The sequence below is a fragment of the Mesoplodon bidens genome, assembly GCF_964165515.1.
Source record: "Mesoplodon bidens genome assembly, chromosome: 14".
NCBI classification, from domain to species: Eukaryota; Metazoa; Chordata; class Mammalia; order Artiodactyla; family Ziphiidae; genus Mesoplodon; species Mesoplodon bidens.
This window is the reverse complement of record NC_138170.1, coordinates 69,748,571-69,891,473: the sequence shown is the minus strand read 5'-3', so window position 1 is coordinate 69,891,473 and position 142,903 is coordinate 69,748,571. Positions and strand designations below refer to the sequence as shown.

Below are 142,903 nucleotides of genomic sequence, written 5' to 3'. Positions count from 1 at the left end.
TACACCTAAGCATCTGAATGTGCCTTGAGAAAAAAAAAAAAAAAAACACAGTCATGCTGACAGATCTGCTCCCCTTCACAGTTAAATCCCTTCCTCTCCTTCCATTTCTTACTGAATCTGTCAGGCTTTCATCCCTACCGTTCCACCAAAAGTATTCTTATCAAGGTCCTTAATGCCCTTTACAATGCAATGAGCATTGTTAGCACTTGACATATTTGGGCATGTACTCTTTCTTGGAGCTCTGTCTTCGTTTGGTTTCTGGAACAACTTTCTCTCCTGAGAAAGGTGACTCTCTTCCAACCCCTCAGTCTCCTCTGCTGGATCTTCCTCATCTCCCTGACCTCCATTTTAGGGCCTCAGAGCTCATTCTAGGACCTCCTCCCCATATCTGCTTGCTCCCTTAGTTATATCATTCAGTCTGACTGATATAAATGCCTGTCCCTATGCTTATGACTCCTAAATTTAAGTCTCTAGCCCAGACTTCTCCCCTGAACACCATACTGTATATACCACAGCCGAATCGACATCTCTACTTAGAAGTCTAATAGGCATCTCAAACATAACATGACAAAAACTAAACTGATATTCTTCCCCAAACCCGCTCGTCTCATACTTTTTTCACATCTCAATAAACAACTCTGTTCTTCCAGTTATTCAGAAGAAAACCTTTTCTCTTTCTCTCACATCCCACATCCAACATCCATCAGCAAATCACATCAGCTTCTTAGCAGCTCTCACTCCTTACTGTCCCACTTGTACACTTTAGTGCAAGCCAGCATCATCCTTTTCCTAGACCACTGCAGTGGCCTCCTGTCTTCCTGCTTCCACCCTTGCTCCACTACAGTTTAGTCTCCACATGGTAGCCAGAGTGATGCTTTTAAAACATGAGGCAAGATATCAGCCCTTCACTCAAAACACTCCAACTTATTCAAAGTACAATATAGGGCTTCTGATGCCCTACATAATCTTGCTCCAGGATACCTCTCTGACCTCATCTGCTATTCTCATCACTCATTCTGCCGTACTGGCTTCTGTTTATTCCTCTGTTCCTCAGATGTGCCAAGTACATTGCAAACTCAGGGCCTTTGCATTTTTAAATCCCTCTGCTGGAATGTTCTTCTCTCAGTAGCCACATGGATTTCTCTCTCATACTTCAAGTCTCTTCTTAAAAAATGTCACTTTATTAGACATAGATATTGAATGTCACCATATTAAACTTCCCTGACCATCATTTCTAAACAGCATTTCCCACCTCTTGGTCCCTCCTTTCCCTTCTTTATTTCTCTTTATCATGCTTAACATCTGACATGCTGTGTGTTAGTCTATTTATGGTCTGTCTCCTCCAACTAGAATATAAGCCTCAGAGGAGCAAGGACTTTTTGTTTACTTGTATATGTCCATCGTTTAGGACAGGTAAGCACTTAATATACATCTGTTGAACAAATGAGTGTAGAGATTCCCTATTCCTACCTAAGTCATTTTTTGGATGCCGATTCAAATATGGACTTGAGTTTTTGTTGTACTTTAGCAGTTACTATGAACTTTTGACTTTCCCAGATCATATGAGAAAGAAAATAGTTATCACCAACTCTTCAAACATTCACACTTGCTTATTTGGTTCATGTATAAAAGTTTATTAGTCAACACAGGCAGCATATAGTTTGTGATCACTCACTGTCTCTTTTGCACAGTGCAAGATACCACAAGGAACTGGGGGAAACAGCCCCTGTTGTCAGCTTATCTAGAGTATATTTAATGACAGGAGTAGGTCGGAGAGAAGTAAAACATGAAACAAAGACTCATTAAGCAGAATGATGTAATAGAGCTCAGAGACAGTGTAATGTGATTCTTTTTCATTATCTCTTCGGTAGCAAGAGAAATAAAGGGTTAAACAAACTTATTTGTCCAGGAACTGGACAGTGTTACTGTGTAACTCTAGTCACAAAGGAGAATCCCAGGGCTTATTAGCATTTTAAAGGCAGAGGTCTGTGGTTTAACCCTTTGTTTCTGAGACTTATTTGACCAGGAACTCCTCCTTGCTTGTTAATACCTGTAATATCTATGGAACCTACTTTAGGCCAAAGTTGTCATCTTTCCCTTTTCCCCCCATGATTTAAGGGCTACCAAATACCTGGTGCTAGCGTAAGGAAACTGTGATAACTGCCATGAGGCCAATCAGGAAAGCAGGTGAGGGAGGGGTCCAGGAAAGTGTGAGGAAGGGGTCCTTCATGCATTGGGTCTAAGGTGCCAGTGAACCCCACAGTCCATTCCAGGACCTGGAACAGTGATTGATGCTGCAGAAGGGCTTGATCTTCTTCCCATGACGGAAGAAACTAAAATGGAACTATTGGCAGGAGTAGTTTGAAAGAACTTAGGCTAATATACAGTCCCAAATATAATTTGAAAAGAAATTAAATCCTAAACTTTTTTCACTAAGTATGACATCATTGCAGTCCTTGAAGCTGCTGCATGCATTAACTTACATAGCCCTGCGCCTCCACAGTGGTGATTTATGTATCAGTTGCAAATGAGCACTGTCTAAGGCAGAAATGTTCTCATTAGAAAATGGGCAGTAGACTAATGGTTTTTTTCCTCATCTTTAGCTGTGGGGACACTGTCTGACAAGCATACACACTGTACAGACATTAATGGTCCACAGATGCATTATTGACCATTTCCTAGGCATATAATTTTCTTTGAGCATTTGTGTTTTATAATTACTTGGGGAAAATTTGCTACTTTTCTTCAGACATGATGAATAGGCTGTTTCTCAGCCTGTTAATTTCAGTATGATTACCTTAATTTACCAGAAGCTGTCAATGTTAGTACATCCTGCTTACCTCCCAAGAGCAAGCAAGGAATAGATAAGCCATTGATGGGATAAATAATTTTTGAAATCAAATTCTTCAGAATAAACATTAAAATAGGTGGAATTTTACCAGCAGCTTATTGTTTAAAAATTGATAGATAATCACAAAACATTTGGTGGGTTTTTTGGAACTTACCAAAGACATAGTTCATATTATTTTCCTTTAGATGTGTATATCTGTTATCACTTAGAGTCTGGGGGGTTCAGATATAAAGTTTCAAATTGTATTTACTTGGAGTTTATTCCATACTGTTCTATCTGCTAATAGAAACTGGTTTAACATTTGAGATCCTTGGTGTAACCACAGTCCGGACCTTGGTAGTGAAGAAGGAAGTCTAAAACGAGCCTTCTGAAAACCATAATTGACATTGCATTTTGCGTCCTAGAAAAGACATGAAGCTATCTTCAGGCCTGAGAAAACCTTTGAGGTCTTCAAAAATATTACATTTTCCACATAAAAATATCTGGTATATACTTCTTGGTTTCCTCTTCGTTTATAGCACATTGAAAACGGCCTGAGGCTGAACCCTCGAGAAGTGACAGCAAGCAGTAGGACACTGAATAAAGGCGCTCGGGTTTTAACGTGCATAAGTAGTTAGAAATGCAGCTGTCCGGACCTACCCCCAGAAAATACGATTCACGGGGGCTGGGGTAAGGCCTGAGAGTCTCAATTTTCAATGAGTACCAGGGAATTCTCTTGCAGATGGTCTCTGGACTACACTTCAAAAAACATTGGTATACATACAGTGAAATCTATCAACAGAAGCAACTGAACCTCATCAGTTGACAGCACTGAGTCATAACCCGTGTCCACAGTTCGTTCATTTATCAGATATTTACTGAGTGCCTGCTGCTGTCTGTCATTTATTAGTAGAGACAAGGAATAAAAGGAACAAAATATTATCACTCCCCCCAGGTGTTAAGTCTAAGAGCAATCACAATATAAGAATGCTACCTTTGAATCATTCATTCCTTTGTTAATTTATTCAATGAACATTTAGTGAAGATTGATACATATGCCAGGTACTTTGCTTAAATAGGATATTCTCTGTTTAAGAAGATAAAATAGTGTAATAAATTTTAGAATGATTTTGATGTTTAAATGGATAAACCAGTTATCTGGAAGATGTACTTCTGTGGAAAACTTCCTTTCTTAGTTATTTGAATAATTGAAGTTTAACAACTCTGATACTAAGCCAGATAATTATGACTTAAAATGAGGTCTTTTTAGTTGTTAAACCCCTTGAGCAGAGTTCAAAGTGCATCTGAATGATACTTGGTTCTTACATATTATAATAAGATAAAATCGTACACATAACTTAGGAATATAAAATATTTTCTTTGGAATTCCATCTAATAATTTAGGAAAAGAATCCAGTCACGTTATCCCCATGTTCATGATCAGTGGATGTAATTGAGATTGTTTTTGAGTTAACAGTGTGTTCAGTCAAGCTGTCCAGAACCAGCCCACGCCTGCACAGCCAGGAGTGTACAACAATATGAGCATCACCGTGTCCATGGCAGGTGGAAACACAAATGTTCAGAACATGAACCCAATGATGGGCCAGATGCAGATGAGCTCTTTGCAGATGCCAGGCATGAATACTGTGTGCCCTGAGCAGGTAAGTGGCGCAACTGGCACACTTGCTACACACACACATAGTGCTCTATATCACACCACACTGCAATTCATTATTCCAAGGAAATCAGGAATGTTCAGTTACCTGTCAAAAATAACCACACTTCTTTTTCTTTCCCACTATCTTTTGATAATTACTATTTATTAAGATATACAATGGAAATTTTGACAGACCTTGTAAGATTTTAGTCTCATGAGATTTTAGTGTTTTAGATTTATTATAAAATGATACATATAATACATTGACTTGGAACTTACCCCTTTATATTTTGAACACATTTTCTTCATTTCTCCCTTTCAGTTCAACAAAATCAGTACTTACTGTATACAAAGATAGCTCTGTGGGCAATAATATTAACAAGTTGGGGAGGCACAACATGAACAAAGGATTAGTTGAATAATAGGACAGAACAGCTGTGTAAGAGATGGACCCCATAGGACTGTGCATATATTTGTGTCAGATTAGGGGTATATGCAGTTAATCATGGAGGGTTTAAAAGAAAAAGGGTCTGATTAGGAAAGCCTTCATGGGAAATTTGCCTAAAGGAAGAGATAGAAAAGAATATTCAACACTGCTTAGCACAGCATGACCTAGACAGGAATAGATGTTGTAAAGCCTAATGAGTGTTAAGGGGATGTTTATATTATATTTAGAGCAGGATTTATGTGGTAAGCTTTTTAGGGGGTGTTGCAGGCCATCTAAATGTTTAGTTTATCTTGGAGCCTCCTACAGATTTTTAAGGAAAGAATGACTAAGTTCAAAGTGATATTTTAAAAAATCTCTGGGTAACTCCCTGTAGTTACTATTCTATCATCAACCACAAATTAGACTATGGTGACTCAGCTATGACCATATAGCCATAATTTATAGCAAGTCTTAAAAAACATGTAAACACTGATTACCTTTTCTATAGAATTCCTTTTTGATATGAATTTTAAAAGAAGTCCCCATTCACCAGGTATTAGCCTAACGAAGTTAGCAGGGAAAAAACCAACAACTTAGGGACTTCCCTGGTGGTGCAGTGGTTAAGAATCCGCCTGTCAACGCAGGGGACACGGGTTCGAGCCCTGGTCTGGGAAGATCCCACATACCACAGAGCAACTAAGCCCGTGCACCACAACTACTGAGCCTGCTTTATAGAGCCCGTGTGCCTAGAGCCTGTGCTCCACAACAAGAGAAACCACTGCAATGAGAATCCTGTGCACCTCAACAAAGAGTAGCCCCCGCTCGCCGCAACTAGAGAAAGCCCACGCGCAGCAACGAAAACCCAATGCAGCCAAAAATAAAATTACTTAATTAATTAAAAAAAAATAGAACTTCATTTAAAAAAAAAACCAACGACTCAGTGATATCATATAGCAAAATAAAAGAACTAAATAGGATTGTTTCTTGTCCTTGTTGTTATCTTGTCGTATTTCAGTTAGTAGAGTTATTCACTATCTCCAGTATATTAAGACAGAATAATAAAAAATAAAATAATTAGGTAAAAAGAATATTACATTTAAAATGTATTTCTTATATAGTTGGGTCTTGCTTTTTAATTCAGTTTGACAATCTCTACCTTTTAATTGGAGTGGCTAGCCCATTTACATTTAATGTGATTATTGATATTGCTATTGAAGATTGAAATCTCTCATCTTATTTGTTTTCTCTTCGTCCCGTCTTGCCTTTTTTGGTTTAACTGAATATTTTAATTCATTTTATCTCCTTTGTTGGTTTATTAGCTATAAATAACTCTTGTTTTACTGGTGCTTTAGAGTTTATAGTATACATCTTTGTTGCCATCTACCTTCAAATACTATTATATCACCTCATATAAATATAAAAATCTCAAAATGGTTTATTTCCATTTCTCCCCTCCTGTGCTAATATTGTTGTACATACATATCATATGCTGCATATGCTATATACCCCACAATATGTTGTTAGTACTTTTTTACTTTACTTTTTTTACTTTAAACAGTCAATAATATTTTTTAAAGTTTAAGTAAGTAGTTTTTATATTTCACACGTAGTTATTTCCAGTGTTCTTCATTCCTTGGTGTAGACCCAAATTTTCCATCTAGTATCATTCTCCTTCTTCCTGAAGGTCTTCATTTTTTATAGTGCACGTCTGCTAGTGATGAATTATCTCAGCCTTTGTATGTCTGTAAAAGTTTTTGTTTCACCGTCATCTTTGAAAGTTCTTTTCCCTGAATTCTAGGTTGGTAGTTTTAGCTTTCAGTACTTTAAAGACATTGCTCCACTGTATTTTGATGAGATATCTACTGTCTCTGGCTGCTTCTAAGATTACTCTCTTTATCACTGGTTTTAGGCAGTTTGATTATGATATGCCTTAGTGTGATTTTCTTCATGGTTCTTGTGCCTGGAGTTCAGTAAGCCTCTTGATTCACAGGTGTATAATTTGCATCAAATTTGGAAAAGTGTTGGCCATTATTTCTTCAGATATTTTTTCTGTCACCAACCCCCTCCTCTTCTTCAGAGACTCTAATTACACCTATCGTAGGCCATTTGAGTTATCCTACAGTTCACTGATTTTCTGGGTTTGGAGTTTTAAGGGGGTATGAGGTCAGTCATTTTTTTCTGTGTGTTTCATTTTGGATAGTTTTTATTGCTATAGCTTCAGATTCACAGTTCTTTTTTTTGCAATATCTGATAGTTTTATCTAGTACATTTTTTATCTCAGACATTGCTATTTTCATCTCTAGAAATTCACTTTGGACCCTTTTTATATCTTCCATATCTCTAACATGTTCAATCTTTCCTCTGTCTTCTTGAATATGTGGAATATGGTTATTATAATAACTGTCTTAATATTCTTGCTTGTCACTTCTAGTATCTGCATTTTTCACTTAATTATGGATCATATATTTCTGCTACTTTGTTTTTTTATTTTATTTTTTAAAAAATTTATTGAAGCATCATTGATTCCAATGTGTTAATTCCTGCTTTACAGCAAAGTGATTCAGTTATACTTATATATACATTCTTTTTTAATATTCTTTTCCATTATGGTTTATCACAGGATGTTTAATATAGTTCCCTGTGCTGTACGGTAGGACCTTATTGTTTATCCATCCTATGTATAATAGTTTGCATCTGCTAATCCCAAACTCCCAATCCTTCCTTACCCTACCCCCTCGCCCCCTTGGCAACCACAAGTCTGTTGTCTATGTCTGTGAGCCTGTTTTTGTTTCACAGATATGTTCATTTGTGTCGTATTTTAGATTCCACATATAAGTGATATCATATGGTATTTGTCTTTCTCTTTCTGACTGACTTCGCTTAGTATGATAATCTCTAAGTCCATCCATGTTGCTGCAAATGGCATTATTTCATTCCTTTTAATGGCTGAGTAATATTCCATTGTATATATATACCACATCTTCTTTATCCGTTTATCTGTTGATGGACATTTAGGTTGTTTCCATGTCTTGGCTATTGTAAATAGTGGTGCTGTGAACATAGGGGTGCATGTATCTTTACAAATTATAGTTTTGTCTGGGTATATGCCCAGGAGTAGGATTGCTGGATATGGCAACACTAGTTTTCGTTTTTTGAGGAACCTCCATACTATCTCCATAGTGGCTGCACCAATTTACATTCTCACCAGCACTGTAAGAGGGTTCCCTTTTCTCCACACCTTCTCCAGCATTTTTTGTTCGTAGACTTTTTAATGATGGCCATTCTGACTGGTGTGAAGGGGTACCTCATTGTAAGTCATAGTTTTGGTTTGCATTTTTCTAATAATTAGTGATGATGAGCATCTTTTCATGTGACTGTTGGCCATCTGTATGTCTTCTTTGGAGAAATGTCTATTTAGGTCTTCTGCCCATTTTTCGATTGGGTTGTTTGTTTCTTTGTTGTTGAATTGTATGAGCTATTTGTATATTTTGGAAATTAATCCCTTGTCAGTCACATCTTTTGCAAATATTTTCTCCCAGTCCGTAGGTTGTCTTTTCGTTTTGTTTTTGGTTTCCTTTGCTGTGCAAAAGCTTGTAAGTTTGACTAGTTCCCATTGGTTTATTTTTGCTTTTATTTCTATTGCCTTGGGAGACTGACCTGAGGAAACATTAGTACGATTTATGTCAGAGTCTGCTACTTTGCATACCTGGTAATTTTTTATTGGATCCCAGACATGTGAATTTTACCTTGTTTATGTTCCTATAAATATTGAGATTTGTTTTGGGAAATGCTTAAATTACTTGGAAATAAACAGTTTGATTTTTTTCAGGTCTTGCTTTTTCGTTTAGTGGGGCCAGAGCAGTATTTAGTATAGGGCTAATTTTACCCTACTACTAAAGCAAAACCATTCTAGTACACTACCTGAATTATGATGTTTTCCCCTCTGGCTGGTGGGATCAGGACCTGTTGCCAGCTCTGTGTGATCTGTGGGAATGATTCCATGTAAATCTTTTCAGGTGAATCTTTGCTTTGGGTAGTTCCGTAACATCCATTAGCTAGCTGATCAATACCAAGCTGCTACTCTCTGTGGTGTTCTCTCCTGATATTCTGCCCTGTGAATTCTAGCTCTGTACTCTCAATTCGGGGAGACTGCCAGGCTGTCTGGTTCCTTGTCCTCCCGCTGCAGCCTGGAAATTCTCTCTAGGCAGTAGGCTGGGGTAGTGGTAGGACTCACCTCAATTGTTTCCCAACCCTTAGGGGCAACTTTCCCCTTCATTGCCTTTGTCCAAGGTCTTGAGTGTGTTCATTTCATATATTTTGTCCAAATTTTTAGTTGATTCAGGCAGAGGATAAATCTGATCCCTGCTACTGAATCTTGACTGGAAGTGGAAGTCTTTTGCTAATTAACTTTCACGAGTGTTGAATTAACTTTTTATTGAAGTATCATCCATAAGGATATACAGAAAAGTATACAACTAGATGAATTTTCGCAAACTGAACACATCTCTTTAACTATCACCTAGATTGAGAAACAGAACATTACCAGCCGCACCCCAAAGGTTCTCCCCACACTCCCTTGCAGGTCTGTCTACTTCTACAAGGGGAACCAGTGTCCTGACTTCTAACAGCACAGTAGATTTCTAAGCTTGTTATTTCTGCTCCCCTCCTATTACTTTTCTGTCAGTGAGATTGTTTCTCATTGAGGAATTTGGTCTTCAGTGTAAACAACTAGCTTGTAATTTGGTCTTGTACTTACCTTTAATAGATAAATGATCCAGCACTGAGACACACAGGCCTCTACTGCAACCAGCTCTCATCCACTGACCTTCTCAAAACAGAAGCAGATGGAACCCAGGTCAGTAAGAAAACTCTAAGCCCAGAGCTGTCAAGTTTCCTCTAGATACACAGGAAACTCTGTGTAGCATTGCGGTGAAGAGCCCGACCTTGAGAGTCAGACCTGGTTGTGAGTCCTGGCTCTGCTCTTCTTAGCTGTGTCATCCTGGGCATGTTAGGGAACTTTCCTGAGCTGCCGTATAACCAACAGAACTGACGAGATACCTGCTTAGAGGATTATGAGAGGGTTAAATGAGATAAGCTTTCAGAAAGGTTAATCCAATGTTTAGACAGGATAAGGGATCACAAATGGTGACCACTAATTGCTATTTGTAAATAAACACAGTGCTAAAACTCATGTGTAATCAGAATACCTCAAAAGAGCTCAATAAATTCAGACAAAACAGAATGCCTGCTGTGTACTCTGCCTCCTTTTAGAAGTTTGTTTCAAAACAATACAAATAACAAGGGTGGCCACTTTGCTATATTAGCATAAATTAAGATACTTTTTAAAAACACAGGCCTTATGCAAAGGTGGAGATACAAAGAAACATGAGACATGTTTGCTCTTTAGGTGAACTGTGGGGAGAAGTGAGGAAAGGAAGCTTCATTTGTGGATGCTTATGATTTGCCAGGCGTTGTGTTAGGCACTCTCTGCTTTATCTCATGTAAACATCACTGTAACCCTATGAAGGAGTTAGTTTTCCTTTTTTTTCACAGATGAAGAAACAGAACCTGAGGCGATTTAAGTAGGTGTACAATTCACAAACTAGAAAGTGGCAGAGCTGAGGTTCAAACCCAGGTCTTTCTAACACCAAAGTTTATGCTTTTTCTGCCATACCACTTAGGCCTGTCGAAAGATAAAACATACAGACAAATGCACATAAATTATTACATAACCAAAGAAGGCAAACTTAAATTTATTACAAGTAACAAGAGCCATAAGCACTAAAAGAAAGGAGAAATTCCTGAGGTTGTCAGAGAGCATTTATGTAGGAGATAGGACTGAACTGGGCCTTGAAAGAGGCAAGTGAAGGAGAAAGGTACTGTGGTTTTTGGAGGCTGAGGAAGGGGGTGAGCTTGGAAGTCCAGGAGATTGGAAGTTAGAGGGCACAGAGACAGGGAAACAGTAATATCAGCATAGTCCTGGGAAGCCAAATCCACTGAGCATAAAGGGTTTGTAATAAGAATTCACAGGAATTAAAATTGGTAAAGTAGATTGGGTCAAATTTCCAGGGGCCTTGAATACTAAACTCTAAGGAATTGGGATTCAGTCCTACAAATGAAGCATCATCCCTGAAGGGGAACAGTGAGAAAAGTGCTAGTTTAAGCTTCATCTTGAGGGGGGAAGAGGGAAAAGGAAGAGCACTGGACAGGCCGCTCAGAAAGAGGAAAGCCGGTTAGGAAACTACGTGCATAGTTGGAGCATCGGGAAATAGGATCTGAGTCCTGTGATGGTGAAGAGAGGATTTTGTGCTGGGGGAAATGAAGTCTTTATTCACTAGAAGTTTTTAAAAGTCTCACACTTACACACTTATGACAAAACAACTAAGTTTTAAAGTTCCTGAGTCCTGGGATAGTACGTGAATTGAAGTAAAAACCATGCTGGAAAATCTTAAGAGGTTGGGACTCAGCTCTCATATCACTCTTCTCATTGGGCAAAACATAAGTTTTGTTTTCGTGTTGCTTTGCCTGTCCGTGAAGGTATAGCAATATCAGAAGTCCTTTGAGGGCTTCCCTGGTGGCGCAGTGGTTGAGAGTCCGCCTGCCGATGCAGGGGACACGGGTTCGTGCCCCGGTCTGGGAAGATCCCACATGCTGCAGAGCGGCTGGGCCCGTGAGCCATGGCCGCTGAGCCTGCGCGTCCGGAGCCTGTGCTCCGCAAGGGGAGAGGCCACAACAGTGAGAGGCCCGCCTACCGCAAAAAAAAAAAAAAAAAAAAAAAAAAGAAGTCCTTTGAGGTCTGGTCTAAGTCACCATGTTTTTAATAATTCAAAAAGGCTGAAATGTGTACTTTTTGGAGTTTGGTATCTTTTTAATAAAGCATTCTTTTTAAAGCAACAGAATTTTCTCTCCAGTTTGTTTTATCATGCCTTTATCAAAAATTTTTTAAGTGTTTGGGGGCACAAACACCTTATGCTCTGCCCCAGTATTTCATATGTTGAAACATATAAACATGAAATTTTATGTTAACTTAAAAAAAATCAGTCATTGCCTAAATGCACTATAGTTTGTGCTCACGTTAAGTTTCAGTGGCAGAATCTTCTTTCTGTGGTAGCCCATCATGAAATCTCTGTTTGCGCTAATGTTTTTGTATTTGCCAGACAAAAGCTGGGGAGTGAGTTAGATAGAAATATAGAAAACAGATGTACAGAAAAGGAGACGGAAAAGAACAAGGAGGGAAGGAGTAGGGGAGGATAGAGGGCTGGCTGCACTTGGAGAGCTGGGATGGGGAAGAGGAGAGAACAGGAAGAGAACACGGAGAACGGAGAACAGAGAAGGCGGAAGAAGGCTGGTAGGGGGGTTGTTGACATAGAGAGAGGAAGGCCAGGGTTGGAGCTCTAGAAGGAAAAGAGTAGGAATGAGAAGTTACAGAGAACAAAGGTGGGTGGAGGGCACAGAGGCAGCTGGAGAATAGACTCAGAGAGAGCTGGTGTATGGTATGTACATGAGGAAGAGCCCAAAAGAAGAAGAAAACAAATGGGAGCCGATGGGGACAAGAAGCAAAATTTGGGAAACTGGGGGAAAGAGGAGGATGAGAGAGAGGGTGAGGAGAGAAACGATACTAATCTAAATAAAGGTTTGATTCATCAGACACTAAAAAAGCTCAGCTCAAGAACTATCTGCCTTATCTGACAGAGTAGGGTGGAGGTGTAGGTGCATCGTGAGGAAAAAACATCAGGGGTTAGACTGATGGAGAAATTGGATGGTCGGGACATTTGACAATTGGCCAATTAAGGTTGATGGAAAACAACTTTTATTCAATTAGGATAGAAAAGCTTTCAGAAACACTGAGTGTAATTGGCATGAATTTAGTGATGAACAAAAAAATCTATCACTAATCTAAAATACTTCATGAACCTATTAAACATGAGGCACAAGTTTGCCAAATGCTGAGACACTTAGATAGATGCACTTGGATACCTTAGAAAGTATCTCCATTCTTGGTCTGGAACATTCACAAGTGTGATATTGGCCTAATCAGTTCTACAGATGACTTTTTAATAAGGCTGATTGTTGAAGACTAACTTCTGGCTTTGTTTTCCTGATAGAAAATGTTAAAATTGTGTAACCTTAGACTTTTTAAAGGAATACATGTATTATTACTGAAAGTAGTTAAAGGGAAAATTCACACTGTTCTCAGCTAGTAGTTTACTGTTATTTTTAGCTCATGTGTTTAAATGGATTGTCTATCAGGAAAAATAAGTTAAATATAAAATTTTTATTTGTTCTAATATTTTGCTGTAATTCTAAAGGCAATATGTAAAGGAGCTGTGTAATAGTATATTGAGATACTACACAAATCTTCTGGACATTAATTTTAGTAATACTGATGTCCTATTTACTGAGCTGTGGTGGTTTTTATTTTGCTAATACTGGGTTAAAGCCCTTAATTTTCTAACATCATAAAGATTTTTTAATCCTATTAAAGTCATCCATAGAATGCTTTTATAACCAGTTTTCCAAATAATATACCTATTTTTTAAACCCACCACTGGATACCCAGACTGAAACTGGGCTTTTCCCAATCTTGGCAATATTAGCAATGATGCTCATTTTCAGTATTGATGGCAACCCTGTAGGAGGCTTGACCATTCCAATTTTGATTTTATTTTTAAAGTGTGAACTTTCCAGAACCCTGAGCAAAATGAGTGCAGCGATTTTCTTTTTGTAGGACAAGAAGACAGAAGAGTTCTTCTCTGTGGTGACTACAGACTAGAGGAATGCTCTAGTGAGTTTCCACTTCAAGTAGTACCCACTCATAAGCCGGGGGGGCAGACCCTTCTGTCTAAACACATCTTTTATTTGTGTTCCAGCAGGTGCAACAGGTTCAGGTGTTTGCTGACGTCCAGTGTACAGTGAATCTGGTAGGCGGGGACCCTTACCTGAACCAGCCTGGTCCACTGGGAACTCAAAAACCCACGGCAGGACCACAGACCCCCCAGGCCCAGCAGAAGAGCCTCCTTCAGCAGCTACTGACTGAATAACCACTTTTAAAGGAATGTGAAATTTAAATAATAGACATACAGAGATATACAAATATATTATATATTTTTCTGAGATTTTTGATATCTCAATCTGCAGCCATTCTTCAGGTCGTAGCATTTGGAGCAAAAAAAAAAAAAAAAAAAGAAAAAAAAGTTCACTTTCGTTGGGAGATTGAGAGATGTTTTTGTTTCTTTCTTTGTAAAGGCCTTGGATATTGAAAAAATAACAAGGCAGAACAGTTGGACAATCTCTCTCTTGAGCCAAATTTAATTATTCTTATTTTTGTAATCAGTCATTGGCTTCTTATCTGGATGAAGGCTTTTGGAGGAGAACCAAAATGACAAGTTCCAAGGGGAAGATGAAGCTCCGCCTCCGCTGGCTCAGTCCCGACCCTGCCAAGGAAGAAGGGCCCAGTGGGGCTTTGCCTGTGCCCATCCACCAAAGGCTGTCACAATGTCTCTAAATCAGCAGCCCTCCCCTTCCCAACCAGGCAGCTTGTGTGTACAATCAGCTTCTTCTAGCAACTCTATATCTGTTGGCTTCAAGAGAATATTTTGCCTCCACATATGTACCCCTTCTCCTTTTTTTAAAGATGGATTTAAACCAAGATGCCTCCAGGAATGAGGACGAAATGAGTATATTCACAGAGGAATCCAAAAAATACAGTTTGGGGGAAAATGCAATAATTTTTGACGAGATGGGTGAAGGACAAGAAGCGAGTTATGTCGATTATTGTAGATACAATTTTCTGATTAAATCTGGACAAAAGGCAGCCTGTTCTTTCTGCTTTTACTGTATTAACAGCTGAGGTAGCTAAAGTTATTTAAAATAAAATTAAATTTATGATCCAAGTAGCTTATTTTTCCCTTTAAATCTCACTGTAAATATATTTGATTTCTTGTAGAAATTGATTTCCTTCTGTTTAATTTTATGGTTTTATTATCATACTCTTGATTTTTCTAAATTTCTGTGTGTGAAATATAACACTGATTGAATTGCAGTTACATTTGGCTAGTAATATTTCATTATTTTAATAACTGTGACGCCATGTATGGATTTACTTTGGGTTTCACATCAAAATGCCACTGCCAGAAAGAGCTGTTCCAGATGAGCTAGAGCATACTGCCCTAGAGTGTCCCTGGGATCATCTAACGTGAGAGCAGTGCAAGGAATTATCACCAGAAGTGCACAGGCTACTTGTACAGAGAAAAATTACTACTCAAAGAAAATCTTCTTTTTTTTTTTTTTTTTTTAGATTGACTTTGGGAATTTGAATTTTCATCAGTGCAAATATAAATCTCTCTATTCCTGCTCTGAGGCTAATTGATACCATATTTTCCCTTTGTGTCTTGTCACTCTGCCACGTCTTGTCTCATCCTGGCCTCTGAGTCAAGGACCCAGTGAACTGACTTTCTAGTTCTAGAAGTGCCACTGAAAGGCCAGGAAAGCTTGAGAAAGGTATTCTGGAAGAAGCAAAGGTAGACCCCCATCACTCGCCTTTACTGCACCCCTGGGCCTGTGAACGATGACAACATCTGACATTGTGCACCAGCTACCTCTGCTTCCGTGGCAGAGAAAAGGCCATAAGAACTAACAATGGAAGAGGAGCATGGACTCAGACATCAAGGAAGAAGCCATTTTCCCAGGTCCTCCTTTCTGCATCTCACCACCCCTAGTTACAAGTAACTCCATTGAACAGCATCTATTCAGAACCTGTACCGAATAAAAAGATGGATGGAAGGGCTCAAGTGGGTAGCAACTATGAAACAGAAACAGGACACTCAGTTACAAACATTCTCTCTTTTAGTTTTTCAGAAAAATGCATCCCTGATTTAATTCATTCCCAGCTTGAAAGCCCAGCCATATTATGCTAGTCCCTCCCAAACTGTTCTAGGAGGTCATTTCTGTTTTGTTTGTGATATTTAGACGTGCAGACTTCAGGAAGTTCACCTTTAACTTCAGCATTCCAGATGAAGTTTCCTGACTCAGTACTTTTGCATAAGGAACTTAAAAAAAAAAAAAAAGTGGTAAGGAAAATTGGAGATGCTAACATCCTCCCCCATCCCAACTGCACCTTAAAGTATGCATGTCACCTTCAAGGTTTTATAATTGCACTGTTTGTTTTATGTATGTACAGATTAAAATTATTGCTACATTTGAGGAAAATAAAATTGCTTGCTTCTATGTAATTCCTGTCATTCCACAGGAAATTCACTTTTCCAGCTACTGAATAGATGGGTTGCCTCTTTTTACAGGGAAGAAATGAAACCTACATCCTGCAGGAATTGTCAAAACCCAAAATGACTAACTGTAATTAAAGGATAATAAAAGAAAGGATCCCTGAAGCTAAAGCTCCTCGAAGTCACCCTAATAAGAACCAGCCCAGTGAAATTTGAGAAGGTCCCAGTGAAGTTGAGATCGTAGGCTGTGAGGAAATTCTAACTCTGGCCACTTGTCTGATGATTAAACACTCTGGTCCTACTGTTTCTTGACCTAGGAGATCTGGTCCAGGCAGCACTTCTTAGCCACAGGATAACATCTCTCCCACAATCATTGGTTTTTACGTACTAACATTTATTATTATTATGCAGATGTTGAATCTTACTTGAGAAGGCTCCTTCTTGACAATGCATTTTATGAAAATTAGGCCCTGTTTCTTGTTTGTGTGTTTTTAAGGCAACTAGGTTCACCAACACTTGGCCAAGTAGGGCTGGCCAGGGTAAGGAGGGTGAGGAAATGTGATTCTAGAGGGAGGGGAGGGAGTTTATCACACACACATTCCTACACATAATTACACACAGATTTGGTAGCTGTTGTCTGAAATTATACATTTGGGGGAACAGAACCTTTTTTCCAAAAGTCAGGATAAGGTAAAAAAGATACTTCTCTTAGGTGAGGCTGAACATTGATTTAAATTTATCCTAAGGTAGGGGTGTGAAGGCCCTTAGAAAAACAAATAGTAACAAGTGAGGAAAAAGGTTGATATAGAACTTCATCTTCTTTATGGTTTTGCCTAGGGTAGCTTCCATACTTAGAAACTGTCTCCTGGGCCGTAAGAATCAAAGAAAAAGAAAGGACAGTTGTCTGTTTACAAAGGAAGTTGTGCTTATTTCCTTGTTGACATTAACTGCTCTTCCCAGAAGAGCTGCTCCACTTGAATAAAGTGAATAATTCAGAGCAAGCTCGATCCTTGACCATTCCTGTACCTCTGAAAAAGATCTTGATGATTTAATTAGGCCCATAAATTTGTTTTATTGGAGAAAACTGCCAAAGGAAGCATTCCTCCATACAGAACCTTTTCTGCCAGCACTAAATGAGTTTTCTTTTTATACTTTATATTCATTGCCACGAGAGCTCTTAACAAGATTGAAGAAATGCAAAGCTCTGGCCTCACTCAACACATTTTATTGTCTTTATCCAAGGCACTAAGGATATGGAAGGATCCAGACAGATGTGAACCCTGCCCTCCCAGAGCTTATATTTACGTGGGGGGACGTACATAGTTATAATCACAATTGGATTAAATGATATAAAGGAGAATTAGAAGTTGCTTTGTGAGTGAGACCTTGTCTGGAGAGTGAAAGGTTTCCTTGGGGAAGAAATGGCATTTGAAGTGAGGTTTGCAGGATGGGGAGGAAGTAGCTCAGTGAAGAGCAGGCTGAGAATTCTGAGGACTAGCTCGTGTGAAGGAGGGCCCGGAGGCAAGAAGGAGCCCCGGAGAGTTGCTTTTTTAAACTGTGAACCAGTGTTCTGAGTTCTCAAACATGTTATTAGAATTATGTTACCTGGTGGGCTGCAAAGTAATTTAAATCAGCCTTTGGCTCCAGGAGGGACATGAACGGGCTTTGGGATCCTCACTTGGAAATTGTGTCAGCCAGTAGCTAAGGTCTCTTCCATAACTAGCCCTAACCAGCCAGAAGTGCAGGCTTTTACATCTTTTACATAATCTGTTGGAGCTGATGAGAATAATTTTTAAAATTCAGGGAAAATAAATTTGCACTGTAACATTTCTAAGGTGCTTTTAGGTACATTATCTCATTTAATCCTCTGCAGTCCTTCAAGAGAGTTGTTAAGAGAAAGGTCAGGACACAAACACTGTCTTTCAGTAGAATTGGGACTGGCACCAACTCTTCTAATTCCAAATTCTGGAGTAACTATCCTGAACTATATGATTTAAGATTCATTTGGAGTCTGCAGACTTTAATCTCATTGTGTGACCTTAAGCAATGCTTTTTTACATGAAATAACTTAAAAACAGGCTTTGAAAAGAGGCCTGAGAACTCACGGGTCTGCACGGGCTGAGAAGAGAGCACCTGGCCCCTTCTCTGGAGGCAGTCAGAGAGCCTGACCTTTGAAAGCCTAAAAGAAGGTGAGCTTTGGCGTGAAGTCAGCAGGTGTCCCGATACAGTTTTGGGAGAGGCATTCTGTCCCTGTGTATCTTAACAGAAAATGAAGGAGGGGCTCCATGAAGCTGCAGTGTCATCCCCTTAGCTTAAAAGAACTTTGGAAAATGTGGGTTCCTTGTGGGGCAGGTATAAAATGACTGGCAGATGACCCCTTTTGTGAGGTAAAAAAATTTGGTTTCTTGGAGCAGATCATGGAAGCATTCACTTTTCCCTAACTCTTGATCCTTTTGCAGACAACGAATCTTTCTTTTATGCTGGAGTTTAGCTCTGGTCTAATCATTTGTGCTTATCTCAGAACTTTGGTAGTTTGTGCAACCAGCAGAACTAAGCAGTGTCTAGAGGTATTTGTAGCAAACCAGAGACATTGGCTTGAGAAAAGAAGAATTAAAATGTTAAAAGGAATAATTTCTATTTCATCAGGTTTTCCTCCCACTCCAATGCCCAGAGGTCCTCAGGTACAGAATAAAACAAAAAACTTTAGACCAAGTTTTCAGTACTTACGCCATTTTTGATGAGCTGTTGCAGTACAGACACTGTGATAGGAAGTGTGGGAAGTACAGGGACACTTGCCTGAAGCTGCCTCCTTCCTAATAATGGAGATTATTATAATCAGTTAAATACTTTCCATTTCTACTCTGCCAGGCAATATGCTAGGCTAATACTCTTGTGCTAATAATTTCTTAGTTTGTACAGCACATTCACATACAGTATGTCATTTGGTCTTCAAAATCCTATGAAGCAATTAGAATAGGTCATAGTGCCATCTTACAGATGGTGAAACTGAAGCTCAGATGAATGGTCAGGTGGCTGGTAAGTGCCAGACCCAAGAGTCTGTCCTTGGGCTTTGTGATGAAACCTGCCATTGTTTCCACTGCCCAATTCATCTATTAAAGATAAAAGCACCCTTAGACAGTGACACATAAACACTAGGAATCCTGATGAGTTAAAAGTTTTTCTCTAGAATTCAAGTTCCTGAAAAGCTTGTAGGGGTTTCTGTTTTGAAAATAAAACCTGGGCACTAATTTTGAATGTGTTAGAGTACTGATTTTTTTTTTTTTTTGTATTTTAAACTTGTGTGAGGGTAATAGTTCTCAAGCAAATCCCTGCCTCTCCCTGAACAATTTCACCTTTTCCCTTGAACCCAGTACTGCTTACATTTATATGCATCTAAAGTCCACTCTTCTAGCCAAGATCTCTCTTCAAGATCCAGTCTCTAATTTCCAACTGGTGAACATTACAACGTGGATGGCTCCCACCCCACACTCAGCACCTCAAACTTAAGCCCCAAACCAAACAACTTATCTCCCCACAAACAGCTTCTTTGTCCCTTACCTGAATTAATTGTATCATCATTCTGTTAGTGGTCCTTTTCAACAACTGCCTCCTACTCATATTACCGAATTGCAAAAAGTTGTCTTTTGTAATCCTCATAGCTGTTTTCTCTTTTCTAAGCCTATTGATCAGAGATCGAATTCCAGACTTTTTATGGTGGGGGTGATTATAGTAACTACCTTCATACCTCTTACATTCATCCATCACACGGTCATCAGAGAAGTCTCTCTAAACACAGCCTTCAAAATCTGTTGGTGACTAATTCTTGCCTATAGTTGATCTGAAATCTACCTGCCTTTTAAGCTTCAGGACCCTCTACACCCTTTCTAAACAAATGATCCTGCCACATTGATCTGGTCTTTATTCTTGGATTTACTATCTGTGTTCCCACTTCCATTGCCACATTCATTCTCTTCCCCCCAACCTGTAATGCTCCTCCTTTATCCTCACTATTCATCCTTCATGGCTTCAATTTATTTTTATTTTTTTGAATTTTTGAATTTTATTCTTTTATACAGCAGGTTCTTATTAGTTAAACCTTTTATACATATTAGTGTCTCCATGTCAATCCCAGTCTCCCAATTCATACCACCACCACCCCCCACCGCCACTTTCCCGCTTTGGTGTCTATACGTTTGTTCTCTACATCTGTGTCTCTATTTCTGTTCATGGCTTCAGTTTAGATGCCCTTTCCAAGAAGTCCTCCCTGGACCCCACACTTAGATTAGTCCCCTCTTCTGTACTGCCTTGTGCAGTGTTGGGGCCTCCATTTGGCACTTAGCTATATGTACATGTTTCTCTCCACCAAATGGTAAGCTTCTTAAAGAAGAGGTTCACATCTCTCTTCCCCGCCCTCCAGTGCCTTCCACATAGTAGGTTCTCAACTGCTGATTGAAGAAATAGATGCAGGAGCAGTATTTTAAATAAGGGAAACGAGCTGATACCAGGTGCTGAGTTGTCTTCCTAGAGTCTGGATTGTTAAGCTAATGGAAGGTTGCAAAGTATCCAAGAGTTCAAGACAAGATCATGATTCTATCATGATGATTGTTTCTTTTTTTCATGAAATATGAGCCTCTACATATTTGGAGAATTTACAAAACATTAGCAGTTATCTGTATTACTTCCATTTTTTTAAGGACCGTGTCTAAAAAAAATTAATGCACATATAAGTTACTCAAAAGTAGTACTTCATTACTTACATGCTCAAGCTTTATATTTATTGATGATACATGCTGCTGTTAAACCCTTTACTTTCCTCAGAAATTACTTCCCCACTGAAGATCAGCTGATTGGATTGACTACACTTAATGAGAAAATAGAAAAAGGCAGATCAGGAGAGACAGTCCCTTCTGGTTTTCCTTCCCAAAGTGAGTATATAGAATGTCCCACTAGCCTTTCACCTACAGTATAATGCCACTGAGAAGTGATTCATGATGAAATTGAACAAGAATAAGATGGCTTTTTGTGAAATTTCTAATTGGCCTTTAAAACCAGCGCCTCTGGAAACTGAGTGACTTAACTTGGAAAATAAGACAGATGGGAAAGGTCAATGAGCAGGAAGACCTTCCTCTAACAGAACAAATGTCCTACCTGGAATTTTCCTCATACCTGAAGAGCCAGCCCTACTCAGTTCTGCTTTGTTTGTTTTCAAATCTAAAGTAATTTATCATACACCTGCCTGTACTAAATTTTAGGCTGCATATTTCCTATTCATTGTCCTTTTTAACTTGCAAACTTTTATAAAATAGGTATATTTTAAAATTAGCTTTTCTTTTTAACATTCTTCTGATGTTAGCAATTGTGTTTTAAATGATAATTACTTAGTAAGCTAGACTTTAAAGTTCAACCAAACCAACTGGGAAAAAGGCTCTACATAGAAAATGCTCTGTTTAAAGACTCATGCACGTCTAAGCCTCGGCTTTAAAATTTCATCCTACCTTCTCTTGAAAACTTTTTTAAAGCTTTTAAAGAACATTTTCACGTGTATGTGAAAGTAGAAAGATTAGTATAAGGGACTAGTTCTAGGTTTTTAAATCAGCCTTTGGTATGTAATTTTTATAACCCCAGATAAAGAGGTGACTTCAGTCACTCTTTCCACGTCAAAAAGTAAGTTGTAGTTAGTCTTGGGAATCTTTAGACTTAAGGGTTTGTCTTTTAAAACATTGCACAATAGCTACTTTAAAGAATGAATATTTTTAATGTAATAGTAATAACAACACATATATTTTCAGTCAACAGGTATTCATTTAATACCTAGTATTTCCCAGGCACTATTCCAGGCACTGGGGCTACATCCATGAAGAAAATGAAAATCCTTGCCCTCATGGAGCTTGCATTCTAATGAAGGTTGACTGACAAATGAACAAAATATGTGCTGTGCCAGAAGATTAGTGCTATGAAGAAAAATTAAGTAGGGAAGGAGGGATAGAGGACACTACTGGAGGAGAGTGGTTGCAGTTTAAAACAGGACAGGTCTTCAGAGAAGGGGACATTTGAGTGAAAATATGGAGAAAGAGCTTTCTAGGCGGAGGTGCGAAAGTCTTGAGGCTGGAGCAGAGTGAATGCAGAGAATTGTAGGAGATGAAGTCAAAGAGGTAATGAGGGCCAGGATGCTGTAGGGCCCTGTAGACCAATGTAAGAACTTTGGTTTTTACTCTGAGATGGCGAGCCATTGGAGGATTTTAAGCAGGGGAGTGACCTGATCTTACTTGGGTTTTGGAAGGACCACTCGGGATTTTGTGTTGAAAATAGTTGTGGAGAAGGCAAATGCAGCAGCAGGTAGACCTGTAGGAGCCTATTGTCATAGTACAGCCGAGAGAAGATGAGTTGGACCAGAATTGTAGCAGTGGAAATTGTGAGAAGTGCTGAGGTTCTGGATGTATTTTGAAAGTAGAGACAACAGTATTTGCTGACATATCAGATGTGGAGTGAGAGAAGAATCAAAAACAACTCCAAGGTTTTTGGCCTGAGCAACTGGAAGGATGGAATTTCCATTAGCAGAGATGGGGAAAAGAGGCAGGTTTAATTTATTTTCTGTCATGATAAGTTTGAGATTCCTATTAGACATCCAAGAGGAGGAGATGTCAAATCTATTGGATACAGAGGCGGCTGAAATTTTGGGAGTAGTTGAGGCTAAAGATACAAATTTGGAAGTCATCAGTACATAAATTGGCTTTTAAAGCTATGAGACTGAAAGGTAACTGGAACCCAAGTCTCTTAACTAGGCCATCTCCCTCATATTAAATAATCATGCCAAAGTAGGGTTTATTCCAGGAACAAAGATGGTTCAGTATTTGAAGTCTCACACTGCAAATCACCACAGTAACAATGGAGAAAACCCATGTGATCATCTCAGTAAATGAAAAAAAAAAAAATATATATATATATATATATATAAATTTTTTAGATTTAGCAAACCAGTGGCAGAAGGGAGCTTCCTTAATCTGATACAAAGAATTTGCTGAAACGTTCAACAAATTAACATACCTAACAGTGAAGATTTAAAAGCATTCCCATTGCAGTCAATAATAGCAAGTCAGGGATACCTATAAACACTGCTAGTATTGTACTACAGGTCCTAGCCAGTGCAAGAACCTGAACTGACCTCTCCATAATGCAATAAAATGAGAAAAAACATTGAGTATAATGATTGCATTGAAAGAGACTAAATTGTCTGTGGTGGTGATAGATATATAGTGCTTTTGTAGGGTATTGTTTAAATTGATCCTTACATTTGAATTGATTAATTCCCGTTAGGAATTATTTGCAGATAAGGAAACTGAAGCAAAATTGCATAGCCATTAAGTAGAAGAGTTCAGCCTAGCCTTAATCTCAAGTCTTCTGGGACTGTCACCTGCCTTGCTCTTTCTGTTTATACCATAAGGAAGTAATTTCTTACGGCTCAATTTTCATTTTGTAGCCACATCATCAGTCTTGTGCCCTGATTATTTCACACAGCTTCCTTACTGATGTCCCAACTTTCCTCCCCATTCCCAGCAAATACATCTTGTACCTGTTGCCAGAACAGTCTTCCTCTTGGATCATTAGTACTTCTTCAGAATTCCGTACATCCAGTGCTGAGGAGGAGGTGGAATGCCTTATCCCCACTTCTTCCTTTACAGAGTGAGTTTAATAAACATAATGCTTCTATGGAGTCTATTGTTCCACCCTTGTTCTTCTTCATGCAGTTTGAATGAATAGTCTAGTTGGTGGCTGATTGCTTTTGGTCCATGTTTCTCATTTGGGTGGAACTAATCAAAGTTTGATAGATTGAATGTGGGGGATTTATTCTCTCTCTCTCTCTCTTCTCCATGTGACCAGTAGGAAGGAGCAACTTTCGTGAGTATCAGGACAGGAAATTAGCAAGCCCATTCAGGCTATCACATAAAGCTCTATCATCTAACCTACTGATGATAATAAAAGTGATATTTTGCTTCATCACCTGCTTTTTATCTTATTTCTCAAAAACCTAGGTTCAGAACTTGGGTGCCACTTTTTTTGGCCCTTGCAAAGCCCCCAAAGCTAAAACTTAGGCCAGCTTTTAAGACCTACCATATCTAGATCTCAAAGTAGAGGAGAAGCTGGGGCTGTGCTAACTTGACCTCAGAGGACAGCTAAAACTTGTGAGGTCATAGTAGCTGAGGGCAGTGGTTCGTGGTTCTCAGCCATTTTTCCACACTAACACCTTCTCATCAGTAACAGTGGCTCACCACTGCCATTATTCTCAACCAGAGAGCAGTGCACACCCGTAGGATGGCATTTCAGAACGTGTGGGGAAGATATGTTGATTAAACAACAATAAAATGAGACTTCAACATGCCCCTCTAGGGGAGCCCTCTGCATTCTGCCAGCCCCATGAGAAGCAATGACCTAGGTGTTGATCCTCAGCTTTACAAGTTCAAAAGCTCAATTTTGTCAGCTCATCCACTTATAATTGGTCCCTAGGGTATTGAGTCACACAGCTCATAGTCACAGGAGACTGATTTATAATCCAGAATGTCAATTAACCAATTTAAAATGGAAGATACAGCTTCCCAGCGCTTGAACTACTCGTGACCCCTTTTCAAACCACTCTCTAACTAGTATCTGGATGGCTGAAAATCAGATGAGTAACCAGCTATGAGAGGTTAAGAGAAAATTGGACTGACAAAAGACCTGATTTTCAATCCCAGTCCTGCCACTGACTTTGATCTTGGGCAAGTCAAAGCTTTCTGAATCAGTAACCTTGAGACAAGACTGCCTGCATCACAAAACTGTCAGGATTGATTAACACATATGGAAGCACTTTGTTCATAATAAAATATTTTTTCACATGTAGGAAACTTTCCAAAGCATAGGAGACTCTTTTTCAAGGATTTGTCACCTACTCTGGGTCTTGCAGCACAGACTTTGCTCCATTGGAGGATCTGTTTTTTTGTAAATTTGGTATACGAGGCCAGATATAGTGTACTTAGTGCCAGATTCTTACTCTCCATCTTGACTCCTTCCTGTAAGCACATCATACACTATCCTAATGTGCTGATTCTAAATCACACACTTTTATCATACCCTTCTTAGGTTGCCTGCCTCCTGGGACCAGGCTGCTTCTAGCCAACACCAGAGTTTCCCATTCAGTAGGTCTGGGGTAGGGCCTGAGAATTTATATTTCTAATAAGTACCCAAGTGATGCTGATCTAGGAACTATGCTTTGAGAACAACTGATCTAGTTCAGATGATAATGAGCTTAGCTGATTCTAATAAGAAAATCTGCCACTTCCCTGCTACTGTTTTGTTCTCACTTGGGTCAGCACATGAGTGCCTGTCCTTTCCTCACTTGGGTAGAAATTTATGCTATTTGTGCTCCCTGCTTTAGGGATTTACCAGAGCGCTATTTCCCAGCTGTGTAGACACTCATCTCTCTCTGGCTTTCTCACTGTCTTACTGCAGAATTTGAATTTTAAAAAATACATTTAAAAAAATACAGTGTCATTTGGAGACGTTTTCCTAATTGTCTTGAATGGAAGTAGCAGGGAGTGGCTGGCATCACTCCCTAGCAGAAAAGGAATTAGACTGGCTTACGTGACTCATGGCTTTCCCTTAAGGAAAGCTCCTTAAGGGCCATGTCTTATATTTTCATGCTCAGGTTCTAGCACCAAGTGCCCCAGCATTGTTCCAAGGGATTTGTACATACAGACACATCTAATCCACATAGCAGTCCTGTAAATCGCTGTTGTACAGATGAAGGTCCTGGGGCTCAGGGAACTTGAGTGAAGTGACTTGCCCAAGTTCACACAGCTGAAATATATGAGAGCCAGGATTTGGACTCAGGCTGTTTGCTACCAGAGTCTGAACTTTAACCACTATGTTATGCCGTGTAATACAGTGCTCAGTAAGTTTGTTCAGTGTTGTGAAAGGCTATGTGCTTCCCGCTTCGTAGAAGAAAATTAAGTCAACAGGTATTTCTTCCACTATAAACTTATGTATATTCATACCTTTTCCCCACTTCCTTTCTTCTAGTCTCAGAAAAGTTTTCTCTCTCTCTCTCTGTTCAAGGCCTGTCCTTCCTTATGCCCTTGACCCCGACCTCTTCTCATTTTTTCCTGAACTTCTTTTATCAGTTATTCCATTTAGTAACTTCAGTCTCCCTTCTCAGTTATTCCATTTAGTAACTTCAGTCTCTCTTCTCCTTCTCACCTATTAACTTGCTCAAGCATCTAAGAAAATTCCCCTTTGGGACCCAGCATTCACCTTTCCAGCCCCCATTGTCCTCTCTCCTCCCATTCAAGCTTCTTAAAATAGTCCCCACCTCTTAGCTCCCCTCCCATTCTTGTCCATAGGTTCCAATCTGATTCCCACCTCATATACTATTTAAACTGCTTTCACCAAGTTAATCAACATATTCCCAATTGCTAAATGTTTTCATTTCTTATTTAGTGAAATTCTGTGCTGCCCTTGATTGCCCTCTCCCCCTTGAGACTCTATTCACTTGGGTTCCTGGGGTTGGTTCTGCCCTTAGCACTCTACCAGTTCTCCCTGGGAGACCCTATCAACTCTCCTAGTTTCAAGTGACCATCTCTTATAAAGGAAAATCTTCCTATCTAGTAGCTTGGCAGTCTTGGTATCTAGAGGGTGGGGGGAAGTGTACCCATTTTACCTTGTACATTTCTCTCTGTATTAATATCTATATATCTGTCTTCTCACTAGATTCTTCACTACCTGAGGGCGAAAACTTTTATCCATCTTTGTATCCTCAGCTCTTAGTACAGCCTGCCACAGTAGACATGCAACAGATATCTGTTGAACAAATGACCCTTTATAAACTTCGCTTCACAGATGTCCAAACAATTTCAGTAGATGTCTCCAAATGTTTATAGAACTATTTTAAGCACTCAACGGTGTTATAATAGATGTTCAGAGAAGGGAGCTATCATTTTTGGCTGCGTAAGACTTTGTGACAGTGATAGCACTTGAGCCACAAAGTTTCAGTGCAGAGGCAGGAAAGGAAGGGGGAGAGTACTAACATTCGACTCCCAGGCCAGAGACTAGAGGGCAGCAACTGGAGTCTACACTGATACGTCAAGTTTGGATAAGGGAATAGAAGATTCACCTAAAAAGGTAGGTAGGAAATATAAACGTGGAGGGCCTGAGGGCCAAGCTAAGGAATCTTGACTTTATTCCTGGGCAAGTTGGAGCCTATAGTGAAAAGGGTGCTCAGTGATCCTATCAATACGTGAACCTGATGGCAGAACGCTTGCTGCCTTGTAACCAGGATACGCTAGATGAGCAGACCAGTGGGACACTTGTGAGCGAAATGAGAGCCTGATTCAGGGTGGTGGCACTGGAAACTATAAGGAAATAGATGTAGTACTTGACATATTTTATTAAATCAAATACATTTTAACATCTTTGAAATGAAATTACATGCCTCAGTTGTCAGCATTTCTTCTTTCTTAACAACATGTAAAATAATGGTGTATCTTAAAGTTGATGGTGTCCAAGATTCAATGATTACAATATCTGGATGTGAGTAAGAAATAGGGAACTCAAAGGAAAAGTTTTAAACCTGGGTAACTGGAAGAACTCTATTATTCCTAACAAAAAAGTAAGGGTATTTCCTTGATCCCTATATAGGAGTCTAACCAAATCTTCTATTTGAGCAATGACCCATAGATGATAATGCTACTCACCTACTTTCCCCATCTGAACTTATAATTAAAAATACTTATTAATGACAACTTTAATATGAACATGTTTTGACCCTCAAGAAACTGTCATAATTTAAAGGGAAGGGAATTGCCACTGAAAGGAGTACACGGTGCTTAGGGATGGACGGCGTGCAGTTTCTGGATCCAGCTGATATTCAAACATATCAAAGCAATTGATAACTTCAGTCATTTGAACAATCGGAACTTCTTCAAACACTGGTTCACTTCTTCCTTGGGGTAGGGACGGAGTGCAATGCAAGTGGGGATGTTCTCTGGCTGCTCCACCCATAGCTTGTGGTCAATGTTCTTCTGTTGCAGTGTCTCTGCCAGCAACTTTAAGGTGGTCTCATCTGGGGCCTACAAGGAGCAGAACACAGACTGAAAAGCCCATTTGGTAAGTGACAAAAGGCAAAGGAAAAAAAAAAAAGATGGAGGGGGGCTCCTCTTAACTGAAACTGGAGGAACAGCTCTACCAAAGAAGGAACTGTAGAGCATGTCTCTAGAAACAACAGCTTCATTGCTCCATTTGCCATTCACTCTCTGAAGGGGTGGGAGTGGGGGTGGGATTGCATTGTCAGTAATTGTGCTCTACACATTTTCTAGTTCTGGTGCTTAAACAGCATCCCTAATCCCTCAGCCAGCTCTGACTTTAAGAGCTGACTACTGGAAGGATTTCTAAAATCACATCACCCCCACCTCCCTCCTACTTCCACCCTAGTCCACACAAACCTAGAAGGATTTTCTTTCCGCCAGGATAGTTCCCAGTTTTTAACTCAAGCGTGGGCAAACTATTCTCTAGTGTCCTTCTGAAATTGTCTCTCATCATCTTTATCACCCATGCTGAATCCCATTACAGCAAATAGTATAGCTATCACTCAGAAAATAAAGAGACTTAGTGTGTTATGTTGCATAAGGTATATTTTTTTGCCTATGTAGGCAGAAGCCACTAAGAAAACTAGAGGTTTGTCTTGATCAAATTAGAGGATGCCGGGATTGCCACTCTTAATCTAATGAGTCCTTTGGGCATGCGGAAGAAGAATGCATTGACTTCCCCTCCCTCCTTCTTCAGCACCAGGAGCAGCACAGTACAAGTTAGGGTGAGTCCAAACCCTTGCTCTACCACTTGCTGATTTGTGTGCTCTTTGATAAGTTATGTGACTTAGCTGAACCTTTGTGTCCCCGTTGTAAAATGGGATGATAATGCTTCCTAGTAGTAGTGAGGTTCAATGAAATCAGGCTCAGATCTGTGCCTGACACAAAGCACCCCGTAAATGGAGTTAATCTTGGCACTGTCTTATATTTTATTGGTCTTTATGGCTACAGCACCACCTTTATTTAATCAGTGGTGACTCCTACGTCCCTTTCTTGAGTCATAGCTAACAACAGAATCATGAGATGTCTTTTAAATTCAGAGGAGTCACTTAATCTCTGTGGGCTTCAGATGTCTCATCTGAGAAAAGGGGTAAATATTTTATCTGCCTGAAAGCAAGGGAGTGGGGGATGTCTGAACTACATGATTTCTTGAAGCCTTCCTATAAAATCCTATAAAAAGAATCTAAAGGAAAAAGCTATCTGTTTCTTTTCTGCCTACTTATATAGATTCTCAAGACATTTTCCTACAGGTTACAGTTTAATGTTTCATTACCCAACAGCAATTTTTCTCTTGAAAAATGATCTGCTTTTGCCAGCTGGCCAAGAAGGAATTACCCAACCCCTCCACCCCAGGTTTATTTATTAAAATAAATAAATTTTATGAGAAGAAGATTGCTTTAAAATGAAAGCAATATTTTTTTCATTATAAAATGTGTGCTTAATGTAGGAAACTAAAAAAAAAATAGAGAAACATTACAAAATAACCAAAATTCCACTACCCACTCACTACTTAATATTTGGATATATTTTCTTAGTTCTTACTTTCAAAATCTGGATCACTTTGTATGTAGAATATATAGTTCAATTAGAATCGCATCATGAGCACTCTTCCATGGCAGGTAAATATGCTCCCAAAACATGATTTATGCTAGTTTCGTAATAATCCATTATAAGGGCATAAGTTTAGACAATTCATCGTACTGGAAATTTAGTGATTTCCACTTTTTTTACTATTATAAAATGCTCCTATCCTTGTACAACGCTCTTTGGGTGCATCTTGCTATTTTCTTAGGATACATTTCTAGAGGCAGAATTGACAGAAGGTAAGGGTAAGATCTGTTTGGCTATCTGTAAAAAGAACCTTACCTCTGATGCTAGGTTCAAATTATACTAGGGTTCACATTTATTTTCAAATAATTTGGCGTCAGAACCAGGTAAATGCTCCAGTTTGACTTCACTTGCAATAAGGAACCCCGCGTCCTTACCCTTCTGGATCGGTTTTGCGAAGAGGGTTAAGGACAGTACTTTTCTGCGCAGCCATTAAAAGGCCGGCGCAGTGCACAGGTAGAAAGGCAGGTGTCGCTCCACCAGCCTCCGCCCTCACAGGCATCTGTTTAAGAGGGACGCAGGTAAGACCGAAGGGGTGCGGGAAGCATTTATAACGGGCCCAATGTCCACTCTTCACACCGTCAGGCCCCGCCCAGTCAAGGTAAGGCTCCTTGGGCAATAGCTCAAGCCCCAGAAACCTTACCAAAACTTGTAAGTCAAACACCCCTCCCCACTAATGCCACACCCACTCCATGAAGTTAGGCCCTCCGACTCAAGACCACACCCTCTTCCGGTCTCGAAATCCTCAGGGCCCCTCCCCCTCCGCCCGGGCCTCACCTCGAGGACCACATTGCGCATGCGCCCCAGCTCCCGGAGGTAAGCGGCAGTGTGTGGGTGGTCCCGGTGGATGTGCAAGGCCGCGGTGGCTGCGTGACAGGCCTGTGCTACCAATGCGCCCGCTGGCCAGGAAAACGGCGCCTCTAATAGATCCTTTCGTAACACCAGGTACTGTACCAGTATCTGCGGCTCTGCGCCAGCGGCCGCCATCCTCCCGCACAACTGAAAGGCCAGGCCTATCCCCCGATGCATGCCGGGATCAGGGAGGGGCCTTGAGCGCCGCCATGTTTTTGTACGGCGGGAGTGCAAAGCACGCTGGGACCGGTTGGCTTGGATTTGAAGGTAAGCGGGAACTCTCGGCCTTGGCCTGAGTGAGCCAGAGGAGAGGAGATAAGGGAAAGTAAGACCCAGTGGCGGAAGGGACCGTGACAGGGTGGAAGGCTGAACGGCATTCTTACAGCCCCTTCCGTGTGCAAGGAAGCCCAGAGGAACCGGAGGCGCCGCGCTTTAGGAGCGCGCAGGGGCGGGGAGTAGACGTGGACACCGCCGGCTCGGACCCGGGGAGCGGAGCGGGCGGGTCAGGGAAGGGGAGTCCTAGCGACGACACTTGGGGTGTCCGGGGCGCACGGGTGCGTACCTGCGTTGCGTGTGCCTTCCCTCTAGGTTTGTCTGAATGTGAATCGATTCTCGCCATTTTATTTTGTCTCCAAGGACAGCCCTATTACTGGGGCTTGGACAGCTTTCTAGCAAGGCTCTTGGAAATCTGAGGAGGAGATGGAGCTGGCGAATACTCTAAGTCAAGACGGCGAGTCCAGAGGAGGTATTCAAAGGGTCGCCTTTCCCCCCTTACTACTGCTGCCCAAACAACGCGCAGGTTGAAAGCCCTTTCCTCCTCTAACCGAGTGTGCTGTTTGGGAGCAGGATGGTGAAAGGAACTAACATTGAAGACTTAAAGGGACAGGCAGCTAAGATCATTGGAGCAGGAAAAATTACTTCACATATTCTAGGCTCTTATCCCTTTTTAGACCAATAGGTTGCATTCCAAGTATGCTAGGCGTTCATATTCAGAGCTACAGTTCTAGCCAATGAGCTTTCTTTACTCTTCCCAGGATTTCGGGGGAGCCATTTATGCATTACTCCCGTGGAAGAGGCAGTGACTGGTATTGGTCAGACCTGGGTTGGAGTCCTGGCTCTGCCATTATAAATACTGTGGCCTTGGGCAAGTTATTTTACTTTTCTCTGCCTCAGTTTTTTCATCTGGAAAATGGAGATGAATAATAGCATTGTGGTGGTGGCTGTGGAAATTAGATAAGTAATTATTTTAATGCTTTTCAAGTGAAGCATTTAGCACATGCCTAATGCGTAGGAAATATTAAATAAATGCTTTACTTTGCATGCTTTGCAAGTAAAGGATCTAGCACAAGTGTCTCTTTTTTAATAAATTTATTTAGTTAGTTTTGGCTGTGTTGGGTTTTCGTTGCTGCACGCGGGCTTTCTCTAGTTACGGTGCGCGGGCTTCTCATTGCAGTGGCTTCTCGTTGTGGAGCACGGGCTCTAGGCGCGTGGGCTTCAGTAGTTGTGGCACACGGGCTCAGTAGTTGTGGCGCATGGGCTTAGTTGCTCCGCGGCATGCGGGATCTTACCGGACCAGGGCTTGAACCCGTGTCCCCTGCATTGGCAGGCGGATTCTTAACCACTGTGCCACCAGGGAAGCCCCACAAGTGTCTTAATATGTAGGAAATGTTCACAAACGCTTCACTGCTAGAGTTGATTAGCATTATGAAACTGTGACCTTTACTATATTGGTCTTTAGTCAGTCTCTTAGGATCTGAGATTGCCTCTGAATTTCTATCTGTTGGTGAGCTTGTTTTCCTGTCTGATACCCAGTAATATTGGTGGACGGTTCCTTTCAGTGTGTGCCTTTATAGTCCTATGCTCCTAATACTTCAGAGCTTCAGAGTACTTATTCAAGCCTCTGTGGATGTCTAAATCCAGTTATGCATTAGCACTTTGGGAAAACATGCGTAAAACCCAAAAAAACAATTTCTGAGAGAGTCTGAATTTGGTGACCCTGTTTTCCTCTGGGTCACTATTATCATAGATGACTGAGATTAGCCATTTTCAGATGATGCCCTTTTTGAACAGTGTCTTGGTCAGGGACTGCTTGTAGGTCAGTGTTCGGCCTAAGAGGTTGATGATCATTGACTTCTATTGTCAGCTCCTCTTGTTTTATAAATTGTTGGCAACGTCTCCAGTTTAGCTGACCACAGAGTTCTGGAAAAAGGGTCACCCTCTGTTCTTCCCTGAAGTGCTTCCTGTTCCTGGGGTTAGAAATCCTTAGCTTCTTGTGAAATTCCCTTTTTACTTCCCTCAGGTGTTTTAGCTCACTTGGAAAGACTAGAGACTCAAGTGAGCAGATCCCATAAAAAACTGGAAGAGCCGCAGAGCACACAGGCAGTGGAAAGTGCTCTTGGAACCAGGATTCATGAACTGAGACGTCTGCGAGATAAGCTGAGGGCTGAAGTGAAACAACATCAAGCTAGAGTGAGTAAAGGGTGATGGACGTTGGCAGGCTTTCCTAGAGTGTAAAAAACAAACATGATCTGGAAATTAGCAAATTTGTGTAATATGTTTTACCTGTGGTCTTACTGGATGGATTTCAGTCCTTGATCCCTCAAGTGATCAAACCTGTAGAGTGGCTAATGTCAATACCAGCTAACAGTTGGCAGGCATTACTGATGGGCCAGGCGAATTCTTCATAATAGTCTCTTAAACCTGCCCTCATAGACATGAGCCTGTTATCTTAATCTCAGCCAGACTTGAGTCATTGGTACTTTTGTCATTAGCACCATCTTTCTGTAACCCAACCTGAAACCTCACAGTAAACTGACTTTTCCCTCTTTTCAGCTTTCTCTCTAGCCCAGGTTCAGTTAGTAAAACCTGTCAAATTCTTCTTTAGATTGTCTTTGTGCCCCTCCCCCACCCCTTGCTGTAGAGCACGTATTATCCACATGGGTCCTAAATATTTACCAGGTGATTTAGATGGCGGTATTGTTGCAGCAGTCTGCTAGTTCGTTTTCTTCTGGTATTTATACTTCTCTGATAAATTCTGCACAGCCAAGAAAATCTTCATAAAACACTACATTCTTCATTAAATTACAAGTTTCCTTGCTCAAAGTGTCAGTAATTAATTATTCATTGCTCCTGGGTTAAGGTCAGCCTTCTTTTTCTTATCTTCCCTCCCTGTCTTCCTTTTCCCCCTTTCCTCCATTTCTTCTCTTCCTCCCTCTCCCCTTCCTTTTTTATTAAAGTAAAAAATATATATATATATATGTATACACATACTCACATATGTGTATATATGTTGTGCACAAATCTGAAGATCCTTTTACAGAACGAACACACCCTGGTAAGTACCACACAGATCAAAGTGTAGACTACTACCAGCACCCCAGAAGTCTCCCTCTTAAATCCTCCGAGTCATTTCCCTCAAGGTAACTGCTATTCTGGTTTCTGTTACTGTACATTGGTTTTACTTGTTACGGAGCTTTACATAAATTTAAAAAGTATAAACTCTGTTATGTCGGGCTGCTTTTGCTGAATGTTCTCTCTGTGAGGTTCATCCGTATTGGTGCATGCTGTGGTCATTCTTTTATATTGCTATATAATTATTCCGTTTAAGAAATATCCCACAATTTATTTACTTATTGTACTTATTGGTGACATTTGGGTTATTTGGGTTGTTTCACTTTGGGGCTATTAAGAATAATGCTGCTGTGAACATTCTTGTGCCTGTCTTTTGATGTAAAAATATATACTTTGCTATTGAATTGCTGGGTCACAGGGTATGCAGATTATCTTTAGTAAATACTGTCGAACAGTATTTGAAAGTTATTGTACCAATTTTACATCCCCAGCAACAGTGTGTAAGGTTTCCATTGTTCTGCGTCTTTACCGATACTTTGTGTTGCCAGTTTTAGAAATTTGTCATTCTAGAGTGTGAGAGTAAATCATTGTGGATTAATTCGCGTTCGCCTAATAACTGATGATTTTAAGTACCTGTTTGGACACTTGAAAATCGTCTCTTGTGAACTTCTTAAGACTTTTGCAGAATTTTTATTGGGTTGTGTACCTCTTATTAAATTGTAGAATTCTTTACACATTTTGGATATGAGTTCTTCGTTGTGTATCTGTATTCCAGATCATCTTTTAAAGACTGGCTTGCCTTGTCACTCTAGTGATGCGATGAGAAGAAAGTCTTTGTTTTAATGAAGTTTGATTGAGGAATCTGACTTTCTGCTTACCGTTCTTGTTTCCTTTTAATCTTTGCCTAACTTTAAGAACATGAAGATGTTCTGTGTTATTTTCTAAAAGCTTTACTTTACTTTTTATTTTCAGAATTACAGTCCCTCTGAAATTGATTTTTGTGTATGGTGTGAAATAGAGGTCATACTTCTTTTGTTTTTTTCCATATGGATATCCAGTTCATCCAGTACTACTTCTTGAAGTAGTACTACTCTTTTCCCACTGTATTGCAGTGGGTCTTTGGGTCCACTGTGGGCCTGTTACTGGGTTCTGTTCTGTGCCATTGGTCTGTTTGTCTTTGTGCTAGTACCAGAGGTTTATTACTGAAAGTTTTGATACCTATAGTTTAGGTCTTCTTCACGATTATCTTGGCTATTGTTGGCCCCTCGAATTTCCATAAATTTGGGAATTGGCTGTCAGTTTCCAAAAAGAAACCTCCTGTACTTTGATTGGAATTGCACTGAATCTATATATCGATTTGGAGAGGATTGAAATCTTTATAGTATTGTGTCTTCCAGTCAGTGTACATGGCATATCTTCTAGCTTCTTGGGATGAACACTTACTGTTTTTTAAGTCTTTTTTTCTCCTGTATGTGTTTAAGGTTATAAATTTCCCTCTAAGCATAGAATCTTAGTCCATATGGGCCACAATAATGAAAGTGCCATAAACTGGATGACTTATAAGCAACAAATATTTATTTTTTACAGTTTTAGATTCTGGGAAGTCCAGGATCATGGCACCAGCAAATTCAGTGTCTGAGGACTTAACTACCTCTTTGATTGTGGTCTCACTGTAACCTCACATGACAGAAGAGGCATGCTAGCTCTTTGGCATCTCTTTTATAAGGGCACTAATCCCATTCCTGAGGGCTCCCCCATCATGACCTAATCACCTCCCAAAGGCCCCACCTCCAAATACCATCACATTGGGCTTTAGGTTAGGTTTCTGAAGTTTGAGGGACACAAACATTCAGTTCATAGCACATGGCTTTAGCTGTATCCCTCAAGTTTTGGTATATCATGTTTTCATTATCATTTCAATTCAAAATATTTTTGATTTCCATTGTAATATCTTCTTTTTCCCATAGGTTTGTTTTAGAAATATATTGCTTAGTTTCCAAAAATTGGGGGATTTGTTAGTAATTTTTTTAGTTACTGATTTATAGCTTAATTCCATTGTGATCAAAGAACATGACCCAGCATGTGGTCAGTTTTAATAAACGTTCCATGTGCATTAAATGTGGGTTTTGCATTTTGGGGTACTGTATTCTCTCTATCAGATAGACCACATATGTTCATCATGATGTTCAGATATTTTATATCCTCACTAATTTACTTGTCAACTTGTTTTATCAGTTACTGGGATAAATGTGTTGAAATCTCCTGCTGTAATTGTGGATTTGTACATTTTTTCCCCTTTCATTCCATATTGCTGTATAGTAGGTACAAACAAATTTAGGATTGTTATATCTTCCTGGTTGACTTAACTTTTATCATTATGAAATGTTCCCTTTTCTTTTAGTTAAACTTCTTAAAGTCAGCTTTGTCAAATATTAGTATCACTACAACAGCTGTTGTTCTTGTAAGTATCAATAGCATATAGTTAGACATTTTAAATCCAGCCTGGCAGTCTTTGTCTTTTAATTAAAGTATTTAGTCCATGAACTTTTAATATGATTACTAACATATCTGGATCTCAGTCTACCATGTTATTATTTATTATCTTATTTGTTCTTTGTTTCTGTTTTGTCCTTTCTTTCCACCTTTTGGATTGATCTTTTTTTATTATTCCACTTCTCTAATTATACATGCTTTTAGCATTCTTTTCGTGGTTATCCTCCACAAAACATGCTTTTTTTTCTTACTAGAACATACTTTAGATTAGTACTTGTACCACTTTCTGGATAATTACAGAACCTTCTAACATCCTTTCTCTCCCACACATGCAGCCTTTCATGTTGTTATTGTCATATGTTAATTCTACATATACTTAAAACTGTATGAAACACTTTTGTTTGTATAGTCACTATGCCTTTAGAGTTATATATATATATATTTACCTTTTTCAGTGCTCATTACTTGCTGCATTTCCAGATTTTCATCTGGGATTATTTTCCTTCAGTGTAAGTAGTTCCTTTTGATACTACTTTCAGTGTAAATTTGCTGGAAATAAATTCTCTATTTTTGTTTGTCTGAAAATGCCGTATTTCACTATATTTTTCATGTTTAAAGGAGTTTGTTTGTTTGTTAGTTTTTGCGGTATGCGGGCCTCTCACTGTTGTGGCCTCTCCTGTTGCGGAGCACAGGCTCCGGACACGCAGGCTCAGCGGCCATGGCTCACAGGCCCAGCCGCTCCGCGGCATGGGGGATCTTCCCGGACCCAATTATAGATTGAATTCAATCTATTGAATTCGGGCTTCCCTGGTGGCGCAGTGGTTGAGAGTCCGCCTGCCGATGCAGGGGACATGGGTTCGTGCCCCGGTCTGGGAAGATCCCACGTGCCGCAGAGCGGCTGGGCCCGTAAGCCATGGCCGCTGACCCTGCGCGTCCGGAGCCTGTGCTCCGCAATGGGAGAGGCCACAGCAGTGAGAGGCCCGTGTACCGCAAATAAATAAATAAATAAATAAATAAATAAATAAATAAATAAATCTATTGAATTCAATTATAGATTGAAATTTATTTTCTTTTATACTTTAAATACGTTTTTCCATTGTCTTCTAGTTCCATAGTTTTTGTCAGATGTTAGTCTTATTGTTTGCATGTAGTGTGTCTTTTGCCCTTTGGTTGCTTTATGGTTCTGTCTTTGGGTTTTAGCAGTTTTATATCATAATGTGGCTAGGATTGGTTTTCTTTCTTCATCCAGCTTGGTGTTTGTAGCACTCCTTAAATTAATTACTTGCTGTTTTTCATTTATTTGGAAAATTTGGCCAGCGTCTTTCAAATAATGCATCTGCCTCATTCTTTCCTTTATTTCTGGGGCTCCCAAGTGTGGAGTTTTTGTTTTGTTTTACTGTGACCTATGTCTTATATCTTTAATCTAGATAAGAAAATGTACCTATTTTCTACTTTTTCTGTGTGTCCAGTCAGCTTTTTTTTTTTTTGCGGTATGCAGGCCTCTCCCATTGCGGAGGACAGGCTCCAGACGCGCAGGCTCAGCGGCCATGGCTCACGGGCCCGGCCGCTCCGCGGCATGTGGGATCTTCCCGGACCGGGGCACGAACCCGTGTCCCCTGCATCGGCAGGCGGACTCCCAACGACTGCGCCACCAGGGAAGCCCCAGTCAGCTTTTAAACCTGTTGAATTCCTGATTTTGGTTATTGTATTTTTTGGATTTAGGATTTTCATCTGACTCTTTTTAATAGATTCCAGCCCTTTGGTGTGAGTTCTCCATCTTTTAATCTATTTTAATGACTATGCCTAATAACTCAAATAGCTGAATCCCTTTGGATCTGCTTCTGTTGTCTTCTTTTTTCTCCTGGTTTTCAGAGGTCTGTTCCTCTTCCCTGATATGCTTCATAATTTTTTTTTTCAGTGATGGGTATTGTATGAAAAAATATAGGGATTCTGAACTATGTTCTCTTCCTCCAGAAAGAATTTCATTTTTTTTTCTGACAGGCAGATAGCATATGGGCATATCACCTTAATCCAGTTGAAGTAGTCTGTTTCTGGTTTGCCCTTACTCCTAGGGTGTAGTCCTTTGGTGGGGGGCGGGGGGACCTCACTTGAAAGCTTGGGTGTGTTGGGAACAGATCTGTCAAGATCCCTCTTCTTTGGCAGGCCCTGATCTCCAGAATCTCTGCTTAGCTTTTTAACTTTCAGGAGCTTCTTTCTGTTTTGGTTTCTAAGTACCCAGTCACACATAGGCAGTTTAGGATTTGGCAAATGCCTGGAGGGCAAATTGTATGCAGAATGTTGGGTTCCCTTTTCTATAGTTTGACCCACAGGAAGGCTGCTCTGGTAACCTTGATCTCCAGTTTTTGTTTCCCTGGCATGGTGTGACTGCTACAAAATTTAGCCTGCAGCTTTCTATTTGGCCTGTATGCCTTGTGATAAAAATCAGCAAATGCTCTGAGGGGGGAAACCTCAGGAAATCCCAGCTAACTTCAGAGCATTTATCTCTAATCTTCAATCTGGCTATTTTGGTGATTCTCCAGTGCCTTCGGGCCATTTTCTGTTTGTTTACTTGCATGATTGCTTATTCCTCTTTGGTATTTGATCCAGCTTGTGTAGTTGTCTCAGAGGGAGAGTTAGTCCAATACCTCCTACTGGGCCATATCTCGCAGCGTGTGGCTTAGAGTCAGTATTTCTCATCCTGGCACTTGAAAACCTGCACAGTCTGACCCAAACCAACTTTCCCAGCCTTGCCTCTTCGCAGCTGTTTTTGCTTACCCTAGACTTTCCTGACATCCTTTTCTTTTTCCTCTCACAGTACTCTCCATGTCAACCAAACTCATTGTTGTCCAGGCCAGCACAATTTCTACTTCTGATTCCTAGCACTGTAACCCACAAGATTCTTCCTCTGCTGTGAATTCATAGCACCAGGTGGCTGGCCACTGTAGCATTTCTTGATCGATTATATAATAAAAAAATATTCTGCATGTAAATTTTTTCCAGGTAGGTGAGGGCATGGGACTTCTATTATGCCCGTTTGTACCCAGTTTGATCTGCTACATATCTCGCAGGTTGAAGCATCTACTACCAACGTAGAACCCGACCAAACATTAGAGATTACTGAGCAAGAAATTTTGAAGAGAAAACTGGAAAACATGAAAGCCATTCTGCAGGCATATCGTTTTACAGGTATAGTTTTTTTCTGACCTGTTTCAATCTGGGTCTCTTGTCTCTAGTGAGTTAGTTTGCAAGATTTATTATAAGTCCTGGACTTACTTCACGAACATTGACTTTTGCCCCCTTCAATATACACACACAGAGCTGGCCTGCTCTTCATAGGCAACTTTACCTACAAGATTGGCCTCTTTGTACAGCAGAAGGTTGATTGGTGGCTGGCTTAGACTGTTCATTTTTAGCAGTTTGACATGTGCTAGATGGTGTGCTAGAACTTTCTTTACTGCTGGCTTGCTTTATGCCACCAGTCAAATAGTTTGAACCCCTCAAGTCTCTGTTTCACCATTAAAATGAGGATTTATTTACCTGTTATCTGTATCATAAGAGGATTGTGGGAAGACATGGGGACTACCATAAATTATTTGACACTCAGGAAAAAAGAAGCATAGGTAAACTGAAAAGTTCAAAATCTCCTCCTCAGTAATTTAATATTTAGGATGCTTTTTCTTTCCCCCCATTCTTCTGTGGTTTTATCAACTCAAAGTGAGCCAGAGTCAGCGAGAAGAAAGAGTCTGTTGTCATTCATTCAACGAGCATTTGAGCCCATGATGTATGTAACTAGGCAGTGCTGAGGGGACTGGGATGCACAGATGAATAGGATACTGCCTTTGCCTGACATCTCTTAAGGTATCGTCTTATTTGTCTCAGGGATCAGTGGGAAACTGACCAGCCGAGGAGTCTGTGTCTGCATCAGCACTGCTTTTGAGGGGAATCTGCTGGATTCCTATTTTGTGGACCTTGTCATGCAGAAACCACTTCAGATACATCACCATTCGATTCCAGTCTTCATTCCCCTAGAGGAGATATCTGCAAAATACTTGCAGACTAATATTCAGCACTTCTTGTTCACTCTCTGCGAGTACCTGAATGCTTACTCTGGGAGGAAGTACCAGGCAGATCGACTTCAGGTATCTGCGATCTTATAAAGCATTTTGTGAGCCCAGATAAGCTTAAAAGGAAAAAAAGGGACATGTACTTTCAAATGTTTCATAACTCTGAGCCGGAAGTTTGACCACTGTCCTTCTAATGCTTGTTTCTTATTAATATACAAGCTATTTTTCACCTTCTCTTCTGTTGAAACTCTGGGTGACGTTGAAGCATGGATGGATACCAGTTAAGGGATTATTCACTCATGAATGGCGATTCTCAAGCTTTTGTACTTGACCCTTCCTTCGCCTCACAAAGTGGTAGGGTACAGTTGCTATACTTTTAATTCAACAGGAATTTATAGAGTACCTACTATGTGCCGGGTGTCTTGCTGAACCTTGGGTATAGGTGCAAAGCAGAGTAATGGTTTCTTGAAATACCACAGAGGAATACTCTCCATCTTTGCCTAAGCTCTGGCTTACCTTCTATTTAGGGTTGCAGTTGAGCTTAGGGTTGAGGTAAAAAGGAACAAAAAAAGGTAGACAGGAAATGAATGCAAATAGGGAATAAGTGACTCTTAAAATAAGTGACTCTTATACCTCTTTATGCATTTGGAATGACTCTGAAGCTCCTGGTTGTCAGATAAACAAATTGATATGTAGTCTGGTTGTCAGATAAACTTAAATTGGTACGTGAATGTAGACATGAAGCATCTCAGCCATATATATGTCAATGCAGTTCTTGGCAGAAATAGTATCTCCCCTGTATCCCCAGCCCTTGGCCATTTACTTAGACTCTAGGCTGCTTCCAGTTCTTAATCATCTTATAAATCTCTATCATTTGTCCTTTCTTCAGGCCTTTCTCTGTCCTTCATTTATTTCTCTGAGATTTAATTAATAGGCCCTGTTTTTGGTAGACATGTTTGAAGCGTCATAACCACTCACTGCCTTTGGAGTTGTAATTGTCATATACTTTGTGTCTCTTTTGATCCTCACCCCCATTAGAGTGACTTTGCAGCCTTTCTGGCTGGGCCCTTGCAGAGAAACTCACTGTGCAACTTGCTGTCATTTACTTACAAAGCGGAGCCGGAAGGCCAGTCCTTCCCATTTTGTGCTAGACTGCTGTATAAGGACCTCACGACAACTCTTCCAACTGACGTCACTGTTACTTATCAAGGTAAGAGGAAGGACACCTCCAGGAAGAAATTACAATATGCCTGGGTTCCTCAGGGTGAAATAGACTACATCAGCTGGGCCTCTTGAGACACTTTCTTCTGTTTATGTACTATGAACAGAAAAATGCGAAGACAGATACCAAGAATATCTTCCTTGTTTCTACCAAATTTTCCTCTCCTCTCTGTAAGTAGTAAACATAATTATCCTAGCTTTCCTTTCTCCTTTGCTCCATCCAGCTCCGCCAGAGTTCTTTCAGCTTATGATTTGTTTTCATTGGAGACGCCTCTTAGAGAGACAGCTAATGAGGCTGTCATAGGGTCACTGTGGTGGAGAGAGCCAAGACTCGTTTCACTGTGAAACCAAGTAGACATGACAAGTCAGCATATACTTAGCTCTCCAGAGACTCTTCTCTAAATGAGAATTTTTCAGGGATGGCTGAGACATTTGCTGTGACTTTGTTTTCATTAAATGTACCATAGTACATGGGCGATAATGAGAAAAAGGATAAAATGTTTTTAGGAGGCAGAAATTTTGAAGCTGCCACAGGTTTCACATCATAGGCTTTAGATTTCTCTGGGCAGAGTTTCTGGTCTCAAAATTTCATTGGACCAGTAAGGCGCAAGCCTCTCTCAGCTCCAGACCAAATTTAAAAAAAAGTTACACGGGTCCAGAATATTAGTGATCCAAGTCCTGATTCCTACAGTTGCACTAAATGAGATTGATAGGTTCTATCTTTTTTAGGGACGGATGCATTATCCACCACACGGGAAGAACAGCGAGCGGCCCATGAAAATCTGTTTTTTACAAAGCCCCTGCATCAAGTGTTTACTTCATTTGCAAGAAAAGGAGACAAGTTGGATATGAGCCTGGTCTCCTAGAATATTATTTTCATTGGGAACACATCAGAAGTGAGTAAACTAGTACTGACCACAGTTGCAAGCAAGGTCCTGGGAACTGAAAACTGTTGAAAGGCTCAGACTCCTTGCCTGGGGACCGTCCTTGCAATGAGAACAGACACCCACCTCACCAGCATGGTTAGGGACAAGTTTGAGTCTGTAGACCCTGGCATTTTCAGACAGTTCTCCATGATTGCCTGGGCACTTGTTATAATGCTCAAGAGTATCTCTTCTCTTGAGATATTGATTTGATCATACATTTTAGCTGAAAATCAGAGGGGTCTATGGGGTAAGAGAAGGCATTTTGTGAAAAAGGGAGTATGTACCATTCAATTGAGTATTTCTAGCTTTTATGATACCTTCAAGTTAATTTTGCCTTACTTTCCTTATCTGCGACTTTTGAAAAGAAAGTTCTTAGAACAGTCTAGGTTCATGATATGACATGAATCATATAGTTAAGGGAAGTGTGTTTAATCTTTGGTTTGGAACGGAATATTCTAGGTCACTGCTTTACAAAGAATATGGCATGAGAAGGTACTATGGATAAAATAATCAGGGTTCCATGTATCTAATGTCGTTTCCTAGAACATGTTAGTAGAGCACAGAATGTATTAAGCTCAGCGGTAAAAAAGCATGATCAGAAGTCTCATAATTTGATCACTGCAAAGGGAAGCAGACCCCTCTCCTTTATGTCTTCCCTCTCCTGCAAGCTCCAGGCCCTGGCTGTACACGTGTCTTTCTCATCTCCTAGTCTAGTTAGGGTACCACTTCTTGGAACCATGGCCTCTGCTCTGCTGGTGCTTTTTGTTCCTTGGCTTGGGAGTATACACAGGGCTAGTGCTGGGATGTAAAAACCTGTCATCGTGCTGTTTTAACTCCTGTCCCGTTTCCCGCCCCACCCCACCCGCCCAGTCACAAATAGGAGTCATTACCACCCGTATTGCCCAAGGCCAAGACCTGATGGCCACGCAGCAACCTGCAGGTGTGGCAGCCCCCACTAACTCTGGGAGGAGTGCAGGGGAATGGTCAAGCCAGCTTGGACCACCATTTAGAGAGAAGCAGCTTAAGAAGAGAGTAAGGTCCTAGTTTAAGCTCTTGCCTGCAGGCACGTGGTGAGGACCAGTGTGGGAGGGAGCAAAGCACTTCTCAGGGCTGTTAACAGAATTTTCCCAATGATCACATTCAAGCTGAATAAAGCTTTTAATAAAACAGTCTTGTTCTTTATCAATACCTGTAAATTCTCTTTTAAAGCAGTAGCAAACGCGACTGTAGCAAGAGCTCAAAAGGCAAGGCAATATCGGAAAGTTTTTTAACAGAAAGTTAAAAATATAAATGTAGGAGATCTGTTTATATATTTTTCTTTCAGAAATAAAGTCCCTTTCCCTCCCTCCCTCCCACCAGGTAAAAGGAAATATTGCACTTTCTGCTCTCATGACTAAGGTGACTGGGGTTCCAGAAGAACCTTTCAAGATTATCAGGACGAGGCCCATTTCACGTAACTCGGACCACAGAGGCAAGCAGGTCTTCAGAATGAAAAGCACGGCTTCCAAGTTCGAGCTGGGGACAGAGCCGCTGCCAGCCCTCGCCGCAAACAGAGCTGCCCCACCTGTGCTCCCAGCCGGGCCCAAAGGCAGCAGCCTTGTTCCGCCTCTGGTACATTCCTGCTCACAGTGGCCACGGCCTCTCTGGGGGAGGAGGACTGGTCAGAACTAGGGCTCTGGAAGGATTATTCCAGTACTATATGCCCAAGAGCCCTACTCTCTGGGGAAGCTACAGGCACACCAAGGAATAGTATGGCCGCCCTCAGAGCCCACACATCCATAAACAAATGAACCTAAAGTCTACGTGAGTGTGCACTTCAACAGCTTGGGAATGTTGGGACTTGGTCATTTGTCCTTTCCCAAGGCCTGCCTTTGATTCCAGAAAATAAACTCTCCCTCCCGTGTGGACTCTCGTAGGGCTCGAGGCCATTCAGGAGTTGTCTACCACCTGGTGGGGCAGTGTAACCGAGGAGCCGTTAGGGAACGTGGCTGGCTTCTCTCGCCCCTTCAAGAAGAAGGTTAGCAGCTCCCCCTTCCCTTTCACGAAGATGGGCCCTCTCCTCACGAAGCGGAAGCCGTACTCTCGGAGGATGACTTGAGTTTCTTCCACCACCTGCAGAGGGAGAACCGAGAGCGTGGGCTTAGAGGGGGAACCTGGGCCGAGGGGCCCGGTGGTACCCACGCAGGGTCCCCGTCCACAGGCTCACGGCGCTCTTCTCCGGCCCCTTCCAGCCTGTGTACCGGTTGGGGGGTGGGGTTTGCCTGACCCGCCCCTCCGTAACCTTCGTGCTCCCTCTCCTAGGAGGTCAGCCACAGGTCGCCTTGTTTGGCAACTTATATGCCTGCTTTTCTGTCCCCTTTGCCCTTCTTGTGGAGCTTTCCTGCCAGAGCCAGTGATACAGATCAGGGTGGTTTTGGGGGGAGCTGTTGGAGGCCCAAGGTGTCACCGGTTCACACCAAGAGGCAGGACATCCTTTTTTTTCTTTTGCGGTACGCGGGCCCCTCACTGTTGTGGCCTCTCCCGTTGCGGAGCACAGGCTCCGGACGCGCAGGCTCAGCGGCCATGGCTCACGGGCCCAGCCGCTCCGTGGCATGTGGGATCTTCCCGGACCGGGGCACGAACCCGTGTCCCCTGCATCGGCAGGCGTACTCTCAACCACTGCGCCACCAGGGAGGCCCGAGGCAGGATACTCTTATCCAGAACTTAAACCTACATTTTGCAAGTGGGGTTGAAGTATTTTCTGTTTTACTGAGGCATCTCTTCCCACTCTTGCCCTTGATCTCGGCATTGCCAAATTAACGTGCTGGGCCAACAGAAAGGAGGCAGCAGTGCCCTGCAAAACACGCGTTATTCCGAGTCCACTCCCTGGATCTGAGCACACGGTCGGCTCTGTTGCTGGACGTACCTGAATGTTGCCCATGACCCCTGTGGACTCCATCCTGCTGGCTACGTTGACTGTATTGCCCCAGATGTCATAGTGTGGTTTCCGGGCTCCGATGACGCCAGCCAGTACCCCTCCTTTGTTCATGCCTGAGGTAGAGGCACAGAATTCAGCACAGCCCCATCTCAGAAGCCACCAACTCTTCTCACGGAATTTGCCACCTGGCTCCCACCACAAAGCTCCTAGTTATGTAACATACTCTTCATCAAGCCTAAGCTACCGGAGGACAGAAGTCACGTGTCCTTCTCACCCTCCTCACTCTGTGCTCGGTAAATGTCAGCCACCCCGATATACTAACTCATTTAGTACAGAAGTTGCCAGTTTCTCTCTTGACACACCTGGTACTTCAAGTCTCCTGTGATCTTGCCCAGGATTGAGACCCCCTTCCCAGTAGTGGGTGGCAGGTGACATGAATCCTAACAGGCTGGACTGAGGTGAACAAGGCCCTCAGGCACAGAAGATTCCCTGGAAAGGTAGACAAACTCAAGTCCCAGCCGGATTGAGAAGGAAGGCCATCATTGTAAACAGCGTGGGACAGGGATGGCTGACCATTTCATCGCACTTTAAGTTTGATCATCAACCTAAAGACCCTTAAGGTCCCTTCCAGCTCAATGAGTATGACCCTCCCCAGCCAAAACGCCTAGGGTCTTTCTAAGCCCCGTCCTCCCTGATTTGCCGAGCCCCCTGCACCAGGGGGAGCACGGCAGAAGTGGGCAAGCCGAGAGGCCTTACCAATGCGCAACATGAAGTTGTTGAAGGACTGGTTGTTGATATTGGTGAGCGTGTCTTTCATGGCGAGTGCAAAGTCGGCCAGATCCGCCAGGTGCTGCCAGCGCTCCTTGTCTGACTTCTCCTGCACGAGAAAGCAACCGTGAGCGCCAGGGCCAGCCGGGCGCCTGCCTTCCCTTCACCTGCTAGTTACAGGCCTTGTTCTGCACTTCCTCCCACAGGGGAGCCAGGGACCTCTCTAGCTCTGACTTGTCACTGTGACAGCTCACCTGGGTCCCTCTGGGCCCAGGGCAAGGGTGGGCAGAAATGGTGGGGAAGGCAAATCCCTCCCAGCCCAGCTGCTGTCTGCCATGCATCTGGCAGGGTCGTGCCACCACCCTGTCTGAACGTGGCCTTTGAATTTTGTATCGTCCTCATTTTGTTTCTTCAAGTAGACTGTAAGAACTTGAGAGTGATGACCGTTCTAGATGTTCCTTGAACCTCATCTATACGGTGGAGATGGCAGCAGGACGGTACAGCACAGCTGTGAGACACACTAGGGTAATGTTTGAAGACCAGCCCTTGGGACCAGGGCAACCGTGGTTCATTTCCTCTCCCTCTGGCGCTAAGCACAGCTGGCCTCACAGGACTGAGCTAACAGGAGAATCACCTGTCAGCCAGTGAGCGCTGACGACTCCCCTCTCCTAACAAAACCATTTCCCCAGCCTGGACATCTTCACTGTCACATAACTGGGTAGATAGTTCCTGCTCCCCGGCTCTTATGAAAGTATAGAACATTAAGAGGGCATGGCCACAGGCACATGAAAAGATGCTCAACATCGCTAATTATGAGAGAAATGCAAATCAAAACTACAACGAGGTATCACCTCACACCAGTCAGAATGGCCATCATCAAAAAGTCTACAAATAACAAATGCTGGAGAGGGTGTGGAGAAAAGGGAACCCTCCTACACTATTGGTAGGAATGGAAATCGGTGCAGCCACTATGGAGGGTCCTCAAAAGACTAAAAATAGAGTTGCTATCTGATCCTCCAGTCCTATTCCTAGGCATATATCTATCTGGAGAAAAATTTGAAAAGATACATGTACCCCGATGTTCACTGTAGTGCTATTCACAATAGCCGAGACATGGAAACAACCTAATTGTCCATCAACGGATGAATGGATAAAGAAGATGTGGTACATATATATAATGAAATATTACTCAGCCGTAAAAGAATGAAATAATGCCATTTGCAGCAACATGAATGGACCTAAGAGATTACCATGCTAAGTGAAGTAAGTCAGGTAGACAAATACCGTATGATATCACTTATATGTGGAATCTGTATGATACAAATGAACTTATCTATGAAACAGAAACAGACTCATGGATGTAGAGAACAGACTTGTGGTTGCCAAGGAGGTCGGGGGTGGGGGAGGGAGGGACTGGGAGTTTGGGGTTAGCAGATACCAACTATTATATAGAGAATGGTTAAACAAGGTCCTACTGTAGAGCACAGAGAATTATATTCAATATCCTGTAATAAACCGTAATGGAAAAGAATATGAAAAAGAATGTATGTGTGTATAACTGAATCATTTTGCTGTACAGTAGAAATTAACATTGTAAATCAACTATACTTCAATAAAATAAATTTTAAAAAAAGAGAGAATATGGCCACAGTTGCATAAATGATCTCATGCCCTGCCTAAGCTGTGGAACAGCAGTGGGGGGCCATGTGTGTTCCCCTCTGCTTATTAAACTCGTAAACCTGGTTTTATATTTGCACCACGTGGTGCTAGTTGGGTGTGTGTCTGTGGGCCTCGCACTGTTGTGGCCTCTCCCGTTGCAGAACACAGGCTTTGGGCGCGCAGGCTCAACGGCCATGGCCCACGGGCCCAGCCGCTCCGCGGCATGTGGGATCTTCCCGGACCGGGGCACGAACCCGTGTCCCCTGCATCGGCAGGCGGGCTCTCAACCACTGCGCCACCAGGGAAGCCCAATGGCAGCTACTTTTATCGTGACGTCATTTCCCACGTGCTACGTGTAGGCCGCCTCTCTCTTGCCCCATCTCCTCTAGACAGAGCTGGTTAGCTACCTTGTTGGAGCTGGTAAAGCCGTTGGTGTTGACATCTGGGGTGACTCCTGAAGCTGCCATGTAGGTGCTGCCAATGGTTTTGATCTTGGTGATGACCCGAAACTTGGGATTGTCCAGGAGCTGAGGCCAGTAGGAAGGAAGAGAGAACTATCAGCAGTCAAGGGAGATGAATGAGCCAACTAAATGACAGATTTGCCTGTTTACAACAAGCCCACGAGACATCTAAGATGTTTTCCTGGAACAGCTTCATCCAGCCGACATCTGCCACATGATCCTGGGCCAATGTAATGATATTCTGAGCCTCGGTTTCTACCACCTTAACACTGGGATGAAAGTGCCAGTCGCCTAGGGTGGGTGAGCATCTATGTAAAAGCATTTCCCCTGGTATACAAGTTACCTGATAAATGTCTACTGAATCTGAATTTGAGGGGAGGAGGAATCAGAGGGGCCTCAGGATCTTGTTTTGGCCAGACCTATGAACTTGTAGGTGATTTCCCAGGCTCTCACCCAGGACCCAACCTCTCCAGATGGCTGCAGAGGCCCCTCAGTTATGCGGACGGGCTTTTATGGGGAAACACAGCAGCCAGAGTAACTCTCTAACTTCTCTCTGACTTCTGCAGCCTTTCCTGGGCTGCAATCTGGAAGGGCTGGCTCTGTGGCAGGAGGAGGGGGGCGCGGGATGGTCACTCACAGAGTCAAAATCTGAGATGATCTCATTGAGGAAGCGCAGACACTCAATGCCACCGTTATTGATGCTCTCCTCCGTGTAGAAGTCAGCAAAGTTGGGCAGGGAGGCAAACATGACTCCAATCTCGTCATAAGACTGACTGTACAGCTCCTAAAAAGAGGCGGGGCCAAAGTGCTGAAAAACGTCTAAGTGAATAATGTGCTATAGAAATGAATGTGTCTTCCATACCCATGACATGTGCACTCAGCTTTTTGGACACACACGTCTCCCAGACTATCCCAACTTTGAATTATTAGAAAGTAGCTCATCACATTTAATAACTCAAAAAGAGCTTCACTAGTCCCTGCAACAGCTCCAGCTCTGAGAAGAGGGTGGGGTGGAGCTGGGAAGTGAGGCATGAGAACCAGTCTGAGATGATCACAGTCGACAGAAAGGTGGGCTCCACCAAGGCCTTGGCTTCTGAAATGGGCCTCCCAGAGGTGTGTGGCCCATGGAAGCAATGTCTATGGCAGTGCCCTTTACCAAAAGCCTGTGAAATTCTTCTTTTGTTTCTAGTATTGTGGTGCTGGGTAGGTCCAGTCCTACCTGGGCCCCCAGGCCATGTCATAAGAAGGCAGAAAGCCAGAAGATGACACACAGGCTCGTGGCTCCAGCACAGGGCCACCCCTCACCTCGTCTCTCTTCTTGGACCCCAGGAAATGGCGTGCCACGTGCTCAGGCAACATGTTAGTGACCAAGGCCTCGTTCCAGCGTCTCATTTCATAGACACGTTCCTTCTGGTCGTGGACCTCAATCTTCCATAAGAACAGTGTCCGTGCCAGCTTCTCCACCTACGGACACAGACATAGGTAAGGTGTGAGCTCTAAGCTGGCCATCTGAGGGAATTCCATCCTGGCCCAGTGGTTAGGACTCCGTGCTTTCACTGCCGTGTCCCGGGTTCAATCCCTGGTTGGGGAACTAAGATCCCACCCACAAGCTGTTCAGCACAGCCAAAAAAAAAAAAAAAAGAGAGAGAGAGAAAGCTGGCCACTTGATGGGAAGACGAAAAATGGGAACTTGATAAGTTCCAACATGGAAAAACTGAAAGGAAAAAGGCTAATGGCAAAGGAAATGAGACCCAGAAAGATTCACCTCATCAAAAAGGCCACCCTACAGGTGCAGTGAGGATCCCAGCCCCTTTGGTTACAGGAAGATGTGAGAGGTATTCTGGATGTGTGGGGCGTCCTGGGACCTAATTTTAGCTACAGGTCTGCCCTGTGGGTGGTGGCAGCAGTGGGATCTCCTAGCCCAGGGAGGAGGAGTCCCCATTTCCAGCAGGCTCCATTTGATCAAGAAGTGGCTGGGGGTGGCTGTAGTTCCCCGACAAGCCACTGGGTGGCACCTGAGCTAACAGGGAAGTAAGTCCCTCACAAGGGTACTTCCTTCCCTCTTCCTCCTTTTCCTTTTAACCAAACAAAAACTTCATCAGCTTCTTTCCCTTTATTTTCCGGCTCTGTAGTCAGTGTGTTAGTGACCCCCAGAGCCAGGGTGAGTGGAGATCCAGGAGCCGCTGGCCTAGGGAATAGAGATTTTATCCAGGCTTTTGTGCCCCTCCCCCAGGCTTCCTTCAGTTTCCCGCAGGAGGTGAGAAGGAAGAGGTAATAAGAACTGTTGCTCCTGTACTACTGAGGAAGAAACCAGAAACTCGCAGAGGTGGTGGCCTGACCAGGGTCACATGCCATGTGGGGTAAGGGAACCAGCATTCCCCAGGAGCTTGGGTTCCTAGGTCCCGGGGCTGCTTCTCCAGAGGCCCCGACAGGTCCGCGCAGAAGAGGAGGGTGTGCAGGCACTCACGTGGCGGGAGAAGTAGTAGAAGCTGAGCATCATGACGAAGATCATCACCGTCATGGAGCACTTGGAAGGCACCAGGGGCAGCCTGTGGGGCCGAGAATAATTCAGCTGAAGGGCCCCGTGCTGCCCGCTGACAAGGGAGCTTTATTCCCTCTAATCTGGCTGTGCTGTTTCCTGTCACCCAGAAAGTTTTCTCAGCAGCTTAAGCGCCTTCGCATCAAGTCCAGACGCCCACTGGGCAGCAAAGCTTTCTGAAATCATTGGGTTTTTGTCTTAACAGCCAGCCAACTCCTGGCTCCTCCCGGCTGCACTTGGAATCCACATCAGGCCTTCGGGGATGCTCGCCAGATGTTGAATAAACACTGCATCACCTGACTGATCAGAGAAGTAGCTGCAACCATCTAGGAATCTGGAGACGGGAGAGACTAACTAACATCTCAGTGATGGGATGAGGGCACAGTTCCACCATGCTTTTGTGTATTTCTGTGTGGAGCTGTACATCATTTCCACTACTGTACAGTATTCTATTACATGACTATACCACGATTTATATATCTGTTCATTGTTGATGTCATTTGGGTCGTTCTCATTTGTTTTGGATGTTTGTAGGTGTGTGTGGCTATTATGAACAGTGCAACTGTGGACATTCTTGTACATGTATCCTGGGACATATATATGTGCATTCATTTCTCTAAGGTGTACACATAGCTGTGGAATTGCTGGGTCATAGGTCTACTTTCAGCTGTACTTATTAACTCCAAATTGTTTTCTAAAATGGCTGTACCAGTTTATACTCCCACCAGGAATGTATGCATTACCATCATTATACATGATGTCATCAGACTTCTTAATTTTCGCCAAACTGGTAGGGGTGTGATGGTCTTTCACAGTGGTCTTAATTTGCATGACCTCGGTTACCTGAATGCCTTTCATTTATTAGTGCCCAGTTAGATTTCTTCTTTTGTGAAACGCTCTTCAAGTCTTCTACCCACCTTCTGTTAGGTCATCTTTTTTTTTTTTTTTTTAACTTACTTAAAAGCCTGGTCAAGTCACTGAATCAATACAATTCTAAAACTTTAGAGCTAGAAGGGACCTTGAAGAACTTCTAGTCTGATATCCTCTTCAAGAGATGAAAACTGAGACTCAGGAAAAGTGGCCTGCCTGAGGCCCCACAGAGAATCACTGCGCAGGGTTCAGAATCCAGTTCTAGTTTGAACGCAATAGTGCTCCTTCCTGCTCCTGTTTCTGCTGTCTGCTCTTCCAGCCGGTAAACGCAGCTGTCCTCCATTTGGCTGCTCCTCTTTTCACCTCAGCCCAGCCTCTCTATCCCACCCTCTAAACCACACTGCTCAGGCCTCGCTCTCTTTGACTCAGGAGAGGCCAGCGTGGCCAGATGAGCACTAAAGTCTGCTGCAGTCTCCTACAGAAACACACACTCACTTCTCCGGCTTGACTATCCCACGTCACGTGCCTCTGGAAGGATGAGACCATGGGGCTTTGGCCTGTTGTATTCCCTGCCTCTAGAAGAAAGGGGCCGAAAACACAGACCAGGACGGGAAAGCGGTCACCCTTACCTGTCAGTGCCATTGAGCCCAGGGCTGGAAAGTACCTGCATCTTCTCTAAGGCCACCATCGGAAAGCTGTTGGGACAGATAATAGCACACTCAGGCCCCATCGGGTACAAGAGACTGGTGCCCAGCCAAACACTGAGGTGACCCAGGTCTTCAACTCCTCAAGAAGGGGAAGGATGTGTCCTGGGATCACAGCCAACCAGTGGCCCGTCTGTGAGAAACCACAAACCCTGATTCCCATACAAGCCGTGGATGAGCCCTAGAGACAGACGGCCAGCTCAGTGCAGACCCATGACCTTGAAACGGGGCCTGGGGGGTGGGAGGAAGGAGACTATGCAGATCCCCAAACAGGCTTCATCTTACTCGTGTTCCTGGAAGCGTCTGCGGTCGTATTCATCAAAGATGGGGCGCCAGGCGTAGATGTTGATGACGGCCACAGCCCCTGCGATGAGTAGCATGAGTGTCAGCTTGACCATGTGGCTGACCTGCACCAGCATGATGGTGGCGATGAGGGACAGCACAGCGACGTAGCTGTAATACTTGGGGTTCTCCACGCAGCCGTCCTCTATCTGCACCCCTGAGGTGCCGTTGGTGGGTCCCATGTAGTACTGGAGACAGCTAAGCTGGAGGCCAGGACCGTAGGGGAGAGCGTGGGGTGCAAGGGGACAGCAGACACTGGTCAGAGAAGGCGGGGCTGTGGCAGCTGCCACCTCCCACGGCTCCCTCAGAAACACCGAGAAAGAAGAAAAATTTACCAGGGGACAGTAATACAAAAGGCAGTTAATTCCTGCTAAGAGCTTTACCATTAACTCCTCTGATGGTCATGAAAATTCTCTGAGTATTTTAGTGTTGCCACCATCATAGGGAAAATTCGGAGAGGCCGCCCTTGCCCAAAGTGGGGCAATTAGCAAGCCGCAAAGCCAGAACCAGGAGTCCACTCGTTAGGTTTCAAACCCAACATGCACTTGCCCACAGCACTCTGTTGCTTCCGGAGGGGCCATGAGCCAGCCAGGCCACCCCTGAGAGCTTCACTGCGACGGCAGCCAGTCTCCACTCACAGACCCTTCATTTCTGGAGTCTGGTCGCCGGTCCCACTGCTGGGCAGACGTGGTCAATGGAAAGTGCATCCATAAACCGAATCGAACCTACTTTTCTTCATTTTCACCCACTGGCGCTTGTCTGGCTTTGGGGAGGCTCTCAGCATGTGAGTCTAGCACGTGGAAAGCTTCACACCTCCCTAGTTTTTCTCCCCTCCACAGGACTTCCAGATGTCCTGCCAGTGTCCATGACCCTGTCAAACAGTGGCCCCCAGACCTCGGCACCAGGCTCCAGGGGGGTGTCCTGACCCGCAAGGGGCCCAGGCCTTTTCTTCCCGGCCCTGTGGCCACCAGCAACCCCTGGGCATGTCAGGTTCTGGAGCTCCTAAGTCCATTCCTGTTGGACTTTGGATCAATTGGCCCTAGGGCTTCTCACGTATACTGCTACCAGAGTAAGTCTCCATGCTGACTTTCCTCCCATGCTTCAATTGTTAAAGATAATAAAGCAAATAATATAACATTATATTTGCAAAAATCAGGACTCTAAGAGAGTGTATCTAGTACAGTACTACCAACATTGAAGGGCGCTGGGAGGCCTGACCAGAGAGCACCAGCGACAGCTCCAAGTGCCCAGTGCTCAGCAACTGGCTGGTGGCTTCCCACTGCCATCCCTTCTCCCCAAGAAAGCCTCTGATGCCCCCTCACGGGACCCGCATGAACTGAGGACCGCAGAGCAGAAGATTTCGTCTACCGCTAGCCATCTGGGCTCAGTGAACCTGCCGTCCCAGTGACCCACCTCTGGAAGGTGTGGCCTTGTTCAAATGGATGAAGGCCAAACAGGAGCGCTCCTCTGGTGGAGCCGGTTTACCTCCCTCGTCCTGATGGATGCCTGATGCTAGCCACACTGTAGGGAATACTTAAGATACACAGAAAGCTTAGGAGTATTGGGGCCCCTGAACAGTGAGACATGGAGAGAGAAAACACAGGACGGGGATTTAGAACTGCTTCAATTCTCCCCTCTGTTACTTACTGGCTGTGTGACCTACAACAAGGGATTTAACCTCTCTGAGCATTATTTTTTCATATGAAACTACAGATGATACCGACCTCTCGGGATTGTTACAGAGATTAAATGAGACAACAGATGTAAACCACCCAGAAAGGAGCTGGTGCCTGGCGCTGGGCTCCTGGACCCGGGGAGAGCAAGGAACTGGGGAAGACGAGGCATCCCGGGGAGGAGGCCCCGCCGCTTGGCCAGGATGATCGTTTAGGAACCTAAGCGCCACTCCACACCTGTGTCTACGGGGGGTGGGGAAATGGGCCGGCAACTGCTCATGCAGGCTAATCCAGAAGCCTCCTCTAAGAGTGGGCGTCCCTTCAACAGGACAGCAGGGGCTCACCATGTCCACGACGTTTGCCATGACCAGAATGAAGATGGCCAGCATGGCCCAGGTGTTCCTGGCCCAGCGTGTCCGGTCGATCCAAGTCGAGAAGGCCACGATCTTCTTAGGAAAGGCCTACAAGGATGGAATTCCCAGGCCCTTGTGTCTTGACAGCCTTCCCCCCTGTAAACATGACTGCTAACCACTCCGCTTGCTCCCATACTTCCCAGGAACCTGGAAAGTAGTGCCGCGTGTGTGCGTCAACCAAAACCTGGCTGCGGCACAACTGAGAGGGCGCGCGGATCCCGGATCTGTCTGCCCGTCCTGCTGGATGTGCAGGTGACACACCATGGCTGCCAGATATCAGAGCCCTTCCCAGAGCTGCGTGGCGACCGGCCTGAGCCTGTGGGCAGCACCAGCAGCAGCAGTCCACTCACTGTCTCTGGGCGGCAAAGCCATGTTAGGGGAGAATTTTCAGGGCCGGCCGTCTTCGCCTGGCTACTTACTCCTGCTTTCCCTGGGTCAGTGTACCTAAATCCCCCAAGTTACTCACAAGCCACCTGCCAGATCAATTTTCCTAAAATGCTGCTTTTCCCTTTTTTTTCTAATCAAAAACTCTGCCTGGCACCCAGTGCTTATAGGAGAAAGTCTCAATCCCTGTGTGTGGCTTTCAGGGTCCTTCACAACTGGAGCCATTCCGCCTTCTAGCTGGGCCTCCACTGCTCTTCTACACAGGTTCCCATTTATGTAGACTCTGGCTCACCCACCCACGCGCGCTCCGCGGCCTGGCCCAAAGTGGGTGCAGAGCCGCTAATGAAGACGTGTGTAAATGAATGAATGGATAAGTGCCTGAGCCACCCCCATGGCAGTCCTCTACTTGTCAGGATCTCACAGGACACAACTCCATCAATACCCACTCTCACAGGGAGCGATGCTCACTTCCAGACGGCTTTGAGCCAAAAGGAAAAGTGCTTCTTACCCGAGGAAAGATGGCAGCCAGCGAGCAGACGGTCAGGGTCAGGAGCAGGACCTCGCCAACCACGAAGGTCACATAGTTTGTCATCAGCCTGTAAGAGAGAGAAAACAACCCGGGAGAGGACCAGAGGGAGTAGTGGGCTGGGTCAGGGGCCAGGACAGTAAAGGAAGGGAGACAGAGGGCAGGCCCCCTAAGCAAGGCACAAGCCTGTACCCAAGAAGTCCCATGTGATACCAGGGAGTTGCTGCCGGCTGTGTGCAGGGCCTGGGGACATGGGACCCTCCCCAGCTGTAACTGTTCTTTGGGACATTTCTTAAAGAAGGACAGACTCACAGATGCCCTGGGCAGAGCCCAGTAAAACCTGGGAAGGGATTCTTAGGAACAAGCACTCTGCCGCGTTGCAATGATGAGAGGGGCGAGCACAGAACAGAGCCGCTTATTGCCGAGGGCTGCTGAGGGTTACAGCCTTCACCGCTGTCTCCCCAGACCTCAGCCCCAGGCACAAAGTAGACAGCAAATATCTGTGAAGTGAATGAATGAATTTGGTCCTCACAACAATTCTGAGTTAGTGAGGGCAGGTTTTATTATCTTCAGATCATCCTCATCATCATCTTTCACTTTACAGATGAGTTAACGGATGCCCCAGGAACCCTTAGTGATGCGCCCAAGGTCACAGAAGAAATAAGTGAGCAAGCCGAGTCCAGAACCTAGGACCGTGTGACAAGTCCAAGGCTCTTTAAGTTCCCCAAACTGTGATCAGAAGAGGGCTCCACACCCCCTCTTTTCTGGCGGGGAATCCCTGAGCTGGAGGGAGCTGCTGACCGGCCACGGGGAGAAGGGGAGGGAGGGGCAGCCATCCTTCAGCTGGGCTTCAGCAGACGGGGCACGGATTCCAGAACACCCAGCCTGGCCCCAGAGGACCTGCTGCTGTGAGAGAGACCAGTCCGCACCCAGAGCCTGAAATCTGTCTTTTATAACAGGAGCCAAGAAAGGGAGCCGATGAGCCGTGGTGACCGAGACTGAGGAGCGTCCCCGTCCTCTCTCCTTGTCTCCCTGTCCCAGAGCCACTCGGACCCACCCAGCCAAGGTCTCCAGCCCCCCGGACCCTTCCTCCCTCAGCCTTCTCAACCCTGGTGTGACCCCCACTTTGACGCGAGTGCTATTCTAGGACCCAGGAGCAGAGAGAAGGAAGGGGGTCCAGGGCGCAGTCCCAGCATTCCCGGGGGCTGCTCCGGGGGACGGGGGCCAAGGAACAGAGCCTGCGCCCCTGCGTCAGGCTCCAGCTGAGGCCCACACCCCGCAGGCCTCTGGCCTAGGAAGCTCGTCACCGTCCGCCCTCCCCTGGCTGTCAGGGCCTGCGCTGCCCCTCCCTCACCAGGGGTCGATGAGAATCTCAACCAGGGCGGTGCAGAGCAGGACGACGCAGGAGCAGCTGAAGGCGGCCCCGCTCTGCTTCTCCTTCTCCACCGAGTAGCGGGTTTCCATCTCGCGGTCCATGAACCGCATGGACAGGAAGAAGGTGTTTCTCTTCTTCACTCTGCAGTGCAAACAAGCCCTATGAGATGCAAACATCACATCTGTCTCCGCCTGCCAGGAAGGGGCCGTTATTTACGACGACTGACTTCCTGGACCCCACACTGGGGCCAGACAAGGCACGTGCCAAGGGCCAGGGGCCAGCTGCCTGAGGGGCCGCTTACACCTGGGCGGACTCCCGCTCCAGCAGGGCCTCGTTGAGCAGCTGGTTGAGCTCGTGCTCGTCCTCGGAGGCGTCCACCACGCGATCGGCCAGGTCCTGAAGCCGCAGCCTCCGGCGAGGGTTGGGGAATGAGGGGTTGTCAGCCTGCAAGGCAGTGTGGCAGAGTTGGGGGGCAGGCGGGATGGAGGGGGGAGAAGTTGGGGAAAGACAGGGTGGTGGTGGGGGGAAGGGGAACTAAAGGGATCACACGAGCACCAGCCCCTTGACTCTCAAGATCGTTTCTCGGGAAACGTCTTCCCAGGGCTCTCACGTGGCTCCGTCCTGCTTGGGTGTGGACCCAAAAGCCACAGTCCCTTCCTGGTTTCCCTGGGATTCCAGGTCCCAGGCCCTGTGGCCCCCAACAGAAGCTCTGCAGTGATGGCCCACTAATGGCAGCGTGGGGAGCAGCCACCAGGTGCCCGAGTGGGAGACCTGGAATCTGAGACTGTGCTGGGTCAGCGGGGTCCCGGCACCTCCTGCTACGAGGATGGGGGTGTCACACACCATACCCTTCAGCATCCTTGGGGATGTAAAAGACCCCCAACCCTATGCTTAAGGGCGCTCTTAAAGGAGCTCAGATCTGGCTCACTTGGGGGAGGAAGACCTGAGGGGGAAAAGCTATGGAGAGAAGATAACATCCTTATTACCAGTGGGGTGGAGCACTGGGGAACCCCCCACCAGTTTTATTCCTGGTCACAAAGGAAAAGCCTCCGCTCCAAACACATGAATCCAGACTATGATTACACAGCCATCAGCCCAAATAACAATTGGGAATGGGCTGATGAGAGCTGTTTGAACGGGTCTAAGAGTGTATCTGGAAGCCAGAATCAAGATACCCCGGGCTTAAGCTCAGGCGTGCCGCTGGTTGAGTCTGACCCCCTAGAATCCATGTCCCCCCAGCCCCAATTTTCTTCTCTGTAACGTGATGTGGATGTTCTGTTCCAGCACCAGGAACCTCTGTCCCCGAAGCGTATCGGGAGCAGTGCGACACTGGCTAATTGTGAGGATAGAAAGAAATCACAGGCTGCTAAGCCTCTGCGTCCTTCTTGTTAGTGAGTTACACTGAGCCTGTATTAACACTTTCGATCAAGAAACTCACAACAGGGAAAAGTTACTGAGTGCTGTGGTGCTCAAGGAAAACCCAGTTTATCCTCAGCCCTCTACCCTCTTGTCTTCCAGCACCTGATCTACAGGCACGGGGCAGTTCTGTCTTCCCTGCAGCGAGACTAGCGGTGTGGCCGACCAGCTCACGGCAGCCTCCGCGAGGCCGAGACCCGTCTCAGCACTGGCCTCTGTCGGTGGATATACTCAGGAAGCTCTTTAGTAGTGGATGGATCCTGGACGCTCTCCCAAGGTGCACCCCATCCTCAGGGGGCCAGCCTGTTCGTTCCTTTGGAAACCCCTCATCTGTGCACAGGACTTGTGGGGTTTGGACCTAGCCAGAGAGGTGAGCCCAGCCCTTTGGTGTCACTTCTGAAACAGCCCTGGATCCTAGAGAAATTTCCGTGGGTGTCCTCACTGCCCTCAGATCTCTAGGATTCTGGGGCATGGGGGCCAGACAAGGCCTCGGAGGTGAGCACCCCTTCTGACCTCAGCCACCTCCACCCCATGTAACTGACGAGAAGACAGTGAGGCCAGGGGGCGGGGCGGTGACCAGCCCAAGGTTACACAGCCACCAAAGACAGAGGCCAGGCTAGGGGCCAGGCCATCCCGGGCCTCACCCAGCACGTACCTGGGCATCTGGCTCCTCGGACGTGGAGCCACTGGTGTGGATGCTCCCGTCAGGCTCCTTGGTCTCAATGAGGGCAGGGGAGCCGGGCTTTGAGGAAGGTGGCGCTCCGTTCGGCAGAGCCTGCAGCAGAAGGGAGTGGCCATCAGGAGCCCCCAGGCACTGCCAGATGCCCACCCAGCGCGGGGTTCGTCTACTCTCAATCTGGAATCTTCCCACCAGAGTTCAGAGGCCTTGTAACCTTAGAAATCTCACTATTCAGTTCCTTCTCTAGACCATCAATTTTAAAACGCTGTAATTTTCTAGTATCCATTTCTAGTATTAGAACTTTTCTAAGCAGAGAAAGACCTTATTGTTCTAACTCCTATTTTTAAAACAGTAACTCAGTGACACAGTGATTCACAGAGATCTTTTCTGGGGTCGAGCCCTGTCAAATGCCTTCCAAAAGTCTGAATAAATTCCATAAACCAATTTCCCCAATGATTATTTAATTTACTCTGTCAAGGAAAAACACTACTCTATACAGGAAAACAGCTCATTTATTCATTTACCAAGTATTTACTGGGTACCTACTGTGTGACAGGAACTGTTCTAACTCCTGGGGACACAGAATGTCCTAACCTCAGAGCCCACCGTCTAGTGAGGATGGGCGGACATCAGCAAAGTAAAGAAGTAAATGATTACAGAAGGTCAGAGAGCAGTGCTCTGGAGAGGTGGAGTAGGCAAGGGACACAGGGATCGCTGGGGAGTGACTGTAAGGGGTTGGGGGAGGTGTCACCATGAAGATGACATTTCCGTGAAGATCTGGAGCACATCACGCGGCTCTCAGGGACGGGTTCCAGCAGGCGGAAGCCCGGAGTGGGCTGGAGGCCCGGAGTGTCTGAGCGGCAGCCAGGAGGGCGGTGCTGCCGGAGCTCAGTGAGTGAAAGGGGTGGGGCGGTGAGGACCTGCTGGATGGGGTTCCTGACCTCAGGGGACTTTGGCTCTTCCTCTGAGTGAGATGGGGACCGAAGGAGGGTGTGAGGAGAGCGGGGCGAGAGCTACAGCGTGCAGGAAGGGGCTCATGGATTGTAGAGGGGGTCAGGATGTCTCCAAAGGTTTGGGGCTGAGCAGTTAACAGAACGGAGTTGCCACTGATTGAGATGGGGAAGACTGAGCAAGAGCGGGTTTTAGGGTAGAGAGAAGCTCAGGAGATCAGCTTTGGACCTGTTATGTACACAGATGGAGAGGCACACGCGGCTCCAAGTTTAGTGCAGGGATGCCGGTTGGGGCTGAGATCTCAATTTGGGAGTTGTCGGAGATGGCATTTAAAACAACTGAATGAGGGCTTCCCTGGTGGCGCAGTGGTTGAGAGTCCGCCTGCCGATGCAGGGGACACGGGTTCGTGCCCCGGTCCGGGAGGATCCCACATGCCGCGGAGCGGCTGGGCCCGTGAGCCGTGGCTGCTGAGCCTGCGCGTCCGGAGCCTGTGCTCCGCAACGGGAGAGGCCACAACAGTGAGAGGCCCGCGTACCGCAAAAAAAAAAAAAAAAAAAGTGTCCCATCTTACTAATAACTAAAGAAATGCGATTAAAACAATAAGATACCCTGGGTTCATCTTTCAACTGAACGAAGAAAAAAAATGAGGAAAGAGCCAGCAAAGGCACAGGGAGGGTGGCAGGAGGTGAGTAGCAGGCACATGGGTTAAACTTTCAATGTACAGAACCTTTAACCCAGCTTTTCCACTTCGCAACATCTACATTTTTTAGGTAGGGGCACTAAGAAACAGTTACAAGTCAACTTTACAACACACTGAAAACCTGGATTGCCCCAAAACATCAGGAAAATTACTTTTGAAGGGAACAGCACCCATGTTTCCATGGGAAATAGGCCGCCTCATTTGTCTGATGGAGAATTTACGAGGAAGTCTAACTCCCATTCATTGGAAGCTGTCGCCTGTGCTCCTGTCCTGTGTGGCATCACCCAGGCCATGGGGCTCAATGGCCCACAGCCCGGACCCCACTCCTACTCACCCAGAGCCTCTGTGCTAGTGTTTTAAGCTACACATTCACAAACTCAACTTTTCTCTAATTGGAAAACTGAGTAATGACTCCTGCACACCAGCTTCATAAAGACACTGCTGCCAGGGCTGCATCCGTACCCCTCCCGGGGGTGTCAGGTGCCAAGAACAGCTCCTGAGTCACATGACGCACCGTGCAAGGGTTGATTAAATAGAGAAAATGCAAGACTAGAACGAACAGGAATGAGTGTGGTTGTCACAAAGATACGTCTGACTGCTGCCCTGTGACTTCAAGGTGGTCCCCAGTACAACCAAATTTGTGGGTAATTTTTTAAAGGAACAGCATTTTTAAATGTACTAAAAACGTTTTTTGCCAGAAATGGTAAATGTTCCGTCACTTCACAAAGGTAGCTGATTTCTCAAATTATTGTCAATCACCATCTTGTAGAATAGCTTAGAAGATGCATTGTTCATCTGTTCCAGTGAATATATTGAAGTTGTGCATGTAGCACTCTTTTTAAAAAAAATTAAATTTATTTATTTATTTTTGGCTGCATTGGGTCTTCATCGCTGCACGCGGGCTTTCTCTAGGTGCGGCGAGTGGGGGCTACTCCTCGTTGTGGTGCGCGGGCTTCTCATTGCAGTGGCTTCTCTTGTTGCAGAGCGCGGGCTCTAGGCGCGCGGACTTCAGTAGTTGTGGCCCGCAGGCTCAGCAGTTGTGGCTCGCAGGCTTAGTTGCTCCGCGGCATGTGGGATCTTCCTGGACCAGGGCTCGAACCCACGTCCCCTGCACTGGCAGGCGGATTCTTAACCACTGTGCCACCAGGGAAGTCCCCTAGCACTCTTAAAATATGAAGACTCAATAATTTTGTGACAAGGTCAAGTCTCATTTCATGGGGCTCCACTTTCTGCCGTGACATTTCCTAATTTTCTGGACAGCTTCCTACTTTTCTGAGTTCTTTAGAGCATTTACTGTAGCTCAGACTTCACACTGGGCACGAAATATTTACCTCGTACTACCCTTTGCTCTAACACTCAGCAGCTAGCGGGACCTCTCATAGTCCTGCCAGTTCTTCTACAATCTCGCCTCCAATCCCTTCCTTTCCCTCCCCCAGCCCACAGGGTGGGTGGAGGACTCACCGAGCCACTGAGGCCATTTTGGGCGGCTGTCCTCTTCACCTCTGGCTTGGACGCAATGATGAGGTAGGTTTCGATGCCCTTCTCATCCAGGTAATCACAGCGGCTGCCCCCGTCACCTGGCTCCACCTCGAACTCGCCTTTCAGGCAGTCCATGGTGCTCTGGGAGATGTGCACGCGCCTGGGTTCCATGAAGAGGGGCCCTGAGCACAGGCCCGGAGGCAGCCCCCGCCCTACCCCTGGGGACAGAGGCGGAGCAAGTCCTGGCACTAAGTGGCTGTGTAGGCAGCCCGGCACCTCCCCTTCTCTGAGCCTCAGCGGTTCAATCCATTAGACAGTTTGTCCTCAGGCTGCTGAGGGTATCAAATGAGATAAGGAATTTGAAGTCTGCTCTGAACACTAAGGTCAGAAGGCCTGGTTATCATCCACCTGGTGTGATTCTCCGCTGCAACACCTCCTGTCAGGGGGTAATAACCCATTTCTGGGGAGTCACCACCAGGGAGAGAACTGTCACTGCCTCCGAGGGAAGCCCCCTGACCCAGGCGGGGAAGGTTTCACCGCATCCTTGGTCCACCCTGAGGGTGGAGGCTGCCCCACCTGACTGGCCAAGTCTGTAAAGAACTCAGCAAAGATGTGCAGGTGCCTTAGAGCCTGTTAGGAGACTCTCACTGCTAACAGTGCCCTTCAGGGTGACCTGCACACTGAAGGAGCTCCAGCCCTGACCTCAGAGCCCCGAGGCCCCACAGTGGGTAAAGGGGGCAGGAGGACAGACTCCTGCAGAGCCCCAGGCAGGAAAGGCCCAGGAGGCAGACCCTGGAAGAAGAACACTGCTCCTGGGTGGGAAGGGCTGCTTCTTCAGGGTCCCTTGTCCCTCGTCTGGGCCACAACCCTGAGGGACGGATGGGACGGTCCCCTCCCCTGGCCCCAGGAAGGAACGCACGCTCACCCGGGGATGCCGCCGGCCTCCATCTTGTTGGCCACGGTGACATCGGTGGACCACACGTCGTACTGCCAGCGCTTCTGGCCTAGGACACCCCCCAGCACGGTGCCCGTGTGCACCCCGACTCGCATGTCCACCCCGGTCTTCGTCTTCTCCCGTACATACCTGCCAGGCACACACAGAAAGGAGGAGGGGTCAGGCCTGCCCACAGCCAGGTGGCCAGCCCCCTCCCCAGCCCCCCAGCGGGAGGAATTCTGCACAGCCTTCCTCCTCTCCAGGCTGCAGGGCCTACAGGCTGCCCCCATTGCTTTCTGCCCACATCTGGGTCACCCACAGCTGGGGCTACAGCAGGCAGTGGCCAAGGCCAGATTCAGCAACCACAGGCCAGTGTGATTCGGGGTGGGGATGGAGGGGCAGGAAACAGCAGAGACCCTCAGCCCCTGAGGGACGACCTCCAACTGTTCTCTTCCAACCAACCGTTTACTCATTTGTGCAGCTGACCTTCACTGAGTGCCTACTATGTGCCAGGCCCTGCACTACATGCTGTGTGTGCAGAGGGAAAATGTTCCTTGCTTGAGATCTCCAGGAGGAGACAAACACGAATTTCAGCACTTTGCCCAACAGTGATGGGAGCAGAGGTAGGAGTCTCTAAATCCTGAACTATGGCCCCAGGGGAAAGGCAGCATCTGCTTCTTGCCAGCCAATCCTAGAGGGGGCTTTAACCTGGAAGACAGTAAAAATGCAAAACCACCCCCTTGGAGATGGTGGCGAAGCACACGCCCAATTCCTGGACTCAGCAAGGGGCTTGGGGGAGCTGATACCACCCAGGGCCCACCAGAGGCCTTGAGTTGACTGCAGGGAGCACCCTCCTGCCCCCCTGCCCCGCCCCCCAGGGATCTCCAAGCCCACAGGGGCAGTGACAGCAGTGGGGAAGAGCCGGGGAGGCAGAGTTCACCACCCTAGAGGCTCACAGTGGTGCAGGCAGGAGCCTTGGCCGGAGCTCAGAAGCCAGGGTTCCAGTCCCATCTCTGCTGCCCAAACATCTCGTGACCTCAGCAGTCACTTCACTGCTGTATTTGGGCTTCCTGATCCAAGAGATGGGCATGGAGATCTCTGAGCCTACCTGTCCTGGGGGGTCATGATGAGAAAACTCGGAGAGAAGAGATGCAGGGGGACACTTGGGAGGAAAAGAAAGCAAATGGAAGGGGGCAGAATTTCATGATGACTGCACCTTCCAGCAGAAAAAACTAGTGTGGACTAAAGCTAGAAAAGCATCCCTTGGAGGCTGCAGTTTCCCTCAGCTGTGAGGAAGGTAAGCCTAGCCCGACTTCCCAGAGCCTGGGACTGACCCTGCCACACCCACCTCATCCCCTGAAGAGCCCGGCTCGGGGGCCTCGGGATGCACAGGGCCCACCAAGACAGAGCAGCGCGGAAGGCGTGCTGGTGCCAGAGCCAGGACCCACGCTCCCCCCACTTACGAGATGGCTTCCACCATGGCGAGCCCCATGAGGATGGAGCAGACGGCGTGGTCCTCCCGGTAGTCCGGCAGCCCACAGATGCAGTAGTAACAGTCGCCCAGAATCTTAATCCGCAGCTGGTGGTATTTCTGAAAGGGCAGGTCCTGAGTCCCTCCTCGGCAAGGGGGGGCAAGGGGCAAAGAAAGCAGAGGACGGATGGGTGGGCAGAAGTCCTGGGAGCCGGAGGAGGAGGGGCAGGCCCAGGTCATGAGGATGGCGCCCCCCACCCCTCCCCGGAAAGCTGGGCGAGGGTCAGGGTACTTACGGCCGCCAGCTTGTCGAAGCGGGCAAAGAGCTCATTGAGGAGCTTCACGAGCTCTTGGGCGCTGCAGGCTGAAGACAGCTGGGTGAAGCCCACGATGTCGGCAAAGAGGATGCTGCGGAGGGGGAGGCAGGCCCCGGTGGTGAGGACCCGGACGGCACGCCGGGCTCCACGCTGCCCACCGCCAGCTCCCGCTCCAGCCCTCAGGCGGCCAGGTCCCTGCTCGAGCCCCGAAGTGGTGAGACCCTGGCACGTGCCAGGCGCACTCAGGGCTCCGGCGTTTAGCTTATCTCGCAGGTGGCGTCTGTACAATGACGGGCCTGGACCACGGGACCCATCTAGGCCCCAACATCTGGCAGCAAGGCGGCCCCCGCGGGGGCTGAGGCTCACACTGTGGGGTGGCCGTGTTTCCAGTGCCCAGGAAGACTCTCGAGCTCCGCAGTGCTCCGCCGACCCCCCCAAAGCCTCCGTCCTGAGCTCAGAGCCCAGGCCTGCAGCCAGCGCACCTGACGTTCTCGTGGCGGTACATGTACATGGTGTTGAACTGCTGCCGGTCCTTCTGGCTCTCATCCTTCTTCATGTCCTTCAGCATCTCGTCTGCCACGTGCTTGGGCAGGATGGAAAGCATAAGGTTCTCCTGTGGGGGAGAAGAGAGTGAGTGGGGTGGGCAGGGGCAGGCGCGGACACTCTGGGAAGAAACGCCCTTATCCTGGTGACAGGCGTCAGCCAGGAGGAGCCAGGTGACCCTCTGCAGAGACCTTGCAGTGCACGCCCCTCACTGGGGAGCAGCCAGAGGCCCAGGACAGGCCGGTTTCTGCCCTGAGCAGGCTCAGAATCGTGACCTGAGCACCTTCAGAGCACGGACAGAGCTCAGAAACCCATGAAGCACCCCAGGCGTGGCTCTGTGCCTCCAAGGCATCGCCAATACCACAGGAAGGGTGACAGTGCCTACATGTGCCCTTGAGGGCAGGGCTTCTGTGTGACCCACCCCACCGTGCACAGGGCCATCACTCGAGAATCCAGATTCAATGTGACTGGAGACCTACGACGTGCCAGGTACCACGCTAGGTGCCAGGCTACAAAGACCAGTGAGTCCCTCCCTCCAAGGGCTGCAGGTCTCGTGGGGGAGACGCTAACGCACCCATCACAGGGCGGTGAGATCCGCGCTAAGACGAGCAACGGACGGCAGAGCACTGAGACAGAAGGACAGACGGACGTGGGGGGCCGTCAAGGAGGCTGCCTAGGAGCGAGGCTTGAGGACTGAGGACGTCCTGTCCAAGGGAGCGGCGGGCACCACTGCACCAGCCTCGGGCCGGCAGGTGTGGGCAGAGGCGGAAACAGCGCACAGCGCGGCGGGAGAGCGCAGCTGGGTCAGAGCCAGCAGACCGCCACCTGGGGCCTCACCAGGCTGCTGCCCGGTTCACAAATCAAGTCGTGCCGGCCCCATTCGCCCATTGTCTGCAGCCGTTTTCTTGGTGGAACAGCAGAGTTGGGTGGCTGTGACAGAGACCGTATGGCCCACAAAGCCGGAAAAACGTACTACCTGGCCCTATTCAGAAAGCGCCTGCCGACCCCTGGCTCGGACGCCGAAGGGCCTCTCGAGCCGGGCCAGGCATCGGAAGTCCTTCCCGAGGGCTGGGGAAGCGACGGGCCCAGGCAGAGGGTGTGGGGCAGAGACGGAAGCAGGGAGGCCAGTTAGGAGCCCCCGCCGTTCTCCAGGCAGAGCCAGGCCCGAATGAGGGCGGCCGGCTGGGCAGGACGGGCGGCCTAAGACCCCGGGCCGGCAGGATCCGCGACTTGGTGCCGCCTGCACCTGGGGTGATGGGCCACGGCCTGGGTGTCCGGCTGGGAGGTCCACTCTCTGAAATACGGGCAAAAGTAGGAGGGAGAGGTGGCGGGGTAAGATGGGAGTCTGGTCCAGGAGGTGCCTTGGAGGGCCCCGTGCAGGGCCGCCCTGCAGGCAGATGCTTGGTGGCTAGCGGGCTGAGCCTGTAGCTCAGAAGCCACGGGTTAGACCCAGCAGCAGGAACAGGAGAGAGGAGACAAGTGATGGCGGTGGTGCTGGAGGGTGGGTCAGAGGAGGGGGAAACGCAGGCAGCGGCAACTTGTCGGGAAGGAACTGCCCTGTGCCCCCGGGAGGGGAGGGAGGTGACGGTGGTGCCCGCTGGAGGACGGTGGGAGAGGCTGGAGGGAGAACCTCAGGTGCAGGTCTGCAGGATGGAAATGGTAAGGGAGCAAGAGAACTGCGCTAATGGAGAGGAAGTGACTAAACCGAGGCCGTGGGATGAGGCAGCGGGAAGTGAGGCCTGGGAGAAGGGTGGGTGCAGAAGGAGGCAGAGGGGGCTGGGGGAACAAGAGATGTGGCTGGAGGGCGCAGCCTTTGACCCCGGGATGGAGCAGTTCCGGGTGACCAGGCCAGTGCTGCAGGGTCAGCCGCTGAAAGGGGAGGAGGGGACGGGCGGGGCGCGCGGATCCGGGAGGGCTATGTCCAGTTACCTGGGGCCGGGAGCTACCTGGGGCAGGAGGGGTGGCCAGAAAACCAAGACCCGCGTCCTCGGCACCTGGGGTCTGACCAGGGGTCAGGGGCCACAGTGAAACTCAGGCTGCAGGTCCCGGGCCTCGGCAGTGAGGCCAGCCCAGCGGTACAGGAGCGGGGACACACCTCCGCCACCGCCCTGCCCGCTCCTGCCCTTTGTTGTGTTCAGTGGGCCCTGAGGCCAGAAAACCCAGCTCTACCTGTCTTTCAGACACACCTGCTCTGGGGTAGGAGCCTGAGGTGTAGAGGTCGACTCCTCTCCTCTGGTGGGCGCAGCCAAGAGGCCCCCAAGGGTCTGGTGTCGTACCTGGGCCTCTGTCCCCACTGAGCCAGAGGGCTGGGGCCTCAGCTCCCCTGTAGGGGCGGCCCCTCTCTCCTCCTCCTAGGAAGGTCTGCAGGCCAGGAGCCCCCCACCTGCTCGCCATCACAGAGGGAGGTGGGTCCCTGTGCCCTATCTGTTCCCACAGGGAAAATCAGTTCTCTCTCTTGCGGTGAATACCACCCTAACAAGGTGAGCCCCCTGCGCTCAGCATGCCTGGCACTGGCTCCAGCCTGAAGCACGGACAGTGGTTATTCCTATTACCCTGCCATTTCCACAGCAATGTCTCTTCCACTGTTAAGAGCCTCGCGAATGGCACCATTACAGTTCAGGAATGAGAAGCCAAAATAACCCCAGTGCGCCCTGCCTGGCTCCACCTGAGCCCAGGAAGCAGCAACCGAGCCTCCCGGGGCCCTGCAGCCCAAGCAGAGCAGGTGGCAAAGCTGCTGCCATGGCAAAGCTCTCAGCTTGGGAAGAAGATGAGCCTCCGGGAGGATTTTCAAGAAAAGCCAGAGACACGAGGCCCTGCCTGCTCTCGAGGGTGGCCTGTGGCGAGAGCTGCTGGGGTCCTGAGCGGGAAAAGGAGCCGAGGCTGGGGGGCGGCAGTGAGGGCTGGGGCAGGAATCCCAGGGGTCCCAGCCCGCCCCACGTGTGGCCCTGCCCGTGCCAGGCTGGCAGGGACAGGGTCCAACCGCCTGGCTCAGACCCTAGCCCTGCCACTCGCCGTGCGATGCCAGGCCATCATTAAACTTCCCCGTGCCCTGGCGTCCTCGCCTGTAAAACAGGAGGGCTGAGCGACTGGTTACCGTAAAGCACTTAAAACGGTGTCCGCACATGGCAAGTGCTCCATATACTTTAGCTGTTCTTGGTGTCACTTGATGTGAAGTGTCACTGAGGCACTGAGACAGAAGGTGTCTCAGAAAGACAAGGTCTAAACTTCCCCTGGGGCTTCCAAGCTGGCCATAGATTTATCGATGAAGAGCTCCAGCGGGATGTCAGGGTCAGCAGGAAACCTTTTGGTCCCTCGGCCAGACCCTGTGAGCTCTGTCTGGTCCAGACAGGATGATAAGGGGACACCAAGAAGGATCCTGCCTTCCACGCGCATCTCAGCCTTTCTCCCCTCAACGTGCGTGCGGGATACACGCCAACGCAGGGAAGAGGCAGGCATGTGAGGGGCGTGGGCAGGGCCTGCCGGGCTGGGCAGAGCAGAGGGGGGCCACAGGACGCCGAGGATCAGGAAAGCCACAGCGCGGCGCCGCCTGCCTCAGCAGCCACCCCCGGCACAAGCAGGCCTTTCCCACGCCTGCCTCAGGCTCTTCCACAGAACTCTGTCCTCCCAGAAAAGCCACTCGGCTCCCTGGGAACCTTGGGGACATCAGAATGCAATCCGACCCTGTGAGGTGCCCGTGGCCCAATTTCCCTGGAAACAAGCTGGGCCTCCCCGGAGGTGACCTGCACTGCCCTATCCGAGCACAGCCTGGACTCCAGTACTGTCAATCAGGGCAGGATAAAGGCAGCAGCGGAAGCACAAAGCAGGGCAGCCCTGACACCCAGAACCCAGGTGCCTTGGAGAGCCACAGAGTGAGGAGGCCATGAGCTTATCTCTAGGGATGCCATGTGGGGAATTTTCACTTTTTGCATCACATGATTCTGTAACTTTTTGCAGGAGAAGAGATGAGTTCTGGGACTTCCCTGGTGGTCCAGTGGTTAAGACTCCATACTCCCAATGCAGGGGGCCCGACCGATCCCTGGTCAGGGAACTAGATCCCACATGCATGCCACAACTAAGGGGCCCAGGTGCCGCAACTAAGGAGCTGGCGAGCCGCAACTAAAAAACCTGCGTGCCGCAACTAAGACCTGGTGCAGCCAAATAAATAAAGAAATGTTTTTTTAAAAAAAGAGAGAATAGACGAGTTCTGAAAGCAGATAACCCTTAAGTGTCAAATTTTCAAATAACAAGAAAGCAGCTGTGGTTGTAAATGAAGGCTACCAACTGACCCACGTGGTATACGGCAACCCTATGGTCAACCTCAAAAGGTTAGCAGGCAGAGTCCACCTTAAGTCACTCTGATAAGACGAGTCTTAAATAAGAAGTAGGTGTACACAGAAAAAAGAACAATTTGTCAGATGAGAAAAAATGCAACAGGCAGCTGTCAGGGGACTGGACAGGAAAGAACCTTCTAGTAGGTGGAGGGCAGGGGCAAGAAAGTGGCCAAGTGGGCAGCGAAGGAGTGGCCGGGCCCACGCCGCAACCCCAGGACCTTTGTGACAGCCAGGCTCTGCTCCCCTCCCCCTGCCACCTTCCACGTCTGAACTTCACACCGTGGATGGCTCCCCACCCGCGTGCTTCTCCGCGGCACCGAGGCCTCCTCCCCGTGACACCCAGCTGCCTTCCTGGCCCCAGCTCCCCCTGATCTCCTCGGTGGCCCCTCCTGGGTAGACAAGCTGGACTATTTGCTTTTCTCTGCTCTGGTGTCACTCTCTCTGGAACGCCCCCTCCTCACCTACCTGCCACCTCTCCAGAGACCCTGGCCCCCGCCCAGGTGTGCTCATCCCCTTCCTTACCTACACCCACTTCATACCAGTGTCTCTACTGATGCTGACCTTGTCTGCCCTTACAGTTCAGAGATTCTCAACCCATTCCTGGATCCTGGCCTCTTTTAAGAGTGTATGATGCTAATGATGGATCTTCTAGAAAAATCCTCACACACACACAGAGGATCCTTGACATCCATTCTCAGAGTCCAGGCTGAAGACCCCAACACCTCCCTCATCTATGTCCTTGGAGAAGGAAGGAGGCTAGGATCCAAGTGCACTTGCCTGGTGGGTCCCACAGAGGGCACAGGGGTGGACAGGACAGGAGCCACCCAGGGCATCCTCGGGGCCCAGAGCTGGGGGATGTGTCTTGGTCTCCCCAGCAGACAGGCAGAGCCTGCTCTCCCTAAAATAGCAGTTGCTATATGTTTTGGGAGTCGTAAAAATGTTCTAAGCCTCTGACCCATTAATGACTCTTCTGGGAATTTATCCAACAGAAATAATCCAAAAGAAGTAAGAAGATCTATGTGTAAGAACTTCAATGCAGCATCACTTACGCTTGTAGAAAAAACTATAAGCAGCCCAAATGCCCAGAAAATGGCTAATTAGATTGTGACACATCCTCTGGATGGAAGATTATGCAACCTTAAAAATGATATTGGTGAAAACTGTTACAAGAAAATGATGAGAGAGAAAAGCAAGACATGAAATTGTATTCTGTGAAGGTGACGCTGGATGCACATGCATCGAAATAATGGCAGAAGGATATATCCAAGAGAGAAGAGGGTAACAATGTGAGAGATGGAATTAAGAGAAAACTGCACATGCTTTTCAAAATTGCTATATGGTTGTTATACTGCTGCTGCTTCTTTAAGTATGTTTTAAACTGGAAATAAACACAAAACTTCCTGTTGCCTCCAGCTGTGACCCTGACCCCAGCTTGTCTGTAACTACCAGTTTTCTTAGAAATGGACCATCCCTGCAAGGCCACTGAGCTGCCTCCAGACTCCCACATCTGCTTGGCTATAACCTGAGAAAGGAGACTGACGGCCAGGTGCGAAGCAAGCAGGAGACCACAGCCCCCCAGTGAAACGGGAAGGAGGCAGTGGCCCTCTCTTAGGGAGCCGTGCGATAGAACCGGCGCCCTGGGCTGGCTTCTTCCTGCAGTTCTCAGAAGCACAGCAAGTCGCCAGGCAAGTGGACACTAACGACCAGTATCAAGATCGTCCCTCTTCTTCCCTAAAACTTTCTCACCTACCCGATATTTTCACAAACACGTCATATTGCCTCCATCTTGCAGGTGCCCAAATCGAGGTGTGGAGTGGTTAGGTGGATTGTCCCGGTTCCTCAGCCATAGTGGCAGACCCGGAACGTGGACCCAGGGCTCCTTGACCGATGGAACTGGTGGTTTTTCTCCACCAAAAGATGTACTTTTCACACTCTAACTCTCTCAGCTGCACCGGACGTTGTTCTGCTATGAATGTGAAGAAAAAGAAGTGCCCACATGTTACCTAGTAAGGAGGTGACAACATGGCTCCCCTGGGGGTGAGCCCACCAGGACATCCTGTGGCCCCGGTCCCTGTGCTGTTGTGTGGGAGGGTGGGTCCTCCGTGGGTGCCTCAGCATTCTGGCCCAGGCTCACCAGACCGCATCGGGGCACCGGGGAGAGCAGGCCGGGCCAGGGCAGCTGCTGGGACTCTTCCTGACAGTCAGCAGAGAAGGAGGGGGAGAGTGCTGCTGGGGCGGACACAGGGGAGGCCTGGGCTCGGTGCTGGGCAGGCCGGGAGACTGCCCTGAGCCCCCCGCCCCCTCTCCCCATGGGCCGAGGGGAGGAGGCGAAGGGGGCCGATGCTGAGAGCTGTGCCTCAGTGACTGACAGTTGCCTCTGGATGCGACCAGCGGTGAGGGCCCTGAGATGCCGGGTCACCCCAAAGCTGCAAGAGGAGCCAAGTGCAGCAGCTCCAGAGGGGCTCACCTAGACGGGGGTGCCACCAGGTCTCCCCTGTGGTCCAGTGAGCTGCCACTGGACTGACCACGAAGGGCCCACAGGTGCGTGGTTCCTGTGCGAAGCTCGGCATCACTTGACGCTGCTACTGGAGGAGCAGAAACTTCTGATGAGTCCCTGGACATCCAGGCGCTGGGAGGTCCCCTGGGACAGCTGAGCCCATCCCACGGGACCACGGCCTCATGACCCCAAGTCTGGCCTGCAGAGGGGAAGCCTCAGCATCACCTGGGGCTCACCCAGCAAGGCCCAAAGATCCTCAGGTGACTGGTGAGCACACTGAAGTTTGGAAGCACCACTTTATGAGCATTTGAGAAGGATTTGAAGGAAAGGAAACCAAGGGGAAAGGCACAGTCACGGTCCTGTAGTGGAGAGGAGCTGATCGGTACACCCAGAGAGAGATCCTGCTGCCGAGGTCACTGCTGGAGACCCCCGCCTCCAAGGCCATGTCCGAGCAGCAGGCAAAAACCTCAACCGGGACTTGTGGATTAGAAAGAAGCAGAATGGGGACTTCCCTGCTGGTCCAGTGGTAAAGAATCCTCCTTCCAATGCAGGGGATGTGGGTTCGATCCCTGGTCAGGGAACTAAGATCCCACATGCTACGGGGGGACTAAGCCCACGTGCCACAACTACTGAGCTCACGTACCTCAATGAGAGAGCCTGCATGCCACAAACTACAGAGCCCACGCGCTCTGGACCCCATGCACCACAACTAGAGAGAGAAAACCCACATGCCACAACTCGAGAGAAGCCTGTGTACCACAAAAGATCCCACATGCCTCAGTGAAGACCCTGCATGCCTCAACTAAGACCTGACACAGCCAAAAAAAAAAGAAAAAGAAAATAAATATTAAAAAGAAGGAAGATACTAAAAAAAAAAAAAAAGGGAAAGAAAGAAGCAGAACCCTTGAAACCCAGAGGATAGGAGAGCAGTGTGAGTCACATCAAGGTGGAAATGGCAACACACCTCCAGAAACTTGGACTCATACGGTCAAAGATGCAGGGGTCCAACACTCACCCAGGCTCCTCCAGGAAAGCCAAAAACCACTGATGACCACAGTCCCAAAGAACTGGGAGTAAAGAGGAAGCTGTGATCAAAGTTTATCAGAAGCTAATACAGTGGGCAGGGGGAGGATGCTCAATAATTTGGATAATCTTTTCATTTAGTTCTTCTTCTCCCTTAACCCTTTTTTATTTTTTAAATTAGTTGTTTTGTAGTATTTTCAAAACTGAATTGAAACTGTCACCCCCCCCCACCTCTTTAAAACTCCTGGTATTTTGAATTCTAACGCTCAGCATTCATTATCACGTGAATTCTTGTGATCAACTCCAGGCCCCTTCCTATCATCTCTCCTTTATAAAAATGACATGAGCACAGAGGGCACTTTTTTCAGGACTGTGCCTTTTCAGGCTTGTGGTGCCCTGAAGTTCTGGCATGTGCTTGCTTCACTCTTGAACCATGACTTTAAGTGACATAGTGGAAGTTGGCCAGAAAACTAGACTGTGGGAAAATGACATTTCCTTACCTTGAAGCTACTTTTAAAATCTGATGGTCTGGACCGAAAGAAGGAATGGAAGTTGAAGGCTGAAGAGACAGACGTGGCGATAATAATGACTAACTCCAAATGACTTTGCTGAAGAGACAAAGCATTTTAAAGATTTAAAAATCTTGTCAGAAGGAAGAGGAGTAGCTTTGGGGGGTAAAGCAAAAAATCACTGAGCTGGGGTCAGGCCGCTAAGGCCCCTGCGACCTGGGGCATACACTTTGCCCCTTTGGCCTTGGTTGCTCATGTGTAAAATGGGTTCTCTCTTAAGTATCTCTTTCTTTGTTCAAAGTGGAAATTTTTCCAGAAGGAACACTTGAGAAGGTACAGACCATGTATCTATAAAATGGGTGGATGGCATGTCACTAGGACAACTGGTTAATATGGACTTTACTCCAGAGCAATCTGATAAAACGCAGAGGATCAACTTCAAAAGGGGTAAATGTAATAACCTCTACTTGAGTCCCCAAAACCAACTGCCAGAGAACAGAATGGGGGCGGGACACAGTGTATCAACCCTGGGGGAAGAGTCTGGCCATTTGAGATGCTATTAGATTTTAAATGAATTCACAGCATAAAATGATGCCTACACAACCCCTTGGCCCTTTATAGAAGTTAAGGTCCCAAAAGAGGAGGTGGTGGAGCTTCTGGGTCCTCCCCCCCACAAAGAAACAGATCTCCTGGGCCTTGGTCAGCAAGTGACCCTGTGGTGAGGGAGCCGGAGTCTGGTCACTGGAGGGTGGGTGGGAATCAGCCCAGAGAAGAGGGCGATCTGTGCCCCCATGGAGAATTAAAGTCTGAGAAACGCCGTTGTGCGGAAAAGGGATGAGCTTGCTCTGAAGGCCCCAGGAGGGAAGACTGCGGGGAACAGACTGCTGCTTCCCGCAGAGGGAGAATTCTCTCAAAGTCAAAACAGTGCAAACAAAGAATGTGCTGCCCCAGAGGTGGTGACCTCCCGTCCCCAGATACCGCGTGAGAAGGCAGCAGGAGGGGGCAACCGCAGATGGAACCACCAGCAGAGGACAGGGACTTAGGGGCTCGGGGGCTGAGACACGACTCCACATTAAGAAAGAAGGAGGGGGAAGGGCCTCACGCAGCCTCTCCCCAGCCCTCAAGGCTCATCCTAAAAACACACGGCAATGGAAGGCAAGGCCCTGGCCCTCTGGGAAAAGAATCAGACACGGTCCAGAAAGAGACAGGAAGTTTCTAGTAGGCTTCATGGGTAGAGCAGAAAACTGCCCAGATCCTGGGGGAGAAGGACCCAGGCCCGCCCCAGGCAGGTGAGCAGACCGGGTGGGGCAAGGGGTCCTGGTCCCGGGGAGAAGAGACCACAGTGCCCCGGGGCAGGATGTACGGCCTCCTGGGCTAGGGTCTCCTCATCTGTAAACGGTTACATGCCGAGCTGCTCAGGTGAGCCGTGAGCCCGGCCAGGGCACTGTCAGCGTGGTCTCGGCCAGGCTCTGGGAAGGGACGGATCAAGCACGTCAGGCCTCGCCTTCCTGCTACCCCAGGACTGAGACAGAGGAGGAGGCCAGCACCTCTCCCAGGGGCCCTGAGTTGTCACAGCTGATACTCTGATGAGGCATATTCAGGAGTTAATTACAGTAGGGTGGCCGCCAGGGACGTGGATCAACGAGCTTGGCTGATGAGAAGCTAAGTTTCTACAACGTCCTGGTGAAAGGGCCAGAGGCAGGAAGACAGATTTAAGTGGAGAGACCTACAGCGCCCAGGTGGCCGGTACTGTGCCTGTGCGCCTGTGAGTGTGTGTGTCCAGTGTCTGTACAAAGTAAGCCGGCTGAGTCTGCTTGTCTATTTAAAGAATGTGTGTGTCCTGCTGGGTACACACACGCACGCACACACACACACAAACACATGTCACTACAAGAGGCTGTGAGCAGACCCACAGCTGTCTGCAAACGTGTCTGTTCTGGTCCTGATCTGCCCACGTTCTTGGAGTTTCCAGGCCACTTAGAAGCCAAAAGGTCACTGGTCCCCCCCAGGTGCCCATCCTGCTGAGCACCTGAGCCGAGGAGGCAGCAGGAGGAAGGAATTGCAGGGCAGGACCTGGCCTTTAGCCCAGGGAGGTCAGGGCCCAAACAGCTCCTCTCTCCCCGATGAGAGGACACAGGACCGCATCACGTGACAGCTGGACGCCCCGGTGCTGCCGCTTCTACGCGAGCAGACGTAGGGGCCCACACGTGCTGCCCCGTCTAAAAGACATGGTCGTGACCTCGGTCACTCAACGTCATCAAAGAACAATCACTGGTCATCTAGGCAAGTCCGCAAGCGACATGCTGTGAAGGTCAAAGGTGAACAGTACTCCCAAGAGCTTGGATGAGCAGAGCAGTCAGGTCACTCGCCGACTGGTTGGCCTCACAGGACAGGAGTGCGTTGATGTCTTCAGGCAAAGGCCATGAGAGTTCAGAGGAGGGAGAGGCTGTGTAACTCAAAGACCCGCATATCTTTAAACAAGACCTTCCACTGCACAACAGGCTCCACGCCAGCAGCCCAGAGTCTCCCAGGTAGACGGGCTCCAAGATGGAAGCAGGACCACATTCAATCTCAGTGTTGGGAGAACAGCCCAGAAACCACACAGACCCAGGGTCAGCCCAGAACCCTTACCCTGCTAGAGTGGGAGAGGGGATGTTGAGCAAGTGCAGCTGCTGGTCATCTGCCTGGCTCCTGCGCAGTCCCCAGAGATGGGCCACTGTGGGCCAATGTGTCCACTATCTCAGGAGACTGCCCTTTGGGCCCAAAGACAGCCCACACGTGTGGCATCTGGAGCCCTCACCAAGAGAGCCTGGCACAAAGAGGGTGCTCCTTAGAGGTGTGATGAGTTAATGAGCTTGTCAACTAGGAGACGTGGCCCAAGAGGCAAGCCAACACCCTCTAGAACAGCACTTTCTGCAGTCATGGAAATGCCTGTAATCTGTGCTCTCCAATACGGCAGCCACAAACCAGCCACATGCAGCTACTGAGCACATGAAACGTGGCCAGTGCAATGGAGGAACTGACTTTTTTGGGTTTTTTTTTTAGTATTTATTTATTTATTTATTTACTTAGCTGCACCAGGTCTTTGTTGCGGCACGTAGGATCTTTAGCTGCAGTGTGCAGGATCTTTAGTTGCGGCACGCAGGATCTTTAGTTGCGGCACGCAGGATCTAGTTCCCTGTCCAGGGATCAAACCAGGGATCCCTATATTGGGAGCGTAGAGTCTTAACCACTGGACCACCAGGGAAGTCCTGAGGAACTGACTTTTAATTTAAAAATTTTAACTAATTTTAATTTAAATAGCCACAAATGGCTATGCAGCTCTAGAACACTACCGCAGCAATTAAGTCCAACTCGGAGGGACAGAGGGCAGCTGCCTGGAGCACTGTGTTGAGAAGGATGCCGAGGTCACGTCTGTGATCAGTGGAAAAGACTGCTACTATGTCTGCCATGGAAGCACACATCACCCGCTTCCGTCCTGGACCCGAAGCAGCAGCTCACCTGCAGGCTAAAATCCTTAGAGCCATCATGGACTTCCCACTCTCTCGTCTCCCGTCTACCCAGCAGTAAGTCCTGTGGCTCTGCCTTCAAAACATACCCAGAACCCTCTGTCCTCCTCATCACCTCCATCCTGGTCTGGGCCATTATCCTCTCTCACCAAAATTACTGCAATGCTTCGAACTGGTCTCCCTGCTTCCACTGCTATCTCTTCTCCACCGTAAGCCAGACTGATCCATTTAAAACCTACAACCCTCCAATGTCTCCCATTTCCCTCAAGGGAAAAGCCAAGGTCCTAACGAGGCCCTGTAGAATCTGGCCCCCATCACCTCTCTGCCTCATCTCCTACCTCTCATCCCCTCACTTCTGCTCCATCTGCACTGACCACCTTGACATCCTATGAACATACCACAGGGCCTTTGCACTTACTGCTCATTTCTCTGATCACTGCATGGCTCACACCCTCACTGCCTTCAGGTCTCTGCTCCAATCTCATCTTATCGGAAAGCCTTCTCTGGCCACACGGTATTTAACAGCAACCTCCCTTCACTTCTGGCAGGCTCTATGCTCCTTCCCCTGCTTTGTTTTTCTCCACTGCCTGTCCTACTTCCTAACATAGCATTTGTTTAATGACTGTCTCCCCCACTAGAATCTGTTCTGTTCACAACTGTATCCCCAGTGTCTAGAAGCGTGCCTCAAATATTTGTGGGATGAATCCTCTCTTTTAGACAGTCTGACAATCCTATTCTGTTCCCATTTCACAAAGAAATGGGGGCTCAAAGGGCATAAGTAATTGGCTCAAGGGCAAGTAAGGGCCTGGCTCGGATGTGAATGCAAGCTTCACTCTGCACCCTGTGTTGTCAGACATTTCCATTTCTCAAGGCAGTCAGAAATACAAGTTTTTATATAGAGTGTCCAAATTTTTAAGTATTAGAAATTTTTGAAGCTCTGGGCAGGTCAAACAAAACAGAAACTGACAGGCCACATGTAGTCTGGGGACTACTCACCTAATTCTCCTCAACAGTAGATCTGCCAAATAGAGGCCCTCACTGGGAAGGAGGGCCAACTCCCCTTCTGGGTTTTGTTGTGATGGTTAAATGAGATAATTCAGTAAAAACTCAGCTCAAGACTGGGCAGAAGTAATTGTTAAAAAAAACAAAACAAAAAACCCGACTCCTATTACTAAACAAAACTTCATCTTTACAGCCAGATAAAGGTGGGGACGCACCACAACCCGGACCAGACTGGACCCCGACCGTAGGCTCTACAACTGTGTGGAGAGAAGAACACTGCTGGAGGACGGCTCTGGGCCCAGGACCCTCCAGAGCCCGGCAGGGAGCCAGCGCGGAGGCCACAGCCCAGACATGGGGCCATGCATTAGCAGCACCACCAGCGCCCAGTCCCCCTGACCCAGCAAATGTTCCCCCACCGGCGGGGGCCTCCACGGCCTTAGAACAGCTTGTCCTCTGTGCGCTCATCATGTGCACCACCTAACATGGGCTTGTTGTGCTAAATCCTGGAATGTCAGAATGAAGAACATTCTGTGAAATCCAAGAGGTGAGAGCTGGAACCGACGTAAGCCCTAATGCCTGCTTCATACCATGGGAAATTCACCTTCTGGCTTTTCTCAAACCAAGAGGCCTTCAAGGCTAAACTAAAAACTAAAAAATACTCGTGAGTGGTTCTGTGAAGCAGTTAAGACAGCAAGCATTTTGGAGGCTGCTGTCAGGGGGTTTTCTCCATGGTTCCCGTCAAGTAAACAATGGGCTTGTCCTGCCTCCATCAGCTGCGACGGCGTGCGGTGACACAGGAGGCAGGTCCCCAGCCCCACTGTTGACAGGACAACAGCTGGCGCTTTGAGGGCTGACACTAGAAACCCACCCCCAGGCTAGGAGGCAGTCACTCCCCCTCAGCTCTCTGTCTCTCTCTGTCACTCTGACTCCCCTCTCCCCACCAGCTGAGGCTGAGGTCACTCTACACCTTATCCTCACAGCTAAAGGTCTTGAAGGGAACAGTGAGGCAGGCTTGGCCAGAGGTCAGAGACCTTCAGAAAGACCAGAAACTGAGCTTTTCAAATGGCAGCAGTCCCAGTCCCAAGCTTCTCTTACCGGACAAGTCTGAGTCTCGCGATAACGGGGTGACCTGCTCAAGGGCAGAAGGTCACCCACCCAGGGAAACACTCCTGCACGAAGAAGAAACACCACCCCTAGTCAAAGGTGCTCCGGGCTTTGGGCTGGGGTAGCAGGAGAGGCAGCAGCGACTGCCCTGTCCGCGTCCCCCCAGAGGTGAGGGCCCCCAGCACTCACCCACACCGAGTTCCCCAGGGCACCATGGAAGAAGGTGATCTGACCCCCGGCCCTAGGTGGGTACGGGTGGCGGTGGATGGTTTTCTGGCCTAGAACCCCGCACAGGCAGCCTCGGGCTCTCCCCCAGACGCCCGGCTGCAGCTTCCTCCCCCAGGAGGGTGGGGACCAAGGGCAGCTCTCCTCCCCAGGTGAGGACCAGGTTGGTTTCCTAACTGAACATGATCCGAAGGAAGTGCAAGCCTGCGTGTCCCCGTCATCCCCCACATCCTCCCCCACGTCCTCCTCCACCCACCTCCCACTCCCTGGGAAGTAATTCCGAGTATGTGCTGCAGAAAGGCTCAGAAGTCTAGAGTTTGTACCTGGCGATGGGCGTGTACTGGGTGGATTTCCTGGGTGCCTGCAGTTGTCACATGGCAGTCGGGCCGCTTAGCAACCCCCAAGGTCCCCAACTAAACCCTCGAGTTATGGTCACATGGGAATAAAGAAAAACAACTCCACCTCCCTCCTCTGGGCCTCCTGCTCGACCCTAACAGGCCCGTGGAGCTGAGGAGAAGCTGGAGACAGGCCTGAAGTCCACCCGGACCACCCTGTGGTCAATGCCACTGGACGGCCTAAAGTGCCAGGTACGCGCTCGGCAATGCAAGGGGAGCCCTCGCCTGCCAGGGCCACACTCACAGAGCCTCAACTCCACGAGGTCCCATCCCTCTCCGCAGAGGAGACAAGCTGAGCACCTGCCGGGGACGAGGCGGGCGGCCCACCCACCGGGCGTCACCTGCCGTCAGCAGGAGGCTGCTCATCTTAGCAAAGGACAGCCCAACCTCCCAGGTGACAGCAGCCAAGAGGACAGAACCAGAGGCTCGGGGTGGGCTCCCGACGCCGGAGAGGAGAGTGATGGCTGGAGGCCACACACCGCGCCTCCTGCCAAAGCAGTTTAGAAGACAAGATAAACACTCGCCGGCAAAAGAAAAAGTGAGACACGGACCCTGAGAACTAAATTCTGAAAGGAGGTCTCCCCCGCAAATTGGGAACTTTTAAAAAAGGCATTTAAACAAATGTGAGTACATAGGTGGCCAAACCAGCTTCTGTTTCCTCTCCTACTAGGACTTTCTGCAGCCCTTTCCAAAGCGTGTTCACGTCTATTATCTCATTTTTATTCTCACGAGGGGCTTTCGCAGGAGGAAAGGGAAATGGGAGTGTGCAGCCTCTCCAGTGGCCTGCACTCAGCTCCAGAGACACATCAGCTGACATTCCTGGGATGTAAAATCAGCCCAGAGCCCACACCACTCGCCATGTCAGCCCCGACGCCTGGGGAGGGAGCAAGCTCTGTCCCGACTGGAACCATGGACAAGGGTGTGCCGGCCCCAGCCGGCTCCCATCCTGCCTCGTGGCTCCTCCTTGGCCAGCGTCCCCTGGGCTGGGGCCGTTGCCATGTACTAAATTGTACAATATGGTTAATTTTATGTTATACGTTGTTCACCTCAACAAAAAGGAAAAAAAAATCCAGTAAAACTGAAAGCCTTTTCTCACCGAGAACCCAATTTAAAACACTATTTTTTTTTTTTTCTTTTTGCGGTATGCGGGCCTCTCACTGTTGTGGCCTCTCCCGTTGCGGAGCACAGGCTCCGGACGCGCAGGCCCAGCGGCTATGGCTCACGGGCCCAGCCGCTCCGCGGCATATGGGATCCTCCCAGACCGGGGCACGAACCCGTATCCCCTGCATCGGCAGGCGGACTCTCAACCACTGCGCCACCAGGGAGGCCCTAAAACACTATTTTTTAAAAATTATTTTTAAGTGTAACCCCTGGATTATGGGAGGTTTTATTCTACTTCTCTGTATCTTCAAAATGTATCCAACAACAATAACATGATGGTAGACAGTTCACTGCCTACACTTTAGCACTGTGCTAAAAAACCCTTTACACTGAGCTTCCATAATAACCATACGAGACGGGCATAAGACTTGAATATCTGGTTCTGAACTGCTTCATCTGAGAATAAGATGTTACTTTCATAATCAGGGTTAACACTCTTTCAAACATAGAAGAAGGAAAAAAGACTTGAAGGAATATGCCTCTATCAGTATTTTTTCTTTATACTTGTCTATTTTGATCAAATATCATACAACGAATACTGAAAAAGAAAAGAAACTCCTCCAAACATGTGTTTACCTGGCTGTGGCTTGAGCCAAATAAGGAAACAGCAGGCAACAGCTCACAGGATGTTACCACTGCCTTGGGGCCTGTTCCCTTCCCTGCAGCTGGGGTTTTCAAATAGGCATCCCTGGGGGGAGCTGCAGGGTTCCAAAGGCAAAGAAGTCTTTTCTAGATAAACAAGGAAAACTTAAGTGCCTAAGTCCACTCTCATTCATTCCTGGGAAGACTGTAAATTGTTTGAACCTCTAAGAGACAATTTGGTAATATTTATCAGCATTAAAAATGCACGTGCCTGGTTCCTCAAAAAGTTACATACAGAACCACCATATGACCCAGCAATTCCACTTGGGTTTATACCCCAAAGACTTGGAAAGGTGGGACTCAAACAGATACTTGTACACCAATAGTGCACGGCAGCATCATTCACAAGAGCTGACAGGTGGAGCCCATCAACAAATGAATGGATAAACACAACATGTTACATACATACAACGGCATATTATTCAACCTTAAAGAGGAATGAAATTCTGATACATACTACAACATGGATGAACCCTGAAGACATTATTCTAAGTGAAATAAACCAGTCACAAAAGGACAAATATTGTAGGATTCTACTTATATGAGGTACCTAGGACAGTCAAATTCATAAAGACAAAGTAGAATAGTGGTTGTCAGGGGCTGGGGGAGAGGAGGATGAGGAGTTAATATTTAATGGGTATAGAATTTCTGTTTGGGATGATGAAAAGGCTCTGAAAACGAACAGTGGTGATGGCGGCACAATGTTGTGAATATACTTAATGTCACTGAACTCATACACTTCAAAATGGTTAAAATGGTAAATTTTATCTTCTGTATATTTTACCACAGTAAATATGCATATATATATATATATGTATATACACACATATACGTATACACATACACACACATATATACACATATACATATATATATATAATTTTTAAAATGCACATGCCCTTTGATCCAGCAATTCCACTTCTCGGTTTTGAGTTTTCAGATATATTTGTACACGTATAATATGGTGTCCCTATAAAGATGTCTATTATAGCAATGTTTGCAGTAGCAAAAAATTGGAAATAACCTAAATGTCTATCTACAGGAGCCCTTTTAAATAAATGATGTTACCTCTATACAATGGCATACAGCACCGTCACAAAAGGCATGAGGCAATTGCAATATGGACTTAGAACCCTCTCTAAGGGATAAGGTGAATAGATGGAGTGCAGAAGAGTGAACATACTACCATTTGTGTGTGAAAAGTCTGTACAGGCACACCTCAGAGATACTGCGGGTTCAGTTCCAGAACACTGCAATAAACCTAACATCAAGATCAAGCGAATACTGCAATAAAGTGAATACGTGAATTTTTTTGGTTTCCCAGTACACATAAAAGTTATGTTCGCACTATACTGTAGTCTATTAAGTGTGCAATAGCATATCAAAAAAAAAAAACAGGGCTTCCCTGGTGGTGCAGTGGTTGAGAGTCCACCGGCCGATGCAGGGGACGCGGGTTCGTGCCCCGGTCCGGGAAGATCCCACATGCCGCGGAGCGGCTGGGCCCGTGAGCCATGGCCGCTGAGCCTGAGCATCTGGAGCCTGTGCTCCGCAACGGGAGAGGCCACAACAGTGAGAGGCCCGCGTACCGAAAAAACAAACAAACAAACAACAAACAATGTATGTATCTTAATTTTAAAAAAGACTTCACTGCTAAAAATCGTTAACTATCACCCAATCCTTCAGCGAGCTGTGGTCCTTTTGCTGGCAGAGGGTCCTGCCTTGATGTTGATGCTGTTGGCTGATCAGCGGTAGCTGCTGAAGGTGGCGGTAGCTGTGGCAATGTCTTAGAATTAGACGGCAATGAAGTCTGCAGCGTCAACGGACACTTCCTTTCACGAATGGTTTCTCTGTAGCATGTAATGCTGTTTGATGACATTTTACCAACAGTAAAACTTCTTTCAGAACTGGAGTCAATCCTCTCTCTCAAACCCTGCAGCTGCTTTATCACTAAACTTAGGTAATATTCTAAATTGTTTGATGTCATTTCAACAATCTTTACAGCATCTTTACCAGGAGTAGAATCTGCCTCAAGAAACCATCCTCTTTGCTCATTCATAAGAAGCAACACTTCATCCATTAGTTTCATCCGCAATTCAGTCACATCTTCAGCCTTCACTTTTTTTAAAATAAATTGATTTATTTTATTTATTTATTTTTGGCTGCACTGGGTCTTCGTTGCTGCGCACGGGCTTTCTCTAGAGCAGCGAGCGGGGGCTGCTCTTTGTTGCGGAGCATGGGCTCTAGGCGTGTGGGCTTCAGTAGTTGTGGCACACGGGCTCAGTAGTTGTGGCTCGCGGGCTCCAGAGCACAGGCTCAGTAGTTGTGGTGCAGGGGCTTAGTTGCTCCGCGGCATGTGGGATTTTCCCAGACCAGGGCTTGAACCTGTGTCCCCTGCATTGGCAGGTGGATTCTTAACCACTGTGCCACCAGGGACGTCCCAGCCTCCACGACTAAATCTAGTTCTCTTGCTATTTCCACCACGTCTGCAGTTACTTCCTCCACTGAAGTCTTGAACCCCTCAGTCATTCACAAAGGTTAGAATCAGCTTCTTCCAATCTCCCGTTAATGTTGATAGTTTGACCTCTTCACATGAATCACCAATGTTCTTAATGGCATCTAGAATAAAGAATTCTTTCCGGAAGGTTCGCAATTTACTTTGCCCAGATCTATCAGAGGAATCACTCTCTATGGCAGCTATAGCCTTACAAAATGTATTTCTTAAATAATGAGACCTGCAAGTTGAAATTACTCCTTGATCCATGGGCTGCAGAATGGATGTTATGTTGGCAGGCATGAAAACAACAGTAATCTCCTTGTCCATCTCCATCAGAGTTCTTGGGTGACCAGGTGCATTGTCATTGAGCAGTAATATCTTGAAGGAATCTTTTTTTCTGAGCATTAGGTCTCAACAGGTCTTAGCATAATTCTTAAGGGCCCTAGCATTTTCAGAATGGTAAATAAGTATTGGTTTCGATTTCAAGTCACAAGCTGCAGTAGCCCCCAATAAGAAAGTCAGCTCATTCTTTGAAGCTTTGGAGCCAGGCATTGACTTCCTCTCTAGCTATGAAAGTCCTAGATGACATCTTCTTCTAATATGAAGGCTGTTTCATCTACATTGAAAACCCACTGTTTAGTGTAGCTACCTTCATTAATGATCTTAGCTACATCTTCTACATAACTTGCTATAGCTTCTACATCAGCACTTGCTGCTTCATCTTGCATTTTCATGTTATGGAGATGGCTTCTTGCTTAGAACTTAGACCTCAGGAACCAACCTCTGCTGGCTTCAGTCTTTTCTTCTGAAGCTTCCTCACCTCTCTCAGCCTTCACAGAACTGAAGAGAGTTAGGGCCTTGCTCTGGATTAGGCTTTGGCTTAAGGGAATGTTGTGGCTGGTTTGTTCGTCTATCCAGACCACTAAAACTTTCTCCATATCAGCAATAAGACTCTTTTGCTTTCTCATCATTCTTGTGTTTACTGAAGTAGCACTTTTAATTTCCTTCAAGAACTTTTCCTTTGCGTTTACAATTTGGCTAACTGGTGCAAGAGGCCTAGCTTCTGGCCTATCTTGGCTTTTAACATGCCTTCCTCACTAAAGCTAATCATTTCCAGCTTTTGATTTAAAGTGAGAAATATGTGACTCTTCTTTTCACTTGAACACTTAGAGGTCATTGTAGGGTTATTAATTGGCCTGATTTCAATATTGTTGTATCTCAGAAAATAGGGCTCCCGAGGAGAGGGAGACAGATGGGGGAATGGCCTGTCAGTGGAGCAGTCAGAACACACATATTTATTAAGTTTGCCGTATCATATGGGCGCAGTTCGTGGTCCCCCAAAAGAATTACAATTGTAATATCAAAGATCACTGATCACAGGTCACCACAACAAATATAATAATAATGAAAAAGTTTGAAATATTGTGAGAATTACCAAAATGTGACCCAGACACATGAAATGAGCAAATGCTGTTGGAAAAAATGGTGCTGATAGACTTGCTTGATTCAGGGTTGCCACAAACTTTCTTTTCCTTTTCTTTTTTCTTTTTCGGCCGCACCATGGCTTGTGGGATCTTAGTTCCCGAACCAGCGATTGAACCCGGGACCTCGGCAGCGAAAGCACAGAGTCCTAACCACTGGACTGCCAGGGAATTGCCGCCACAAACTTTCAATTTGTTAAAAAAAAAAAATTCAATATCTGCACAGCACAATCAATAAAGTGAAGTGCAATAAAGCAAGGTGTGCCTATATACAACGACTTGGAGATAGAATAGCTCTGAAAGGATACACGACAGAGATGACAGTGGTTATCTGAGGGATGGGAAAGTGGATGATATACAGACTTTCCCTGGTACAAGTTTTTTCATACCTTTGTAATTTTATAATACGTACACTTTTAGCTACTCCGAAATAAACTTTAAAATATTTTAAGTAATGTCCAACTCTTGCTTCTTATAGAGGAGTTTATATCAGACCAACCCTTTAGCCAAGAACAACTATAAAAGCCGGATAAAACACAAAAGAACAGCTATCTGAAGGCAACAGGAAACAACCAAGACAGCTAGGACTTCAGGGCACAAGCTCTCTGAGGGAAGAGAGACACATTTAAGTGAGCCCAACACACTCTGCCACTTTCTCCCTTGAGACCAGGGTTGAGAGTCTGAACAGAGGGCAATGGCTAGAGCTTCTGAGGGGCTGGAGAAACAATAACTGGTGGACAAGGATGCCAACGCAGAGTAGAGGTGTGAGATCCTGGACAGAAGAGAACCATAGAAAAGTAAGCCTGACTTTCTCTACAACTACTCCCCTTGAGGCATTTGCCAATCCCTAAGCTGTATGGGGCAAGAGACCGAAAATCCAAGCAGAAAGTGACAGAAAGGAGGCTAAAAATCAAAGGATAGTTTTGGCAGTCTCTTGATGCTGAGGAATTCAGGGTCCCTCAAGAGGAGGACACCCTTTCAATCAAAACCCCTGAAGGGATATTTCCTAAGAGTAGGCACAGAACAGAAACAGACCAGCTCACTGAACCCAGCTTTAAATCTTCTCACCCCCACATGAGATCAATCTGAGCTAACCCTACTATAACCATCTGCTGCAAGAAAAGTAATCCTGTCTGGAGAGACACAACATCATTCAGGGCTGCTATTATTTTCAATACACAATATCCAGTGTTAATTAGAAGTCCAGGATGCCATAAGACAGGACCAGAGGTCAAGAGAGAAAAGCAGACCCATCAGTATTCCAATACCATGGTTGTCAAAGACTTTAAAATAAATGTTTAATATGGTTCTAAAAATAGATGATGAAACAGAGAACTTAACCAGAGAACTCAAATCTATTTTTTAAAATCAAATGGAAAATTTTTTTAAATAAAATAAAATAAAATGGAAATTCCAGAACTGAAAAAAGTACAATACTGAAGTGAAAGATTCAAGAGATGAGCTCAACCACTGAGTTGACAAAGCAGAAGAGAGGATTAGTAAACGGAAAGTTAGGTCAGTAAAAATATTCAGTCTGAAGCACAGAAAGAAAAAAAGGAAGATCCAGACATTTATGGAACATGGAAGAAATGTCTAATAAAGATATCTAGAGTCATAGGAGGGAAGGACACAATGACGGAGAAGCTACAAAAAGATACTGGCTAGAAATGTTCATCAAGCCATCAATGCAAGAAGCTCTTTGAGAACAAAACAGGGTAACTTCAGGGGCTTCCCTGGTGGCGCAGTGGTTGAGAGTCCGCCTGCTGATGCAGGGGACGCGAGTTTGTGCCCCGGTCTGGGAAGATCCCACATGCCACGGAGTGGCTGGGCCCGTGAGCCATGGCCACTGAGCCTGCACGTCTGGAGCCTGTGCTCCGCAACGGGAGAGGCCACAACACTGAGAGGCCCGCGTACCGCAAAACAACAACAACAACAACAACAACAACAAAAAAAAACCAGGGTAACTTCAAAAGAAAACTCCTAGGCAAAACTAAAACCGAAGACAAAAAAAAAAAACAGTAAAAGCAACCAGAGGAAAATAATATGCATTAGTTTAAAAGGAGCAACAGTATTATTGTACAACACGGGGAATATAGCCAATATTTTATAATAACTATAAATGGAGTATAATCTTTAAAAATTGTGAATCACTATATTGTACATCTGTAACTTACATAATATTATACAGCAACTATACTTCAAAAAATAAATAACAAAAGGAGCAGGACTATGCCCTACAGCTGGAAGTCCGAGGATAATAGAAAGACACCTTCAAAGGGCAGAAAGTAAAAATCCAGAAACCTTAAATTCTGTATCTGATAAAAAATGATTTTCAAAATTGAAATAAAAATAAACACACTTCTAGCAATTAGAAATGGAGAGAATTTAGTGCCAACAGACCGACTTGAAAAGCAATGTATTAAAAGGAATTCCTCAAGAAGATGGAAGTACAGCAATGAAGAAGAAATGGAGTGTAACTGAGAGGGTAAAATTTGGGCAAACGTAGGTAATGAATATTAACTGTAGAAGACTATAATATAACTTTATGAGACTTTTGTGGGGCTTAAAACATATGTTGAATTACATTACATTACAATCGAATTATATAATTACATAAAATACATTACAATCGAATCACAATGTTGTACATGTGAAACTAACAAAATATTGTAAATCATCTATACCCCAATTTCTTAAAAAGCTGAAATAAATAAATAATAAAATAAAATATATTACAGTGGCCAGAAAGTATTGGGGAGGGGGAATTAAGTGTTGTGAGGTCTTTGCACTGTGACCAAAGAGGCAAAATATACTTTGGGGTAGATGCAAATGAATCCTAATTGACATTTATTGACCTTATTTCATTTTTGAAAGACATCTTGATACATTTTGTAGAATATACATTATTCTTAACTGCATCAAAACCAATCACATGCTAGGTCAAAAATCAAGTTTCAACAAATTTCAAAGGGCTAAAATCACACAGAGCATATTCTTTGACCGCAGTCAAATGAAGCTAAAAATCAATAATAAAAAGATAACTTTTAAACATTCCCCAGATATTTGGAAATTAATGTACTCCTAAATAGCTCATGGATCAAAGGCATCTCAATGGATTTAGAAAATATAAATTTTAGAATTTAGAAAACGGAACTAAATGACAACAGGAATATGACATATCAAAACTTGTGGGATAAAGCTAAAGCACTGTAATGAGGGAAATCTATAGCATACGTACATGTTTTAGAAAAGAAATGCTGGAAATTAGCTATATCAGTTCCATTTCAAGAAGGTAAAAAAGCACACTCAATTAATCCCAAAGAAAGGAAATACAAAGTTAGAAGCATAAATTAATGAATTATAGAAATGCAAAAAGAACCAAAAAGGTGTTTCACTGAAAAGGCTAAAACATTAATAAACCCTAGTAAGACAAATTAAGAAAAAATTTAAAACAGAAGGCACAAATTACCAATATCAGTAATGAAAAAAGGAACACAAATCCCATACACAATGACACATAAAAAGAAAATATAATGAACATTATGTCAAAAATTTGAAAACTTAGATGAAATGGACAAGTTCTTGAAAAAACAAAAATTTTCCAAAACTCATGCAAAAAGAAATGTAGAACGTTCTATCTTTAGATGAAACAACCTTCTCATAAAGAAAACTCCAGACGCAATAAGGCTCCACTAGTGAATTCTTGTAAACATTACAGGAATAACCTAAATCTTCCTTAAACTTCTCCAGGGATTAGAAAGAGGGAACATTCCTCCAATTAATAAGTCTGGCATAACCATGATACCCAAACCTGTCAAGGACATGGAAAGAAAGTTAAAATGGCAAGCAGCTCTCATGTCCATAGTCACAAAAGTCCTAAGGAAAATATAGCAAATTGAAACTCACAGGTGGCAGAATTCCAGCCCTCCTGATGGTGATAATGCTTTTCTCACTCTCAAAGCAACTGACACAGATTCTCCCATGTTACTGCCGAATTTATTATCATCTACTATTTACATATAGGGAAACTGAGGCCCAAAGAGGGGAAAGAACTAGCCCAAGGTCACATTCAGGCTAGAGTCCACTTGATGGACATTTACAGCCACCTGCTGTGGCCCAGCAAGGCCTGGGGATGAGGTCTGTGCCCCTCCTCCCCCTGCACCTCCCTTCTGCCTCCCTGGACCCCTTACTCCTGGGCTAGCGTCTGAGCAGGTAACTCACAGGAGCAGCAGCATGGCCTGGGCAGGCTGCCAGTGCCCCCTGGCCGCTCCATGGTGTCCAGGAGGCCCGGAGCACACAGGGGTGGTTCTCTCAGCCAGACCCCAGGCTCCCCGCACTGATCCTGCCCAAAGGGGCATTAGAAAGTGGGTCTTGTGGCCTACGTACCTCAGCCTGACCATCACTGTTTCCAGCTTTACTGGTTACAAAGCACTTCTGTGTTTCCCATCTGACCCTCAGCAAGATGAGTATCAACACTCTACTTTGGAGTATCAATACCCCCACTTTGCAGATGAGGGAAGTGAGGCTCTATGGGGTGGATAACTTGTCTAAATCATCCACCCAGAGACTAACAGATCCAGGGTGAGACTCAGGGCCTTCCTCACCACACCAGGAGGCCCCCACCAAGCACTACTGAATGTAATTGAAGATGTCCTGGATTATACATTATGAGACAGACAAGATGAACACAGATGGGTATGCTGAAAACTGCACAAACTATATAAAAAAGAACTCCCCAGTCTAGCTCAGTGGTGACACATCATTTTTTTTTAATGTAGAGAACCCAGAGGGCTGCCTCCACATTATGAGAGATCAAATGCAAACAAGAACCAAGCCAGTATAAAAAGCAGAAATTAAAGAATGCCTTTAAAGGAACTCAATAAAGCCAGTAAAGCTTTACTGAGGATTCTTTAAATATGTTCAAGCCACAGCAGCTCCTCGGTAACCACAGGATACAGGGCCGAGGAGAAGGGGACGAACATGACGGGCCCTTTGTCACAACGGAGGTAGGAAGGTTCCCCTTCTAAAGCCTGTCTTCTGAAAGAGATGAGTCCGAGGCCCAGCTCAGGAACTTCTAGGTCTCATTGGTAAACAGAGAGAGAAAGAACCTCCCAGGACAGACAAAGCTAGGACACATCAGCTAAATGACTCAGTGTGTGCTTTCAAATAGCACTGTCTACAGAACATGAGGCCCACCAGTGGGGCCCCCCGAAACTAAGGCCCCACCCACCTGGGTGGCAGGGTCTATGAAAACAGCAATTTCAGTGAACCCACTGGAGCAAACAGCACCACCTGAACACAAAATGACATGGTTCCCAGAGCAGAGAAATCATATGTTTTCAACCTATTGAGTTTGTTTGTTCAGGGCAAGTCAACCTATGGATAACAGGAAACTGGTGGATGTAATTTCTAAAATCCTTCAAAAAGCATGTGAGATGAACCCAGACCAAAAACTATTTAAAAGACTGAGTCACATGAGAGCGGGGAGTCTCTGCAGTGGATCAGGCTGGAGTAAAGCCAGTAAACAGAGAGGGGACAGCAGGCAGGCACTTCTCTTGATGGAAAAATGTAAACCGTGGGCTCCCCAGGGGTTGGGCTCAGTTTTAGGTCTTCACAAATGACTTAGCAGGAGAAGGCAGTGGGGAGACTGCCCTGAGCCTGTGGGAGGAGGGGTGAGGGGCTGACAGACTTCACACACAAGGGCCCCCGAGGCCAGGGGATGGGTCTCCCACGCCCACCCCACCGCAGGGAGAGGAGCCCTGAGAACAAAGTAGGTGAGCGATCTGCCCAGGGGTGTGTGGCAGAGGGAGCGGGGAGAGGAATAACACAGAGCGATGCCTCCAGACAAAAAGAATTCACATGGCGCCCTGGGGTACCCACAGCAACTGGGTTCACGCCCTTCCGACAGGCCCCAAACCCAGGCTCCAAGCCGGCACTGCCCCAAGGCCACCCCCAAAGAGCCTCACCTGCTGCTGGCTCTGCTCCTCCAGGTTCAGCTTCACCTCCAGCGACTGGCGGGCCTCCAGGAAGGCCTTGCGGTGCTTGCGGTCCGCCATGTAGTAGGACATGATGCCCACAACGATGGCACACAGGTAGAGGAAGACATTGGCCAGAATCTGTATCCAGAGGAGGAAGAGAGGAAAGGACAATGGTCAAGGCATGTCTTCAGGACAAGGATGGAGGAGGTGGGCGGGTGGTGACCAAAATCCAACTGCAAGTTGCCCACTGTCCAGGGAGGTCCCCAGCAAAGCTTCTGACCTCGAGGGGGTATTCAGATCCCTGAAGTAGACCCTGCCCCATCACCATGGATGAGTGAGGGGCCTGCTGTTCTCCCTTCCACCTTTTCATGGTAGGGAAGCTGGCCAATCCTGCCTACCTGTGAAGCCTGAGCAGTCCTTCTGCTACTCATCTATTCACTCACTCACTTGTTCAACCACCACTTACTGCACCCTTACTTCGTAGGCACATTCAGGTACTGTGCTGATTAGCTGGGGAGGAAAGTGAACCAAGCCCAGATCTACTGGCCAGGGGTGTATAATCCTAACAGCTGCAGATCATACGGAATGTCACAGGAGACCAGAAGAGGTCCTGGGCTGATTTAGTTGTCACGATGCTACCTAACACATGTGCCGCAGGCTACAGGCTTCTGGGATTCACATGCATCCTCTGAGCCAACCCTACCTGCCAGCAGGTGAGAGGGTGGCCAGTACCAACATCCAGGTCTCATGAAGAACTGAAGCTACAGGAAGGGGATGAGGCAGGTGGGATCTGACGTCTGTCCGGTGAGCTCAGTGCATTGGCACCAAGGGCTTCTTTGGGCATCGAGAACCTGCTCCCCCAGCCCTGGCACCCTGCAGGCTGGCCTAGGTATCCTTGGTCCCCAGCCCGCTCCCACAGGCCGCCAGACGTAACCTTGGCTATGGACCTGACATTCAAACCACACCTGATTTCCTGGCGCTGTCTGCTGCCGGCTCTGATCCTTGACCTGACTGGGCCCCATTTGGGGCTGGACCAGGTTCTAATTCCTCCCACTTCTCCAAGACTACTGGCCATGAAGTTTCTCCAACAAGGCCTGTTTCCACGTCTGGTGCCTCCCACTCCCCTGAGGCTGTCCCACGCTCCCTGCCTTGATTCCCTGAGGTCCTGCCAGAGGTGGACAGACCCCTCCTCCCAAGGGTGTGGTTTCTGGAGCAGAAGTTGGAAGTTGAGAGGCAGGAAGGGAGACAGAAGTTCTTAGTTTCTGATCCTAGGGGAAGAAAAGACTGGCCCGGCAGAACATAATAAATTCTGGGGTAGGTGAAAAATGCAGGGAAGTCAATTTTAGATGTTGAAACAAGACAGTTTAAGAGACAATAAGGCAAGTTAATTCTAACATTAATTTCCTGGGTACTCTTGGTTATGCTGTATCCCTCTGACTGTTTTTTTTTTTTTTTTTCTTTGTGGTACGCGGGCCTCTCACTGCTGTGGCCTCTCCCGCTGCGGAGCACAGGCTTCAGACACGCAGGCTCAGCGGCCATGGCTCACGGGCCCAGCCGCTCCGCGGCATGTGGGATCTTCCCGGACCGGGGCACGAACCCACGTTCCCTGCATCGGCAGGCAGACTCTCAACCACTGCGCCACCAGGGAAGCCCCCTCTGACTGTTTTTATGTTTCATCGGGGCTGCCGGTCGAAACTAACCAGGAGGACCTACCACGCCCAGCAGAAGCTTCCTGAAAAGTCTGTACTTGGGCACCAGTCTAAGCCCAGGGGGCACTCAACAAAGGCCTGCTGAGCAATGAATTCATTAGTAGGTGAGGTGTGTCTTGGTGCTGGTCATGAAATCACTGGGTGAAGATTTCACGAGCTTCTTAGATGGCTGGTTCTAGCAACTGACAACCAGCTGTGTTCCTGGGCCTGGGCAGCCTGATCGCCTACACCGCCTGCGGGGCAAGTAGGGCATTTCAAAGTCCCGTAGGACGGCTCCTGCACCTTCTCCTGGACCATGACAACCCATTCCCATCGGAGTGGTCAGTATGAGTATGCTCTCAGGCCACTTACTAAACATCTGATGATCGGAAAAGCTGCCAATTTATCATTTATGTTCAGTGAGTCAAAGCAAATCACACAGATCATTGGGTCTCAAAGCCAGTCTAGCCTGAGGTCTAGGAACCTCCACCTCCTGTGGGGTCTGTGTGGCCTTAGAAACCTGCCCAACTCCAAGTTCATGGTGCAGGAAGCTGGTCAAGGTCAGGCTGCACCCCGTGCATCCTCACCAAGCAGTGGCACTCCACCGAAGCCCATGCAGGGTCCAGATACAGCAGCCACCGGGCCAAGGGTCTCCAGGCTGACAGGGCTTCCTGGAGGGCGACGGAGGAGCCACACGTCTGGACCCCACACCTGCCAGTGTCAGCAACTGAACCAGGGGCTCCAGACAAGGCAGGCTGACCTGGAGCCACAGGCCTGTCTCTGCCCTGGCCACAACCAGCCTGGGCTGTCACACGGCTGGGGACAGAGCTCCTCACTCAGGGGTCTTCCTGACCACCTCACGAGGATGCACGAGGCAGGCTCTGTATAATGTACAGTGCTCAGCCTGTACAGTGCTGAGCTGCTGTCGTTACCTACAGGGCATCCACCTAAGAAAACCAAACCTGCAGACAGGCTGTCAGAGAGCAACTCTAGTGGAAAAGTTTCAAACCCAAGATTATAATACAAAAAATAAGAGGATTCAGGGACTCCCCTGGTGGCACAGTGGTTAAGAATCCACCTGCCAATGCAGGGGACACAGGTTTGAGCCCTGGTCCGGGAAGATCCCACATGCCGTGGAGCAAATAAGCCCGTGCGCCACAATTACTGAGCCTGCGAGCCACAACTACTGAGCCCACGCACCTAGAGCCCGTGCTCCACGAGAAGCCACCGCAATGAGAAGCCCGCGCACCGCAACGAAGAGTAGCCCCCGCTTGCCGCAACTAGAGAAAGCCCCCACGCAGCAACGAAGACCCAATGCAGACAAAAATAAATAAATAAAAATTAATTAATTAATTTAAAAAGAAAAAAAAAGAGGATTCAGGTTGGGTTCATGCCTGGGGAATGTCTAGGCAGGACAGCATTCCTTTCATTGAAGTGCACATTTAAAAATAAAATCTACTTGTGCACCCACTTGTAGGTACAGATGATCTAGAAAGTAAATTTAAGAGGAGCACTGGACTCTGGTACTGCCCCTCGCTAGCCGGGTGGCTGCCAGGTCAAATAACCTCCCTGAGCTCACTTCATCATCTATGAGCGAGGGAGGGACTGACTCATCTGGAAGACCCCTCGGTCCTGACACTGGTCCTCATCAGATCTCACTTCTGAGGGCAAAGGTCGGGATTGGAGATGACCTGGCCCCAAGAGGCCAGGGGAAGGAGAGCAGGTCAGTTCCACGTTGGCCAGAGTGCCACGCTGCCTCCCAGGCCCTGGGCATCCCCGGACCCAGAGGCCTCATCCCCTTCCTGACCTGCACTCTTGGCTGCAGGGATGCGGAGGGAAACGGCCACATCTGGACCATGCGCTGCAGAGTCAGGTGGGTCCTGCAGGTGCCGTCCATGACAGGGAACTCCCTCCCGTCTTCCAGTGAGCACAGCTGTTTCCAGACAATTCTCCCGACAGTCCCAGGCCTTGGGTCTCCTGGAGCTCCCCCAATTCTCTAAATTTGCCTCAGCTGAAGAATGGGTCCTCAGGGCACTGCTGCTCTGGTCCACCCGACCTCTCTCTCCAGTGCTACGAGGCCCAGAAGGAGTGCGGCAACCCCCTGGTACCAGGCAGGGAGGGGGACGAGAGGCTCAGCCTCCAAGTCCAGGGCACAAATCCACTAAGGCAAGGAGACCTCCAGCCGAGGAAGCAGGGGTTCGCTCTGGGGAGGAGGGTTGGGGACAGAGCAGGAGCTGCACTGCAACACGGTCCCCTGGGGTGATGGGGGCCCAGAGGTGCACAGGTGACCAGCGGGGCGGGGGAGGGTGTGGACAGCAGTCCCCACGTGCAGCCAGGGCCGGGAACCCCTGACCCCGGTGACCCTGATGTGCAGCCAGGACCGGGAGCCCCTGATCCCGGTGACCCTAATGTGCAGCCAGGGCCGGGAGCCCCTGATCCCGGTGACCCTGATGTGCAGCCAGGGCCGGGAGCCCCTGATCCCGGTGACCCTGATGTGCAGCCAGGGCCGGGAGCCCCTGATCCTGGCCTGTTTCCTCGTCCGTAACATCCTCTCACATCACAACCTTACGTTCTAGACATGGTCACACACTTCACCCACCTCATCTCGCTTCATCTTCACAAGGCAGGTGACATTATTCCAATTTTACAGGAGAAGGAATTGAGATTAAGCAAGGGCTCAAAACTAGAGGATAAGGTTTCTTCCTGCACTCACCTCTTATTATTCTCTGATGCAAAACCCCATCCTACAAGCACCCCTCAGCTAACTTACATATTTATAACCCCACCTTTCCCCAGAAAGGCTATTAGATATTTTTTAAAACTAAAATTAAAATTTCCACCAAAATACCAGCCCTAGAGCACTTGTTGTGCGCTGCTTGCATTTTTAATCTGAAACAAAGTAGTACATCTACAGATTTCCACAACGTCCATACACGTGGGTGGTCACTAGCTCTAGGCTCAGGAATCCCTAAATTATGCCTGTAAGTGTGTTTCACTGAGCAAAAAGGATGTGCTCCTCCCAACACGCTTCGAAAAAATGAGTTGTGCTCCTTCGGCAGTGGGCCCCGAACAGCGCCAGCACCGAGGAATCGACGGCGACCAGGACGCCACCGCGGCGCCCGGCAGCGCAGCGCTGCCAGAGAAGGTCCAGGTCAGGCCACGAGGAGGGTAAGTGGGGCAGCCGTCACCTCTCTACCACATCCGTTAGGATGGCCTCTCGCTACAGTTTAAGAGCTGCAGACCCAGGAAAATCTTTGGCCACCAGGAAAGGCCTGGTGAGAGAATCCTAGAGAGAATCCGAAATGTGTCTCTCACGTGACTATCACAAATGGGCTCCTCCCAGCTGAGCCTTGACCTCTGCAGGCCTGGGATGAATTTTCTGGTTTTCCCACCCCGGTGAGGGGCGAAGGGCTCCCTTGTCAGAACTCGTCTCTTCTCCCTCCAGGACTGCCTTCCCAGCACCCACTGCTGCGCAAATACCCTGCAACCCTCAACGCTCCAGCCACAGCCGGCCCACCTGGCAGCCCCTCTTCCTGCTCAGCCCCCCATCTCCCTTCCTCCCTCTCCACCCCTTCCCCATCCTCCTCACACACGTCTGTCCCCTCTCTAACACACGGGGCACCTGCTAAGGCAGGCACTGCTGTCCTCCTCACCCCTGTGTCCCCAGAGCCCAGCCCAGGCCTCATCCAGCACCCGGCGCTCAGGAACCCAGAGCTGCTGGGCTGGACGGACCAGGTAACGGAACCACGTCACAGACTCACCCCTCGCCTGACCCCTTCAGCCTCTGGCCAGCAGACAAGCAGCCAGCATAAAGTCCACCACTGGCCCCCACCACCTCCCCGGGACCCGCCTTCTAATTAATACCCCATCTGCTGCATCCCACCCTAAGAGCAAAGAGGAATGGGGCTCGGTCACTCCCCCAGGACAGAGCGGACCCCCAGGACAGCAGGTGGGGGACAGTCCAGGAAATATCCAGAGTATAAGGCAGAGCATACAAAGCGGTGAGAGAAGGGTAGGGATGGGTGGCGGGGTCTCATTCATTCAGGAAGAGGTTAGATGGCTTCACACATGCGCCACAGAGAGATGGGGTCTTGGAAACATGACGACGGGGCTCTGATACCACGGCCAGTGAACAAGCGTGGCCTGAAGGCTTCTGCCCTCTCTGGTCATCCAAACGACGTATTTGGAGAGTTCCAGCTCCACTTTCCAGGTCTAAAGTGAGCAGGAGCCCCGATGCACAGACCCTCACTCCTGGCTCTTCCCAGTGGTCCGGGGCCAGCGATGGCCATCCACACTAGATGGGCGATGCCCGCCGCATCTCCAAGGCTGAGAAGCCCTGCTCTGGGGTGCCATCGAGGTTACCTCTTCGTGTCCCAGTGGCCTCCTTTAGACTGGGCAGCAGTCTTATTTCAAACAAATTGTTCTTTTTTTCTTTTAAACACAGGGTTTTAAAAATAATGAATAAAATGAATGCATCTCCCAAGTGGGTAAACATTCAGCCTAAAGCTTCATCTAACCCATGGCAGCTGGATAGTGTGTTTATAATACACCCCAGCTCAGAAATGCAACCGTGAGAAAATTCCTTTACAAGATCCTTCTTCTTGGAATCTTATGAGTCACAATGTCCCGCACATTTTCTAACAGCCCACAGGGACAGGGACTGCTCTTAGTGGGGCTTTAAAATGGAAGTCACCCCATCAGAGGCAGGTTGGTGGCTCAAATGCCTAGGCTGACCTCTCCCTATAAACTCATTCCGGCCTGCAGATTCCAGAACATTCCCGAACAGGGGAGAAGAGACCGAGGGAGAGACAGCAGCTCTGGGGTGTCAGTGTCCATGTCAGCTGCCCTCGGAGACCTCGTGATGCTCTGCTGCTGGGGGGAGGCCCCTGTTCATTATAGCTAACTTAGATGTTTTCGAAAAAAACTCTCCAAGGAGCTGCAGGGCAGGAAGGAGCGGGGAGAAGGCACCTCTGAAGGCAACCAGCCTCCCCAACCTAAGGAAGACTGGCCGGAGCCTGCGGTGGCAGCCACAAAGTGCCCGTGGGGTCCCCACCTGTGGAGCCATGCTCCCTGCAGACACCTGGAGGGGCCTAGTAGTGGGTGAACGCGTGGCAAAGAGGTTGGGCCACGCCATCACAGAGACCTCCCACACCACCAGCAGGCTGTGTGACCTGGACCAAGTCACTTAACCTCTCTGAGACTTGGCTTCCTCATCCTCACGGTAACCCCGAAGGCTGTTCCACTAAGATTAAAAGAGAGATTCTAGGCAACACCACCTAACAGAGGGCTTGGCGTAAAATGTGTTCTAAATGACTTTTTTTTCCTTTTCTTCCAGAAAGGAGAAAGAAAATTGGGACCTAATAATAATACTTTAATGAAGTTTTACAAGAGACTTCACATTCATTATCTTATTTGTTTGTCACAACAGCCAAGTTTTCTTATTCTCATTTTGTAGAAGAGACCTGAAGCCCAGAGAAATTAGGTTATGAGCCCACAGTCTCCCAGCAATGCTGAAACTGGAACCCAGATCTCCTTCCTCTTTTTCTCCCCCTACATACACAGAATTTAAATTTCAAGACATTAAAAAAGCTCTGTCCCAGCCTAGAGGACTGAATATCAGAAGCCAGCCTGACCAGGCACATGTGGCCCCGGGGGCAGATCCACCGCTGCTTTCTTGGCCAGCAAGCACACCACCCAAACATGAGTCCAGGGCCCCCTTCCCTATGTTACTGTCTCTGTAGCTGAGTTGTGATGAGGGTCGGCAGAGGCTGGGCGAAGTCCTAGGTGCTAGAGGTCCTCAGGGAGCACAGAACCCAGTGAGGACCTGGAGCATCTCTGTGGGTTGGGAGGTCCGGTAGACAGTGGGGTGACGCTCCCGTGCTGCCCCGGAGCAAACGCCAGTGTCTCTCTGCCAAGAGGTGACTGGGGTCTCCAGTAAATACAACCCTGCTTGACACAATGCAAGGTTCAAGCCTTGGGGCACTGTGACACGGCCTTCTAAGCCAGACATTTGTCAAGTTTCCACCACGTGCCTCAAAAGGACATCCAGAAGCTTCCTACTTGTTTAATAGCTGGGACATGCCTCTGCTAAAAGATATGCAATGTTCACCCTCTTCCAAAACAAAGATGACTTCCAGATAGGCATCCACCCATCTCGACATGTGACACAAGGTCCCTCATGACCTGCTGGGTGGCCAGAACAGCTTCCCAGGTTGTGTACTGCACACCCCTAGGGGCACCACTCCAGACTCAGACACGATGGCTCCCCCGAGAGACGTGGAACAGGGAAGCCCTGACCATTGGGCTCCAGTGTCACTCTTATGTCTTATATCTGCCTGCTGCCCACCAGGCTCCCCTCACTCCAGCCACACTGGGCACCTCTCCAATCCTCTAACAAGATGTGCTATTTCAGGGCTCTACAGCTCTAACCAGAACATCCTGCCCCTGCTGCCCACATGGCCCCGCCCCGGCCAATGGAGGGCTACACATTGTAATGATGCCTTGATTTTACCAGGTCAAGAACAAGCACGCAGCACACACCTGGCCCTTAGTCATCCCTCAGGAACTGTCAGTTGTGGTTACTATTTCAAGATTATCTCCAACACCCCTCCCTGATTCCCCAAACGGAACCATCCAACCAACCATCCGTCCATCCGTCTATTCATTCACAGATTTACTGAATGCCCACCCTGTGCCAGGTTGGTACTTGGTATTTAGCAGTGAATGAGGCAGAAAAAGTCCCTGCTATCATGGAGCTGATGATCTGGTAACAACAGACAAATAAGAAATAAGTAATTTGGGCTTCCCTGGTGGCGCAGTGGTTGAGAGTCCGCCTGCCGATGCAGGGGACACAGGTTCGTGCCCCGGTCCGGGAAGATCCCACATGCCGCAGAGCAGCTGGGCCCGTGAGCCATGGCCACTGAGCCTGCACGTCCGGAGCCTGTGCTCCGCAACAGGAGAGGCCACAGCAGTGAGAGGCCCGCGTACCGCAAAAAAAAAAAAAAGTAATTCAACAATCAGAGTACCAAAATCCAGCAGACAATAAAAATGATAAAGTGACTGGGTGGCTGCTTTAGACTGAGTGAGGGAGACTGCTGGCCCCATTTCTTCACCCCCCTGTAAAGTACTGTTCAGCCACGGCTTTGCCATAGCCTCAGGGAGAGGGATGTGTTCCTCCCTCCTGCTGACTCGGACTGTGTGATTTGCTTTGGCCAAATGGATGTCAGTGCATATGACACAAGCAGATTTTTGAAATACACTTGCTTTCCCCTTTGTGCTTTTGCTGTCACCATGAGAACAACGTGCACCAAAAGTTCAAAGGTCCAGCAGAAGGAGAGGCTCATGGAGCAGAACTAAACTCAAGCTGCAGCTTGGAGCCAAACCCAGCTGAGCCCAGCCTAGATCAGCCACACCCCAGCCAACCCACACACACACACGTGTGAGCGAGAAATATGTGGTTGTGAGCCATCGAGTTCTGAGTTGTTTGTTACAAAGCCTTAGGTGAAAACAGCTGTCTATGGTTAGGTGGTTAGGATTGGTCTCCCTGAAGCAGTGTCACTTAAACTAGAGTATGAATAACAAAAAAGTCCCAGTCACAGGAAAAATCAGGAGAAAGAGCCTTCTGGATGGAGAATATACTGGTGCAAAGGCCCTCTTTCCCATGAGACACTCACCCACGTCCTGATGCATCTGCATGTATCGCCCCGACAAGGAGGCCAGGAGCATCTGAGGTCAGGGTGTGTCTTCTACATTTGCAGCCGCAGGGCCTGGCACAGCTACTGGCACAGAGCAAAAGTTAGCTGCACAAATGACTATAGTAGAAAGAAGCTGAAAGAACAGTCCATTCTCCACTGAGGTGTCCCCTTTAATAAGAGAGCCAAAATCCAGCTACAGAAAGGCTGAGCAGCAGTTCTTAACTGGGGGGGCAGTGATCTGGGCCCCCTGAGGAACATTTGGCAGTGTGTCTGGGGACATTTTTGATTGTCACGACTAAGGGGGCGGATGCTCCTGGCATCTACTGGGTGGAGGCCAGGGATGCTGGTGAACACCCTACAGTGCACAGGGCAGTCCCCACAATGAGGAGCTGTCCGGCCCCAAATGTCAATAGATCTGAGGTCGAGAAACCCTGGCCCAGGCAATGCCTTCTTCCTTTTTGATTCCTGAGTCTTCACTTGAAACTTTCTTAAGCTTTTGGGCTGAAGAACAAGGAACTCTGAGGACAAAGACAGCACAAGAAGATTTATTTTTATATCAATCATAGACCTCGTGGGCTAAGAGGAAAACACTACTGATACTTGTTGAACATAAGGACACAGTAGCTCGATAAATGCACCCACGATGGAAGGCAGGCCCAAATCACAGGGGTAGAGACGACTAAGACCAGAGAAGACCGCCTGGTCTGTCTCCCTGGAGGGGCAGCTGTAGGAATGAACATCTCTCAGTTGGCCTTTGATACTGACCAAGAAATTATTCGCTTGAAGTCTGTGGACCAGGTTAGGGGGAGTCAGTGAACCCCTAAAATTAGGGGCAAAGTGTTTCACCCTTTTCTGGGGAGCAAAGTCCATTGCTTTCACCAGATTTCTCCAAAAGGTCTGTTAGCCCAGATGATTAAGAACCACAAAACGAATCAGAAGCTCCCCATTTCCTCTTGTGGCTTCTTGGCAGAAACAGAAAACATCAGGTCACAGGCCTTTGTGTCTTTTCTTACACATGTGACCCCATTAGTCACCGCGGTCTTTTTCTGCAGGCCAAATACCTCCCCTTCTACTTCAAGGAATCTATTTTAAAATGTTTAATCATGTTTGGCTTCAGATTTTTTTTTTAACTCCTGAGTTCTCGCTGAGTGGTGGACCCCATGTTGGGTCCTGGAAAGTAAAAAAAGAACCTCAAGAGCTCAAATCTACTAGGGGTAAAGAAGCTACAGGAGGGACTTCCCTGGTGGTCCAGCGGTTAAGCCTCCGTGCTCCCAATGAAGGGGGCCCAGGTTTGATCCCTGGTCAGGGAACTAGATCCCGCATGCTGCAACTAAGAACCCGCATGCCGCAACTAAAGATCCTGCACGCTGCAATGAAGATCCCACATGCGGCAGGCAGCTAAGACCCGGCCCAGCCAAATAAGCAATCAATCAACCAGTATAAAAAAAAGAAGCTACAGGAAAGGGAGGAAGCATAGATTGATCCTGAGGTAGAGGAGGACAGGTCGGCAAAGGTGTTATTTTCTACTGTACAGCAAAGTTATTCAGTTATACATATATATACTGTTTTTTATATTCTTTTCCATTATAGTTTATCATAGGATATTGAATATAGTTCCCTGTGCTATACAGTAGGCCCCACGAGGGAGTAAAACGGGCTGGACACACTCAATTGTGGGTTTTCACAAATACTGACAACACGGAGCTTTTACATACATATTAATATATGGATGCTGGATGGTAAAAGCAATTTAAACCAATTTCTCACTGAGGACCACTGTTAAATAAAGGAAAGGCAAGAAGTAATAAACTATACGCTTATGTGAGTCACCAGAACAACGAAAGGGTTCCACACTGCCTGCTCTGGTCTTCTCACCTCTAAGTAATCCTACTTGCATTTAGTGCAGAGATCCTGACTTTCTGGAATTGTCTTTGAGTGAACTTGAGAACACATGTACCAGCCCAGAGGATCATATAATCTGGAGACAGAAGAATTCTAGAATCCCAGCAGTATGATCATCACACAAACTTAGCAAAATGAGAAAGGGATCCCCAATTCCACAAGCACACTGAAGCCCCTGCACATACGGAACAGAGCAAACTCGGGATTCCGAGGACTTCGTACCTCTCAATTCAAGATGACTCATATCTTGAGAGTAAAACTTTCTGCAGACTCTCAGCTGCAGAAACCAGCGTCACAGCTTTCTCCTTGGGGATCCAATTGCCTCTCTTCTCTCCCTGAGTGCTTCTGAGGGATTACTCAGCATCCCTCATCCCTGCAGCCTCTCAGAGCCTGCCTGGAGACATCTGGGATGCAGTTTTTTAGTCACTGGTTCTGACTTGACCCTTCAGTGCTTATTCCTTAGTTGCTATTTCTCTAGTTTCTGATCCAGGTGTGTTGGCATCCAAAGGGTAAATGATTAAGACTCAGGAATCTAAATGTCTTACTCCCCCAGGTGATTCTCTTTTATTCATTGTTCTAGGTGGTGTAGTAAATAGCAAAACAAAGCCAAGATCCTCCAACCTTCCTGGTTCTTTAAACCAAACTATAAACATATGCGATCGCTTTACGTTATCTCCCAACGCCTATTGCCTATTTTTCTTCCATCCGTTTTTTCTCTTTCCTTTTCTAACAATCTTCTGATCCTTGGTGCACCCTCCCCCAGTTACTGCACTTCCTTACCGTCTTTCCCTATCTGACCAGCATCTCTTCCATACGTTCAAAGCCACATCCACTGAGATGTTTTCCATCTGTTCACCCTGTTTCATGTGTCCTACATTTAATTCAGTTCCCTGGTTTTCAATTCAGATCTTAAGTCATTTTCCAAGTTTCCTTCTGACCGTCCCAACCCTGTCTCCCACTGCCCCCCATCTCCCTGCTCTTGGTAGAGCCAGTACACACTCACATCAGAGACTCCACAGCCCGGTCCTCTCCATGCACCGTCTTGGTCACATGACAAACAAAAACGTTCAAATTCCACAATCTGAGCCTAAAGCCCTGGCAAACTATCAACACTCCTAAATTTCTTCAGCCTCAAGTGTCTTGAATTAGCGCCACCTGAGTGTGCTCCCTCCCCCTCCCTCAGAGGCTCCCAACCCTGCAGCACCTGAGAATCACCTGGGGGCCATGCCCCGGCAGCATCCCAAAACAGTGAAACCTGAGACCCAGACGTGGCACCGTTAAAAACCTCCCAGGTGACTACGTATGTGTAGCCCATGGTCCGTGGGAACACCCAAGTCTGTCACAGTCTCCCCAACCATACCCGAGCTGAAGGTCCCATTTCTGCCAGCCAAGGGTTGGGACCAGAGCTCACCCGGGCATCTCAGATAATTAGCACCCAGGCCTGAGTGTGTCTGCAGTAACCCTTTGTGGACTGACTGTTCTCCCTGTCGCTGGTGCTCCTTTCTGCACCTCCGGCAGGTCATTCATTCCATCCGGTCTTTCTGGGTCTTCCTCATCGTCCTCCTCCTGCCATCACCTGGCCCAAACCCTCACCTCCCACAAGGCTGGGCACAGACTCATCTCCCTGGCCCCTCTCTGGTCTTGCTAACCCACCCCCTGGTATCAGGTTAATCTTCCAAACTTACCTTTTTGCAAGTTCCACCGCCTGCTCAAAACACCTCAAGAGCTGACAATTTTCCGAAAGGTAAAGTTCAAAATCCTCATTCTGGCACTCAAGGTCCTACATACTCTGGCCCCTGTGACCTTTCCTAAATATCGCCCACAGTCCCCTGATGTAAACCATCAGCTTTAGCCAAGGTGATGTCCCCAACGTTGTCACCCAGCAGGCACTCCTGACCTCAGCACATGTTGCAGCCCACACTCCGAGGGCCCTCAAACTTTTCCACTGAAGTACGTGGAGAGGAAGCTTCACCTCTTCCCTTGCTGGGGCACGTGGCTTTTGCATTCTATTCCATAAAAATCCATGCTTGTAATTACTTTTTTTTTTTTTTTTGGTCGCACCGTGTGGCATGTGGGATCTCAGTTCCCCGACCAGGGATTGAACCCACACACCCGGCAGTGGAAGCTCGGAGTCCTAACCACTGGACTGCCAAGGAAGTCCCTGTATTATTATTATTTTTTTATTTTTTTCCGGTACGCGGGCCTCTCACTGCTGTGGCCTCTCCCGTTGCGGAGCACAGGCTCCGGACACTCAAGCTCAGCGGCCATGGCTCACGGGCCCAGCCGCTCCGTGGCATGTGGGATCCCCCCGGACCGGGGCACGAACCCGTGTCCCCTGCATCGGCAGGCGGACTCTCAACCACTGTGCCACCAGGGAAGCCCCTGTATTACTATTTTGAAACGTCTTAAAATGTTTGCCTTTGAGTAAAACACATGTGTCTGTCTGTTATATTACACGCTCCGCTAGGGTGGGGACAAGATCTGTTCCAATCACCACTGTGTAGCCAGCACTGGACAAACACCTGGCACACAGGAGGTGCCCAGTGACTACTGGGGGAAGGAATGAATAGTGGGGGAAGGAGGGAGAGGATGAAGGAAGAGGGAGAAAAGGAAAAAGGTGAGGAGAGGAGGGCAGAGCGAAGGCAGATGTTAACACGATGCCATAGTTATCCTGAGGCCTCAAGTACACCGTAGGCAAGCACACCCCTGCATCCTCCAACGTGAGAAGCACCCCGCCTGCACTGGCCCCTGACTGTATCCCCCCATCACCTTCAGCCCTTCCCTCAAGATCTAGCTAAACCCTGCCTGCTCCGCAAAGCCTTCCCGGATGGCCCCGCCCCTGAGCTATCACACACTCCTCGTGTTTCTCCTCTAGTTTCTTAACGAGGAAATAAGTGCAAGATAAGTCATTAAGAGAAAAAAAAAAGTTTAAATACATAGCCACACTCTGCTCTCATTTTCAGAGTAGAAATGAAACAGGGCAGGAGCAGAAAGACCAAAACATCAACAGTGGTTATCGTGTAAGGGAGGGAGATTTAGAACAATTTCTGTTTTCTTCTTTTTGCCTCATCATCTTTCTGCAGCTAATCTCTCTGTAGAGACAAAGAAGACAAGGGGCACCATCTGAAGTTTCTACTGTTCCTTCCACTCGCTTGGAACACCCTGACGGCCAGCAGACCTGGGGACCCTTAACATCTTTTTTTGGGGGGCTGCGTTGGGTCTTCGTTGCTGCACGCGGGCTTTCTCTAGTTGTGGCGAGCGGGGGCTACTCTTCGTTGTGGTGCGTGGGCTTCTCATTGCGGTGGCTTCTCTTGTTGCGGATCACGGGCTCTAAGCGGGCGGGCTTCAATAGCTGTCGCTCGCGGGCTCTAGAGCGCAGGCTCAGTAGTTGTGGCGCAGGGGCTTAGTTACTCCGCGGCACGTGGGATCTTCCCAGACCAGGACTCGAACCCATGTCCCCTGCGTTGGCAGGCGGATTCTTAACCACTGCGCCCCCAGGGAAGCCCCCGGGGACCCTTAGAAACAGAGACTCTTCTTCACGGAAACTCCCTCCTTGCACTCAGAAGCCCTCAGTAAACACCCCGTGGTGGGGAGCCCCACCCCAGAGCCGCTGAGAACCTCCCCTGGTCACCTATTTCTACGGGACACACCTCGCCTTCTGCCAGACTTCTCAAAGGGCCAGCTGGGAAGATAAACCTTCCGACAGCCTTCAAACAAGATCCGGGCTCAGCACCCGAGGGCCTCGCCCCCTGCCCTCCCGCTCTGCTCGGTGAAGGGCGGGAATTCGGAACCGCAGGCTCACAGCCACCAGGAGTGAAGGGAGACGCCCCGCCCCGAGCTGCCCAGCCAATCGCCCGTCACTCATCGTTCAGTGCCAGCACGTGCAAAGGAGGCACCCTCTCATAAACTGGAGCAGGTTCGGGTTATCCCCACAGAATCACCATCTCCTCTCGCTAATGAGCCTTCCCTGGGGAAAGGCAGGGCAAGGTGGCTGCAGCCAGTCGCGATGGTTCCACACAGAGTATCCGCTGCTGGCACAGAGGGCCTCTCGCCATAGCCCTCGAGGTCCCGTACAAACAATGCACACGGCTCACTTGGTCTAAGTTCTCCTTTGGACCTGGTTTTCTTCCTCTTCCCTCAAATGCTTTGTCCACCCGTGAGTGCCACCCCCCGTCCTTTCCCTCAGAGACCGGCCACCCAGCTGGCAGGGATTTTCTCACCCTGGGAACACACATAACCCAGGTTTCCAAAAGAGCTCTAAAACCATCCCCTGGCTTCCGGAGAAGTTCCCGACTTTAAAAATATTTCCCTTTGGTTTTTGCCTAATTTTCCCACTTATCGGCCTTACACTTTTGACACATAAGAGACCAGATCTTCTCCCCCGAGTGGAGGACTGAGGCCCATCAGCAGCATCGCCAGTGGTCTGCCCACAAGGGCATCCGAGTCTCTCCCAGCTCATGGCCGGCACACTTCCTGTGGCATCTTCCTCTATGGGCCCCCGAGGACCATCTGTCCCTACCCTTCCCAAATACATTCACTCACTCACACACACACACACACACACACACACACACACACACACACACGCCATCTCTCAGTAAGGTAAACACTCGGGGACAGTAAAACACAGCAGTTAGAAACTGGGCTTGAATTCCAACTCTACCACCACTGGCTGTGGCCTTGGAAGATGTAACCACTGCTCTAAGCTTGCTCCCTCCTCTATGAAATGAGAAGAACATGATTCCTACCTCAGGGTGGGTTTGAGAATTTGTGAAGACGATGCATGTAACGCACCTGGCACAGTACTGTGCTAGGCACACAGCAAGTCTTAGTAAGTGCTAATGCTTATTAAGGATTAGGTGTATTATAAATTCCCAGTATCACTACAAAACTTTGTTCCCAATTCTCCAGCTTTCTTCATCTCCTTTAATACGTCTTCTCAACACCTGGGAAGGCAGTAAGTACCAGTGGCTCCCAAACCTGTTCTAAGGTTCCACCCTCAGACATTCTGCTTCAGTATATTTGGAGGAGGGTCAGGAATCTGCATTCTGAAAAGCGCTCCTCCCCCACCCAGGAGATTCCAATGCCACCAGTCCTGTAACCTGATTGCTGCATTTTACTATTTAAATACGATTCTGTGTCCCTTGGCGTTGTCCTATAAAGTTCATCCTGATGTGAGCTCACGTTGTCCCCCCATGTGGCTCTCATTGTTTTCCTGCTGCCACAGCCCTCGCCCATTGCCCGTCAGCTCTCCCCGAGTCCGCTGTGTGCCGGCTGGGCTGCAAGGCTGGTGATGCAGCTCCATCCCAGGACCCTGCTCCCAGCTGAAGGGCTCAGTCCCTCTCCTGTCCCTCTGCCCAATCCCTCTGGGAAGCCCCTTATGGCAATGCCAGCAGCTGCCAGAGCCAACTGCCCAGACCATACTTATCGAGTACTTTCCTAGCCCACAGTGCTGCCTGCTGTCTGGGGACACCAGTAAACCTCGAGCCATTCGTCAACAAGTCCTCCTCCAGCCCCTACCCGGGAGGCAGAGTGACACCATGCAATGAACAACAGCTTTGGAGCCAGACAAGTTCCTAATTTATCATTCCTTAGCAAGTCCCCTAAAACGTCCCTCTTCGATCTCCACACATGGAAAAGAAGGCTAACAGCTTCAAGTTACTTCCATTTAAGAAATCTTTGCCCATCCCAAGAAAATCACAATGATTTTCTCCTATGCTTTTTTCTAGTTTTATAGTTTAAATCTTACTATGATCTATTTCAAGTTAATTTTTATATGTGGGGTACGGTATGGATTACGTTTTTTCCCCCATATGGATACCTGATTATTCCAGCATCATTTGTTGAAAAATTACCCTTTTTCCACTGAATTACCTTGACACTTCTGTTGAACATTACTTGATCACAGATGTCTGTGTTAATTTCTAGACTTTATTCAGATTCATTGATCTAAGTGTCTACCCTTACGCTGATACTACACTGTCTTTTTTTGTGTGTGTGGTACGCAGGGCTCTCACTGTTGTGGCCTCTTCCATTGCGGAGCACAGGCTCCGGACGCGCAGGCCCAGCGGCCATGGCTCACGGGCCCAGCCGCTCCGCAGCATGTGGGATCTTCCCAGACCGGGGCATGAACCCGTGTCCCCTGCATTGGCAGGCGGACTCTCAACCACTGCGCCACCAGGGAAGCCCCCATAATGTCTTTTTGATGAATTGACTCCTTTACCATTATGAAGGAGTGGATACCTCTTTATCCCTGGTAATATTCCTTATTCCAAAGTCTACATTGCCTGTTACTAACATAGCCATACACTCCAGCTTTCTTTTGATTAGTGTATACATGGGATATCTTTTTCCATCCTTTTAATCTGTGTCTTTATGTTAAAAATGGGTTTCTTTATGATAGCTTATAGTTGATTCTTGCTTTATTATTCATCTGATATCTGCCTATTAAATAGTCATTATACCACATACATTTAATATTATTATCAATATGGTTGAATCTAAAACTATTTTTGTCTTTTATTGGTCTCATTTGTTCTTTGTTACTTTTCCTGCCATCTTTTGATTTTATCATTCCACTTTATCTCCATTATAGGCTATGTGCCATGCTTCTTTGTTATGTTTTTTTAATGGTTGCTTTGAGATTTACAATACAGGCATACCTCAGAGATGGTACAGGTTTGGTTCCAGACCACCACAATAAAAGAGAATATTGAAATAAAGCAAGTCACACAATTTTTTTGTTTCCAAGCGCACATAAAATTATGGTTACACTATACTGTAGTCTATTAAGTGTGCAATAGTACGTCTAAAAAAACAACATACATAGCTTAATTAAAAAATACTTCAGGGCTTCCCTGGTGGCACAGTGGTTGAGAGTCTGCCTGCCGATGCAGGGGACACAGGTTTGTGCCCTGGTCTGGGAAGCCACATGCCGCGGAGCAGCTAGGCCCGTGAGCCATGGCCGCTGGGCCTGCGCATCCGGAGCCTGTGCTCCGCAACGGGAGAGGCCACAACAGTGAGAGGCCTGTGTACCACAAAAAAAAAAAAAAAAAAATCTTTATTGCTAAAAAATGCTAACAATCATCAGAACCTCCAGAAAATCATAATCTTTTTGCTGGTGCTTTGATATATTGCAAAAGTTACCAAAATGTGACACAGAGACATAAAGTGAGCAAATGCTGTCAGGAAAATGGTGCCAATAGACTTGCTTAATGTAGGGTTGCCACAAACCTTCAATCTGTAAAAAACACAATGTCTGAGAAGTGCAATAAAGCAAAGTACAATAAAATGAGGTATGCCTATATGCATCTTCAACTTAATATAGTCTACTTCAAATATTATTACTTTACGTATAACAGTATATTTTCATTTCTTGCCTCCTGTCTTTTGTTCTATTGTTGTCATACATTATTCTTCTATGTTATAAACTCCACAGTACATAGTTTATATTTTTGCTTTAGACAGTCTTTTAAAAAGAGATTAAAAATGAGAAAAAATAACTTTCACTTTTCCACAGATTTACTATTTAGAGGCCTCTTCATTCTTTTGTGCAGTCTAAATTTCTATTTAGTATCATTTTTCGTCTGCTTGGAAAACTTTCATTAATACTTTTTGTGGTGCAGGTCAGCTGGTGATGAATTCTCTCAACTTTAATTTGTCTACAAAAAAGGCTTCACTTCACTTTCATTTTTTGAAGGACATTTTATTGGGTATAGAATTATAGATTGACCTATTTTTCAGTTCTATTGTCTTCTGCCCTGAATAATTTCTGGCTAGACATCTACAATCATCCTTATCTCTGTTCCTCTATGTAATGTGTCTTTTTTTTTCTTTCTTTCTGGTTGTTTTTATGAGTTTCTCCTTAACTACTAGTATTAAGCAACTTGATTATGATGTGCCTTGGTATGATTCTCTTTATTTTTACTCTTTATATTTATTTGAATTATTTTGAGCTTCTTGAACTGTGGATTTATAGTTTTCATCAAATTTGGAAATGTTTTCACTATTAGAAAAATGCTTTTTCTGTCTTCTCTCTGTTCTTCTTCTGAGACTCTGCTGCTCACACTGCCTACAGACTGTAGTCAAAGCAATCTCAAATAGCTTTCTAGGTCATCCATTTGAGATCCCAAACTGCCTTCCAGCCTTCTCTTTTACTCTCTCATACATCCAATTCTGCAGTCAAAAAGTTCTGTGTGTGTGTGTGTATTTGTGTGTGTGCACGTGTGTGTGTGTGTGTATGCATCCCCACACCACTGCCCACCAGCAACTGTCTCTGCCCCTTACCAATCCAGGGCTCAAAATCTAATTTCCCCTTCATGGCACACCTCAGTACTGCCTCCTCCGTGAGAAGTTTCCCAACCAAGACAGAATGATGCCTTTTCTCTACTCTCACAGGTCTTGTCTGTCATAGTGGCTCCTTGAGAGCTTGCAGACATCCTGTCAAGTCATTTTGGGATGAGTCCCACCCTCAGACCCGAAAGAAAGCTATTGGACCCTGTGATGGGAGTAAGAGCGATGTTATGTCAAAATGCGCCTATGTGAGACTTTCCAGAGGAAGTTGAACACACAGTATTTTAGGAAAGAGTGAGTCAGGCAGCATCTCTCCTTTTTCCAAGGGAAAAATGAGACACACAGCAGATTAAGTCAATTGTACTGAGCCAGAGGAAATATCCTCCAAGGATCTTCACTCTCAGACCAGTCTCCCAATGTAGCCTCTCAAGAGTTGGGAAAAAAACCATTCCAGCTTCTGACTTCCTTCTTATAAAACCAGGGGAGCAGGAGCAGGCAATCATGGTGCAGGAGGCTACTCAGCTCTTGGATCCAGGTCTCCGGGGAGAGAACCCTGGCCTGGTAAGGTGTGGGAGGCCCCAAGAAAGCAAACAGAATCCCCACAATTAGAAGACCAAAAGCAAAATGGACCATGCAACCAAGAGCAGCTCACCAGCAGAAGACATGAAGCCTGAGGCCATCTCAGTTTTACACTGGGAAGTCTTTCGATGGCCCAGAACTCCACACCATCCCTTCAGACACGCCCACACCAGGTGACCTGCGCTCCTCCCAGCTCCACCTCTCGTTCTCCTCATTCTCCCCACACAGCCACATGCTCAACAGCCTCCTACCTGAACAAACTCCTCCTACCACCCCAACGGCCCCTCCCTCACTCCTTTCACTCCATTACCCCAATGTCACCTGCCTGCCATGCCCACCTACCCCTCCCAGCCACCCCCCTTTGAAGCTCCCATCTCCACATAAGTTCCCAAAGCAGAGCCACTCTGGCTGCTCAGGAACAGACTCTCCATCTCCTTCCTGCTTCCTGTTCCTGTGACGGGTCCCTGCCCCACCACACGGTGGGGCACAGTGGAGCACAGAGTTCCCTCTCTGAGGGGTCAGAAGAGTACTGGCCTAGGGGCCAGGAGACCGAGGCTACAGACAGAGGCACTGAGACTGTCTCTCTGTGGGGCCTCAGGCAAGTCACTTCCCCTCTGGGCCTCAGCATCCCCTCTGGAAACGCTCAGTAATATCTCCGAGGCCACCCCTCCTGGCATAAGCAGTATGGGCAGCAGGGGCAGCAAGCAGCATCAACAAGATCCTCTTAGGTGCAAACCCCAACTCCTCCAGATCTGTAAGTACCACTCAAGCACAGTGCAGTTTGGCACCTCCCAACAGGGATACAGTTTGGGGTTTCACATAGTGACAGATAAGCATATAATCCTAGTAACGCCTGCATCTGAACGGGGCTTGTGGTTTACAAGGCGCTTCCACTCACCCTCTCATTACAACCTTCGCCACAACCCTGGAGGAGCCAGCGCGTCGCCATTACCAGCATGGCAAGGTCATGAGTGAGCACTATTCTAAGAGCTTTATCAGCTCACTGAGAGATTTAGTAACGAAGGCCCAGAGAGGACTAAGCAAGGTGACCAAGATCTCAGAGCTGGACGAGGCAGATGCAGCTGCTGGAACCCAGCATCTGGGCTGGCTCGTGCTCACTGGGCTCCCACCCTCTGTTCTCATCACTTACTGAGGAGGAAACCAAGCTCAGCAACATCAAATGGTTTTCCTGAGACCTGCGCCTACAGGGGCAGAGTTTGAACTCAACTCCTGTTCACTGAAGAGCTGGTGATACAACGGGCCAAGTCACAAACACAAAGGATTTCAGCACTCGGCGGGTACGTGGATACCACGGCGCTTCCTCAGCTAGAGGAGCGGCTGCAGGTGCCCGCGAGGGGCCACCAGAGTGGAGCCCACGTGGGGGCCCCTGGCTGAAGGAGGGAAGGGCTGCAGTTCATGGGGACACGTCACCACCTCGAGGGGGACACCAGCTACCGGAGAGGAATGTGTGGACGTTAGCGCTGACAGGTGTGCTTCGCTGATCTGCCGAAACTTACATACATAATCTCTCAATCCTAAATGTACATATATCACATAAAAATGCAAATTCACAGAATGCTCTCTGGAAGTATACCCACCACACACTTGGCAACGGTTGCCTATGGTGGGGGGGGCGGCAGAGGAAAGGGGGGCTTTCACTTTTATGCTTCGTACTTCTGACTCGGTTGAGTTATCTCTTACAATAAGCACAACACATGATATAGAAGAAAAATCAATCGTCACATCTATCTATCTGTAAAGAGGGACCCAATGTTAACAGCAGATATCCTTGAAAGATAATATTATGGGTAGTATTTTCCCGTACTACTTAGTATTTCCCAGGCTTTCCACAATGAGCACATCTACTACTTTTATATTAAATAGAACCATATGAAATGAAATTGCCATTGTTTGCACGTTGAAAGTGGTTGGATATTGGCCATTTCATGTGATTCAGCTTACTAATAATGCATGCATCAACATTCAGCAACTATTTATGGAGGGACTGCTCTGTGCCAGGCCCATATCCAGACAACGATTTTTTTTTTTTTTTTAAAGAAAGTAAATAAACCAGGACTTCCCTAGTGGCACAATAATTAAGAATCCTCCTGCCAAAAAAAAAAAAAAGAATCAGCCTGCCAATGCAGGGGACACGGGTTTGAGCCCTGGTCCACGAAGATCCCACATGCCGCGGAGCAAGTAAGCCCGTGCCCTGCAACTACTGAGCCTGCGCTCTAGAGCCAGCGAGCCACAACTTCTGAGCCTGCGTGCCACAACTACTGAGCCTGTGTGCCACAACTGCTAAAGCCCACGCGCCTAGAGCCCGTGCTCCGCAACAAGAGAAGCCACCACAATGAGAAGCCTGCGCACTGCAACAAAGAGTAGCCCTGGCTCACCGCAACTAGAGAAAGCCTGTGCGCAGCAGCGAGGACCCAATGCAGCCAAAAATAAATAAATAAAAATTTTTTTTTTAAAAAGTAAATAAACCAAGCTGGGCCTCCCTTGTAGGCAGGACCCGAGGTTACTGTCTCTGTATCCCCAGGAACTTGTGTAAACATGTGTCCAGACCATACGTGTTTGGCTGAGTGAAAAGATAAATTTGTAGACAGAAGGACAATAGATGTCCATCAACAGGCACACACATGCAATTATACATCCTAAGTAATCAACAACAAACACAGTACCCCTGTAGGAAGAGGGCAGACAAAGAAGAGGATGGGTCAGACTCTGGGTAACCTGATAATCGTGCTGATCTTTATCGCTCTGGCAGGGCGACAGGAACAGAGAAGCAGCGGGAAAGGGAGAGGTATAGGGGGTGTGCAGGCTGCAGAGGGACACGGCCGTGGTCAGAGGGTAGCCCAGGGAGGCAAACACACCTCCAGCCCCGAGCAGCAGTTCCAGCAGAATGGTCCCTGGGAACAGCTCCTCAGCCGCCCCCAATCCCTTAAACAGCACATCCTGCCAGGCTGGGAACATTCCGTCAGTCTCTGGAGAGCTGTCCGGCCATCTAAGCAGCAGTGGGCTTCTCTATATTAACTTCAATTTTCATGTGGACTATAATTCTTTTATTAAGACCTGATGCCTAAATTTTCCAGGAGTGGAGACCACCCTCCCCACCAAACCTCAAATTACAGCTGTAGAATTTTACCTCTAGCATTTGTGTCCTGCAACAAGGCAGGATGGGCAGGGTTCTTAGAGCAGGCAGGGGGAAATGCGTGTAAAACGGGAGAAGGCACCCCGAGCACCACGTTTCAGTTTGCAGCCAAAGAGAAGTGCTAGGATGATGTCACCTGAGGACTTCTTGAAAAAGTTCAATGGTTTAGGCTGAAGAGGAGACAGAGAGAGAGCAAGATGGCTGAACTCAATACTAGGAGGGCTGCTGGGTAGAGAACAAGAGGCAGACGAGTGTACTTCCTCTGGATAAACTAGAACCAGGACCAGATGCTAAGAGGGGGCAGGATGGGGCTCCAGTAGGAGGGCCAGGAGCAAAGGACCGTGCTGAAGCTTATCCACCCCCTGTAAAACTTGCTGACCTTACACGCACAGCTGGCAGGATTCTCTCTGAAACTTTCCTGCACATCTGCTCTGACTTCTGGAGTGTTTCCCAAAAGTCAGTTATGTTTAGTCCCAGACCTGCTTATGTCAGTTGTTTTTTGGTATTATATTTACATAACTTAATGAAGAACCTAAACAGATAAAATATGAGTATGAAAGACAGTTGTTATTTCTAAGAAAAGTAAAGTGAACATTTTGGAAATTACTGAATAAATGTAAGTAGCTAATAGAAATGGCTGCTGAATTAGATGTGGGAAAGACAACAGCAAAAATTTAGCCAAAAAGAAAAAAGTCATAAAAATCTAGGATTCTGTACCTAGATTATTTCCAAGTGACTTTTAATCCTCCCTCCACTTTAAGGAAACCAGAAATTACAGAGGACACATCTTAGCTACAGAAGGCCACGAGGAACACCAACAAGAGCACCCAGATGCAAAGGAAAAATTTTTCCTTTCCACAAAAGATGAGCAGCTAAATGTTTTCAATTGAAATAAGCTATTTTAAATGCATATAAATGTATATATTTATGTGCAATTTTTTGTGATTGCTAGATTCTACTGACTTTTAAAAATGTACTTTGTTGGGTTATAGTTTGCATACAATAAAAAGCACCCATGTAAAATGTGTATTTTGGGAATTCCTTGGCGGTCCAGTGGTTAGGACTCTGCATTTCCACCGCAGGGGCCGGGGTTCAATCCCTGGTTGGGGAACTGAGATCCCCCAAGCCACGTGGCACGGCCTAATAATAATAATAGTAAATAATAAAATGTATATTTTGATGAGTGTTGACAAATTCACACAGCTGTGTGACTACATCCACAATCACCACAGGGAACGCTTCCTTCACCTCAGAATGTTCCTTGTGCCCCATCCAACCCCCCCCCCTCGCCCCACAGCGTCTAAGGCATCATGGCTCTTACACACACAATGTGTCAAGGTCATCCAATGACCACCGGTGCTTACCACCATCTAGCTTTGTTTTTACTCCCTTTTTTTTCACATAGAGTAAAATTCACTCTCTTTGGTGTATAATTATGGGTTCTGACACACAGCTGTGTGACCACTATCATAATAATTTAACTTTTTGTATTAACTGACCAACCACCTGTCTCAATCTCATCAGATTAGAGGATTTGCACTGCATTTGGACCTAGAAGGCTTGGACTTGACACCAGCCACCCTGCATCTTCACTCTCTGATCCTGGGCACTTTATTACCCCTGTAAATTGAACTGTGAGCTCCATGATCTTTTCTACCGCTAAATCCAGTGATAAGTGTCATGAGGTGTGCGTGAGAACGAACAAAATGAGGCCACCCAGGAGCAATGGGGACACCCCACAGCCCTGTGTCCCCTTTATTCGCAATAAAGGAAACAAGCTCCACACAGCTCAAGCATTCAACCTAATGGAAGAACAAGTTTGACACTCCTCCAGTCCAAATCATTCCAGAGACTTCCTTCACTGTCTCCCCCACCTGCCACTAAATTTTTTTTGAACATCTTTATTGGAGTATAATTGCTTTACAATGTTGTGTTAGTTTCTGCTGTATAACAAAGTGAATCAGTTACACATATACATATATCCCCATATCTCTTCCCTCTTGCATCTCCCTCCCACTCTCCCTATCCCACCCCTCTAGGTGGTCACAAAGCACCGAGCTGATCTCCCTGTGCTATGCGGCTGCTTCCCACTAGCTATCTATTTTACATTTGGTAGTGTATATATGTCCATGCCACTCTCTCACTTCGTCCCAGCTTACCCTTCCCCCTCTCCGTGTCCTCAAGTCCATTCTCTACGTCTCCTGCTCCTAATCTTAACTGATTCCTCCAAAAAAGAAGGAATAAAGGAAAAAGATATTAAGTGAAAAGCCACAGCTGTGATGCAAACCAACAACCCTGCATCAAAAGTACAGAATTCTTTGTCCTCGTAGGGAACTTCAACCGAAAAGTATGTGTCTCATTTCTAAGACAACAAGAAAAATGGTGGCCCAGCAAAAAATAAATAAATAAATAAATAATGGGGTGATGAGTGTCTGGTGACCCAATCCAGGTGCCCTCCAGACATCCAGAGCATGGAGCTGCTCTTCCCTCCCTTGGGGTTGGCCCCAGCTTTTTAAAAATTCCTCTCCATCAGAGCCAGTAATACTAATGACAGCGACAGCCAAAGCAACAAGCATTTTTCTAGCGCCAGCTGTGTATCCGGCCCTGCACCAACCAAAAGGACATGTTTTCATCGCTAGTGTGTGTTTCATCCCTACACCAACCCAGCGAAGGAGGTGTTATTAGGCCACTTCACAGAGCAGAAGCTAGACTTAGATTGAATAATGTACACAGGATCCCCCAGCTGGTAAGTGGGGGGAGCCAGGAAGTAAACCAAGCCAATGACTATGAAGGCAGGGCTCTCAGATTCCCGAAGCAGAAAACCCACCCACGGGTCAGGCTTCCGAGGCCCCTTCATTGGTTTAAAATGTAGAGGTCAGTTGGTCTGAGACAGGACACTGAAGGGGCAGGACATGGCGGTTCCCTAAAGTAACCACCTACATTGGGCCCTTTACTGAAATACAGAGGCAGTGTCCCAGATGTGTCCCCAGAGATGGGCAATATAATATTAACAACTACAACCCCAATTTAGGGAAGGGGGGATTAATGTGTCTTCCAGAGTGTTTAATACTGCACAATGAAAGATAAACTGTAATCATGCATAGGAGTTTAGAAAACAGAGTGCTGACAAGTGTGAAATTGTGGCACTTTTCTGCCTATCTGGGGGAAGCTGTGTCTAGCTGACAGCGTCGCCCAGTGCTGGGAAACGAGCCCAGGGGTGGCAGGGGGCAGCTCCCAGCCCCAGCCTTGGAAGATGACCACCCCCCATCACCAGGCAATGCCCTTTGCTCAGATTCCCCTCCAGGAAATTACTGATTTGGTTCCTTAGGAATTTGCAGTAAATTTGTGCCAAATAACAGATAAGAGTATTCCCTTTCCTGGGAGGGTGGGAAGGGCCACCTACCACCAGCAGGTCGGTGACTAAGCCTTGGGCTTATGGGTCAGTCTCTTAAGAATGAGACCCAGGGGGATCAATTCCCCAGGGCCCGGTCCCCTTGGGTGAAAAACTCAACCTTCCAGGGGCAGCCGAGGAGCCCACCTAAAGCCAACTCTGGCCTGGAAAGGTGGCTGCCCAGCCTGACGCTGCCAGCTCTGACTCAGCTGGCCCCAAGTTACCTTTCATGGGGACCAGTCCTAAAATGACACGGAACACAACCCACAACCACGGAAATCTTGCAAGGGTTCAAATCCAGTCTGCTTACGCTGGGGTTTTGAATGGGGGTAAAGTGTGGGGTGGGATTTCTTCTGAAACGTGTCATTTTCTTTTCTGTTTACAACAAAGAAAGTGCTCTTGAAGAGAGGAACGGGAAAGGGGAAGACAAGGTTTCATTACTAATCAAAGCAAATTTCTTCAGACCCACAAAGAGGAATTTTGCTGGGAGAAACAGCTGAAAACGTGATCAGAGGAAGGAAGGAGCATCAGATATAAAATCACCAGGAGGGGACAGGAGAGAGGCAATGGGCCTGCTAGTATTACATACAAATAATAATAAGTAAATGAAATATAGATGATAAATACATAAAATTAATAAATTAAGAGTAACCAAATGCCCTACAGAAGAGGAACAGTTGAGTTAATTATGGTACATTTAGCCAACATCATATTATGCAGCCATTAAAAATGACGATTGTGGGCTGGTGGCGCAGTGGTTGAGAATCCGCCTGCCGATGCAGGGGACATGGGTTCGTGCCCCAGTCTGGGAAGGTCCCACATGCTGCGGAGCGGCTAGGCCCGTGAGCCGTGGCCGCTGAGCCTGCGCGTCCGGAGCCTGTGCTCCGCAACGGGAGAGGCCACAACAGTGAGAGGCCCGTGTACCGCAAAAAAAAAAAAAAAAAAAGATGATTGCGAATACTAATTTAAAATAGAAAAAAGTCTGTGCTATAAAGCTAACTAAGAAAAGCAGGAGTAATGTACAGCTTTGTAAGAATTTCTAGAAAGGAAGGACTAGAAAGGAACACAGAAAAATTGGTTATTATAGGATTATGATAAATTTCTCTTGCTTCCGAAGTTTCTGCAACATTAGATGGCATTTTATAATTAAAAACATTCTTTAAAAAATTCTTTAAAATAATCCTTTCACAATGAGAGAAAAAGAGCCAGAAAAGAGATGAGAAAAACAACAATGAATAAACTTGGTCTGATTCATTCACAGATCAAAGATCAGAGATGGTTTGCCAAGATTAAGTGCAATAAAGAAATAAATAACTAGCATTCATATGGTGCTTTGTAGTTTATAAAGTGCCTCTATATACATAGACACCCTTCCCACACAAGGTGACAAACGAACACTCCCATGCCCTTGTTCACCAGGTACAGTGACACCCCACCTGACACGCTCGCTCCACCTCACCTTGGCTTGTCTTAAGCTTCCCCAACGCAAAAGAACCAAAGGTGTAAACACCGTCAGACAGGGGTTGCCTCCTGCTCTCAAAAGGACCACCCACCCATCACAGGCCACCTGGGACAAACACGCCCCAGGCAGGAAGCAGAGGCTGGGTGGAGTATGGATGTTCCATGCTGGGGACCGCCCCCCACCAGGCTGCTCCCTAGTGTTGGGTCCTAAGCCCTCTTCCTTTTTGATTTTACACACTCTCCTTGGGCAACCCCTCATCCTCCCTATGGTTTTGGGTGCCACTTAAATGCTGATGATTCCCAAATCTAGAACTCAAGGCCTCTCTTCTAAGCTCCAGATCTTGAGCACAGGGCCCGGTATACATAAGGTGTTCAATAATTATCCACTGAATAATCTGATAGTTCCACTTGGATATCCCACCGCACCTCAACCTGAACTCATCCATCCTCTGCTTCCATCTTGGTGGGTGGTCTTCATGGTGTCATGTCTGGACTACTTCAATAGCCTCCTAAACAGTCTCAGCCTTACTCAAGTTCACCAGAAAGAGTCTATTAAATGCAAATCAGACCCTATCTGTCCCCTCCTTGAACTCCTTCAATGGAGCTCCAACATAAAGGAATAAAGCCTAAATTCCTTAGCCCTTCTGCTACTTAGCTTCTCTATACTTTGTCTCACTAGTTCCTGCCACCCACTCATGCTCCTGTTACACACAGTATCCTCACCAGTCCAAAGCAAGTTAGAATCTTCTATGACTCTGACCGGAAAGCCCTGTTCCCACTGCTCTACCTAGTAAACTCCTAATCATCCTTCAAAACCCAACTCAACAGTGAGCTCTTAGGAAAACTTCCTGTTTACTTAGGCAGGCTCCCTTTCACTAACAGGACTTACACCACAACCTGGGAGCTCCCTGATGGCAGGGGATGAGTTTTACTCATTCTTTGTATACTCTACCTAGAACAATGCTTGGTAAGTGATGCAGGGAATAAAGTTTCTCTTTAGACTGGAGGAACTAGCAGGAAGGTGGGATGGTGAGAGCTCCAACTCTGCTCAGCCATTCTTCTACATGATCTTACACAAATCATTTTTGCCGAAGGGCAAGATTAGAACTAGGCCAACAGGATATCAATGACTCATTTTCTGGGCTCCTAAGAACCGTGCTCTTTTTTGCTGCTTTTTCCCTAGACAAGAAAAACTTTATTAACAAGTGGCAAAGGAGTACTGATTAGCACTCTTGAAGAGTTATATAAGTCTTGCTTTAAAAACATCATTCTCAAATCACTTAGGTTAACACCAGAACATTTCCCTAGCCTGGATCTAACCAAAAATTTACCAAACTGTCAACCAGAGTTGATGAGGAAGGAAGTAAAGATAAAAGCAAAGCAGGAATCTTTTTATTCAACAAACATTTATAGAGTGACAGTCAGGACCAAGGCACTGCAAGGGGCTGCAGAGGGCCTGTGCTATTGGTCTTACTCTCCTTGAGGCAAACAACAGCCTGCTAGGAAGACAAATTCGACATGTTTCTGAAGGATGCACACAAGCAAATTCCCACCTCCTGGGAAAGGAATACAAACGTCAGAGCCAGGCTGCCCATCTAGCTGACGTGTGGAGAGAAAGGGCCGGCATGGGTGCTGGGGTCGTGACTAGAGGCAGGTGTGCCTCCCCGTAACCTAGTGCAGTGCCCTGGACAGAGAGGGTATGCGTGTTGGAAAAGTTAAGAGAAAAATTCTTCTTCTGAAGGCAAGGTAAGGCAAAGCCCATGCAGGTGAACCACGAGCCATCATCTTTTCATGTGCAGTGCAGTTTCTAACTTTCTGAAAAATCTTAGAAATGATGTATTGGCTCTCATAGAGAACCAATACCTTCAAAAAGTTGTACACAGCCATCTCTCAGTATCTGCAGAAGACTGGTTCTAGGGGCCTCCAGGGATAACAATGGCATATATAAAATGGCATAGTACAACGAAGACAGTCGGCCCTCCGTATCTGTAGGTTTCACGTTCACAGATACAGAGGGCTGACTATACAGCCGACTATACAGTGGACCACATCTCTCACTTCTGAGGCATCCTATGGTACCCCACCCAGACTCAGGCTCTCTTCATCTCTTCTCCCCAACATCCACCATGTGCCACCTGGTTTAGTAAATAGCCTCAGAAGACAGCTGCCCTCCATTCCTTCCTTCCCTGGATGTACATATCACCCTCATGTCAAGAGGTAGAATCAATTTCCCCTTATCTTGCACCTGGGTTACCCCTGTGATGTGCTTTGACCAATAGTGATGGGTCTAGCCTTTAAAACCTCTGATAGCTACCACTGTCTCCCAGACACCACCATGCTGTGAGGAAGCCCAAGCTAACCACTTGGAGGGGTCACTGGAGAAGCTCGACAGCTTTAGACATGTGAGTAGGACCTTCTTAGAGCTTGCCAACAAAGCTGTCAGCTGAATGCTGGCAATGAATGAAATAGTCCAGGCAGCCACGTGAGTGACCTCGGCCAGTGCCATGTGAAGCAGAGCAGCATCCAGCTGAGCACAGTCAACCCAGAGAATCATGAGATAAACTGTTACTGTTTTAAGCCAATAACAGTTGTTGTTTTAAATTTTGAGATTATATGTTATATAACCATGGATAACTGAAACAGGGTAAATGAAGGAACACATGTGCAGTAATGCCACTGAGAAACGGGCCACCCCACGTTAGTGAACTTCCTAGAGAGCCAAAATGTAATCCTTATTTGTCCAAATGTGTTCTTATCCATTTCTGACAAAAACGTTTTTAGAATGCAGTATTAGACCCCACTTTATACGGACTGTAATTTAATATTCTCTTGAAGTGGGCATCATGATTACAGATATTGGTTACTACAATGTCCCGTAATGTACCAATGCCTCCTAAAGGTGTATGAGGAATGTCGGCTGCAACACTGAACCCCCAGACAGCTCTGCCGCTTGATCAGCGGCAATACTTCTGCCCCTAGAAACACCTCCTCAGTCCCCATGTTGCTCCTTCTGATGGTTGTGGGTGGAGAAACTAAAGACCCAATCCTGCTGGAACTGTATCTCAACAGACTCTTACGGAAGACCTTTTATGACTGCAGAAGAGAAGGAACTCTGGAATTCCACTGGCCTAGATTCGAACCCTGCTCCTCTATGTGGCTCCGGACAAGCCATTTCACTCATCACCCATTTCAGTTTCCCCATCTGTAAAAAGAAAATACTTTCTACCTCTTGCTGGAAAACACTTGACTGAAATACAGCAAGAGTTCAGTAAACTGAGTACCTTGTCCATCCCCATGTTCGCTGGGTTTCCACCTAGGGGTTAACTCTAAGCTCACACGTCTGAGTGTCAGTCAGGACTGTACCCGCAGTAAAGTAGATCATCACGAGTGCATATGTTCATGAGGGGACAGCTGGGGTTTGGCTGAAGGTTTATTCGGGGTTGGAGCAGCCTACTGGGATTCACTGCACATTGATGAAGAAATTGCAGAATAACCTGGAGTCCTAGCAATTCTGCCTCTTGGAGATTTCACCAGACCTTGGCATGGAGACTGGTGCCTGCACCTGGCCCCACTGACGCGGCCCTCTCCGGAAAAACCCAGCTGATGACAAAGTGTTGATTTAAAATAATAAACCTGAGGACTCCGATGTGCATGGCAAAATGTCAGTGAAATCATGTGGGTGAAAGGTGGGACCTAAAATGCATTTGCATGATGATGCCAGACTGGAGACACTCTGGTTACACACAGAAAAGGATCAGAAAAGGCCCCAGAGAAATGTGACCAGGGGAAGCACTGAGGGGGGAACTTTCTGCAAAGTTGTTTACATGTTCAATAATTGACTATTCTTCCCCCACGTGCGGCTGGATTCGATGGCCTCCGGGTCCCCTTCTGTGCATTTCCTTATTATCCCGGTGCCTACATGATACCCGTCTGCACGCTTTTTGTAGGGGATGAGCCACCTGTGGGACAGGAGCAGAGCCCAGGGCCAAAGGACCAAGAACTGGGCTGGCTTTGCCCCCTCCCAGCCTGTGTCCTGCACACACGCCTCAGCTGCTCAGAGCCCCAGGCTGCGGCCTCCCCGCCCAGCTCCCGTTCCTGCTTCCCCCACTCACTTCTCATACACTCCTGGCCATGTTCCCAACAGGAACATTCTGTCACAGGCTTCTCCCTGCCCTTGCAACCAGTTCCCAGGGGAAAACAGAGGGGCGCTTCCTATGATATTTTAGGTCCTCCCACCTCTTGGCACTGTTCTTCAACACCGCTTATAGCAAAGGCATCTGGGGGCAGCCAGAGATGCAGGAAGGAGGCCCAGATGCCAACTTCCAGAGAAAAAGAGGCTTTCAGGGAAGCCCCCCTGCCCCTCACACCCACCATCTCACTCACCAGTGACCCCTCCCCAGTTACCCAGCCCTTCTGTCTTCTCTCATCCTCCTGAGTCTCAGTTTCCTCATCTGTAAAATGGAGCCAGTAACACCCAGGATTAGTTGAGACGATGTGTATGAACTTTAGCTCCAGCCTACACACAGGGCATCTGAAGCATTAGCTTCCTCACACCCTCCCCGCTGAAGCCCCCCGGAGCCGAATGTTCATTCACTGGGCGAATGATTTGCTCTGTGATTTGTAGGTGTGAAAGGAATCACACATCCACTGCTCTATCATGTTCTCATCTGTGAATAAAGGTCTTAACAGGCTAGTAACTCCATGAGAGAGTTTTGCCCCTAAATAGCCTTTCTGCTGTGAAATAAAGCTATAAAATATTTTTCGGGGGTTCCTCGCTCCTAACTTGCCACAGTCTCATTCCTTTAAGGACCCTGTCAGAGGCTAACAGGTGTCTGTGGGCACATGTGAGGGTCTTGGGAGCTGCCACGGGCCACAGGAAGGTTCCCCACCTCGGCTGCATTTTCTCCCCACTCCCATCTCCCCTTTCACGCTCCCCCATCAGCAGCCGCCTGGTCCTGCCCTCCACCCACTCCGGCTTCATCAGCTCACCCCTTGGGCAGCGCGGGGTGAGTACAAGGCAAGCTGGGCCAGGAGCCAGGCAAGGGCAGGGATGTGGGAAAGGCCTGCTGGCTGCAGCTTCCTCCTCCCTCCCTCCAACCCCATGCCGCCCTCTCCTCCACCACAGCCTCCGACGACGTCATCTGACGCCCTTCAGTCCCGGACCCCACAGGCTGCGAGGCCCGTACCTGCTGCTCCGTGAGAGCAACCATTCACTGATAAACGAAGCCCCAGCGTCGCCGCATCCCACAGCCCCGGACTCCAGTGGGAACCCTGACCTGCCTGCCTCCCAAGAGAAGAACCCAGGCAAGGCAGGCTGTGTGGCTTGTCTCTGACACCCCAGGCTACCCTGAGGCCCCTGTGTCCTTCTGTCTTTCTCCCACGGAGCCAACTACGGGTTTGCGGGGATGAAGGGTGCAGAGGAAGAGGACCTGGGCGTTGGAAAGGCTCCGGCGGTGCTGCGGGTGACGGCAGCAGTCACAAACCCCCAGAAGTCCAGTGTCTGCTTCGAACCGTGAAGCTGGGTTCATCGCCCACCAACCCAGAAGGGGGTCCCTGGCTGGAGCCAACGGGTGACGGGAGAAGAGAGAGAAAAAGGGAGTCTATGGGCAGAAGAAAGCAAAGCAAGGAGGTGCCGGGGGCTGGTGCTACTCTGATTGTGGGGGGAGAGGGGGTCTGGTTGCCGGTTCTCACATCCCTGTCCTCCAGCCCCTGCCCCCTCCTATCCCTGGGGAGGTAACAGGGCACCAGGGGAGCCGCAGGCAGGTGAGCGAGCTTCATTCCATGGCCGGTAGGTGTCTAGGTGCTCTCTCCATGACAATACGGGGCCACAGGGGGCTCAGAGTTCCACCTTATTCTGAGAGACCAAATGCAGGGACACTGTGACTTAAGACTTTGGTGGGTGGGCCTGGGAACCCAGGCACCTTTTAAAAAGTCACATGATGGGACTTCCCTGGTGGTCCAGTGGGTAGGACTCCACGCTCCCAATGCAGGGGGCCCAAGTTCGATCCCTGGTGGGGGAACTAGATCCCACATGCATGCCGCAACTAAAGATCCTGCATGCCGCAACTGAAGATCCTGCATGCTGCAACTAAGACCTGGTGCAGCCTAAATAAATAAATAGTTTTTAAGTTATTAAAATATATATATATATATATATATATATATATATATATAAAGTCACATTAGTCCCAAACAAGTGACTCAGAAGTTTCTGGAACACAGTCCACTGAAAGCTGGGGTCTCCTGCATTCTATCTCAGGCTCCCAAATGGACCTTGGGAGTCACCTCTCCCTCCCCATCTAGTCCCAAAGCTGCATCCAAGGCACTGCCTCCATGTCAAGGCCATGCTCTCCTGGGAGGCTAATACTGCTATTCTTGATTTACTTATTTTTCTATCTTTTTTTTCTGTTTTCTAATCTTTTGGAGTTTTTGTTTCTTAGCAGCGCCCAAAGGACACCAGCAAACAAGGGTTTAGCCTCTTGGGCTCCAGTGGGGAGAATTTCTGATTTGCTCCCTTCATGGGTAGCAAAGCATACGGGAAACTCATGTGGTCCAGGGGCCCTCGCAGAGAGGAAAGGGCTAGAAGTGACTGTTCAGTAAAAGGAAAGGGTTCCGAGTTTGATCCCAGGCCCCAGAGGCTGCCATGACCACCTATCTGCCCCCAAGCTGTGCTTGTCACCGATTCCCGATAGGAATGCCTCTCGCCATTCTTGCCCAGACAGCTTCCAGCAGGGCCCTCAGCTGGCAGCAGCACAACCTGAAGTTCAACAACCTGGAAGTCATGAGGGGAATGGCAGCCTGTCACCCTTTACGCACAGGGCACTGGGAGAAAAAGGGACCTCTCGGTGTGCCTGCACCAATCCGTGTGCACCGGCCCAGGGCTGGGCCCCTGCAGCATCAAGACACAAAGCTTCTGTGAGAGAGGACACTGTGTGAGCCAGAGTGGGAGAACAGGAAGAATATTCGTCCAAGAACTAGGAAAAAGTTAAAACAGAAGAAAAACCTGTGTTTTAATCTAACTAAGCGGGAGGCAATGGGACGGCCCCACAGGTTCCTTGCATCAACCACCAACGGCACTGCTGCGCCCCTGGACACTCAGCCCCCAATCCGAGGAGACTAATGGCTTTGGCCAAGATGGCGGTAGCAGTGTGACGTAGTAGCAAGAGCACTGAAATGGGAATCTAGAAATGGACGTTCCAGCCGCTGACTGCCACAACTAGCTGTGTGGCCTTAGAGAGGTCACTCTCCATCTCTGGGCTCACATATAGAATAAGCAGGTAGTGGGTAGGACGCACAACTGTGGAATTCATTGACTCTAAGGCCTGTGGAGCCCCCGCCCCCAGATAGGTTACCAGATAATAAGTGCAGAAGGCCAGGAATCACACCTCCCGATCTCTGTAGCCCCTCAGAACCCACTCAGGGTCTTGGCACCCAGTGGGAGCACAAGACTATCTATTGGTTAAGCTGAGGCCAAAATTTCACCCCTTCCACAGGAAGGCATCCTCTGGAACCAGCAGACACCCCCTCACTGTGGCCGGCGACCCTGGCCCCGTTTGCATCCCCATGACATGCCTTCTGTGGGGAGACCACCACTCCCTACATCATCTGACTGCTCGGGCACCCTGAGCTCCTAGCAGAAGTGGGATTTACGACAATCACACAGTCCTTCACATCTCCTTATTTGAGGTTACCCACAATCTTTGACCTTGATAACAACCACTTCAGGCAGGCCAACTCTGTCCCCATTTGACAGAGGGGCACTGAGCCCACACACTGAGTCTCTTGCCAAAACCAGTCAATGACAAGCTAGAGACCAGAAGCCAAGGGTGCCCTCTTTCCCCACAAGAGGTCTGCCCAGCAGAGCTCAACGACAAAGACAAGGCTGCCTTGCTCAAGACCAGGCCCAGGCGGGCCTTCCTGCCACCCACGCGGGATGGGCACAGGTGACAGAGTGGCCAATGTCCAGAAATCCTCCAACCCCTAAGGCCAACCACAGACAAGCTCTATTGCAAAGCCAGGGGTTGAGGGAGAGCTGGTCCTTCCTGCACAGGCAGATGAGAACCCCAGACCACGACCCCTCCCCCCAGACATTCTGACTCAAGGGCAAAGAAAACAATGCCACCCCCACCTCCAAAACGGGTACCACCTCAGCTGAGAGCTGCTGGGAAGAGAAGCCACTGGAAGCCAAAAGGTGGGACTCACCTCCCTCAGCAACTGCATCCCCTTCAGCCCGTCCCGCTGCTGCTGGGCCACGGTGACCCCCAAGACGAGCGTGTGCACGATGCAGGAGACCACAGAGATGATGACGATGGCGCTGAGGCTGAGCGGCAGCGTGATGAAGAAGGAGAAGACAAAGAAGGCCTGCCAGCCCACCGTGTCGCTGGCTGCATGGGCGCGGGAGAAGTTCAGGCCCAGGTAGGAGAAGACCTGGGCTGTTATCAGCAGCCACAGCAGGTAGGGCACCACTTTCCGGGTGACCCGGTTGGGCAGCAGCCCCTTTTTGCAGAGCACAAAGAGGACGATGTCCAACACCAGCCCGACCCCGGCCACGGCAAGGGGAGCCAGCTTGTCCCTGGAGAAGACCACCGCGCACATGACCACCACGTAGCAGTCGAAGAGGGCCGCAAAGACCACCAGCACCAGCAGCGTCTCGTGGCGCTGCCTCTTGAAGTAGGTCTGGTACAGGTTCTCCAAGGACTCCGGCACGAAGGTCAGCCGCATGAAGCGAGGCAGGCACAGGCAGGATCCCGAGTTCCGGACAGAGATCTCATGGGTCCGGCCCACCCCGCGGTCAGGGTCAGAGGGCAGGCTGACGGAGTACTCGGCTGAGTACTCGGCCGAGTACTCAGGATCGGAGAAGCCCTGGGTCCTCGGCATCCTGGCTGGTGTCTGCTTTTACTGGCTCTGGAGAAGCGGACGGGGAACAGAGGAAGGACTCTGGGGCCACCTACCAGGGCTCTCGGGGACCTGGGGCAGGCTGACGGCCGGCCCCCTCGGGCAGGAACACAGAGCTGGCTTCCCCGGCACAGGCAGCACTGACCATCTGGAACTTAAAAGGACATCACTGAGTAGAAGCCCCTCTTCCTTCCCACCTGTGCTTTCTCCACGACCCACCCCAGCCGTCCTCAAAGAATCCTTGCTCCAAGAGGCTCCAGAACCAGGGCCGTTCTCCCGCCACCCCCATGCTCACGCCACCACCCGACCACACACACTTAGTCCTGTCCGCCCAAACACTCCGTCTCCTGTCTCTGCCTATGGACGGGCCTGGCCACCTCTCAATCCGTCGCACCCTTGGGCATCTCATCTCTCTCAGTCCCTGACTTCCTCACGTAAATCTCCTCCAGGCCCAAGCCTTAGAAGATCTAGATAAAACATGCTAGAAAAAAACCAGAGCCATCCTGGGGGGTTCCCGAATCTTCCTCTGTTTACTTCCTTTCCCACCCAGCCCCTTGGCCACTCGGGCTCCCCACCTCGGGGCACCGTTTGCCCTCCGGAAGGCTGGCCCTGCCCCTCCGTTTACCTGTGCGGGAACTCCGGAGCGGCGTGGTCCGGGCCGGTCCCCTCGCGGGCTGCGAGGCCGAGTCACGCGTGCAGCGGGAGGGGGCAGGAGGGCTCAACGCGCCCGGGGGCTGCTCCCCGCGGAGCCGCGCCGACCCGCCAGAGCCACGGTCCCCGGCCGGGGCGCGACTCTCCCGCCGTCAGGCCGGGAATCCGGCCGGGAGAGGCGCAGGGCTGCCCCTCAGCATCCACAGGCGCCCGGCCGCAGGAGGAAGGAGGAGGAGGCGGCGACGGAGGCTGGAAAATTCGGGGGCGCCCGCCCCTAGGGCTGCGGCTCGCGGGGCCGGCGTGCGCGGCCGGCCCCCTCCCTCTGGCCCCGCAGTGGTCGCGACGGCGCGGCTAGGGGCGCACCCGGGGCCCTCCGCGGCGCGAGCGAGGGCCGAAGCCGGGGAAGCCCGCCAGCATCCTCTGGCCCGCCCGCGCGCCGAGCGGAGCCAGCCGAGTCAGGGCGCTGCGCGTTGCACAGTGAGTCCCCGCGCGGCGCTGGCGGCTCCGGGGCCACGAGCGCTCCAGGCCCCGGGAGGCGGGCGGCGCCCCTCCCTCCCCGCAGTCGCCGCCCTCTCGGCGAGTGCGTCCGGAGTAGGGGGGTGCGGGGTGAAGCTCCCGGCTCCAGACCTGGCCCGGCGGGGGCAAGGAGGAGAAGCGTGAGGAGGAGCGCGGGGGCGAGTTGCAGGGCCCCCGGCGGCGAGCTGGCGGCTACGGCTGCGTGGAAGCTGGGGGTGGGCGGTGGCAGGAAGGATGGGCTAATCAGCGCCTTCCCCCCGCAGGCCCGTCTCAGAAGATAAAAGCCCGGGACGGGCCCTCCCGCAGGTGAGGCGCGCTAGGGGCATCCCGGGCGCCCCCTCCTCTGCCGCAGCTTCCTTCCGGGCTCGGAGAGGCGGGGGCTGAGGTTTGGGGACGGCTCCCCCCGCCGGTGCGCCGGGCCTGTGTCCCCGCCCACCCTGGCAGCTTTCCGCAGAAGGGCCCGCAGCTGAGCCCGTTTCTTGAAGGAAGGGGGTAGGAGTGGCCCAGGAGGCACGTGGAATTGGGAGAACCTGCTTCAAAAAGATCTCTTGTGCACATTCCACCTGTTTGAGGCGTTTTTGAATTTACAAACTCTGTTAAAAACTCAAATGCTCCTTTGAATGGTTAAGTCGTTCAGTCTCTTACACGTTAGTATAAATTACTTTCCTTGGATTTGACAGAATATCTTGCCAAGATCAACCACGGGCTTTAGGAATTTAGATAAAGGGAGAGGAGGGAGATAGGTTGTTTTGGAGCAAAAGTAAGAATGTGGGGGAAAGAGTTGCTGAGGACAGCCAGCAGCATCAGAGGGTGGGCTCCCTGGGGAGAGGAGAAGATGTAGGTAAGAGAAGAGAGAAACTCAGCCATCCAGGCCCTGGATGAAGATGCCTCCTGGACCTCTTGAGATCATCCTTGAGGGCCCTTTCCAGAACCTCAGGTGTCAACTCACAAACCTCAGGGAATAGATTCATCAGTGAATTGATCCTATCACAGCTGTTTCTGTCCGACCCTCATACTAATTCAGAAAAGTTGCCAGCCTCAGTTTTCAGTAAAGCAGCATTTCTCCCCATTGTTTCAGTTTGTTTGGAATCCAAACATTTATTTTGAATTGTTATACAGTGTTAAAGGAGGCATGATTTTTATGTTTAACAAAGGGACATGTGTTAATAAAGGGGAAAAAAAGCTGATAAATACTGTTTGGGCCTGCTTGGGCACAAGCGACACCCACATTGTGTCTTCTGTGAGTCCCTCCCCTTTTCCTGGCACACATGCCAACCCTTGGGGTTCTGGGGGGCTCCCCAATCGGCAAGGCCACGCCCAGCTCCTGGGCCCTGTGGGTTTTCTGCTGGGCCTTCTGCCACCACCTGTGCCCCAGCCTCTCCCCCTAACACATCCCGTGAAGGAAGAGGGTTCCACACAGAGATACCCCTGGTAAAAACCCCGAACTCCTGCCCTGACTGCTGAACTCACTGCTCCACTCCCTGCCCTTCCACAGTCCTCCTCTCTTGGCCGTGGGCACCTATTCAGCAGACCTGAGCTGGGAGCACACAGGATGCCCAGCCAGGCCAGGCATCAGGAAAGACCAGAGAAAACACCCCACCCCTGCCCTCAGGATGCTTGCCAGCTCTGCCGGGGCACCACGTCCACAAAGACAGACCCTCAGTTGAGCACAGGTGACCTGAAGCAGGGCCTTTCAGGACCACAGGGGAGCATCTGGTTGGCTGGAGCTTCTGCAAAGGCTCAGCAGCAGGACAGTACCCACAGCACACTCCCGTCCCTGCTCAGCATTCTGGGTTATGCGCACAGCCCTTCCCTATGGATGTGGGAAGCCCAGCAGGGCAGCTGCAGCCCCTCTCTGGGCCTCCCTGGAAGCCAGGGGCAACTGAGTGAATATTCCAGAGCAAGAGAGCTGATTGGGGAAAACACAACTAGTCAGAGACAGGCAGTGAGGCCACAAGTCTCATCCGTCTCCCTCACAGCTGCTTCTCCAGTACATGGCACCTAGTAGATACTCAAAGAAGCCGTTGAATGAATGGATGGTTTCCTTAGGGAAAAGTGGCACTTTATAAGTGTCCCTGAGCAGACCAACAGGACTTATTCATTGATGCTGAACATGTCCTCGTCCAGGAGAAATTAAAAATAACCACACTCAAGTGAAAATGGAGGGAGGTGCCTTCAGTTTCTAAGCTATATATTTTGCATTGTCACCTGGAGAGCTGTCATGCATTGCTTTTGCAATCAAAAGATACAGTAAATCTATCTTTAAAACACACACCAATGCACACATGCACACACCCACACAACCGAAGACCATGAATGGCTCTGTGGGTGACTTGCCTATGGCACGTGTCCTAAAGTGAAGACAGAATCACGGGCTTGGGGAGAAGCTTGGAGGGCACCCCAACCCTAGCCCAGGATCCCCTCGGACAGGATACCTCTTTGCAGAAGGCACCTTTTGTTTGTATGGTTTGAGACTAGAGATGGATTGCTGAGAATTAATTGTTATTGGATAAACAAGAGTGGTTTGGCCCCCTGGGGAAATGTGGTGGCTCCTGAATTCAGCAAACAAGAGATGAGAGCAGGACCCTGGTGTCCTGGGGAAAGAGAAGCGGGAGGAGAGACAGTCATCAGCTCCCCTGGTGCTGGGCCCTGGGAGAGCCCTGATTGGGGCCTTACCTGAAAGCAAAGCCTGCATGCAGGTGGTTTAATTGGGAGAGTGATTCCTGGGGAAAGAAGTCAGGAAAGCCGGTAAATACGGGGGAGGGGGGGTGTGCCGGAGCGGTCACTGCCATGGGCAGTGGGGCTTGATCCTTCTGGGACCCTCTGAGGAGCCTCGCAGGAGGCACCTCAGCCTGTTTGGCTGGGTGGCTGGAAGTGGGGAGTATTTGTCCAGCTGCTTCCCTCCCACGTTGGTTAAGGGTCACGGGTCGGTGGGTTTCCTCTCGAGTACTTCCAGGTGCATACAAGCCTCAGGGAGGCTGAGTGGTGGGCACCTGGGCAGGAAACAGGACACTTGTGCAGTGAGGCAAGGTACCCGCAGCAGTTGAGGAGTAGATGGAGGGGCCACGAGGATGACCCATACAGCGTCCAGACCTTCATCAACTCCCGTCAGCTCAGAGGTTTGGAGCCTTCATCTGGGAGACAGGAGCCCTCAGTCGTCAGCAAGCTCAGCCTCGGACCCTGACCTTGATGCTGTGGGGGACCTCAGACAAACGATTCCACCTCCCCAATTCTCAGTGTCCTTGTGGTGGGGTGACACAGACTGACCCTAGGAACAGGGGCTCACGGGCATCAGAATGGTTGGCAAATCTCCGCAGAACAAGTCAAACGGGTGTTACGGTCCAGCTCCTGGCCGATGGCCCAGCTGCTCTGGCACTGCTGTTCCAGCGTGACCCGCTCGAGGCATGGCTGGGCTGCCATCGTCCTCGGGCTGTCCCTGTGGTTACACCTGGGTCCCTCTCTTGACTCCACGGCAGTTTTCCTCTCTGACAGCATCGGCCCGAGTGCCACTTCTTTGTCTCTCTCTTTCCTTCTCTGTGTCTCTTGGTGCTTCTGCCTCCACGTCAGAGTCTCCCTGGTTCTGCTCCTGTCTGGGTCACTCCTTGGACCACTATGGATGTGTACAAGTGTGTGAGTATTTGTGAGTGTATGCATACGTGTTTTGTGTTAGTGTGTGACCATGAGAGAGTTACGTGTGAGTGGGCATGTGTGATGAGTGTGATGGGTGAGCGTGAGCACATGTGCACACTCCTGGCAGAGCTGCACTGCCCCGCCCTAGCAGGTGGGCTCCGGCCTCACCCCCTCCTCCCCCATCTGACAGCCCCGGTGCCCTGCTCCCTTCCTCGGACCTGTCCAGAGAGACAGTGAAGACCACATCCACTTTCCTGGGCTGGGGTGTTTCTGGGTCTGTCCCATCCTGGGTGTGAGCATCTCCTCAGGAGCCAGACCAGCTCTCCTGGTTCCTCCAGCCCAGCATTTGAAACAGAGTAGCTACTACATAACCTGCGGTTGAAATAACTTCAGTTTAACACTAACCAGTCATCCCCTTTCACTCACTGATCTGTGCTTCCCAAAGGGAGCTGATCTCGCCTCCTGTGGGATCCTGCCTTCAGGCACTGGGGGCCGTGTGCTCTCCTTTAGCTCTATGACAGAGGTACTACTAACGTCCCCATTTTACAGGTGAGGAACAAGAGTTGACTTGCTCCTGAGCCCACATCTAGGAAGGGGCGAGTGAGGGCTGGAATCCAGGTGCTCCAGACGGTGCACGAGTGCGGCTCCAGCAGGAATCCTCAGGAAGCTTGCACCAGGCAGGACACTGTGATCTCAGACTCGGTGCCTAATATATGGCCAGGGGCAGCCTGCAGAATCGTGGCTCCCTGGATGTCAGAGCTGAAAGAGACTCGAAACATCATTCTGCTCCAGCCTGGATGGGGAAGTTGAGGCCCAGACGGGTTAAATTTGGGGCGAGTAATACACATGCCCATGGAGTGTGAAGCAATGTGTGAATGCTGCGTAATCCCGAGGCCTCTACGGAAATGTCACGTCTCCAAAAGCACTCAAGCCCGGGCTCCTCCGAGAAGAGGCACCATAGAAATATGTGCTAACAACCTCTCCCAGCTGCTGGGGATTAGATGGAGCAGAAAAAGATTTTGAACAAGAGGTGGCTAGACAAGGCCCAAGCCGGCAGGAGATGGAGGCCTCCACCTCCAGGGTGCCTCTCCCTCCCTCTGGTCCCAATACCCAGAAAAGCTGAGTCCTGGGGTGGCGGCGGGGGGAGGGTGGTCAGCAGGCTGGGGCCTTAGAGAAGGGCTGGCAAAACGTCCTGGTTGCAGATGTTAAAACCCAAACCATCCCAGCAGTTGTTTCCCTGCCCAGCACCCCATCTCAGGACTTGGTAAGCATCCTTGACCCTGCTCTTCCTCTCCCCTCCCCCCACTCATTCTCTACACCCCAACCAGGGCAATTGATCGGTTCAAATCCAAATCTGATCTTGTCCCCATCTTCTTTAAAAATCTGGTCACCGGCTGTCCCTGCCCCAGGATAAGAAGACTGCCCACCTCTGCACGTGCTAGGGGATCAAATATGATAATACTTGTAAAAGTGCTCAGATGTCACTTTCCTTTGAAGTTGTCCTCAAGGAACATTGGTCATTTTGGCCTGGAGATCTGTAGTGGGTTGGATGGTTCCCCCCACCCTCCCCCCTCCCCAGAAGATATGTACACATCCAATTCCCTGGAACCTACGAATGTGACCTTATTTGCAAAAAGTGTCTTTGCAAATGCAATCAAGAGATGAGATCACCCTGGATTACCCAGGCAGCCCTAAATCTAATGACAAGTGCCCTTAGGAGAGACACACAGAGGAGAAGACAGGCACAGAGGAGGAGGTGCTGTGAAGATGCAGGCAGAGGTTGGAGGGATGTGGCCACAGCCCAGGAACACCTGGAGCCCCCAGAGGCTGGAGGAGGTGAGGAGGGATTCTTCCCTACGGCCTCCGGAAGGAGTGTGGCCCTGCCGACTGACCACATTGATTTTGGACTTCTGGCCCCCAGAACTGGGAGAGAATAAATTTCTGTTGTTTTACGCCATCCAGGCTGTGGTCATTTGTTTTGACAGCCACAGGAAACTAAGACAGGATCCACATTTCCATACCTATACTTAACACTTGCTACAATTTATTGTAATTTTACATGACTGTCACCCCAATCACTAGACTTTGAACCCAGGGTCAAAGCCTTTATTCACCTTTGTACCAGGAATGCTAGCCTCCCAATAAACCTTGTTGAATTTTAAGAAGTCAGTCAGACCTTCTTCTCCAAGTAGGGGACACGTGCCCCCCTGATACTCCGAGACAGGCCAGGAAGTGGCATTTCATTGGAACAAATGACATGTCCTAACCAGCTATGTTCTTTCAGAGGGCTGATTTGGGATAAAAGGTGATTCAGAAAAGGATGAGATCATCAAGGGAAAACTGACAAGAAGGCACGAAATAATAACTACCAGAAGACAGTGGTCCAGATTTAAGTAACACTCTCTAGGATTCATTCCACAAAGTTCTCAGGCCCCACGCAAAAGATGTCAGGCTGACTTACACTCAAATTAGACACACGCAGGTTTGTGGTTAAGCATATCCATGTGTTTCTGCAGATAGTGATTTTTATAACTATTAAATATCTCAGGCTGGCATTGTTCTCCCTCTTGCATTCTTTAAAAAGATGCTGTTTACTGCTCAAGGGGTGACGGAAATAAATTAGCTACTCACTTTGCCATCCCTCTTCCAATTCTGCTGTGCCACATGGGGGATGCCAGGCACAGCCAGGCACCTTTCTGAAAGTGTTATATTTAGTGGGATCGGTGCTAAGCTTTTGCAAAACCAGACAAGAACTTGGTCCTTTTTAAAAAAAAAAAAAAAATTATAGCTTTTATTTAAAATTTTTCTTTTTTCACTCTATTCAAACTCATTTCCGTGAAATGAATTCAGGGTGGGTTTAAGCAATTCTCTCACCCTTCCTCCCCTCCTTGATGCCTCTGGCTTTACATGCAACCAGCCCTGCCAAGTGGGAAGCAAGTGATGCCTCTGGTCGTCGCTGAGTGAGGACCCAGAACCCCCAGTGTAAGGCTCTCTGGTCGAGACGGCTCTAACCCTTCCATTCATGAATAGCCCCGCACGACCTGCCAGCTTTGCGATCTGTTTGGACAGGAAAGGGTATAACTCTGCTCTGCTATTTTTAGCAGCTGCTGCGTTGAGTCAGTCTTTCTGCTGGCTTGGAGCCCTCTGCTCTTTCTCGTGCTGTCAGACTTGCTCACATCTCAGGGCAGTGAGCTCCCATGTCCCTTGCCCGCACCCCTCTCTTTATCACTTCCTTAGGGCAGGGCAGATTTTTAGGGGTCTGTATTTCTGTGCTTCTCTTAATAAAAGCCGTCCCACAAGTCATTTGCATTAATCTGGATGGAGCTGGAGACTTGCCATCTTGTTCACAATTTTGCATTAATGTAGCTAAGTGGCAATTCTTTTTAAGTCAAGTCTAAGTTCAAATATGCCTTTAAACAAACAAACAAAAATTACATTTAAATAACTTTAGAGAGAATAATATAAAGGAGGATTTAACTGTTAGCTATAAATTGATACTCATTGTTCATTGTTTTTTTTTTTATCCCAGAGTCTAGGAGAGTGCCTGGCGTTGAAAAGGCACTTAATAAGTGCTTGATGGAGGAAGGAATGCTTAGGAATAAATGGATAAATTCTAAGGTGTCAAAAGCTCAGTGCTTAATCCCTCTCAAGGGTAAAACTTATAATTTAACACACAGAACTTTCCTTTAATAAATTGCAAATGGTGGAGTTCTCAGGTATCTCTCCTGGGGTGTGGTCAGAGATGTTTTGGGGCAGTTGGGTTGTATTATAACTGTTGGGATGATTTCTGTCCCAAGTAACCCCAAACTTAACTCACAATGGCTTAACAGTAGAGAAAATGTATCACTTCTATAACAAGTCTTTGGATAGAACAGGTCTAAGGTTAGTTATTCGGTGGCTCAAAACCATCTTTAAGGTGCATGTCACTTTCCATCTACTGCCCTGCCATCCTTAGGGTATCAGTTTTGCCATCACAGGCTAACTTTCCCCATGTTTGCAAGATGTTACCACAATCTAGCATCATATGCAGATACATTATTCCACAGAAGAAGAGAAACAGTTTCCTCCCATGCCTCTCTTTTTGGGAGTATGAAAGTGTTTCCTGGAAGCTCCCTAGAAGAATGTCCATTATGTCTTTTTGGCTAGAGCAGGGTCACGTGCCCACTTTCAAACCAGTCACTAGCAATAGAACTGGTACCACCATAAACGGCTTCAATCACTCATGATTTACCCGGAGCCACACAGTGGAGGGATAGACACCTGGACAACATTAGGACTCGGCCAACAAGGAAGAAGGCGGGAATGGCCAGTACTGACTCTGGTGGGCCTCAAGGGCCAGACCTGATTCCCGGCAAAGCCAACTCTCTTATCATTTTTCCAAGGAACTTCTATAAACCTGGGAAACACTTAAATTTCACTGAAGAAATTATGCCAAGCTTTGATTGGTTACTGAGCAACATATTTGGACGTGAAGGGCATCCACGCTTTTCTTATTTTCTTACCCTCCACTAGGCCCCTTTTAATCAACATTCAAGTTGTGTTCTGTGACTTTTTTCATAATCAGTTGGGAAACATGTGGTTTCAGTTTAGCAATTCATTAATTTATCACACATTTACTATGTTTTTATTAGGCACCAAGGACACAAGGTAGAAAAGATAAGGTCTTTGTCTGCCAAGAAGTAATACACTGGAGAGCCCCCTGTCCTGCTGAGGAGAAAATCTATGAAATGTGCCTGGGCAGCAGAGGTGAGTTTAGAGAAATTTCAGAGTAAGAGGTATTTGAGTTGGATATAAAAGTTCACTAAGAGTTTGCCAGGCAAAGAGGAGAGAGGAGCGAGGGCATGTGCCTTGGTCTACTCAGACTGCTATAACAAAATACCACAGCCTGGGGGACTTAAACAACAGACATTTATTTCTCACAGTTCTGGAGGCTAGACGTCCAAGACCAAGGTACTGGCAGATCCAGTTCTTGGTGAGGGCTCTCTTCCTGGCTTGCAGACAGCCACCTTCTTGCTGTGACTTCACGTGGTGGAGAAGAAGCTCTGGTGTCTCTTCCTCTCCTTATAAGGACACTAATCCCATCATGGGGCCTCCACCCTCATGACTTCATGTAAACCTAATTACCTCCAAATACCCCCAACTCCAAATACTATCACACTGGGGGTTAAGGCTTTAATGCATTTGGAGGGGACACAAACATTCAGTCTATAACAGCGTGTCTGGTCGAGGGGGGCAGCAAGTACAAAAGCACAAGGCTATGAACAGCAGACTGTGTTCAGAGAACACCAAGAAGTTCACTGAGCCTAGAGCAGGGAGGGCAGGGGCGGCAAGGAGATGCAAGCGTCGAGACAGAGGACAGGAGGAGGCTGGGTTATGCCAGGCCAAGGCAGTGTGGTGCTACAGCAAAGAGCAGAGGTGCTGAAGTCAGGCCCCAGTCTGAACCCAGGTTCCACTTTTACAATAGATCAATGTTTGTTTTGGTTTCCTGGGGCTGCCATAACACATTTCTACAAACTGGGTGGTTTAAAACAGCAGAAATACATGTTTTCACAGTTCTGAAGGCCACAAGTCCAAATGAAGGTGTTGTAAGGCTGGAGGCTCTGAGGGACAATCCATTCTCTGCCCCTCTCCTAGCTTCTGGTAGCTACCAGCAACTATTGGCATTCCTTGGCTTGGGTCTTTATAGCTCCAGTCTCTGCCTCTGTCTTCACATAGCCTCCGTTTCTCTGGTGTCTCATTTTTTTCCCCCTTCTCTTCTAAGGACTTGTCATTGGGTTTAGGGTCCATCCTCACCTAGGATGAGCTCATCTCAAGATCCTTACCCTAATTATATCTGCAAAGACTCTATTCCAAATAAGGTCACATTCTGAGGTTCTGGGTGGACATATCTTTTGGGGACCATAAGGCAACACTAGAGTGTTGTAATATTAAACAGTTTACTTAACCTCTTTGAGCACATTTCCTTATCCATACTATGGGGATAGAATATTTATCCTGAGGGATCATTCTAGAGTCAAACAAAATGCTTTTTAAGTTGCTGAGGAAGTACTTGGTCTATAGTAAGTGCTCAAGAAGTGCCGGGAACTTGGATTTTATCCTATAGGCAACAGAAGGCTTGAAAAGTCAGTGTCTGAGCAGGGTGGGGCAAAGGGTGTTACTTCCCAAATTCTTCCTCTTTTCAAAGGCACAGGGGAACCGGGCTGGGCCCCCTATAATGTTGGACTCAGTCAGAGGCTTCCAAGGCAAGAACACTGCAGAGTTACAGCTGTCCCAGAAAGGCAGTGGTGGAGACTGTGAGAGTTTCAGGGTGAAATGGACACATGAAGATGGTGGGGGGTGGAAGCTGCCCAGTGCTGCCAAGCCTGTGTGAGCTGTGCATCTACCTGAAAATCCAGAGTTACTTAAACAGAGTCCCTCTCTGTCGTCCTGGAGGTACTAAGGCTGCCCCAGCACTAGAGGCAGAGCCAAGGGCTGGGAGAAGTAAGGGAAATGAGTGAAATGAGAGAAGCCTGTAGACTTGCAGAAATGCTAGAGATGGGAGCAGAGAGACCTTTAAGAGACTCATTGATAAGGCAACAGAAGCCTGGAGAAGTCAGATAGTTGCCCAGGGTCACTGAGCTTTGATTGACAGACCCAGATTTTGAACCCACAATGTTCTCACTACGTGACGTGTTCTTTCCTACCACTCTGGTCAACTTAAGCAGGAAAGATTTAGTGGAAGGATGTCAGGGGACAATGAACTCTATGTTCTTTTAGAGCAGCCTGTCCTATATGAGTGGTTCTCAAACATTATAGTGCATCAGAATCCTCTTGTGGGCTTGTCTCAATACAGACTTCTGTGCCCCCAAGAATCTGGTACATAAGTCTGGGATGCGGCTCAAGAATTATCGGCATTTCTAACAAGCTCCCAAGTGATGCCCACACTGCTGGCCCCAGATCCCACTTTAAGAATCATTGTCCTACACATTTCCTCAGTTCCTGAAGTACCCACTGTGCTTTGCAAATATCAGGTGCTCAATTCGCCCTTGCTGCAATGAATCACATGCTTTGGATTTAAAATACTATCAAAGACTTAATACCCACTAATGATGCTGACTGGAGGCTGCTAATGAGTTACATCAGGTCCTTCTACCTAGTAATTTACATCATGATATAAATGAGTTTGATTTCAACCAAACCTATCCCACTAAATACATGTTACAGAACCCCAAGCCCTGCTGTATTAAAATTCCCTGGCAATATGGTGGGTATGTGCTCTAGGACAAGAGTAAAAACCTTTGGGGCATTGGATTAATTTCATCTGGTCTATAGGGAAAATCACAGGAAGTGAGACATCTTTATGCCTCTAATTGAGTGAGGTTTTAAAAGTCTTTAACAGTGATACAGCAATCAGAGGAGAAAAAGAAATAAAAGGAATACAAATTGGAAAAGAAATAAAACTGTTACTGTTTGCAGATGACATGATACGATACACAGATAATCCTAAAGATGCCACCAGAAAACTACTAGAGCTAATCAGTGAATTTGGTAAAGTTGCAGGATACAAAATTAATGCACAGAAATCTCTTGCATTCCTAAACACTAACAACGAAAGATCAGAAAGAGAAATTAAGGAAACAATCCCATTCACCATTGCAACAAAAAGAATAAAATACCTAGGAATAAACCTACCCAAGTAGGTAAAAGACCTGTACTCAGAAAACTAAAAGACATTGATGAAAGAAATCAAAGATGACACAAACAGATGGAGAAATATATCATGTTCTTGGACTGGAAGAACCAATACTGTGAAAATGACTATACTGCCCAAAGCAATCTACAGATTCAATGCAATCCCTATCAAATTACCAATGGCATTTTTTACAGAAATAGAACAAAAAATCTTAAAATTTGTATGGAGACAAAAAAGACCCCAAATAGACACAGCAATCTTGAGGGAAAAAAATGGAGCTGGAGGAATCAGACTCCCTGACTTCAGACTATACTACAAAGCTACAGTAATCAAGACAGTATGGTACTGGCAAAAAAACAGAAATATAGATCAATGGAACGGGATAGAAAGCCCAGAGATAAACCCACACACCTATGGTCAACTAATCTATGACAAAGGAGGCAAGGATATACAATGGAGAAAAGACAGTCTCTTCAATAAGTGCTGCTGGGAAAACTGGACAGCTACATGTAAAAGAATGAAATTAGAACATTCCCTAACACCATACACAAGAATAAACTCAAAATGGATTAAAGACCTAAATGTAAGACCAGACACTATAAAACTCTTAGAGGAAAACACAGGAAGAACACTCTTTGACATAAATCACAGCAAGATCTTTTTTGACCCACCTCCTAGAGTAATGGAAATTAAAAAAATAAACAAATGGGACTTAATGAAACTTAAAAGCTTTTGCACAACAAAGGAAATTATAAACAAGATGAAAAGACAACCCTCAGAATGAGAGAAAATATTTGCAAATGAATCAACAAAGGATTAATCTCCAAAATATATAAATAGCTCATGCAGCTCAATATTAATAAAACAAACAACCCAATCAAAAAATGGGCAGAAGATCTAAACAGACACTTCTCCAAAGAAGATATACAGATGGCCAAGAGGCACATGAAAAGCTGCTCAACATCACTAATTATTAGAGAACTGCAAATCAAATCTACAATGAGGTATCACCTCACACTGGTCAGAATAGCCATCATCAAAAAATCTAGAAACAATAAATGCTGGTAAGGTGTGGTGAAAAGGGAACCCTCCTGCACTGTTGGTGGAAATGTAAATTGATACAGCCACTAAGGAGAACAGTA

The 142,903-nt window shown here is 47.7% G+C and overlaps 4 protein-coding genes across 18 annotated transcripts in view; 2 read left to right on the top strand and 2 right to left on the bottom strand.

Moving 5' to 3' along the window:
- NCOA1 (nuclear receptor coactivator 1) overlaps positions 1-16,126 on the top strand; it is a 264,180-nt gene extending 248,054 nt beyond the window's left edge. For 8 of the 11 annotated variants that reach the window (XM_081254782.1, XM_081254773.1, XM_081254781.1 and 5 more), the window contains 3 exons: positions 4,308-4,491; positions 9,680-9,769; positions 13,785-16,126. In XM_081254782.1, the coding sequence (XP_081110908.1) occupies positions 4,308-4,491; positions 9,680-9,769; positions 13,785-13,955 (445 nt within the window). In that variant the 3' untranslated portion in view covers positions 13,956-16,126. Of the gene's footprint in view, positions 1-4,307; positions 4,492-9,679; positions 9,770-13,642; positions 13,700-13,784 lie in introns of all 11 variants that reach the window. The other 3 variants (XM_081254774.1, XM_081254775.1, XM_081254783.1) reach the window with 3 other exon arrangements.
- An 11,408-nt stretch (positions 16,127-27,534) lies between these two features.
- Positions 27,535-30,969, bottom strand: PTRHD1 (peptidyl-tRNA hydrolase domain containing 1). Its single transcript, XM_081254800.1, has 2 exons — positions 30,635-30,969; positions 27,535-28,234 (listed from the first exon to the last, which is right to left on the bottom strand). The coding sequence occupies exons 1-2, from the start codon at positions 30,884-30,886 to the stop codon at positions 28,064-28,066; spliced, it is 423 nt and encodes a 140-aa protein (XP_081110926.1). The 5' UTR covers positions 30,887-30,969; the 3' UTR covers positions 27,535-28,063.
- On the top strand, positions 30,721-44,250 carry CENPO (centromere protein O). 3 transcript variants are annotated; one of them, XM_081254793.1, is made up of 8 exons: positions 30,721-30,802; positions 31,346-31,454; positions 33,009-33,178; positions 39,622-39,739; positions 40,433-40,692; positions 41,656-41,827; positions 42,568-42,734; positions 44,124-44,250. In XM_081254793.1, the coding sequence occupies exons 2-7, from the start codon at positions 31,409-31,411 to the stop codon at positions 42,702-42,704; spliced, it is 903 nt and encodes a 300-aa protein (XP_081110919.1). In that variant the 5' UTR covers positions 30,721-30,802; positions 31,346-31,408; the 3' UTR covers positions 42,705-42,734; positions 44,124-44,250. The 3 variants fall into 3 exon arrangements, with proteins under 3 accessions (XP_081110919.1, XP_081110918.1, XP_081110920.1); XM_081254792.1 differs by lacking the exon at positions 30,721-30,802 and adding an exon at positions 30,889-30,976; XM_081254794.1 differs by lacking the exons at positions 30,721-30,802; positions 44,124-44,250 and adding an exon at positions 30,889-30,976 and having other exon boundaries at positions 42,568-42,736.
- A 443-nt stretch (positions 44,251-44,693) lies between these two features.
- ADCY3 (adenylate cyclase 3) lies at positions 44,694-130,307 on the bottom strand (the record flags this gene model as incomplete). Of its 3 annotated transcripts, XM_081254791.1 has the most annotated exons (22): positions 129,918-130,300; positions 128,600-129,446; positions 92,225-92,374; positions 65,825-65,955; positions 65,322-65,433; positions 65,018-65,145; positions 63,546-63,704; positions 62,603-62,780; positions 59,467-59,586; positions 57,697-57,839; positions 57,375-57,536; positions 56,003-56,090; positions 55,042-55,158; positions 52,968-53,227; positions 52,608-52,673; positions 51,037-51,118; positions 49,875-50,033; positions 49,207-49,353; positions 48,516-48,635; positions 46,438-46,558; positions 45,670-45,794; positions 44,694-44,876 (listed from the first exon to the last, which is right to left on the bottom strand). In XM_081254791.1, the coding sequence occupies exons 2-22, from the start codon at positions 129,272-129,274 to the stop codon at positions 44,694-44,696; spliced, it is 3,426 nt and encodes a 1,141-aa protein (XP_081110917.1). In that variant the 5' UTR covers positions 129,275-129,446; positions 129,918-130,300. The 3 variants fall into 3 exon arrangements, with proteins under 3 accessions (XP_081110917.1, XP_081110915.1, XP_081110916.1); XM_081254789.1 differs by lacking the exon at positions 44,694-44,876 and having other exon boundaries at positions 44,883-45,794; positions 129,918-130,307; XM_081254790.1 differs by lacking the exon at positions 44,694-44,876 and having other exon boundaries at positions 44,883-45,794; positions 128,600-129,440; positions 129,918-130,307.
- Positions 130,308-142,903: the final 12,596 nt, after the last annotated feature.

Excerpts from the sequence above, each read along its gene's own strand:
- PTRHD1 (XM_081254800.1), bottom strand. The coding sequence starts at position 30,886 with ATGCATCGGGGGATAGGCCTGGCCTTTCAGTTGTGCGGGAGGATGGCG. Across the intron at positions 28,235-30,634 it reads TGCGCAATGTGGTCCTCGAG|GCCCCAGATGAGACCACCTT; the intron begins GTGAGGCCCGGG and ends TGCTCCTTGTAG.
- CENPO (XM_081254793.1), top strand. The coding sequence starts at position 31,409 with ATGGAGCTGGCGAATACTCTAAGTCAAGACGGCGAGTCCAGAGGAG. Across the intron at positions 40,693-41,655 it reads ACCAGGCAGATCGACTTCAG|AGTGACTTTGCAGCCTTTCT; the intron begins GTATCTGCGATC and ends CACCCCCATTAG. Across the intron at positions 41,828-42,567 it reads CGTCACTGTTACTTATCAAG|GGACGGATGCATTATCCACC; the intron begins GTAAGAGGAAGG and ends TATCTTTTTTAG.